The 124102-nt window shown below is 39.0% G+C and overlaps 1 protein-coding gene and 2 long non-coding RNA genes across 4 annotated transcripts; 2 read left to right on the plus strand and 1 right to left on the minus strand.

Moving 5' to 3' along the window:
* Window positions 1-32839: 32839 nt before the first annotated feature.
* On the minus strand, window positions 32840-35175 carry LOC135297390 (uncharacterized). The gene is made up of 3 exons (XR_010359400.1): window positions 35151-35175; window positions 33241-33291; window positions 32840-33051 (listed from the first exon to the last, which is right to left on the minus strand). It is a non-coding gene; the product is annotated as an uncharacterized LOC135297390 (long non-coding RNA).
* Window positions 35176-37235: 2060 nt separating this feature from the next.
* SNRPB2 (small nuclear ribonucleoprotein polypeptide B2) lies at window positions 37236-44751 on the plus strand. Its single transcript, XM_064414889.1, has 7 exons — window positions 37236-37297; window positions 37556-37643; window positions 39316-39488; window positions 40926-41066; window positions 42202-42252; window positions 43791-43879; window positions 44378-44751. The coding sequence occupies exons 2-7, from the start codon at window positions 37580-37582 to the stop codon at window positions 44535-44537; spliced, it is 678 nt and encodes a 225-aa protein (XP_064270959.1). The 5' UTR covers window positions 37236-37297; window positions 37556-37579; the 3' UTR covers window positions 44538-44751.
* A 2456-nt stretch (window positions 44752-47207) lies between these two features.
* LOC135297393 (uncharacterized) lies at window positions 47208-101166 on the plus strand. 2 transcript variants are annotated; one of them, XR_010359402.1, is made up of 5 exons: window positions 47208-47283; window positions 80208-80929; window positions 83626-83766; window positions 98378-98541; window positions 100973-101166. It is a non-coding gene; the product is annotated as an uncharacterized LOC135297393 (long non-coding RNA). The 2 variants fall into 2 exon arrangements; XR_010359401.1 differs by having other exon boundaries at window positions 80208-83766.
* Window positions 101167-124102: the final 22936 nt, after the last annotated feature.

Raw genomic sequence — 124102 nt, forward strand, 5'->3', positions numbered from 1 at the left:
CACAATAGAAAAAAAAAATCTCATCCCTTTTGCATGCCTTATCAACCAACCATTAGAAAAGGGAAAGGATTCTGTGCAAGGAAAAAATAAATTAACGGAGGAATTGAAGTGATCGATTTAAAATACAAGTGTGAGAAACTGACCCAAAAGCCATTGCTGTCTCTCAGGATTCAAGAGGCGGGGACAGCTGATTGATGGTCAGAAGCTGGTTTACAGGGCTCAACATGGCATTCATATAGGACCTCTTAACCCTGCAATCATCCTATGACCCCAAACACTGCCTAAAGGGTAACACACTGCTCTTCTTGCTTAACCAACAACATCACAATTCACCACATATGGATATCCCCACCTTTCCTTTGCCTGAGTTACTCTTTGCTGAACTCTGCACTGGTCATCTGCTGGCACGTCCTGCTCCTCTTGTCCTGTGTGTTTCATCTTATATCCTATTTCCACAACCCACATCCACAGCTGTCAGTGGAAATTCTTTTTTAAAAGGAACCACAAAAATTTATTTGCCTTTGTTTGGTATCATCCTGTGTTAGCAGCATACACTAATCTTAGACCCAACAAAAGATAAACATTAGATTTAACTATAAATATTGGCATGAGTATTATTTATTAAAATAAAATGTTGGCGAGTTTTGGATGATTCAGAAGAAAAAAACCAGCAACTTAGTTCCTTAAAAACAGTCCAAAATTTAACTAAACTGTGTGGCAGCATGCTTACTGGTTAGACCAGAGTGAGGGACTGGGAGACAGTGTGAAATCTCTATTCCCAGTAGGCAACATGATCGTGGCCAAGTTATTTAGCTCCTGTTTGTTTATCCATCTGTAACATGGGTGTAAGAAGAGTTATTTCCCAGATGGCAGCATGGTGAAACTTAATTGATGTTTGTAAACTTCTGGCAGAACCTCTGATGAGAGGTGAGCACAAAATAATATTACATTCACCTTCTGGGAGCTGCTATTGCATTTATTTCATAAATGCAATAAAGATAAATTGAGAGTTACAAGAAGAGAATTATTAAAAATATGCTCTAATAATTAGTGCATTCAAAACACACATTTGTGTTCACAGAATACTAATCAGTACTTGTACAGCAGTATAGATCAGACTCGGGTAGTGACTGTTTTATATTATGAAGTGAATGCATACATTGTCCTTGAAAAGTTGAAATAACTTATTTTCTTCTGTCCTGACTTTACTGAAATGACCCAAAATGCTTTAAAAAATTTTAAAATTTGCATATATATTTTAAATTACTTTCACAGAATACATTCCAGGGCAGTCACAAATTGCAGTAGCTCTCTATTTTCCATCTCTAAACTAGACATGGGAACTGACACCATGGGCCCAAATTCAGAAAGCACTCTGTGGAAAATGCTATCTCCAGCAGCAAGCAGCACCATATGTTGCTATAGGATATTCCCTTCCTACTTCACATATTAGACATTACTGAGGGATTATGGCTTACTTTCAAGCCTTTTCCTGTTTTCAGCCGTAACTGTTATAACTCTGACTGCCCTTGTTACCCATAAAAAAAACCTATCCTTCTCACTTCTTCCTAAAAATGTCATTCTACAGCAGATTTCCACAGACAAGTGCCATCTTAGATAGCAACTCATGGAAATAATACTTGGACAGCAACTCAGATAATACCACTGTGTTTCTCTCTTCCTTTTTCATAATGACTTGTCTAAATTCTCTCTAGCACCATGGATGGCAGATCCAAAGAAAAAGTCATTCACTAGAATTTACGAGACACTGTTAATTCTCCTAATAATCTCTGTTCTTGTACTTTTCCTCAGAAGACAGGATAAAGGGCCCATAGGTCTAAAATAAAATTTAAAATAATATTTTAAGAGACATCTTCTAGGACAAGCAGGATTCATGATCAGAGATGTCTGTGTGTAAAGCAGTGGCTCAGTGGTAGATCCCATGGGAGCCCTGTGCAAGTGACACACATCAGTGCTGAGACACCACAGGTACCACTGCAGAATTTAGGCTTCATCTCAGACAGTGGCTTTAGCCAAAAAGAATGTAGAGGAAGACCAAGGATATTTTACTATTAGCAGTTACCAATTTTGAAGGACCTGAACCCAAAACAAGTCAAAACCCTAAGAACTCAGCTCTATGATGTAACTTCTTTAACTTGATGTCTTGCAATGTCACCTACTACAGTGACAACATTTTCATGAAACTTGATCAAACAAAAAAGTAGACACTTAACAAAACAAAAAAAATAAAACAAAGAAACCCATAAAACAAAACCCCCAAAAAACTCCAAAGTAACTAAACAAAAAAGAAACCAAACAAAAAAAAAGAAACCCATTAAAATGAAAGCAAACAATAAAACAAAAAATCCAAACCAAACAAACAAAAAAAACCCCAAGAAAATAAGAAACAACTTTAAGCAATTTGAAGACCCCTGAGTTGTGATTTTGGGGTAGGCATTTTAGCTGTTGGGAAATGGTGGGTTTGATATTTCTTGTTTGTCTTATGGCGTTTGGTTGGGTTTTTGGTTTCATTTTGTCAATAAGATGTATCCCAGGTTGCCAGCAATAGACCATGCATTTTACTTAAACAGGGATTTACAGTCTATGAGTCTCACGGAATGAATGTTCCTCCAGTGAATGCAAATATTTCTATTTGATACATTGACATCCCTGGGTTTGTCTTGTTTGCTACAAAGTGTGACTGTTTCCATGTCTGCCTTCCATTTGATTACTTAATAAATTTAAGAAAAAATACTCAATTTTCCACAGGTTGATTGTGCATGGGAAAAAAATATGTTCCTTTAGCATGGATAACTGTGTAGTTGGTATGACCCATTTTCTTCCTACTTTTCCTTCACACTCCTTCATAAACAACCACTATTCATAGGTTTAATTACAGGTATTTAATTACAGGCTTCAGAGATTTAATTACAGGTATTAAACAACATCCCTTCCAGCTGAAAGGGCTACTTCTTTTCTTTGACCTGTTTTTTCAGGCTTTCTACAAAATCAAGCAGATGCTTCCACTTGAGCTGAGCCCATCTTATGCTTAAAAAAAAAAACCAAAAAAAAACCAACCAATTGCAGCTACAGTAAGATTTCATAAAACAAAAGTCAAAATTTGGGGGCCAGGAAAAGACTCACACAATCAACATTCATATGCCAGTATGCACCAACATAGTTCAAGGCATGATCCAAGACTAGTAACCAGATCCTATATGCAGATGCATCTTTGATGTACTTAAATAACTTCCACATGGGAGTTCTCTCCTGAGACTACAACTACTAGCTGATGCTCCAATATGGAAAGGAACCATGACGGAAAGAGGGAAATGTCTACTGAATACTGTACGGAATAATGCAGCTGTTTTATATAATGATTATTAGCACTAGACATTTTCTAAAATGTTATATAACAATACCTCATTATGCAGACAATATAGATATCCACAAAAGCATATGTAAAAATGAAAACACATTTATGATTTTGACATTTCATTATAATACATGATTATGGGGTTTAATAGCATTTTTTTTCAACATGGATTCCATTGGCACACCCTCAAGAAATTAGGACTATATTTGAAGTGCTGAGTATTTTTCTCTATTTATTTTCTTCTCAGACTCCCAGAAATTAATTTTTTCTTTGTCAGGTAACAAAACTCCTCCTACTAGCTCCCACATCTTTCTAAAAGGAAATACAGCATACAACCAACACAAACACTGACGAAAATCTGAGATCTAAGCCTGTGACAGTCAATATTCCAATGTAAACACAGGCAGCACGCAGGGGTCTTCCCACTCTGAGCCATAGAAAAGGAACTAAGACCAGTTCATCTAATTTCAGGCATTCAAAGTTACTTGTAAAGGGAGAAAGATTAATTTCCAGAGGATGGTTTATATTCCCTAACATCTTGCTAGATGACTGAAATTTGTTGGAATGGATCTGGACAAAAAGCTACCTGCCTTGATGCAGCAGCTGTAGAATGCATCCCCCCCTACACCTTTCTAAATAAGAGAGACCTTTTCTAGGTACAGTATTATATACTGAAAGTAAAAATGGTTTACATCTGTGGCACTGCCCCATAAAATTTTATAATGCAGAGTGTGGGCACCATTTCCACAGCATAACTTGCTTTCCTGCAATGACTTAGGCATGGATCAAATAGAGCTGTTAAGAACTGACAACAAATATTTCTACAAAATAGTGAGACAGCTGACCAATCTAAATTAGAACAGAAAGCTAAGTCCAAAATAGATATGACTATTTTCACTGCACCTGTGGATACAATCCTCTAACCAGGAAAACAAATAAAAACATTATGACCTCATCCATTTAGAGGTAAAAAATAGTGTTCAATATTTTGTATTTCAAACAGTTTTAATTTCTTAAATGAGAACTAAAATTAAAAACTATTTTCAAAGATAGCTGTTAGGTCTGCAGAAACAGTAGAAACCGGCTAACCAAATTGTTTGCTGCAAATTGTTTATCTGGCTACAGGCACATGCTAAATATTTGCCCAATTCACCGGACAATCTTTATACCTGAGAAAAGCTCCTACCAAAGCTATTAAGTAAGTATTAATCCATGTTTTGCCTCTAATTAAATGTCATCTATGTTATCTTGTGTGCATAAAGGGCAAAGGATGATACAGTTTTGACTTCAGATAATTAGACACCTTCCATTAATTATGCCTCAAGACAGACTTTGATTCAGATATCTCATGGTACCATTAATGTTTTGGTTTTCTTGATCTGTCCTGGAGAAAGAGAGTAATGTCAGTTCTAGAAATATGATTCCTAACATTGTGGGGGAGAGCAGAATTTTGGACATTCATTTTACAAAGCATCTTATTATGCAAATATCCCAAGACAGTGTGCTACTTTAAAAGGTTTATACATAAGCTCTGCTTCAAGAAAAATGTAAAAATTCTTCTGTTACATTTTTCAAAATATTTAGTGAGAGTGCTTCTGTAAGTATCCCAGGGCTGATTACATTCAATTATTAACATCATACAAATGAGACTAATTAACCTTGTATTCCACTATACCTACTACTAATTACTTTTATGTTTTATTTCTAATAGCCTTTTGGCTGACCAATTATTTCCTGTTTATAATGTTCTCAAATTTTAATTTTTAACAACATATATTCTATTATCCTCTCAGAAAGAGCCAAGTTTTATTTTTGTCCAAGTTTTGTCTGTCAAATGACATTGACATTTATCCATTAAGCCCCATACCTGAGCTGCAGATCATGCAACTCTCAATTCAAAATCAAAGAAATAGCAGAAAGTAGATTCATGAACACTTCTGCAATTTAGAAGCAGATGCAAGTGTGATCATGCTTTATAACCTTGTTTGTACCTCTTCTATTGCTCATGTTCTTAGGACATAATTCATCAATACCTTTTGAAGGGAAAGAGCAAAGAACTCTTCTATTCATACAGGTCCCTTATATAATCTCTAACATTTCAGCTACACTGATTTATGTTCAGTTTCTGAAGGGAATATAACTATCAGAAACACTTATTAATTTTGCACATAATTTTGTGATCATCTTTAACTTTCTAGATCTATTAGTGCTACACTCTGGCAAAGAAATCCTTGCAAATTTAAGCAGGAAGTGAAGAAATAATTGACTAGTAAGCGTACTAGTAAGCGTACTAGTAAGCGTACTAGTAAGCGTACTAGTAAGCGTACTAGTAAGCGTACTAGTAAGCGTACTAGTAAGCGTACTAGTAAGCGTACTAGTAAGCGTACTAGTAAGCGTACTAGTAAGCGTACTAGTAAGCGTACTAGTAAGCGTACTAGTAAGCGTACTAGTAAGCGTACTAGTAAGCGTACTAGTAAGCGTACTAGTAAGCGTACTAGTAAGCGTACTAGTAAGCGTACTAGTAAGCGTACTAGTAAGCGTACTAGTAAGCGTACTAGTAAGCGTACTAGTAAGCGTACTAGTAAGCGTACTAGTAAGCGTACTAGTAAGCGTACTAGTAAGCGTACTAGTAAGCGTACTAGTAAGCGTACTAGTAAGCGTACTAGTAAGCGTACTAGTAAGCGTACTAGTAAGCGTACTAGTAAGCGTACTAGTAAGCGTAACTCTGCTGTTTGTGGGGAGACTGTTCATTTAGATTTCATTCTTTGCTTTACTGCTTTTCTTCTTCAATTCCTCCCCTCCCCCTCATTAAGCCTAATAAATGCATCCATCCAGGAAATCATAACATGATATAAAATAACTTCATACCCTAAAGTGGTTACTCTGCATGTTCATGAAATTGTGTTAGTGGTCTTAGATTAATAGAGAACAGATCCTGAATTGAGAGCTATTTGCACTGCCACCCTCCAACAACACAAGTGCACCATAACTGTACAAACCACCTTATGAAATCTAACACAATTATCAATCAAGAGCCAGAAATGGAAAATTAACAGAAGCTTAGTCTTAAGATTTCATAGACTAGTAGAATTGACTTTCTATCTTAAGCTTAAAAAAATAATTTAATCAAAATTATTATATTTCACAAGATCTGAGTACAGATTCTTTTTTGCTAAGATTCATAGCTTCTTTGAAAATAAATTCTTATCTTACTTCCCTAATAAAATTTAAAGGTAAAAATTTCTGCAAGCAATAAGATGCTGGCAATAAGATGAAAATAGTGTTATTCTTTTCTATATTAAAGGTTCGAATTCTTTGGAGTATGTAACTACAATTTTGAACTCTTACCAAGAACGTCATAATGGTACATGGAAGTGTATAGGTCACAGACACAACAGGAAACTGCAGCAACCATTTGGGGTCCCTATGGCACAAAACACCACCTGCCATCTAAATCTGAGAACCCTTTCTCTTAGTGCTGTGTTGCAACCAAAGAAGACAACTGCATAATGGCTGCCCAATGTTTGAAACCCTGAAATGCTGACCCAAAATGCACTCAGGTCAGTGAGCCTTTCTGTGTGTCCTCAGGCCTTTTATTAACTTATGATGTCCACCTCCAGCTGATAGATAAAATCATTTGCATTACTCATGCAGATATAAACAAATAAATTAGGCATGCAGCAAACTGAGGAATGAAATTTACTGCAGCCTGCCACCACCTGATTTGCCTGGATGCAGTGATTTCTTATACTGGTAAACTGTAGGTACAAAAATACTTGTGGACAACAAACTAGACACTTCAAATACTTTATGGATATATTTTTTCACTCATATAAAGCCTTAGTTCTGGCTGACATTGGCTCAGTTTCTGTAAAATTGTACTTCAGGTAAGAAAAATCTCTAAGCAGCACTACAAACTTGCAACCAATCAATCTGAAGCTATGTTAAATATGCTGAAAAAACAGCTGTGTAAGTACATGCATTTCATGACCTTGACAGTGGATAAATAAGAAGGGATAGCCTCTCTTCCATCATGCTTTAGAGGCTAGATAGCTCCTCATCCAAAGCTTTGGAATACACAGAGCTTTGGAAGACTAAAAACATGGCAGAAATAAAGAGTCTTGTGCGAAAACAAATACTGAAAGCACCACAGAAACAAATATATTCAATACTTACTTCTGACAGGCAGCATCAATAATCAAACATGCATGATTTAGCTTCTTAAAATATGTTACTTCAAATGCTTGAGATGATTCTATAATATACCCCTTTCAAATAAAGAAATGTTTATGTCAAAGAAGTTTAAGAATCTCAAGCTAGTTACCATTATAAAAAAAATTGTACTGCACAAAGAAGCTACCAAAACTGTCACTAGTGAGCAATGTCAGAACAGACAAGGGCTTGAACATCTCCATTTTGGGTGTAAAAGCCATCAGCAGGATGCTTTCAGAAACCTTATAAGTCTTTAAGTATCATATGTGTCTGTTGTGTACCTGTGTGGTCATACCACCAAGCCTGACAGAGTTGGAGAAGTGTTGGAACAATGCTCTGGGACACATGGTGTCATTCTTGGGGCTGTCCTGTGCAGGGCCAAGAGTTAGACTTTGATAATCCTTCTGGGTCCCTTCCAACTTTGACTATTGCTATTCTGTAAATAAGAAATTGAAGCAGTCAGAATTTTTAATTAAACTCTGTGCATAATTTTTATTATTTAATACTCTGAGCCACACTGAAGTCAAATCTATAGTATCTGATTATGACTCCCAGCTGCTACTGTGTATGTTCTGCAAAAAAAAAAAAAAAACCTTGAATACATCTACTATCAGTAACTGATTTGTCTTAATTTGGCCCAAAGCTGCTGTGACTGGAATTTCCATCACTCTAACACTTTCTGTGCAACCACACTGGCATAGATATTTGAACATTTCATACTCACCTTTGATTTTCCTGAGTGATTTTCACTTTATTTAAAATTTCTGCGCTATTTCCTTCAACTTCCTGTAAAAAAAGACATAAATGGTGAGAAACACTGAAATACTTTTCGGTATATACCAAAAAATCTGCAGCAATACTAATTGACAACATGTCTGATCAGCGTTTAAAATACTCCAATTTTTTTACTCCATTAACCTTGACATAAATTATAGTAAGTAGTCTCTGTGTGACAGGAGTTTTAATTTAGCACTATATCTCAAGTTATGTATGTCTTTGAGTCTGACACAGAGCCTCTCTTCTGGCCAGTTTTGTTACCTTTTTTTTACCTCAGAGGAAAACTGAACAGACAGTAAAACCAGGTCTTACCATGTAAACAAGGAAGGGTGTTCACAGCACCGTTTTTTGCTACAGCCACTACTATGCTACAAATGACTTGATTTTGTCTTTCAGTATCCATTTCTGGCTTTTAGATTGGGCTGCTAGACAAAGCTCTGAATGCAATGAGCTTTGTACTTCACATTTCACCTATATCTGAAATGATGCCTGCTTTTTTGGCTGCTAACATAGAGCTTCAGAGTCTGCAGCAGAACCTAAAATTGTTTTATTCAAACTATTACTCACTTCTCTCAAGACATCTGTTAGTTCCTATATTTTACAGGAGTCTTTCCAAGTTCCTGCTGCTGAGCTGTTCCATGAATTTCATATGTCAGGGTTATCTTCCACAGGGTTTCACCTCCTTCCAGTGCCTTCAGTACAGTTGGAAGGAGGAGATTTTGCAGCCTTGATTTACATATTTAGATCAAAGTGCTCTAATAGCTCTCCACAGCCATTTAGGAAAAGGAAAATAAGAACAAAATAAGGAATTATATCCCATACCTTTCCACTTTCTAGAAGGCAAAGCACAGCAGGCCTAACCTGAAACTTGTCAGAGCCAAAGGGAAGATTTCCAGTCATATGGGATTAGAGCTAGTGAAGGTAACTCATGTATAAACTAGTTTGCTGTATGCCTGAACCACATTGGGATCTAAGGAGATAACCTTTATTTGGCATTGGAGAAATGTGTTTGATGAGTTGACTTTCATAGTTTGAGCATGAAAAGGCAGTAAGAGATCAGTTAAACAGATCTGCTAACATTCCAGCAAAAGAAAATGCATCAGACATGCTTATCTTTCTAAAAATAAAACCTCCATGGCAAAGAACATGTTGTACTTACATGGCATTATGAAACGTTTTTAAAATACTATGGCAATGCTGTGGTTTAATTAGAATGTTCTTAAATTATAGTGGGTTTTCCCTTTCAATGAGGGGTTTAAAATGTTGAATTACTGTTACAAATGGTGTTACAAATTCAGAAAGCCTACACAAGGATTCAGCAGAAGTATGCTTGAAGGGCCAAGTCTCCCAAGGCCTGCAGGGGCCATTCCATTTTCCCTTATGGCCACTTAAGGAGTATAAGAGGTTTCCCTCCCTTGCTGATGTGGCTGTCTCCTGTTGGGACACCTATACAACATTGCCATCTGCTGACTTTCTCTTTTCATTACAGTACAGACAAGCTCAGCCTCCCAAAAAATCCACTCTATAAACCAGCAATTTATATTTAAAGACCTTCTGAATATTTATATCTATTTTTTTAAAAAAAAACAAAAGAAGTACTTCCCAAAGTGATTTTTTTCAGAGGATCATATTTCATTTGTTATCATGCCATGGGGGAGCATATCTCAGAGTACTTACACAGGAACCTTACATAAGGCACATGGATCCTAAGTTGTCCTGTTTGCTAGGAAAAAAAAAAAAAAAAAAAAAAACAAAACAAAAAAAGGAGACAAAAGAGGAAGAGTTTATTACTTACTGCTGCTGTTCACTGTTTTAATATCTCGATACCAAGTAAATCTTCTAAACAAACCAAGAGTCCTCTTCATTTCCCAAAGCTCTCCAATGTTAAAAGCTTGCTAAGTGCTTTAGAAACAAGTGACAGACTTCTTTCTTGTACTGTTAGGTAGCAGTGCACATGGTTGGTTGAAAAATTAGGCAGGAATAACAGTTATTTTAAATATGTCATCAAATTTAAAGACAGTCAAACATATAACAAGAACACTGGCTCTACTTATACCTGCAATTTTCACTTTGTGTTTTTCACAGTTTTTTTCAGCTTTTCTGTGACTTTTTGGCACCTGTTTTATTAACAGTACACTTAATTAATTTCATCTCCTGTCAACAGGTATAACTTCAGGAGACAGTAAGTTTGTAGATATGTTTGACCTTTTAGATGCTTAGTCAAACATAAGCCTTACATGAACAACTGCTGTTTGTCCACCATTAGGAGTGACACATTATCCCCTGCTCATGCTGACTGTACTTTTAGCTGCATGAAATTACCTCCTCACTTCACACAGCTGGAACACTTAGCAGCATAACCGATGACAAGGACATGTTAAAGTGCCTTTATTGAAATCTTGTGCTATTTCTAACTGCACGACAGCCAGCAGAAAAGGAATGCTGCTTGTAAATGCTGAATGCACTAATCCTGTAGAAATTTGCAAGCATCTATCTTTTATAGTTTAAGTGGTCCTTGCACAGGCCACCTTCAGTATGCAAATTTTGGCACATGAACAAATTTCTGCATGTTCTGTACCTTGGATTACACGGTATTCAATACAAGCATATCTCTCACTGCTTGCTTTGTACAGCACCAATGACTATGAAAGCTGAACCAATAATGATGCAGCCTAGTGAACCACAAAAAAACCAAACAAGTAACAACTTCATTCTGTAAATATTCATGTTAATATTTGTCATTTTATTAAAAATCAATTACTTGAGATCAAGAATCTATCAAAAACTTACAAATCAATCTAGATTTAAACTTGAGTTTGCTGTCTGCATCTGAAATATGTTCACAGCTATGGTCATTCCTACATACTAGTGAATAAGCTCCAGATATGTTTGGTTATTTCAGCATCCAGAAATGAGATTTCAAAGGATATCAGGAGACAGTCCTATCTCTCCCTCCTTGAAGTCCCTAAGCATTTCAGCATTCATTTCAAGGATACATGATACCAACTTGGAATACTTAAAAATCCCACCCAGAACCCTTTTTTTTCCTCCAGGCTAAGAAACAAACAGGTTAAAATTAATTGTTATGAATAAAAAGTTATCTTTTTTTTTTTTTAAGGTTGCAGAGTTAAAACAAGTTGGACCAGTTGCTGCTAAGTTAGCTTCATTGTTAATAGTTCTTCTTCAATTACCTGTTAAGGGTTGGTGATTAACCATTTTCTCCCTGATGCTTGCCAGGGAGTGACACCAGATCCCTGCAGGTACCAGGAGAATGGGAGTGGCATCAGAGCTAGTACGCAGTTGAGAAATTCATTGCACCAAATTTTGCAGTTTTCCAGGAAAACCCCTAAAAACAACAAGCCAACATAGAACTAGGGGACCTAGGTGATGTCTAAGGATGGGAGCATAGTCCAGTGCCTGCTTGGATCCTTTTTGCTTCTCACCCTAACCTGAAAAGATGTTAACTAGAGAGACGACCCGAGATGTTAGACCGAAAAAGCAAAATCTGCTAATCTCCCATGAGGACAGAATCCCCAGCTCTGCCTGCAGACCAGCGGACAAAGCTGCATCACCCTCCTCCTCCATGCCATGCCTGGGAGCAGTGGCAGCGGGGGCACGACCCATCGATTTCTCCCCACCTGAGCTGATTAAAAAGGAGAAAGATCTCCTGCCCATTGCCTTCATTAATGATGCTGTTGTTTAATGTATATTTACTTGCAAACTCCCAGAACTATAGCATGAATACAGAAATATCCCCTATGTCTGTAGGTGACCATCTGACAAGTAAAGGTCAGCCTACAAACCTCCCATTGCAGGGGCAGAGGCAAGATACTGTGGTGAGCATAGAAGCACCCAAATTAGGCATATATTGTCTGTAAGGATAAAATAAAGACCACTGAGGGGCAATATCTCAGTGCTAAAAGGTCTGTCATGGTTGTACCTACATGGACACCAATACTTCTTCAGAAATCTTACTAGGACACATTTAGAATTTTTTTTTGTCCATATTTTTCTAAGGGTCTTGGCCATTATATGCACCGTCATGGCATAAACCACTATTTCTTCCTTCACTGTCTCTAGTGCGTTCATGTCTTCCCATTTATCAAGAACTTTACACCTCATAGATTCAAGCTGTTCTAAAATAGAGACCAGTTTTTCTTCCTCTCATGTCTGTTTCAGGTTTCCAGAAATAAAAAAGTACAGGCACAATTTAAAGGACAGAGCTGGCAGTGCAAAGCTAATTGTCATCTAAGGCTGTGTCCACAGAGCTCTTAGGAGGTAGACACACATATAAACTTGAGTTAACCATGCCAAACACCCACAACATTGTCTACAATTTGGTTGGGTACACACACTCACTGTACCCACACTTTATTTCCACCAGGAAATGAATGCTGGCACACAGGCTGTGCCACTCACCTTTCACAGTCATCCTCAACCAACATCCCCTAGCACTTTATGCAAAAATAGTCAGGCTCTGGACACAAAGGGAACCGAGACAGGGAAGAAATTACTGAATCCCAGCACAAAGAGCAGATAATAGCACACAAATAGCAGAATAAACATGTTGTACTCCCTTAGCAGAGTCCAGAAAAAAATGCACTTCAGAATTTTACAGGCCAAGTTCACTGTCACTTCACCCATTCACCTCACTACAGGTCAATAATGTAACGTTACAAGATCCTGCATGGCCAGCTCATGCTTCTGTCCAGCCAGGGTCTTATTTGAGGCAAAGACCTTTTTGGCTTTTCACAGCTTGTCAGCAAGCTCGTCTGCAGGCTGTCAGTGTCCATGCTGCTGCAGCCAGAGCTGTATTACAGACCCTTGCCAGCTCCTCATCTAGAGAAGGAGAGGCACTGCATGCACAAATAGTTTATTTACAGACCACTGGAGTGAAGGGCACTTTCTCCCCTGGTGGTATCCTGTTTTATCTGTCTCCCACACCTGTGTCCATGTGCAAGGGAAGCCATGGAGAAGAGAATAGCCAGGAAAGATGGGTGCAGGGTTATACCTCCAAGGCTTTGCAGATGCAGAAGGGAAGGAAGGAGGAAGGAAAGGCACAGGTGAAGGGAGTGAGAACATGGAAAGGAGGAACTGGCCTTTCCCTGCTGTGTGAGAGATTCCAGCCTTGCTCTCTGGCTTGTCTCACTCCTGCAATGAGCAGGTCAGGAAAATCCTGTTGACTGAGGGGATGGCCTAGAGCTGGGAGGGGCTTTCAGAGTCTGCAGTAATTCAGGCATATTTGATATGTAGCAGCTTTGTGCCAGGGTGTCAGATTCAGGACTAGGCACTATATCAAGTAATGATGATGTTTCAGCATTAAACATCACAGAACACCTAACTTCCTACTCTCCAAGCAGCTTGTCAGCAGCAGGCAGCACTCCTCTTCATCCCTCTGGTCTGTGGTGCAGTATCAGCACTCAGTCCAGTGGGAGCCAACAGATCTGATGAAAAGTGAAGCAGGCTGGAGGAAGAGTGTGAGCCAAATTTGAGGGATGCACTGCCTCACATGGGGAAAGGGCCTGGCCGTGCTTCCTGCTGCTCCCTGCCCTGGGCTCCAACAGCCACTAGCTTCTCAGAGATCCTGGGTTTTGTGTGAAGCACTGTAAACAAGAGAAGAGCACAATCTCACTCTGTGGATCAGAATAACTGGCTGGTCCTGGAAGGGCCTCAAAGAAATGTCACCTAGAGAGAAGAAAATTTTAGAAAATTTAGAATGTTTTAGAAAACATTAAGAAAACTTTATTCAATGTTTAAATAAACTCATATCTCCCTTTTCTCCTCTGAGAAAATTGTAAAGTTGTCATTTCAGGTTAACACTGATTGAACACTTTAATTGCTTGCATTAACATATCCTACATTAAAAAAAAACACTCAACAAAACAGACCAAAAAAACTAAACAAACAAACCTCCCTCCCCAAACAATATTTGAACAATGTTTGTAAAGCTTTGTTCCCTATAGTGCCAGCACATGTTAGCCTATGTAGCCCAAATTTCTTGGCTTGGGCTTCTAAATACAGCAGTAAGACAAAAAGAACAGCAACATTAACAACTTTCTGACTTGGCTAGTTTTAATTCCTTAATGTGTAATTGAGGAAGACATAGAGGGGAAGTTTGAGGTTAACTGAGTTTGCGCTTCTGAAATTAGTACCTGACAAGGAGGAGAAAGGGAAAAACCTTTACCCATTGTTTAAATGCCTTTTAGCTCATTTTATGCAAAACTATTCCTCAGATATGTCTTGGCTGAGAGAGTTCTGTTTGTTTTATTCATTAGTCCTGTGGGAAATCCAGAGCCAATGACTGATTTTACTGGTATTTTAGTGGTTGACTGCAAAGCAATGGAACTCAAATTCTGTACCATGCTGTAGAAACAAACATAATCAGAGCAGCTGCATTCAGGCATATATTCATTGATGGGAAGGCAGTTACACTAGGGAGAAATTTGGGCCAGTTTAGCTGCCAAAGAAAAAAAAACCATAAAACCACAACCACAGCTGGCTTGACTGTTTAAGCACTGTTCCTAACACTACACAGAAAGAAGACTAAGAAGATTTGGATCTTTCTCTTCTCTCAAAGAGGAACTTTACATCACCCCATGAACAGCTATTTCCTTATTTACCACTTTACAATTCACTAACCAGTATGTTCTCACACTCTGGAAGAAAATGGCTTTCAGAACAGGTTTTCACTAAAGTCATAAAATGCAGGTGTGCTGTGGTCAGACAAGTTATACTTTATCCTGGTGACATTTCACAGGATTCCCTAGCTTATCAGAAATCAGCTTTTTTTTTATTTTTACTCTCCCACAACTTTCTAGATTTATGTTTTTATCCTACTTGAAGATCCTAATACAGATTCCTTACAGATCAAAAGACATATCAAAAGACACTACTTTCTTGAGCAATGCATCAATACACTGTAAACCTCAGTGCTGTTACTGAATCAAAGCACTGAGCAAACCTCCAAGAGGGACTGGACTATTGTATGGATAACTACAGCATTCAGGACTGATACACTGAAGGCTGAAAAGCAGCTTAGCAAGGGCACTTGAAAGCACATGATTCAGGGTTTAACCTCCTCATCATAGGCATGAAATCCAGCTACTATGTTTCTGCCAGCCAAAGGGTTTCATCCCCTGAGACATCTCTAACACTTTAGACAGTCTTCCACTGACACCTACTGGTTTCAGATAAGGCCAGAAGTGAAAGAAATATAAGAAATATTACACATCTGATTTCATTAAATATCACACTATTTTGATCACACTAACAGGACAAATCTCAAAAGCTGAGGCAATTTGATTGATTTTCCTTCTGGCACTTTAGAACTCCAAAGTGTTCTATCATTCACCTTTTTTATTTTCTGGAGTCTGATTCATCCGTTTCATGTTTCTAATTATTTCTTCAGTCTAGACTAGAACAAAAGAGAAGAACAACTCCACAAATATCTTTTCACTTACAAAGGTAAATGTAAACAAATAGTTGTGACATACAACGAAGATAGTTACACGTGCCCAGAGGTCAAATGTTGCTCTAATACGGCAGAGAGAAACTGAGGTTCAGTGAATTACAGCAAAGTGACTCCAGGTTTGAATGCTCAGTGATGCAAAAGAGAACTGACACGCTGTAAGGAGCTAACAGGATTCAATCACTCTCTTTTTTATTAAAATTGCAGTTCTTTTCTTAAGAGGAAACCTCTTGTTCACTGAACAAGGGAAGAAACTACACATTGTTAGATATCACAATAGCATAAAAGGACAGCTTAATCCTCTGCCTACATATCTATATTCTTATTTTCTCTCCATCATCAGATTTCAAAAATTCTACCAGACATTTTAACATCCACTAAGTAACATTATTTAAAAAGAAAAATTTATCAGTCTTGCAGAAAAGCCTTTTCCTCTGCCCACCCTCTGAGGATGGTTTCCCTACACATAGAAAGGAGTACACATGATCCATGGCAAGAGGAAAAATTCAGTCTTAGGCTGTCAGTAGTAAGTAATGCATGCAAATAACTCAAATTTCAGTTGTTGCTTTTCATGCAAAACTAACAAGTTGACATCAGGATAGCACATGTGCCCAGACTTCTCTGGAAACAGACTGTTCTTCAGAACTGAACAGTCTTATGGGGCATTGGCTTTTTATGCCAACAGCTGACAAATCTCTCAAGAACTCCTTTAGATAATTCTGGGATGTTTATCATTATTCCCTTTCACCACTTTGGCAGAAGACAAAATATCACATTCTTCCCCTTTATCTCTAAAATATTTATAAAAGATTGCACAAAAATCAATCTCTGAGTAGCCTAGATAAAACTTGCATGTGCAGGAGCTATAAATATTCCACATTATGCCCTGTTCCATCTTAAATTCATGCCAGTTTGACTATCCCACAGTAACATGCCATGAATTCTCTCTCTGTAGAGAAGTATAGACACATAGATTACTGGGTCACTGTTAGTCACCTTTCTGCTTACCTTAATGAAAGCTAATGACCCTGAATCAGTAAAATTCAGTTCTGAGCTGTTGATGAGACTAAAGGTTAACATTAAAAAAAACCAAAACCAAAACCAAACCTCTATGGCAGGTTTCAAATAAAAAACTTCTATTGCAAGTTTCAGCCATTCAGAGCCTTTTCCAATTTTAAATAGATCAAGGGCTTGCTACAGACAAAAAAAAATATGGACGGTTTTCTGGCACACAGCACAGCCAGTAAATATGAAGACTCAGGATTGTCCAAAAGCAAAGGGTGTGCATGAGTCTCTCGTGTAATACCACTGAGCAGTGTGATACTCAAACTAGACAAAGCTCTTATGCTGTCAACTGTGCCATGTTCATCATTACCTTTCATTTCATTTCAACAGATTGTCAATATCACACAGGTACTCCCAGGCTAATCACTAAAGAGAGTGGATAACTAGGGAGAAATCCTCAGAGCAAATCCACAGGATTGTCTCTGGGTCGATGGAGAGCACAGGCCTAAGCAGCTGTCAGAAACAGAGGGGTTTAGTTTTGGAGTAAGGGAAGTAAAAAAATAAAAAAAGAGTACAAAGGGATGAGATAGGGAATTGGGCAGGGACTGAGAAGTCCAGGATGAACTGAGATGGGGTCCTGTGTCATGAGCATGATGGGAAGAGGCTCCAAGGGGGCTGGGCAGAGCCAGTCAGGTATTGGTCTGCCCTCAGATCTTGACATCTCCTCTGTGCTCCCCTTCTACACCCAGCGGGGAAAACACCTTTATCTTATACGTTTTCCTTTCGCCAGAATTGAGATTTCGTGGGAAGGAGAGGCAGGGGAAAGGGGTGTGCAGCATTGCTCCTGGAAGCCTTAGGCAAATACCACCCTCTGCTCAGTGGCATTTCTCCAGTATACCTGGCACAACCTGCTGTGGCTCTACCAGAGAGAAGAGAGAAGGACAATATGTTTGACACTTCAGAAATCCAGCACAGTCTATTCAGACAATGTTCTGCTTATTCTGTAAGCAGCTGCTGTCTCAGATTTTCTGCTGTGGCTTGCTCCTACATAAACTGTTGTCAACAATAAAGCAGAGGGCGAGCACTAGATCTCCAGTGTCAAACAGGGAGTGAGTGCCCATATCTGACTTTAAAGGCTTAATTTCTCTGTAGCATCACCAAGGCAATGAGCTAATATTGACAAATACTACCTTGTAATGTGTTATAAGCAGAGAGTCCAGAAGAGCTCATGACCTAAATTGAGAGGGAAGAAGACTATCAAAAAATGCTTAACAGTCCAGATGACAGACTTCTGTTTCAGTTTGGCTCCAGGAAAATCATACCTTTTGTTCTATAACAGAAGGTTTGCTTATTCTGCCACATTTGGGTTTTTTCAAAACCTAGATATGATCCATTGGATTTTGACTATAGCAACATCATTCTCTCAGCACAGTTCACTTACCCAAGTAGCCGCTCATCCTCAAGGATTTAGTGATTTCTGTCCTCCTTTTCCCTTTTCTTGCCTATAAATGTTGGATATTAACGTGCAATTATTTCCCAAAAAAATAGAGGAATGAGTTTTTTGCCCCCTCAGTTATCACTGAGAGAACCAAAGTAGAAATTCTATCGTGATTACCATCACATTATAGAGTACTGAACCAGAGTATAATTTTCAGCTACAATATTTTAGTTGTGTTCTACATGCAAATCACTGCCTTAAGTGCCCAAGAATAAAAACAAAGATTTTGTCCCAAATAAAATATTTCAAGTATTCTAATTCAACATAGTGAAAAAAATCAAAAGAAAAGAAATAGAAAACTGCTCGGTAAATAAGACAAGAAATATCACACACAGGTAACCATCAAAGTGAAAGACGGAGAAATAATTCACCAGTAGGTTACAGCTGATTTTTTGTTCCCCCTAAACATTTTAAGGATTTTAACATTAGGGCTCAAAAGTTAGACAGCTGGGGTTTTAGAGGGGTTGGTTTTGTTTGGGGAAGAGGAGGTTGTGTGCAGGTTTTTGGTTTTTGTTTTTTCTTAAATAATGTTTTTAACAAAGTCCTTCAGAGATAACCAGATGTTCAGTGTCAGTTTGTGTTACTCATAATTAGAGAAAACCTGGGAAAGAACTCATCCATCTTTCCTAAACACTGTCTGCCCTTCTCTCCTGACCATACAGAGATATTTCAGCAAGTGAAAATGTAAGTATGGCACATGATGCTACTCTCTTGTAACCTGGGGGACATTGCAGGAAGAAAGATATTTGCTGCTATGCAGTTAATTAAAAGGTATAAAGTCACAGTAGGAACACAGGGACATGTGCAAGGGCTCATGCCATTAGTAGGGCCAGAAACAGAACTGGGAATGTACTAAAGACAAAAAAAACCACACAGGTCTTGTAGCCATGTAGTTTAATTTGCTGGTCAGTGAAGAAAAATTAGATGAAACAACACACACAGAGACACACACTTGTGACCCTAATTTAAAAGAATAAATGAAAGCAGTTACTGAAAGCATACCCTGCTCCTGAATCAATTAATATAAGTATTAGCAATTCACCTTTTTCCCCAGTAATATTTCTTCCAGTCTTGCAGCCTGTGCAGAGGTGCGCAATTCCTTGATTTCTCCTTTCTCCATTAGCGTGTTGGAGCTTATAGAATGAAATTATGTCAGTTCAAATCACTGAGCAGACTGGAAATCAACTTTCTGTACAGGTATCTCTCTTAATACTTGTATTCACAGTTCTTGTTTGCTTACCTGTATATAATGGGAGAAGGAGCAAAAAATGAGGAAATTGGCTATCCTCTTTGAGACAACTGATTAAATTTTAAAAAAATTATAACATCCATGAGGTTTATTAGATACATTTGATTTTAAAGTGTGAGCAATGGTCAAGAAAAGAAGCTGACCTTGGAACACACTGCATTCCTTAAAAGTAACTGTTAGCTCAGAAAGACATAATATAGGCATAACCCAAAAACCCCTAGCTAAGGAATACAACAGTTAAAATACTACACTTAGAATCTCATAGTCACACATTGCCAAGTCTGAGTAATAAATCTGGGCAAGAGAAAGAAGAGTGTCTCTCAGGCAACCTGTGCTGGGCTCCTCTGCCATGGGAACCTTTTCTCGAGTGCTGCTGGCCTCACTTCAAAGTGCTCTGTGCCTAAGATTAAATTTTTCACAACAAGCCTTTTAGGTAGGCAGTTTGTTCCTTTGTGAATATATTTGTTTAAAACGAAGGCTGGTAGAAAGTCCAACCATTTAATCAAAGGACAAAGATTGACATCACTGCTACTTCGATACAGTTTTCTGTCAAGTTTTGTACCAGAGTTGTTCTATCTCACAAAGGTTATACTGATTCAAATTGTTTCTGGGGAAAATGTTTCCTGGTAAAAAATGTTTCAAAAATTACGAGGTCAAGTTGTTATCCTAATACTGCACTCTGCCTCTTCTTTCCCCCCCTATCTCTTCTGCCTTTTACTCTGGCCTCTCAGCTCAGAGGCAGAGGAGAAAGGTTGCTTGACAATATTGACTGAGATGGGAAGTAGCCAGCTTTTGTGGCAAGTTCATTAACTGTGCAGCAGGTGATATTTTCTAAAATCCAGTGGAGGCATGTTGGAGGTATACAAGACTAAAATCCTCTGCTTATTAGCTTGATCATTTACAGTGTCTGGCATGCTTGGGCTTCTCTTGGAATGGCTGTTTCAGTCAAGCCTAATCTCTATTTTCTGTGTCAGCAGCCACAGTCCAGCAAACATTAAAGATAAATTCTCTATAAAATGCCCTTCATAAATACACTGGCATCTCACAAAGGATGAAAACCTAACTATAAGTATCATAGCAAGAGACAAAGTGCCAAATTCTTTCAAACATTTCTCTCATCTACATGAAATTTCAGTTTTTGTCCAGGCCATAGTAGCAGATATGTCTTACAAGTGCTCAACTAAGCAAACACAGGGAATTGGGTCTTCAAAAAGAAGAAAGCGGTGATTTTGCTTAAACCTCTTTCATTTTTCTGGAACACACAACCAATACACCCAGAAAGAGACCGTAAAATTAACTTTTCTTCTATATGGATGTTGTCATATTACCGCAAGAGTTCCATACTGTCATCTCCTTATTGCAAAAGTTTCCTACCTTCTTGATGTTCTCTTGTGGGCAGCTCCTCAGAGCACTGACTCTCCCTTCCTCACCAAGTAGCCAACTGACTCCAGTTCCCTTCTCAACCAGCCAAGCTACTCTTACAGCACTCTTCCTCTCACTGGTCACAGGTGTGGTCCGTCAAAGTCAGGCCTGTTCCTAATCTTTGGTAATTGGCCCAGCTGCAACTCCTTAGTGCAGACAGTAATCTCACCCCTATCCTTATTTTCTTGTAATCTATCCCCCCACACATTGATCTCAGTTTCCTTACTTTAGCCAGCTTGCTTTCACGCTACTCTAATATTTTGCTGTTAAATCACTTGGTAGCAGTTCATGGTTTGCCACGAACTCCTCCTGGAAATGCAAGAACTTGTTAAACTCTTCAGTTTTAACTACACCAGCCAAGTGTGAACATATGAACAGGCATTCCTCTTTGACAAGTTCTACAACCATAACCTCTTACACATCGAACTCATCTCTTTTGATGACTCTCATGGAATCTGTCAGTTCCCTCCTCTTTCCTTTTCAGTGCTTTCAACTTTAGTATTTCCAGTGGAATAGAAAAATCTGCTGAGGCACTAACACAAGTCACAAGTGACTGAGGATGTCTGTTAGGGCAGAAAAATTCAGGCTTTGTAGAAGCAGTGGAATGGTGGATGAAAAGTTACTTGAAAATCTTCTAATCTTCCTTGCTTTCTCATTTTCAGCTGGGAATTGATTTCTTACTATAATGGAACAAGTTTGTTTCCTGGCAGAACACCATCATCCCTTTATTTTCTCTGAAGGCTTACAAAATTTCTTTTAATTTAAGCATCTAGAGGTGTAAAATTTAAGATTTGTTCTGTAAGCCATTCTTCCGCACCAAGAGATAAGTCAGGCTCCTTGCATGATAGTTTCTTTCCATAGTGAAATGGATTGTTGCAACACACACTTAAAAGAAGGAGAAAAGATAAAATATAGCTTAAAAATGGAAAAATTTAGATGACAAAATCCTTCAACACACAACAAAATTATTCTACTTCCGGAACAGAGTATTTTACACAGTTATGGCCTACAAAAATATGCTTTCTCCTACCTTCTCTGGTTGACAGCTAGACATGAGCAAACAGGTACCCAGATGACCAAGAAGGCCAGTGGCAGCTTGGCCTGTGCCAAAAACAGTGTGAGCAGCAGAACCAGGGCAGTCCTGCTGTACTCACCATGGTGAGGCTGCACCTCCAGTTCTGTGTTTGTTCCAGTCCCCTCCCTACAAGTAACACATTGAGGTGCTGGAGTGTGTCCAGAGAGGGCAGTGGAACCTTGAGACGGGTCTGGAGCACTAGTGTGATGAGGAAGAGCTGAGGGAACTGGGGTTGTTCTGCCTGGAGAAAAAGAAGATTCAAAGGGCACCCTATTGCTCTTTACAACTGCCTGAAATGAGATTGTACCAAGAGGAAGGTCATGCTCTTCTTCCAGTAATAAGTGAAAGGATGAGAGGAAATGGCCCCTGTACAAGGGATGGTTTCGCTTTAGGAAAAATTTCTTCACTGAAAGGGTGGTCAGGCAGTGGCATTGGATGCCTGGAGAACTGGTTGAATCACCATCCCTGAAAGTGTTCAAAAGCTGTATGGAAATGGCATTTGGATATATGGTTTTAATGCAGAGCAGAGTGGTGCTAGGTTAATGGTTTGACTTCACGGTCCTAAAGTACTTTTCCAGCTTTAAGGATTCTATGATTCTTATCCACAGCAGTACAAATAGTCAGACAAACCTGGAGGCACCTTCCTGTGAAGCTCAGCCCACATTCCTTGGTAACACAGTCTCTGTTTTTTTCCCCTAGGTCTTCCCATGAATTTTGCTGCTTGTGAGTGCAGCTTTTCCTGCCAGTTCATTTACATTGGGCATAAGGCTGGTCCCTTTCTATGGTATGCCAAATAATTCCTTTTTCCTCACTTAGCACTGGAAAGGTGCAGGCAACATCAGTGGCAGAAGGCCAAATAAACATTAGAAAACCCAATAGCCCGAATTACCAGATTAGGTAGCGCTCAAAGTGTTGGCAATTTGGCTAAACCTGATTAACAATCTGTCTACCATATACGAAAAACTACCTGAAATAGTCTTAAACAGATTAGCAGTTTCTTTTGAGGATAGCTGTGGACAGCTGAGTTTCCAGTTGTGAGGACATTGTGAGTTTGGGGTCTGTGTTTAAAAAGAAGAGAGAAGAAATTAGTAGAAAAGCTCATCAACTTTACCTTCAACTTCCAAAAACAAACAAAAAAACAAGAGCTGGAAGAGAGCAAGAACTTGCTCTAAGCCTCCACATGGCAAACAAGGAGCTGAACAACAACCATTATGATGGTTCAAGAGCATCAGTGCAGGAGAAGCAGTTGCCTATTTTTAGGCATTTGGCATTGTCTTTTGTACTACTGTTTTAAGTAAGCAAAACAAAAAAAAAAGAAAATTATCTGGATCAATAGGCTAGCATGAGTGCAAAATAAAAACATCAAGAACTCTGTACAACTACATTCAAAGAGTACTTAAAAGACTCCCTGTCCAAAAGGAAGAAGTAACAAGCAATTCTCTATGGAGATTTATCCTAAATCTGTATCTAATTTTCCCAGCAGTTTTGTTTACACTATGGATGATGGAATACAGAGGATGCTTGTTAAATTTGCAGATGACATGAAATGGAGAGGGGATGCAGATATTCTTAGAGACAGGACTGGAACTGAAAATGCTCTTGATAAACTGGAAAATTCTCAGAACAGCTGGATGAATTTCAATATCTGCAGAAATAAGCAGCTTCCCCGTGGCCAGCAGCAGCTGACTCAGTAGAAACTTGGGAACATGGTGGATGGGTTGGTCAGCACAAATCAACAGTGTCAGTGTGGTGAGCAAGACAAATGCCATTTTGGGGTATAAAGAAAAATCAGTTTTCAACATATAGCAACTGGGAATACTTTTGTCAGTGTTCCCAACAAAGAAGAGGCTTTGGCCAAATGTTATGCTCACTTTCAGTCACCATGCTTCAGGAAACATTTAAAACAACTGGAAAATTCCAGAAGAGAGTAAGCTGAAACCATAACTGAGAGGAAAACTTACATGGGTGCAAGAATTCAGTTTAGCCTGGAGAAGAGACTAAAAAAGGGAATACAGCAGAAAATATACTTGTAGCATGGCTGGAAAGATTGTAGGAGTTCAAGAATAAAATAAAAAAACACCTATCTCCAGTGTTACAGACCATGTCCTGCTCCTCCCACTTTTCCCAATTTCCAGGTGAGCAGCCTGCAGTGACCAAGAGCAGACCCTAATTGCTCCTGCTATCCAGGAAAACAGACTGAAAGACACAATAAATTTTATAAACTGTTATCTAATATAGCAGAACTGTATTATTCTGCAATCAAAAATATGACAAAGAAGAGGGAGGAAGAAATTTAATTTTCCCTCCTTGGCACCCAATTTTTACCTCTTTCTAAAATAGCACTTAATTCCAGAACTATTTAATTATTCCCATGATTGACTTGTGCTGGAGGGATGAAAATGAGCTAAGGTCGCAATTTTTCTCATAAAAACATGCAAGAGAAAAAGCATATTGCCTCCTGTTGAATAAAGGATAAGCAGCAACTGCTGCAGCTGAGGAGAATCTGCTTAACTGATCATATTTGCTCCTCCTTATCTTTAAACTGACATAAAACCCTCCCATGGAGACTACTGTTATTATTCTAGAAATGTGACACTAGGCTGGCTAGGTATGTAGCAGAGAAGGGGACTAATTGTGTTTTCCCATTCAGAATACAGCCTGGGTTGGTCCTGAAGGGAAATCTCAAGCTGTGGTTGGGAGAAGTTCATACCCAGATGCTGTCACTTTGTTTCCTCTCTGAGCAGAACACGGTAGTCTGAAATCTTCTACAAAAAATCAGCTTTTAATTTAGTCCTTGTTTAAGCTGAAGCTTTAAGATCCATGTGGAAAGGAGATGAGGTAAAGTACAAGGTAAGGTGTGAAGCAAAAGAAACCAAATATGAAATTATTTTGTTGAATAGTTCAAGAGCAGGAATTTTCTAGTTTTTTTTCTCCTTAGGGAGTCTCTCAATGAGCAGATAGCAAGGATGAACACCTGAGGGCCTGTTGCTCCTGCTTGTGGTAGTTTCTGGGGTCCCTGAAGGAAGGAAATTGATGAACCTGACTCCATGTTCTCAGAAGGCTAATTTATTATTTATGATATTAAAGAATGCTATGCTAAAACTATACTAAAAGAATAAAGAAAAGATACAGACAGAAGGCTAGAAAGAATAATGAAAACCCATGACTCCTTCCAGAGTCCCAACACAGCTGGACAGTGATTGATCATTAAGTAAAAACAATACACACGAACGCAATCAAACAATGACCAGTTGGTAAACAGTCTCCAAACCACATTCTAAAGCAGCAAAACACAGGAGAAGCAATCAGATAATTATTGTTTACATTTTTCTCTGAGGCCTCTCAGCTTCCCAGGAGAAGAATCCTGGGCAAAGAGATTTTTTTAGAAAATATGACAGTGACACCTGCTAGAACATATGTCTGCATCGTGTCAAGCAAATGCTTCCAAAGGCTCTGGGCAGCAGAGGCCCTTCCCCTTCCAAGACCATCTCCAGTGCAGTTCAGACTAGTCTGCTTCTACAAACCAATCCCACCATGCCTCTGTAGTCTATAATACAAGAATATAAGAAAAATACAAGAAAATACAGGTCTTTGAATGTGTCTGCATTGTATAGGAACAAGCACAAGAGGACAGGAAATTAAATGCTTAACAAAAAGTAGGGAGATAAAAAAAAACACAGTTTGGGAGGCCTTGATAGGCTGGAGGAATTGGCCAATAGAAACCTCTTGAAGACCAAAAAGAAGAAGCCTACAGCTGGGGTGCTCTAACCCCACCCAGCTGCACATGCTAGGGATGAGTGGAGTGTGTAACAGCTTTGCAGAAGTGTACTTGGAAGATTATTTTTGGTAAATTGCATGACAGCCAGCCCCATGCCTTGCAGTGAAGGCAGCTAATCACATACTGGGCCACACAAGCAAGTGCACAGCCAGCAGACAGAGGAAAACTTATTCCCCTATACTTTGCATGGCTAGACATGCCTGGAACATGGTGTCCAGTCTGTAGAGCAAGCAAGACAATGACAAAAAGTCCAGCAAAGGAACAGTAAAACTGCTGAGAGGCTGAAGCACAGGCCATCCCAGGAAGAGCTTTTTTGTATCCCCTAGAGATTTTACCACTAATGAGAGGCAGGAGTAGTAGGTTGGATGTAAGGAAAAAATCTACATTGAAAGAGTGGTTCAGCACTGAAGTACAGAGAGGTTGTGAAAGCTCCATGCTTGGAAGTGTTGGCAACTTCACTGGATATGGTGCTGAGCATCCAAAAAATTCATTAGTCCGACATGGAATAAGGCTGGACTGGGCGAGCTCTAGAGCTCCTTTCCGACTTATCTTTTACTGTATTTCCAGGAAGGTCTTTAAGCTTGCAAATGAAACACTGTAAAGTCAGGAAATACCTTGATGGGCTTCCCCTTGTCTTCTGTCATGTACATTCAGGCTGCACACTGGAGGTGGCAGAGAAGCAGCAGCAAAGATGAGCAAGCACTGTTGTTGTAGTCACAGTGCTTGAGGAACATAAGTGAGGCAAGGTCCATAGGAAGAGGTAATCTTTTATTAGACTGACTGATATACTTACAAGAGCTTGGACAGGATTTCAGGCTCACAAATTCTTCTTCAGCCTGAAAATAGAAGCAGCCCACTTCAGTACTAAACACAGGTTGAAAATGGTTACTCTGAATTTAGCTGGTTATATTTATCATTTAGACCATCTGAGAAAAACCCCCACATAACTGGCACACGCAGAGTGAAAGATTTGTTAACTAAATTTTCATCTCTCCTCTTAACATACCTCCTCAAAGAGGCAGAGGGATATTTTTGCCTGCAGAACATAAGGGTGGAAGAGAGGTTTAAAGGTGTGACAAAGCAGCTCAGTACAGCTGAGCATAGCTTCCCAAGAGTCAGGGAAGCTTGGGATGCCCATAGCAAAAGACACACACACATGCCAAGCTCAGTGCCAGGTTTTGGATAAGGGCACTGAGCAGGGGCAGCCCTGCAGCATGTGTCACGTCAGTCACTGAGGGTTATGCTCAGCTTTTCCTGCTGCAGCAAAATTTCATGCATTAGCCTCAGGCTGGCACAAAGGCCTTGCCTGCTTCATCCCATGTGGCTTCCCCTCCTAAATTTCCCACCTGTGGCTCTTCAGCCACATCTAGCTGACAGGAGCCAGTGTATGAGCACAGAGGTGCTCATCTGATTCTCCTGTCCCCAGCCCAACCAGTCAGAGACTTGGGGACACAGTATCACCACAGATACTGTCTGGATGCTCCATTGTCCCCAGGCTCCCACCTGGCACTGGGACGAGCTCCTGGGCTTGATGTTCCCTCAGTCATGCTTCTGCCTGGGGCTTAAGGCCAGACCCAGGCTTGATTTCAGACTGGCTGTGTCAGGCACTGGTCTGCATTCCACTGCCCACTTCCAGAGCCCCAAACTTACCACAGGCACTCTTTGCTCCTGCATAAGAGCTAGACTCCAGTTACAAATCACCCTGGAGGGTGGGTGCCAAGAGGTACAATGCCTTCAGCCTGGATGGTTTTGGGACAGCCTCTTCACCTTCCCAGTAAGGTGTGCTAACTACTGCTGCTTCTTTCACTGGTACAGTTTCCCTTCCAAGTCTTGCACCAGTCTTCCTATCAACACAGGAGCGCAGAGGACCTTGACCATCATCCTACCCTCCATGTAGGTTGATGCTTCATCTGATTCTAAAGAGAATGTGTTTCAAATACTACAAACAATGAGATTCTGAAGGACCAAGGCCTTACATCTAGTCCTCCAATAAGGCCTGGGTTTTTCCTCTACACTGGCTAATCTCCAAAGATGTAGTGCTAAGGAAACTTCTTTCATTGTCTGAGCACCAAGTCTTTTCTATCAAAAAATATTTTAATCTTCAGGGAAAGGGGTATTTGTATTGTTGACAGCAGTCAGCAGCTGAAGATTTTTAGCCTAAGATGAAGCATTGGGTAGATACAGAATGGAATACCAGCAAAAGGCCAAATCCAGCAAAACTGAATTCCCATATGCTCACACCAGTATCTAGTGAGAGACTGAAAGGCAGAATCAAGTCAAGACATGGGCCTCTCCAGAGTAATTACAGGTCAATTGAGCTGACTCTCTACCAGAAGGATTTGTCACATGAGAAATGTGATATAAGCAAGTCTGTACACTTAAAATCAAGGAAGGGGCAAAATCACACAATAAATAGTCTGCAGAAGAGGTAAAAGACAAAAAAATGACAAAGTTTTAAGAGAATGATATCTAACAAAGCTACAGAGAAACCAAGCTTCCATGAGTGTCAGACCACAGTTTTGGACCTGCATCAAGCTGTTGAATCAAAATATAGACAAGCTGATGACACAGTGAGAGTGCATGAGAAGTCTAAGTGGAAGTGCATGAGAAGTCTAAGTGGAAGACAGCCTTTTCCCTGGCAGATAGCCACAGACACACGTTTGACTGGCTTTAGGGCAACAATCAAGGCCCTTATCTCCTTAGCACATCTATCCTATCACTTATGCATTAGCTTCACAATCCTACAATTTGTTACCAGTACAGATAGAAGGAAACCTAAATCCAAACAAATAGAAAAACAAAACAAACTCACAAACAAAATCAAGAAAAAATCCTGCAATCAAGTAAATATATGAACAAACACAACCAAACCACTATACTAATGCTGTCTATTAACCTTAAAATCACACGTAATTAAATCCATTTCTTATAAGTTTGAGCAGCATGCCTGATTCTTAAACTAGATGACAACCACTTTAGCACATTTTGGGCACAGCACTAGTCATCATATCTGCCTGACTCAAAAGTCTCTTCTTAAACTGGCTTCCATTCTGCAGATTGGCATGGAGCAGCTTGAGCTCCTCCCTTCTGGAGGATCTCTGGTTTATGCTCAGAGTCACAAAACAGCTGGACACAGTTATAGTTTAGAATAAACATGAAAGGTCCCCATCTGTGCCCAGCAGTGATCATTCCCAGCCAGCTCTTCTGTGTATGATGACCACATATATAAGTACATCAATACAGCTTTGTTACTCTTGAATCAGGCAGACACCAAAAACCAAAGCCTCTCTTACCTCTGAGCTATTGCTCCTTCTTCTCAAACTATGTTTTTCTAAAGGGAAAAGAAGTGACAACATTCCTTCCATTACTATAATTTCTTCAATGGGGCTTTTGTTTGCAATGAACAAGAGAAAAGGCTGTCAAGAAATCAGATCTATTGGTGTAAGGTTAATGGATTTTATCTTTCCCCCAAATGCCCTGAAATGCAAACATCTTGCAGTTATGTATTTTGTCACAGTCACAAGTTCAATGTGCTTTAATTTCATATTGCTATTACATAAAAAGACACCATCAAGCAGAAGGCAGGGGATCCCTTTGAAGGGTTGGTTATATTCGCTCTGTAAGCCTTGGTGAGGAGCCTGAACCAGACTAATGCAGCTGGAGTGGCCTTGTGCTCAGATCTATGGAGCAGTTCAGAGGCTGCACGTGGCATTAATCAGAGGCAGACAATGGTCATGGCAGGGGCAGAATGAGGGTAGACTATTTCTGTTATCTCTGGCCCAGAAGCAGGCTGGATGCTGTATTGAGTCAGATGTGTGATCTGTGCTCTGTAACTGGGCCTGCACCAGCACTTGTGCCAAAGGCAAGATCCAAAGCTGGGGAATGGGAGCAATCAGCATTTGCATTATTAGAGCAGATCCTCTGAGGTCACTGCCAACCAGCACTAATTACACTGCTACCTTTGGGGCCTAAATGGGCATTAACTTCAGAAGCTGACCATGATTAAAGCCTTGACACCTGTCCTAGTCTCACTTTAAGGCTGATCTTTATAAAGTGATTCAGCAAGACCCTTCTGCAGAAATCCGTATGAATACAGCCAGAATCCAGCCCAAATTTTTTCACATGTCACCATGACAGAGCTGAAAGGTCTAGGCTGCAGAAGGAAATCAGGAAGATAAGTGAGGGAGGTTCACCATTGAACTGGGATAATTCAAATCTGATTGCTGTGCAGGGCAGGCTTCATACAAAGGAAAAATTTGAGCCCTTAAATAAAACCCATCCATCAAAAAGTGTATACAGAATCTGAAAACAGCACCACAGTCCAGATAGTCAACAGTCACAGCATCCAGTCTCAGCAGTATCACAGGGAAGTCACATGTCATCACCAGCTCAAAGCTCCAGGATCAGATTTAAGAGAATTTCTAATTTTAAATCCCTAAACAAAATCAGAATTCCTTAACAATCTAAAATCTAAGATAGTTTTTAAATATCTGCTACCTAGTTGTTTGTCCCCATCCCAGTTCCCCACTCACACTTTTGTACCAGAAACATAACCTGTACGTAGTCCAAAGTCCTGAAAGCCAGGCTTGTCTGATAGGAAGCATTGCTCCCCATTGCACATAAAGTGTCTCTACACAATGCATCTTAAACAGAGAAAAACAAGGTGCCCAGACTTGTTCTGAGCAAGCATTACTGCTGGCAAGTTGCAGTACTTAGTTTGTGTATCAGGAATGGCAAAAGTTTGCCAGCATTCATTCAGTGTGTGGGGCTTCAACAGATCCTATTGTTTTGTCACAGTTCTACAGTTAAAGTTGGAACTGTAAGGCACAGTGTGATATCTTAGGTGGCTTTTCATTGGTGTCACACTAGACCTCTCACTCCCTGGGCACCTTCATTCTCTCACCATAAACCTTTTGAATGCATTGGCTGATTACACTCAAACTTCTGAGAACAGCCTCATAAACATACAAAGTTTACATACATATGTTTAGAGAAAAGACTGGGGTCCACCCCATAATTTTCATTATTTCAGCTAACTTCTACAGAATATGAGTCTGTGTATCATAGTCAAAGCACAGTAAGGGATGATTTGTAATAAAGAAGAGAGGAGAATTCAAAAAGCACATACAAAGACAGCAGAAAAACCTAACTTAAATTTTTCAAACCTAAGGAAAACAATGCAAATCAATAGTCAGGCTTCATCAGCCCTGTGATCAGAGTAGTACTTGTTTGGGAATATAGCACAGTCTCAGGCCTTTTGGGCAGGATTTCACATCAGCTCTGCTCCTGTGGATTCTACCAGTTAATGCTGGAAGCAGAGATGATGACCATGGTCTCCTGTCTCAAAGGCTTTTCTGAACAGGGGTACTGTTGTCTCCTTATTTGCAAAAGTTCAATTATTGCCTCCTTATTCACAAAAGTTCCATACCTTCTTGGTGAGTTCTCACGGGCAGCTCCTCTCAGCCCTGCCTCCTTCTTCCTCACAGCACAGCCAACAAAGTCCAACACCCTTCTCAACCACCCAACCCACTCTCTTATAGCACTCTTCTTCTCACTGGTTACACCTGTGGCCTGTTAAGGGCAGGACTGTTCCTAATCTTTGGTAGTGAGTACAGCTGCAACTCCTCAGGGGTGAGATTACCTTCTGCACTATCTTTACTTTCTTACCTTCTATCCCACCACAGGGTACAATTGGTTTGGTTGTGTCTATGTGGTTGTGGCTTTGGTGACAGGCAGAGATGACCTTACCATTGGTACTTACCTTTGTCTAACAGAGAGAACTTACAGAACACCCTCTGATCCTATTAGTGCAGTGACAATGATGTGCAGAACAATTTCTGGGTGAGATGCCTCACAGTCACAGCTGGATGTGACTACAAGAGAGAAAAGTGACTGCAGCTTTTTAAAGCTCTCCCTGCCTGCTCTGCAAACACACAATTTTCAGCAGGCTGGGGATTGGACACATGCTAAATATCCTTGAGGAAGTTAATTATCAGCATTTTAAAACATCATTGTTTTGCCTTTATAAGCTATTTTTCATCATTTATTTAGGAAGCATGTTTCTGCATAGTCTCAGCCTGTTGCTGCCATAAATGTTGAGATTCTATTATTTCCAATGATCACAGTAGCTATTTGGAGTCTATACAACCTGCAGAAGAAGTATCCAGGCAGTTTATTATAAAATTAAATGCAACAGTTCTCAGAGTAAAAAAAAAAAAAAAAAAAAAGGTGTTGGTCTTTTTTTTTTTTGTTGTTGTTGTTGTTGTTTTGGTTTTTTTTAATATCACTCTCTAGTGGAATTTTTACAAGCATTTCCCTCTCATCATTTCTTGGCATGTAGAAATTAGAGCATGTTACATTTTTCTCCTAGGTTACTTCTGTTTTAAACAGATAGTGATTGCAATGTGAGTATAGTGCTGAAGAAGCACACAGGCTCTGGGAAAACCATGCATTTTAAAAATAGTTGCTTTTATGGACACACACAGGAAAAAGCATGTGAAAAATGTGGACTAACCCTGAAGTGTACTGTGGAGAGTTACACAGTTCAAATTTGGTTTTTAATTATTTCTAAACTTATTACAGAACATAACATATTCTATTTATTTTAGTTTTTTTTCAAGGTGAAAATAGCCCTAGTGAAACTGATGTTCCCAGCCAGTTTATCTCCAGGAAAGCTTGAAGAGACAAGCTCTAGAAAGATAAAGAATTCCTTCTGTCCCAGCCCATCCTCTCTGTCCAAGTTTCCAGTATTCCCCTCAATTCAGGACAAAAATGGCAGTAATATCTCTTATGAAAGGAAACAAAATGGGTTACAACCATCAGCCTACCCTGTAAAGTTCACAGAAAAGACAATTCCAGGCTGTGTCAACAACATTAGCCTTGGCTGCAGCAGCATAAACACTAAATTATAGCATTCTCAGTCACAGGATTCTCTTGCTTAAAATATAGAGTTGCTACTAAAACACAGAAAAAGAGTTAGTCATGAGTCCCTGACAAAAAGCCTTCCCATCTGCAATAGGAATACTGTTCCACTCCAGTTTTCCCATGGTACATTTTATATTGGCTGACTTGACTGAAAATGATGACAAAGATTGTCTCTTGGTACATGTTCCAGTTGAAAGAATGTGAATAAAATCTTTCCTGTTTACCATGTGAACGTCTGCTACAGCATTTCCCATAGCATCAGTATTCCTGGGGAGGGGAAATATCTGTGTCAGAAGTGTTTTTTTCAGATGGAGGTTAGATACCAAACAAAATGGAAGCTCAAGCAAATCCTGCAAACTCTGTTTTACTGTGACTGAAAGCTAGCAGCAAAAAGGAATAAGATACACAAAAGGCTTGTGTCAAGGTCTTGTAAATGAAAAATCATCTTGAACTCACCCTGTAGTCCTTTCTTGTCCCTTCCTAAACAGGTTCATAATACAGCTTCAGCTTCAAAAGAAAGCACCAGGATTCCCAAATACATTCATTTAATCTATGCCAGCATGAAGACACCACCTGAAGCATTTCAGAAAGCTCTTGGTAAGCATTACATGATGCTTCTGTGAGGCAGACAGTGATTCTGCATGAGGGCCTTCTGCAATTCACAGGAAAATTTACTGTGCAGGAAGACTGGGAATCTGAGATTTCAGATCAGCCTTCTTAGTTTAGGCTGACCAGTGGCTTCCCTATATTCATTTCCCATCAGCCCTCAATTTACTCTCATATAGCACAGCACTCACTTCATTCCAAGCCTTTCAGGTATGTAATACTGGATGCAACTTATTTGTCTAAGGGTAGGAAGAAATTAAGATCTCCTTTGCAAATTCCAGCCTATTAACTGAGTCTTCAGTAGACACTGTTCTCTGTACTTGACATAAACTTTGGAAACACAGCCCTGCAGAATAGCTTTACACTTTTAATTTCCAGTCACTGGGAATAAATTCAACTCAAAGAAACTGAGAGTGTAGAAGAGGCTGTAGAGATGGCAGTCTGTTCTACTCATGCAGTCCTCAAAGGGGAAAGAAAAAAATAAAGAAATTGCTCTACCATAAAATGCATAGCACAAAAAGAGCAGAAATTAAAAAGGAGAAAAATAGGAAGTTGTCTGATGACTGGAGCTGACTTAGATTGTTTAAAAGATCCAAAGAAATATTTTTACCAGCCCTGGAACAGGATCTGCAAAATGACTGCAGAACAGGAACTACATTGGTGTGATACCCAAACCAATTTGCCATTGATACTCAAATAAAAGTCAGTAAAAATTTAAACCAAAATTTGCTACAGTGTTTAGTTATAGGACTTTGAATTTTTTTAAGATTATATGTCACTGCAGCAGCTCAAACATTAAAAGTGCAACCATATATGCAAGCTTGAAAGCTTTCAGTGTTATTTCTTAATCTTCCCCTCACATCCAGAGAAAATGGAAAAGGAAGTACTCATCACAGCCCTGTGATATTTGTCCTCACCTGACAGGAAAGTAAATATCTTTCTCTACATATATTTTGAATTCTAAACTGCACGTAGCCAGAAGTATTTCCCAATATGCATAACACACAAAAAAGAAAGTGTTTAGAGGCTTAAATAAATAGGAAAAAAAACCCCAAACCACCCAGTGTCTGGCAACTTGCACAAGGCTATAATGGAAATCTGTCACAGAACAGTTTTGTTCCTTTAAGTCCATAAATAACATTGTAACAGATGTCCATGGTCTTTCCAAATGCACTGAAAATATTCTTCTCCTCCACCATGAGTACATTTTCATGTTCAGAAGAAAAGCACATTTGCTAGCCTTTTTCCCACAATACTCACATGAGAAACTAGATTTTTTTCATCAAGGTGGCTTTCTTTTTGTCTTAGGATGTCAAATACATTATTTTACATACTGAATGTTCACATGCTTTTCTTTCCACAAGACAGTGTCAGAAAACAACTTGGACTTCACTAGGTGGAAATTAACATTATCTATCATGCCACTTCTTTATGATGAACTTGTTCATCAAAACCATCAATATTTGTCACTGTACCACATTCACTACTCCTAATGCACTACTAGCACTACTGCAATGCACTACTACTGCATCAATGGTAAAATTTTGAGAGGGTTCTTACAGCTACTGACTCTCTTAGGTGCTTCCAAAATGTTTTTGGTCTTCTTTTCCTTTTTTTTTAAGGTTTTTTAATTTCTTTATTTTAAAAAACCTATTTTTTTAATTTCTAATGGCCTAATACAGTAGTGCGTATTAACAACTGATGTTGTTTCTAAAAGCAGCTGAAATACAGCTAAAGGAACACTACAAACATATTCTCACCTGTATTCACAGGGCTTGCAATGCTGTAAAAAGAAAAGCCATTAATGCCAGCTGCATGTTAACAGATGATATGGTGAGAATCATTTAGTCCTGTCAGCAATATTACAAAAAAAACCAAAACAAAACAAAAACAAAACAAAACAAAAAAAAACCATGCAAAACAAAAAGACAAACAAAAAAAAACCCACACCCCAAACTTTAACTGCTATATTTCATTCTTTTCATATTTCTTGAGTCTGAGATTTCTCCTTTCTTTTAGATTTTTAAACAACAGATATAATGCACACATGAGCTACCTTCTGATGCATTTCTCTTTAACTCATGCTTGACCCAGACACAAAGATCTTCATCTTTGTAAGCAGTTTCTGTGGCTCTTCCAGAGTGCTACTGAAACACACTGCAAAAAAAACTTCTCTCCCTAACCTCAGCATCCCCAGGCAATGCACTCAAAGGCTGCAACTGCTGAACAAAGTGAGCATGAGAACACCCTCTTTGTATAAGCAGATGTTCCCCAAAAATATAACCATTTTGTAGGTAGGACTTTACTGTAGCTTTGTCTTGCAATAAAAAAAAAAAAAAAAAAGGACAAAGAAAACCTTTTTAAAAAAAAATTCAATGGTAGAAAATACTCAAGTGTTTTAATGAAGAATAAAAAAATCTTTTATAGAAACTCAATATAATTCATGGAGTGACAGGACAATGGGGGATGGAATCAAACTGAAAGAGGACAGGTTGAGACCAGATATTGGGAATAAACACTTCACTGTGAGGGTGCTGAGGCTCTGGCACAGGCTGTCCAGAGAAGCTGTGGCATGGGTATTCATGGCTAGGTTGTGTTATAGATGGATAATGAGATGATTGGCTCTCGTAATTAAAAGGCAACTATTTTGTGAATACTTAGCAATGTTTAATTGATGTATAGTTATGTTGCTGTAGTTTAGATGTCCTCTGTTCTCCCCACGGTTCCCTTTTTCCCCCGTGTTGTGACCAGTGGGGATCAGACAGTGGGGTTCTCTAGGACAGGTAAAAAGGTGTGAACGTGTGTCCTTGCATGGGGCAGTGGGGAATGGGAAAGCTTGGTGCTTAGGGGATGAGGCACGGCAACACCAGATCTCCAGTAAAGCAGTCTGCACCGATAAATGGCAGAGAAGGGCTGGCTGACAGACTTTGGGGGGCCAGGGCTGGCTGGTGCAGCCCCAGGGGTATGAAGGACTGAGCATCCACCTTGAACACAAACTGGCCACGTGGCATCCATGAGGGGCAGTTCCCAGCGCTGCGGCTTTTCCCTTATGCAGTCCTTGGTTGTATTTATGCTAAGGGTTAATAAATCTTTATAAATTTTCTAAGTGAGCAGTCGTTTCTCACACAGGGTTTGGAGCAGCCCAGTCTAGTGGAAGGTGCCCACGACCACGACGGGGTGGTTTTACTAGATGACCTTTAAGGCCCTCCCAACCCAAACCATTAAACCATTCCGTGCTTTCCCAAGTTGCTGCTCTAGGTGCTGTGAGGAGACAAAAACAGAACAAAAAAAACCCAAAAACAACCCCAAAACCAAAAACCAACCAAAAAAAAAAAAATCCCCGCCAAAAAAAAATCCCCCAAAGCAAACAAAAAACAAACAAAAAATAAAAACCAAAAAAAAACCAAAAACCAAACTAAACCAAAAAACCCAGCAAAACCAAACCAAATAAAAAACCAACCAAACAAACAAAAACCCCAAAACCAAACCAAACAACAACCAAAAAAACCTAAAAAAACCAAAGAAAAACAAACAAACAAAAAAACCCCCAAAACAAACAAACAAACAAACAAAAAAAAAAACCAAAAAAAAAAAAAAAACAACCACCCCAAACCGCTTCTGGCTCTATTAGGACAGGATAAAGCCAAACCCTGGGGCAACAAATGCCTATTTCGGCCAACAACAAACTTCGATCCCTTTTTATGAACAAGCTTTGATAATTTTATCGATCCTTTTTATCCCAGTCTCGCTTTTATCCCGTTTTCTCCCTCTCGTGCCGGGGCTCCAGGGCCCCGCCGCTCCCATCGGCGCTATCGGCGCTCGGCGCATCGACTGCTCTGCGCGCGGCTTTGGCGCCTGCGCTGCGTGCGGGCCGCCATCGGCAGCGCGGGCCGGCGGGAGCGGCGAGGTGAGGGGCGCGGGAGCGGCTCCGGGACCTGGGAGCCGGGAGGGGCTGGCTCGGGGCTCCCTCTCTGGAGATCCTGCCGTCGCAGCCCTTCTCCGCCCGGAAAGGGTCGTGGCGGGGCGGGTGTGCGGCCTGCGGGCGGGCAGACGGACGGACAAGCCGCCCCCCACTCGCGGTGCCGCTGCCCGGGGCCGTGAGGGGTCGCCGGCGCTGGCGGCTGCCGCGGTTCGCTAAGGCCTCTGCTGTGTGCTCTGCCCGCAGGCAGGTTCGCAGGTGCCGCCGAGAATGGACATCAGGCCGAACCACACCATCTACATCAACAACATCAACGACAAGATCAAGAAGGAAGGTACGAGCGGCTGCCGGTCCCTTCTGGCTGCCTGGTCATTCACTTGCACAGGGCACTTGTCTTACAAAGGGGCTTTTGGGAGCTCCCGGAGGGCTCTGAAGTGCTGAGCAGGAATCATGAGCCAAGCTCTAGAAAGACGCTTTCCTGTAATGAATCTGTAGCTAAAGCAAACAAATGCTTTACCACGAGATCAAGGTTGCTGAGATCTCCCTACAGCCCAGTTTTGAACGCTTTTAGGCGTGGGGAATCTGCAGCCTCTCTGGGAAGCCTGTTCCAGGGCCTCAGCACCCTGACAGTGAAGGATATTCTCCCAGTATCACATCTAAGCCTCCTCTCCGTTTGAAGTTATTACCCCTTGTCCTGTCACACCCTTGTAAATAGTTTTTCTCCATCTTGTAGGCTCCCTTCAGGTCCTGGCAGGCCAAAGTTGCATCACTCCTGAGCATTCTCTTTTCCAGGCTGAACAGCCCCGAATCTCTCAGCCTTTCCTTGTAGGAGAGGTGCTCCATCCCTCTGATCCTGGCCTTGGCCCAGCAGCTGCCTGTCCTTCCAGCCCAGGTGTGGCTGCAGCCCTGCAGCCGGGGCTCACAGGGTGGTTTCTGGGCTGTGGGTGCACATGTCCTGCCCCTTCTCCCCCACGCCCCAAGTCTTTCTCAGTGCTTGTGTCCATCTGTCCATCCCCCAGCCTGGATTGATGCTGGGGGTTGCCCTGACCCAGGTTTAGCGCCTTGCACTTGGTCTTGTTAAATCTCGTGGGATTGCCATGGGTTAAATACAGGGTGTTAAATTAACTGCTAAGATTACAAATCACTTCCTATTTTAATACAGGTCTTAAAGTAATTTTTAGGGAAAGTGTTTTGATAGAAAGCATTTTTTAAATTAAAAAAAATTATAGTTAGTATAGTTAATCAGGAGCAAGTGGAGAAAGTGACAGTGGGCTGGCATTACCAAGTCTCAGCATCAGTAAAGAAGAGGCAGCATTCTTACATTGCTAAAATAGTTCAGTTGTAAGGGGTTTGTGTTAGAATGATTACACAGTACAGATTATTTATTTAGCTTGATTTGGGTAGTGCTGAGGTTTAATTTAGCATGTATTCAGGTTATTGTAGATAATTCAAGTAAATCCAATGCAGCCGGAAGCTGCTGTAGTCTCATACAAAAGTAATTTGGATCCAGAATACAAAAAAATATTTCCTGTGAGTGAGAAAATTGATTAAATAGTTACAACCAAAATTTCCAACTTCAGTTAGCCTTTAGGTAGTTACTATTTTGCTGCATTCTTGTTTTACATCATATCTCTTTACTGCTGCTTATTTCAGCTTTGATTTTCTGATCAGTTTGAGATGGCTGTCATGCATCATACTTGATTTTGTGAGGGACTGTATAAAAACATGTTTTTACATACCTTTATGTAATTGTTACTCCCTTGGAATGGTGGAATGGATAACGCTACAATTTCTTCACTACCTGAATCCTTGAGGTATGAAAATGAGTGTTGTACACCAGTTAACAAACCTGGACAAGTAAACCTGTAATGATGCAGCAGTTTTGACAAACTCATGTGCTCACTGCATGAGCTAAAGCTTATAAAAAACATCATTCCCAAAGGACAGCAGACTAGGTATAAGTGGAAATATGCATGTAACCTGTTATAATCTGTTTTGGTCCCCAGAGCTGAAGAGGTCCCTGTACGCCTTGTTCTCACAGTTTGGTCATGTGGTCGACATTGTGGCTTTAAAAACCATGAAGATGAGAGGACAGGCATTTGTTATTTTTAAAGAACTTGGATCATCTACCAATGCTTTGAGACAGCTACAAGGCTTTCCGTTTTATGGGAAACCAATGGTAAGTTATTTTGTTACCTTTGTAAAGAAGAAAAATACCCCGATGGTGTGATACATTGTTTTGGTACTTGAATGAACTCTCCTATGTAGTTGTTACATTACAAAGGATTACTCAGGTCGCATCCTGATGAGTATCTGCATTTGTGCAAGCTGGAGGGATGCTGAAGAGACTGCAGTTACAACACACACACTTTGAACTTAACATTTAGATTTTTTTAATGGGGGATTTTTTGTTTTTCTATGCTGGATTAAAGTTTTTAAGATCTTGAGTTTTAAGTTTTAAAACTTTCATTTTACTCATCATGTCTTCCATTGAACCAGTTAAATTTATTCCATGATATTATTGAAATTAGATTAGCTTTCAGGTACTCTATGTAGAGTAACATTAACTACTCTTAGATTGGTAATGAATAGCTGGAATGAGATGCTTCCTTTTTGAGGTAACAGTGAGAAGAGTGAAGATCTCCAGTTTGCCCACGACTTCAGCAGTGGATGGGTACAACTCTGCTCTCTTTCAGCTCATGGCTTTGAGCACTGAAGAGAGCAGTTGTGCTGCTGAGCCACAAGCTATTTGCCTTAACATCTTCAGATTCTCTAATTAAGTCCTTGACACAGAATTTTGCAAACTCAGCCTGCCATTTATCCTTAAGGAGTTTTGTGCTCAGTAGAACTCAATAAGAAATAAAAGGATTGAGGCTTCATAAGCTTTCACATGTACTTCCCTATGAACATTGCCTGCAGCCTGTAAACTCTAAGCACTAAACAAAAGCATTTAAAAAAATATTAAGCTGTTGTGTAGTTTTGTATTGAGGTAGTCTCTGATAGGAAAAAAATAGGATTTTGTGCATAAATAGTAATGTTGCACACCGGCATAGTTATACCTGCATCTGCATCAGCTGTGGGGGGCCTTTGTCAAAAGAACAGCAGCATTTATGCAGTCCTGTTGGGATTAAGGTGGATACTTGCCTTTTCTCTTCAAGAAGTTTGGGTTTTGCTAAAGTTACGTTTCTGCAGAGATCTGAGAAATCACCATAAAATTTTAACTCTCTTTAAAATGGGACTGAAAACTCACAGTTTTAATAGAAGCTACTGCCAATTTTCTCAGATATCCTTTGTGTAGCTCAAGTGTATCTCTCTGTAGGTGCTACTTTGACAGATGTTAAAAAGATGTTGTTAAATAAATGGAGTTCTGATTTCAATGAGCTAAAGTTAGTAATTTCCATATTAGGGGGTTGTTTTCGACTTCTGTAATTGTGTTCAGAAAAAATTATGAGAATTGGTTACTCTGTAAGTGTACCTACACTTTATAAAAATGTTTTTAATATAAAAGGTTTCTGCAAAAAAAAAAGTGTAAATAAACAGGTAATGTAAGTAGTGCAAAATGTTCAGTATTGTTAGCTGCAGAATGTACTCTGTTTTTCTTTTTTCTTTTGAAAAGCGTATTCAGTATGCAAAAACAGACTCTGATATCATCTCTAAAATGCGTGGGACTTTTGCTGATAAGGAAAAAAGAAAGGAAAAGAAGAAAGCCAAAACTCTGGAACAGTCAGCAAATGCACCAAATAAAAAGGTTATCCAGGTAAGCTGCTTCTCTGTTCAATTAAAAAAAAAAAAAAAAAAGCTGTTCTAAATAATTTTTTTAGGACTTGATGGTTTTTTTTTGTTACATTTCTATTCCCTAAATTGGTGTCTGTTGATTATCTAGAGCTCTTGAGCATTTACTAGAAGTTGAAGGGGAGAGGGCTGGTTATGTAGTCTTTGCTGTTCCTATTTTCCCTTCCTTTGCTATTTTAGATTAAACTAAAGATGTAGGGCAAAGGTACAACAAACCAGAGTTTTTTCCTCTTAAGAAAAGGAAAAAAAAAGGAGAATGTGCTTATCTTTGGTACTGGCTTCAAGTACTCAACCAGCTTTTCTCTTCAGTGTTTTAATTCCATGTTGCCTAAATGGCAAAAGAGAAAAAGACAATTCATTTACGTTAGATGTTAGATGTTCCATGTTAAATTAATAAGAGTTAGGTTGGAATTTATCTCCACTAAGGGTTAGCTTGCCTAAAGTAAGAACATTTAGTAGCTTTTGTGCTGGGGTATAGCAGAAAACATCAAGGCATCTGTCCAGATCCCCCCAGTTTATATATTGGACAATTTATATTCTGTACTAGGGAATGTCCCTTTGGCCAGTTCTGGTCAGCTGTCCTGGCCCCCTCCTGACTTCTTGTGCCCCTACTCACTAGCAGAGCATGGGAAACTGGAAAGTCCTTGATACAAACAAGCACTACTTATCAACAACCAAAGCATCAGTTTGCTATCAGTGTTACTCTCATATTAAATTCAGAACACACTGGACTAAGAAGAAAATTATATCCCAGATGAAACCCAGATTCTTGTCTAGGCCTTCATTTTCAAAACTACTTCCTCTCTGTCTTATTAAATGAAATTCTGTAATGTGGAGAAATGCTTGACTCAGCCATTAGATTGATCAGGTAGTACTGATGTTATTTCTTTTGATTGCCTTTGATTCAAGGGTTTTGAAGTTAAGCAAAATTCACACAATTTGTTCCCTTTGGGAAGTAGCTCATAGGCACCATATGTTCTTGGATTGCAGCTCAAAAAACCCTTTAACATATGTCTTGAATTGTAGAGAAACATGGTGATAAATGCTTGTTTATTTGTAATGGAGCACCTTTGTAAAACTATTTTGTACTTATTTGCTAGGGAGCAACACAGAATTCAGCCAGTGCCCCAGGGACTACACCACAGAATCAGGTAATGTTTTTTATTTTTATCACTATGCACTAATGTTTTTTAGCACTAATGTCTATAATTATTCTCTATGAATAATAGCTTGTTACACATGGAAGCTTGAGGATATATTTTACAGCTTTGTTTTTGTCCTGTGAGACATTTGTCTAACAGCTACATGACAGTAAACAAACAAAACAAATCCCTTTTTTACTGCATCTGGTTGACAGGAAATGAGAATCTGCTGTTTGTCATTATTATACAGAAAACAGTACTATTACCAAATCATACTAGGTTCTTAAATTTGGACTATGCTTAGTATCAGTTGAAGGATTCTTAATTCTTTTTTTCATTGCTAATAAATTCCCTTTAACTTACTTTGTTCTGGCAGCAGATAAATGAAGACAACACAGGATGCCAAATCTGCCTAAGTGCTTTATTTCAGGAGTTTGGGGGTTCTCTGCTCACTTTTTCTTTTTTCTCATAAGTGTCTTATCTTCCAAAGGATTGTGTGGAGATGTAGGAACAACTGCCTACACTTCATTCAACTTGTCTGCTCAGTGACCTTCTAAATGATTCATGTTAGAAGTGAAAGCAGTAAAGAGCCAGGATTTACAGGAGAGCAAGTACCATAGAAGAATATATTTGCCTGCCCCGCCTTGCATCTTTCTTGAGTACTGCCATTGCATGCATAATCAACAGGGGAAAAGGTCTTGCTCCCTGGATTTTCAGGCACAATATGTGTATGTCAGTTTGCATCAAAGCACAACATTGAGTGTTTGGCTATTTCTTTGAACTTCAGAAGTTTATTTTCTAATGGCACTACCTGAAATATTTCATCAGTAGAAGGAGATTGTTCTGCTGAGGCTTTTTATTTGCTACTGCTTTGAGGATGTTTGAAGTTGAGATGTCCAGTTTATTTTTATGTTTATAATTTACTTGATGACTTGAAGATTCCAGTGTCAGCAAATAACTAATCAGCCTTGTTTGTGGTGGGTGGCTACAAATTCATATTAGCAGGCAAATCTGTTACAAGACTAAAGGTCTGAATCTAAAGGGGTTTCTAATTAAGATATTTTAATTGAGTTCTGTAATAAAACCATGTGGATTTTTTGAGTTTTGATTGCCCAGAGATACTCAGTATTTTGGTTGTACTGTGGGTAAACAGGTCTTGGCTTCCCACTGGTTTCTGGAAGGATGCGAGTCCTTCATACATTCTGCCACTGCCCTGCAGGTGTCTTGAATAGCTCTGCAGCCACTGCTGTGGCACCTGGGTGCAGAGAGTACTGCAGTGTCAGCTCTTGAGTTTAAATGTGACCTCTAAGGCAGTATGGTATTGTGATTTTTGTGGTAGTAAGAACCTCTCCAAATTCATATATCCGTGTAAAAAAACGAAGGGGCTCTGTCTGCATATTGATAAAGGTGTGGTGAAGCCCAGATAGAACGTTACGTGCAAAACTAAAGAAATGTGAGTCTTGGTTCAAATAATCATGCAGAAAGATGCAAAGGAACTGTGTGCAACTATGTATAGTCTTCTAAGCTTTGATCTTCTGTTGTTGCAGGTGCCTGATAACCCACCAAACTATATCCTTTTCCTTAATAATTTGCCCGAAGAAACAAATGAGATGATGCTGTCCATGTTATTTAATCAGTAAGTTTTGAATAGAAATGACTTCTCCTTTGAATTCTTCTGTAACCTGTGTGTGTGTTCTCAGTTGACAACAAATACCTTCGGAAGGTATTTCAGTTGTTTGTCTTACTGCCAAGGTTTCAGAAGTCAGTTCTGATGACTTGGTTCAGAAAGCAAGTCAGATCTTTTTCGTAGCTGGTTTTGATTGTGTGATTTATCTGCTATCAATTTGCACTGGATTTGAGCTGGTGATTGTAATACTGAAGTCCGTAGGACAGCAGGAGCAGTTTTAAAACTAGTCAGATTGCTTCTGTATGTGTACAGCTCTGATTAAACTGCTTCCACATAATATTCCTGCATTGAGGCATAGTTCTAAGGATAGAACATGTAAAACCCTTCAATTCCAATCTTTCATTAGCAATAACTATCGCACTAGTAGATGCTTCTGATCAGAAGCTACTGAAAAGAGATGTATTATTGAGCTAAGAAGTATATTTTGACTCTCCCTTTATTTTAAAGGTTTCCTGGATTCAAAGAAGTGCGCTTAGTGCCAGGGCGCCATGACATCGCCTTCGTGGAGTTTGAAAACGAGAACCAAGCAGGGGCTGCTCGAGACGCTCTCCAGGGATTCAAGATCACTCCATCTCATGCCATGAAAATCACTTACGCGAAGAAATAACTATATACTCCTGTAAAGGAGTTCTGTGGATAGATGTTTTTTTAAAAACACTGATACTCTGCTCAGCTATCATGTCTGCAGGAAACATCACACTCAAATAGAACTGCCACAATGACAAGGGCACATGTAAAATTTCCACAGATCAACCGGATAGTAACTTTTTCTGTTGAAATACTAATTTTTATAAAATAAAATATAAATGTGCTGTTTTCGAGCCATGTTTTTACCTCAAGTCTGTGCCATTATTGATTAGACTTACAGGGCTTTATTCAATTTAAGAGCTTTTAAGGTGGCCCTTATTTCTCAGAAGTGAGTGCTAAAAATAGCTTTCTTTCCAGAGCAAAAGTATCATCAGGGTTGCTGAATGCCAGCATATTCAGAATAAATACAGCATTCAACCTCATTATCAAGGGGACAGCTGTTTTTCACTTAGGAAATACATCTTACCATTAATGGTTTTTCTCCCCAGGTATAGTTAGAAATTGATTACAGTTTGGCAGTAATGTGATCCCACTTGGTTTTCTCTTGGTGGCTGGCAGTAGAAGCAAGTCCTGAGAAGAAACAAAAGTTTCAGATTTTTAGCCAGGCTTTTCCAAAATACATGTCCTAATGCTTCTGGGTTTCTCAGGTTTGATTACTTTATTTTTTCTCATTTGTTAAAAACTTCATAGGTTTTGTGTGACATGAAATACATTGGATGCAGTGAAGTAGTCAGATATAGTATTGTGAGTTGTAACTGTTCTAAATATTTCAGAAAAAGCATCACTTTAAAAAATTGTAATGTTTTGTATCTGCAACATAAACCACCTTTATTTGCACAAGACTTAGAAAATTGAAGTTTCACCTGCTCCCAGAGTACAGTGCAAAATTACATCTCTTTCACAGTCATTTCAACTATTGTCCTATCTCCATTTATGTACTTTTTCATTATTTTTGGCGATTTTGTGTATGTGTGATATCACAAGTATTCTAATACTTGCAAGTGAAAATCATTCCAATGTGCCTGTAAGAGCAAAAATTACAATTATTCCATCATAACCTTGGATTTTTCCTCCTGCAGTCAAATAGGAAAGGCAAGGGAAGGGACGAGAAAAGCAAAGCAAGGCTAGAGAAGAAAGTAGGCAGGTCAAGGTGGGGCATGCGAGGTAACATGAGATGGGTAGCAGGGAAGGCAAGGAAAGGGCTGGCTTTGCGTGGCAGAGCAAGTTAGAGGCAGGCAAGACAAGGAGAGTCCTAGGAGGAGCAGGCAAGGCAAGGCTCCTAAGACCCCTGCTCAAAAATCCAGCCCTCCCTGGGACACTCAGTGCAGCAGACTTTGAAAAAGGAGGGGAAAAAGGCAAGCTTGGAGTGGAAAAAGAACATAAATACACCAGCCTTTAAAAAACCTTCACATTGTAATAGTGGAAACCAGTCACATTTTCCTTGCTTTTTGTGATGACGTAAATATGAAGTAAAAACACATTAAACACAACACAGAGCTAGGATTTTACAGGTCTTCATTTTGACAGTCTGGATGACAAGTGTCTCTTCCCACACTAACACCCAGCCCAGTTTAAATCCATCCTTAGCCCAACCCTTCCTCACCTCCCATTTCCCACCACTCTTGTCAAGGCTTTGCACCTCACGCTCTTTCTTCCTGCAGCAGCATCGCACCAGAACACAGCAAAGTTTTGGCTGGCAGTCACCCTCTCCAAGCTGATCTTACCAGGAACTCTTCTGCTTTTCACTGCACTACCCACAACATTTGCTCACTACAATAAATCTTTCCCACAGTGAACTGCAGGTGCAAGGGAAAAAGTGCTGCACAGCAATATTTTTCAGCCTAAGGACAAATAGATGCTTTATACCATTTGGATCCTGTTCCAGTGCTCCAGAACCAAATAAAATCTGCTTTGGCTCTGAGAACATCAGCACCACCAAACTCAGCTGCCAGCATGAAATACCTCACTGTTCCTGTCCCCCTGTCCCTCACACTCTGCTCTGTCATGTCCTCTGCTACCACGCTGCAGACTGCTGGGAGCAAGATTCATCCCTGAGAACAGTCACACCCATATCATTGGACATTCCAACTTCAATGTCAATATTGCAGGAACCTCCTTAGTACAAAAACCAGACAAAGCCCTCACCCACCCCGTGTCTTCATAAAATCATGTACAAGTTTTAAAAAAGCCTCCTGGTTCGAGGGGCACAGTTTGCTCAAAAAGTCCAACTCTGCATCCAGAGGAAATTAACATCACAAACAGACCATTGAACACCAGATGCAAGGGACACTGTCAGCTTGGACCTGCATTTAACACAGAAATGGTGAAATGTGAACCTGAAGGTGTCATGAGAGAGTGTAAAATATATTGAACACTGTTTCTCGAAGGTGCCCATGTCTTTACTTAAAGGTGTAATACCAGTGAGCAATACCAACAAAGGCCACAGATGAAAAGCCTGTGGTTTTTTTTTTTTTCTTTAAAAAAACCTCAACTACCTCTGCTGTCCAGATGTGGATGGATGGAATGTAGGAGAATAGAGATGGTGATGAAGGTAATTTACCCCTAAGGAGTTACAGCTGTGCTAATTATCAAGAATTAAGAACAGGCCTGCCCTTAATAGGCCACAGCTAGATCCAACTAGGATGGGTATTGTAAAAGAGTAGGTTGGCTGGCTGGCTGAGGAGTTAGATGGAGTTTGTTGGTTGTGCTGTAAGGAAGAAGGAGTCAGTACTGTGAGGAGCTGCCCACGAGAAACCATCGAGAAGGTATGGAGCTTTTGCAATAAGATGGCACTATATCTGTATTTATCCTGAAGAGAAAGTAGAGGTAATAGTATGTGAGGTAAGGTATGTGTTGATCTTTCTGAGTCAAAGGCTGTGAAGGCAAAAAAGGCTGAAAAAAAGAGATGGTCCCATCAGGGTGAAAGTGGAGGAAACTTTTAACTAAACTATTTTTATAGAATTTAACCAATGTGACCAATGTGGTCTCTATAGAAACTACTTTTAACTTGTTACAGAGAAGAAATGAATTTTTCTATGTGGTCTAAATGAGTGGATTTGATTTCTGGTTTTGCTACTGTGGCCAGTAGGGGGAACACATAAACCCCTCTTAGAATTTGAAAAGGAAGATATCTGAGGGAATTGTCCTTGCCAACCTGCAAAAAATCCTCACCATGTGTCCCTGTGCCATGACCTGGAGAAGGGAGGGGGATAACTATGGAGCACTGGCACAACTCAGGAAGTGGGCAGGTTGCTGAGGATGTTAGTGGTGTCAGGAACAGATCTCTGTTTGCTGTCACTGGGAAAGGGAATGAAAATCAAAGGTGATATAAAGCTGTATTTGCTCACTGTGACAAAGTGACCTCATCAATGAAAGGGGGCCTATTGCAAAAATGCTTCTGTTACCCAGTAGTCTGGTTGTAGAGTGGCCAGGAAATCTTCACAGAAACAAAGCTGTATTCACTGTAAGAGAAATTAAAAGCTGTTTGTTTTCATTTAGACTTTGAATAAATAGCTTGGGTCTAATGTGTTCATCTTAGTATAGAGAAAGTTTTAATACTGGCCCAATGACAGCTGCAATTAAGCTGGCTTTATCTCACAGTATTAAACTTACTTTGCTAAAGAAACTGAGGCCTTCTGAAACACAGAACAGCTATGGTCACTGTCCTGAAATGCACTGTCTTATAGCTCCTAATACACCAGTTACACATAAGAGATTTTTTGGTGCTTGGATATGTCCAACATAATAATTTTCTTAAAACAGCACTGCCCTAAACAGTGTGTGTCATCAGCACAAGGGGGGCCATCTTCTTGGCCTTTAGTATTCTTGCTCCTGGAGCCCATAGCTTTTACCTTCTGAAAGTAGTTAAAATTAGAAATGGGTGATGCATGGAAAAGAGGAAAAAGAAATTAAGTCCTCTTGCACTTTATTTGCATCCACAGATATGGGAACATCGTTACAGTGTCATGTGTGCATAAAGTTGAGCAATTGACCACACACTGAATTTAAACTATTTTTGAATAACCGTATGCTTGCCTGCTAAACATGGCTATAGAGATTACACACCTGGAAAGCATGAGGTTATATGTGTATTATGGCTACTTAGTGCCACCTAAGTTTCTTCTGTTGGAACTTGATTTGTTTGCAAATGCAACTGATAGGTGTGCATAACTGGAATGTAGACCTGCCTTGAAAATACAGTATTTACAAGGCACCAAAAAATTGTATAACACCTGACAGGGCTTGATTGTTTTCCTTAAGTCCCTTAAAAAGAGTTAGTTTGCAGTAGAAAAGTAGCTGTTTTATATAGTTACAAAATTCAGCAATATCTAGTGAAATTTCTTTCTGACTTGGAATACGTATATGGATTAGATTGTGGCAGACAACTTTATGTGCTAGCTCTGCCTCATTCTTTGTGAATTGTAGCAGTTCATTACTTGCAGATTTAAGAGCCAGCATAGATTGTGCTCAACAAAATTGCCGGGCCTTTGTTTCTCCCATCTCTTTGCTACTCCTTAGGGTTTAGGTAGATTGACTCTTCATTCATGAAGCAGTAAGGCAATTTTCAGCATTACACATGCATTTTAATCTTATAATTTGCAACATGCTAATTTAGAGTGGAGCCTTTTTCCCCACTTCCATTTGCAAGGGCCCTCTAGGTCTATTAAACTGTGTTTATATCTGTATCAGTGCAGATACTTCATTAGCATAAAACATTCAGAATTACAATGTGGAAGGTCAAGAATACAAGGCTTTATTGACAGCATTTTAGGAATGATGGGTTTTATTTGGAGGGGGGGATAGGAGGGATGGAACTTAAAAAAGAGCGTTTAAATTGTGAGTTTAAAGCTCCTGGAATATATGCTTTAAATGTACAGACCAGATTACTGTTTTCTGCCACAAGGAATGTTTCTCAAACAAACTACATAAATCAGGGTCATTGGTACTACATAAATCAGGGTCATTGGTACTGGTGGTGCTAACAATTGGTTATTTATAGCTGGAGTTTTTCTACTTGCAAAAGCACTTTCCTGACATTAGAGGATCATCTGTTGTGATCTGAGAGCTATCCAAAAGAATAAAACACAATCAAAAAACCCCAAAACTGATAGGGCATATGTCTGTAGAGCCTTACTTCAGACAGTCAGAGTGTAGTACAAGTCTGGGACAAAGGTGCTGCCTTTATTTACTGGTTGGCAAACTTCTTGTAGGGAAGAAAACCAAAAGCTCAAGAATCTGACAGACTGCAAGCCACTTTTGGGTGCAAGCAACACCTTCCAGAATTTTTCATGGAAAAAAAACCCCAAACCCAACAAAAAGCCAAACAAATCACAAAACCCTTCAAGAAAACATTTAGGTTTGGTATCAGTGTTAAGTATTTCTGTAGCTTGCTGCTATTGAAAAACCACACGGTGGTGATATGGAAGAGTCTTGGTGGTTATGCTCAAAGCTATTCTTATACCCTCAGACTTTAACTAGATTTTCATATTGATTATGAGGTGGAACTCGTCACTTGATGGGCTTTGAGGAAAGCTTTGTTTTGGTTGAAGAGCATCAGAAACCCTTCAGAAGTGCTTTTTGTGCTCCAAGAGTACAAGGGTTTGGCTTTCTGCTGTCATTGTACTCCATTGAGTTGACTTTTGGGTCCAGAGAAAATAAGTTAATAGCTCTGCTCAGTTCCACCTGGAGGAGAAGCCATGGTCAGGTTGCAGGATGGGCACGAAGCCTCTGGGTGGCAGAGGAGACTGAACTATCCAGCAGCTCAGCGAGCACAGTGCCTGGGTTTGTGCTCCTGGCTGGGAGACAGACCAGACCTAAGGCACCTGAGCTCCTGGCTGGTATCTTTTAGCAGATTTTTCAGGAACTGGAAAAGCAAAGAGAAGGGGAGAGTCCAGCAGACACAGTAACAGACTGAAGTATTCTGCTGGCCAACTTAAATTGCTACACAATATTGCGTTAAGAAGGCAGTGCATAATCTAATGCACAGTTCCAGGGTTTACTTGGAATAACTTCCATGTCCAAAAGCAGCATGTGCTTTCAGTTTTTGTCCTTTTCTTCCTCTTTGCTTCTTATCCTAAATTTAGATTATTGACTACTTTAAAGAAAGTGAAATGGAAAAAAAAGAGATCCAATTATTTCCTCTTCTCTGATGTACTGAAAACAGAAGTACTGGGTTTTTTTTTTAATAAGGTACTAGACTATTCCCATCTGTCTGTCGAGTGTGAGGGGGCCTTGTACTCTGCACTCTGTTGCCTCTCCCCTCACTGTCTCTGGCAAGGTTATATTTGCACTTCAGGATTACAGCTTTAAAAGGAAGTAGAAAAAAATTTCCAAGTTGCAGCAAAGTTTCCTCTGATGGAACAGTTCTGCATTCACTTTGTGCTTAGTTTGCTAGATTGCTGTTAATTACTTTTTTTGTTTGATTTGAAGTGAGAGATATTTATGCTGCAGCTCATTACTTGAGGTCTCTGCATTTCCCTAGAGCCCACAAATTACCACTGCCCACCATGAAGTGGAGCTGAATGCGAGACCCAGGTGACCTGGGTGAGGGACACAGTAGAGGAGCAGTGTTGTCCATTCTGCTCTCTCTCTGTGCCTTGGGGTGGACTGGAGCACCTGGCATATAACTTGAGAGGTGTTGAAGCTGCCCCATTAACCTACAGTGAATGCATTCAGCATTCTTTCTGTGAACATTTAGCTGTTAATATGAAAAAAGAACCCATGGCAGTGGCTGGTATGGGAGCAGTAGAGAGCTTGTTAATATGTCACTAGTAAAATCCAGTTATTCTTTTCTTAGCATCAATGAATCTAGTTTCTCACTACAAAGTGTTAATTAGCTAAAACTGAGGTATGGGCACTACGTGACTGGTTAACAACAGTTGCCTGGAGACCTGAGGTTTAGCAGGAATAATGACATATAATACATTTCTATAAATTATTATATAATAGTTTTTATACATTTATAATTATATTTTATTATATAATAAATACATTTATTATAAATAGCACCTGCCAAATATAATAATAAGACCACACAGATTCCTAGATGACAGCATACAGAAATCAAATAGCATGGGAAACACAGGCAGCACAAGTCACTGAAAGAAGAGGGTGCTAGAAAATAATTGTTTGCTTTGCATTTTGAAACTATTTCTGGTGTAAACTACTTTTCAAAAGCAAGTGAGGGGCAGTGATAGTGAGCCAGTATTTTCCTTTGCAGGTAGAGGTTGGGACATGCATCTGTTCCTCTTGTTCTGGAAATGGAATTTATGGATGAACAGTTGCCTGATTCATAAAAAGTAGGAAAATCATTCTTCTAGGGCCTGATGACCTGATTCCCATGTGACTCTTTTCATCTTTAGAGTAAAGCTCATCTGATAGGTACTAACCCTTCTTCTCTCCAAGCTGCAAATTAAAGTAATTAGCAAACAAAGCCTGTTGTAGATTTTCCATTGAAGCTGCAAAAATACAAACAGACACAGAAGCATCAAGGCACTTTTTCTCTCTTGTTTAAACATTATAAATGTCATTGATAATTTCACGGAATTCGTCTTGCGAGATTAATTGCAAGAGCAGAAATGGTGTGAAAAGGGTAGGCTGTGAATAAAACCCAGGGTGAACGTTAATGCAAGTACTCTGGTTGTCAGTGAACAAGCAAACAAGACACTTAGTGGTAGGTTAGCTGAAGAATATTTCTATAATAGAGAGAAATGAAGTGTGTAGCGTAGTAAATGCAATCTGAAGAGCCATTTCCTGGCAACAATTTTTGTTTGTGTCATAGCCCACCATTAAAGAAAGCGTGGCTGTATGTTCCTGTGTTTTTGTGCTGAGACTTTCCATTCTTTGCTGTGAGCTACTGTGATGTGGGAGGCCCTGTGGGGAAATGAAACTCTAGGAAGTGTAGATGTTAAAGAAAGCAAAGGGTTGCTTCTTTGCATGTGCAGAGTTTGGCTTGAAATAGCAGCCCAGAAAGCAAATTGTGAAAGTTCCTCAGTCTTGATTTAAGTTTAAATTTGTTTTGGAGAACAATTAGTGACTGATTTTTTTTTTTTCCATTAGGAGTTCAGAGGTACATCCTTGGCTTTTAGTGTTTGACCAAAACCTGACAGGTTGTTTAAAGTTTCACAGCCGTTTCTTTTGCTTGCTTTACTGCATTATGGGCATACCTACCACTGCCCTTCATTTTCTGTAATTTTTAACTTACTGTCTTTTTGTGTCTCTTGTTGGTTGGATGTAAGGGTTCTGCTGCTCAGTCATGCTGAGCTCCTGCATTGTGTTACAAGGAGCAAATGCTGCAAAACCAGGAGCTGGGTACGTGCTCAAGTGCCTTAAACGAGTTAGTGCTGCACTCTCTCCACGTGGGTTGGAGCAGTCTGTAGGAAACAGCCTGAGGGAACAGTGTGTTCTGGCCCCTTGTGCTCTTACACCCCTCTTTTGAATCTCCTATGTGGTGCTCTAGGGACAAGTCTGTCTTTGAAGGCTCATGACAGCCTTGTGCATGGACCCACAAGCCAGGATAAATGGCAAGGTTCACAAACATAAATCAGTCATCACCAGGCCTGAAAATAAGGCTTCTTTCAAGATAGTGCTTTTTACCATTTCCCTCAGAGCCAGCAGTGCTAATTAAGCCTTGAAAAACTGAGCATAGAATGAATGGAATACCGGTGCTCTCTCCATGAATAAAACATGCTTTTATGCAACAACTGGTTTTGTGCCTAAACTGGGGTTGAACTTGTTTTTACAAGTCATACTATTGCAAATGTAGCAAGCACTGAAATTTGGGCACAATTTCTGTATAACCACATAAATAATCTAATTAGTAGTCCAGATTTTTCCCATTTTCTAATGGCATTAAAGGCAACTATGAAACACAACTATATTTCTTATTATATTTGCACTTGATATTAAATGAGTCATGAAGTGAGGCAGTGGATAAAGAAGTTTGAGAAAAGGAGGGAAAACTAGTGTCATCCTTATCTTCATTGAATGAGTCATAAACCCCTCCCCTGCCATGAAATTGACTCCAGCTCTATAGCCAGAAACTTTCTTTGGAAGTAACGATGTAAAAAACAATCCTACCCCATTGAGTTACAGTCCAAATATTGCTGTGGGTGTAAACATCTCAAAATCATCCTTCTCTGAGTTGCAGCATAAACAATCTGTGCTCCAGCAATAGTTTTTCACACTTATCTCTGCTGATGAAATGTACAGGATTTTGAATCTACCTGACTTCTTGTTCAAGAGTGGTTTTTTGTGATTTTTAGTTAGAGTTATTACTGTTTGATGGGAGATACTGTTTAAAAAAAGTTGCTATTATAAGAAAAGCAAAAGCCAAAATACTCCTCAAATGAAGTGTTGTGTCTTCCCTTCTTAAGTATTGCTTCAGAGACTGGCTATGTTCTTTTTTTCTGTAATTCTTATTGGCAAAGGCTGCAGTGTTCTAGAGGCCAAGACACATCAAGGACAATAAATTTGTGGAGGCTAAGAGTTGGAATGATAAGCCTGTCCATCAGGAAAAAGAAGTGACCTTATTTCAGATTGTTACAGGTCATTGCCACAGTTTGGTGAGGGCAAAAGAAGCAATAATCAGGAAAGTTTTTTATTAAATGCTCAAGATGCTGATTTCTCTTGACAAGGAAGTTCCCTTATTAAATTTTGCTTCAGGTATCTCAGTGGCTTCTGGTCTGATCCTGCAGGAAGGTTTTTCAGTTCAGCCTCTGATTCCATTGCTCATACTGCCGTCAGGTCTCCTGAGACTGTCTTCCTCAACCCATACTCTCTCTTCCTCTTTCCTGCATACCTGCTGAATACAGGTGCACTGACCTAGGCAGCATGAACGGCTCTGCTTTGGGGTGTTGCTGCAACTGTGGAGGTGGAGTGACATTCCTGTCACTTGGTCCCAGCTCACCCTTAGTTCCAGAGAGAAATGCAAGAAGAAATCTGCTTTTCTGTTCCTGGCTTTTAGCCTAGAAAAAAGTGATGCCCATGCTTGGATTTCATAAAGAAAAACTGTACTGTTCCACTTGCACTGCCAGCTCTGAGATACCTGCTCCCCTTTCTTCCTCACTCTATGATACAGCTATTATTAAAGAGATGCAAGGTCATTCTTCAAAAAAAACCTTCCTACTAGATGGAGTGTTGACAGCTAGGTTAAGGGATACATATTTCCTGACATACACAGATGTTCTCTGAAACTCTCATGTAGATCCAGATCTTCCCCCAGCCAAGATTTTTCTTGTGACCTAACAGCTTAATTTAGATTCTAAAACAAGCATCCTAATTTTTAGAAATCTAATTTCCCTTGGGCATGGTTTGAAGCCATCTCCTGTTTAGATGGTAAATAGACCCATGAATGAAGTGCTAATGATTAACATTTACCTTGGCAACAAACAAACTGCTCATTTTGGGGACACAAAAAAAAAAAAAAAGCTGACTTTTCCTGGATCAGAGTATATTTTGGTGGGAGGGTTTGGAAAGGAAGTAAAAGTGTGAGATGCATCCCTTATTTTATAAATTTCATTTTACAAGACAGATTTTCTTCATTCTGACAAAGCCTGTAGATTGATATGGCAGATAAATGTGGTCTGTATATGCATGTATGAGTAATATCAGTAACCCTTTAACTTCTGCTGCCACAATGAGAACTGAGTTGGTCATGGCTTTGTGCAGCCAAGGTGGAATTTGGGGGATGTGATAGTAGGATGACACATTAATGGGAAATGGAGGTGCAAATATAGTCTGGATTATGAAAGTGAGGTGCGTCCAGAATACACTGGCACTTCCTTTCATGCTTGAACAAAGCTCACATTTGTCTGGAGGTCACTTAGATTTGTGTGGTGTCACATGAGAATGGAAATATAGAAATTTATTACAAGTCTTTGCAAGGAGCAGGAAGTGATGGCAAAGAACCAGGAAAGAGAAAGCCGCTCAGAATTGTTTGCTAATGATTTTTATGAGAAATGCATTTCTATAGGAGAAAATACTGCAAGAAGTACAAAAATTAAGTCTGTTAGTGACAAAGTTAAACGGAAAAGATATCATTACAGAAAAGTATGGAAAAGTCACGGAATGGGCCTTGGATTGCTCTAAAGCTTTGAATTTCTGCCTAGTTCAGGGCCAACAATCTGGCAGTATATTGTAGAAGTTCCTCCTTGGGGAAAATATTGTAACTTTTTCAAAACTGCCATAGCTAAAGAGCAAAAACAATTTTAATAAAAAAGAGATAAAGCTGGTCCTCTACTGAACACAAATAGGAACCAGTTCAAGTAATGAAAATGGAGGACATTGGAGAGTGTAAGCAAGTTCTACATGGACTATGAGTGGCTTGCTTTTAAAAATCCCTGACCTAAAGTGCAGGAAAATTAGTCAAATACAGAAAGGGATAAAATGTAAATATTTTACAGGTTGAGGAAGGAAACTGGCAACTGTATATTGGCACAAACTTTTGAAGGGGTGATGGAGAGTGTATTTCAAAGAAAGTCACTAACAGTGGCAGGTGGGACAACTTAAACTCTTGTTTCTTTCCTCCTAAGAATATTTTCATTGAAATCTGTTGCTCTAAGTACCTTGGGTGCATTTGTGGCTTACAGGTATGGTGGACTCTGTCTAGATGTTTAAAGTTTGAGTTTTTTGAGAGGGTCAGCTCACCTTTCTTTTCCGCATGGCCAAAGAGTAATGGTGTAAATTATCTTTCTAAGTATTTTCTTAGTCTTCTTTTGGTAGGATGTTTTAAATAGCACAAAATATTCCATGGCTTAGTATGCAACAATGAAGAGCTTTTCAAAAATCTGATCAGTTTTAAAGCTGATGTCTCTAAAACCGGCAAAGTTTCAGCTCTGGCACATGTGGAGGTTATGCAAAATCAGAATATAAAACATTTAAAGATTTCCAGGTATATCCTTGCAAGCTGATGAGCAACAATTCACTTAGAGGTGATGGTTTTTCATCAGAAAGCAATGGAGCAGAAATACAGAATGGGTAAATGTTTACTTTCCTCCTGTCCTCCTGCAAACATGTTTGTGATGACTGCTTATCATGAGTTGGCTGACGAGGGCAGCCAGCAGATGTCATAGAATATGTTATTTTTGTTCTTTCTGCAGTTCATTTATGTATCTTAGCCAAGTGCATTAAAGCCCTAACTCAGATGCAGTAACTCTGCCTTGCATCGCTTCATGCTGGAAAAACAGACCTCTTCCAGTGAACTAGAATGAACAGATGCAGTTTCAAATGGCTAGCAGAAGTTAGAAACAAGTGAGCAGGAATCAGTTTGACGGGCCTGTCTGGGGGAGGCAGGTCTCCCATGAATTAGGAGAAAGGGAAGGAACTGAGGAGGATTTTCCTGAAGAAATGGCAAACAGTGCCATATGGACTTTTTTTTAGCTTAGGTGAACAAGGTTCTAATGAATTCCAAAAATCTCTTCTCTTACACTTCCGTTTGGGGTTTTCTTCTTGTTTGTTTTGCAGCCCAGTGAGACTGCTAGCTTGGATATGTATTTAGGGCATAAGAATGGGCAGTAATAAGTCTCCAGGAGTCATCTAATATCTAAGAACAAAGTAGGTTTTCTGTTACCTCTTTGCAGAAGTAGAATGAGAGAAGATTAATGGAAAAAGGCCATGTGAAAAATACAGCAGAAAAAAAAAATGTAATTAGTATAACCTTTTTTTTGCAGCTCTAGAAGAGCTGGTTCTTCCTGCCCAGCAGTGTCACAGAGGTTTTTAGCAATCTCTGCATTGCTGCTCAGGCATTAAAAACTGAAAATTACTGTTGTGGGCAAAGTGCTTGCAATTATGCAGATTACCTGGTTCATTATTTTTTATAAGGTATTACACGTGGACCTTTAAGAAACTCTCTACTTTATAGAAATCCATTTCCAGTCTGCATGTGAGATCAGGCTGTATTGTTGTTTTGCTCTGTTTCTTTGAGAAAATGTTACAAAGAATGTTATTCTTGAAGGAAAAGCCCAAAATCATAGACCAGCAACATTAATTAGGCAAATTTGACTGTCTAAGGTGGGAGTACAGAATGGACTTTAAAGAAAGTACTTTGCTTTTTCTTATTACATGCCGATGGAAAAATTGCAGACTGCATTCAAGTGGTATTTTGTAAAAAGGTAACACCTTTGTTTGGGAGCTGGCAGCAATTCTGTGCACTTATTTCTGCCACAACTCATTGTTTCTGGTACAAGTGACAAAGCAAGTGGTACCCAAAATGGGCAAATCCTGCTCAGACTGTCCAGGATGAGTCTTTTTAAAAGACTTTAAAAAAAGTTCCAGTCAAACATCTAACTCCAAAAGGTAGAAATTGGTCAAGTCATTGTCTTTCTGATGGAATAAAAAATTGTTGGTTAATCAAAGTGGAAATTGTTTGTTAATTTGACTGGTCAGCTGTTGGCTGGCCTACTGATAGTTTCAGTATGTAACTTGACTGACAAATCTATGAGCAGGAACATGTAATTAAATGTACAGAAACCCCCAAGTTCTCCAGCCCAACTGCTTTGCCTTCTATGGCCACTCTGCTGTGCCTTTCCATGGAGAGGAGGTTGATGCTGGATGAGCTGTTGGGCATTTGTCTGCTGCTGGAACTGCTCTGTGAAGCTCCTGCCTTCCCCAGAGGGATCTGGTGCCATCTTGTCCCTTTCATCCTACAAGCCAAGGCCCATCACTTTCTGGTCTCATATTGCAAACATTTGTTCCTGACACTTTGGTCTCATTGCTTCAGTAGGGGTTTTTGGGTTACCAGTTGGATATCTAGCAGTTATTTATTTTTTTCACTTTCTTGCCTGGTGGTGTTCTGTTGCAATACAAGCTGATTTGTACTGAACATTAATCTGGTTATAAATAAGAAACCCACCCCAGTTCCATACACCAGCCTCTGGGCTGACTCAATCTATAACAACTCTCCTAAAATACATGCATATGACTGGTTCAGAGTCTGGGAGGTGTGAGGATTAGACCAATGGATGACTAGAGCAGAGAGCTTTTAATTGCCTATAAAGCAAGCCCTGAAAAATTAAACACACTGTTTGGCTGACGATCAACAGAGGTCTGTCTTGTGTTAAGTCTCAGACACAAAACTATCATGTATCAGTGTTCTATTTATTAATAAAGTGTTGGTTTTTTCTCTTTTATCTATTAGTAATCATTCCTTATTGGTGAAAAGGGATTGTTGGAATCCTTAAAAGGAGACGTATAATTCCACAGTGTTCTCCTTTAAACTGTCTCGTAACAAGACAACTCTGCCTTCAGCTAAGGCTTGTACTCAGCCTCTGTGTGAATTGATTACCACAAACTGTAGAAAGAGAGAATGATTTCATCTCTGATTGTATGTAGCAATACAGCAACACAGATTTGTCTTGTGTAAAACTGCCAAATTTTCTCATTGTAGGCTTCTTGACTCTGACAGAACATTGTTAAGGGATTGTAAACAATTGAGTAAAAATTCACAGAAAATCCAGGTGTTATATTTGTCTGATAATATTAACCATGTTATTACAAGATTGATGAATGTGTATTTTTTGTCTGTGTGTGTAATTCAAGTTGCCAGATCCAGTTATATCCCTGGGGAAACCAAATATCCAAAGTACAGTTTTCATTTTTCATATTATCTAATATCTGCTGGTGAATGTTGTTCATATGGAAAAATGAATGAGAGTGCTGTCAATGGCTTGCTTCAGTTATAACTTGTCTTTTCTCAACATACATGCAAGTGATGAAGTGTGTTTATAAAAGTGTGCAGATGCTGTGAAACTGGGGGGAAAAATTAATTTTGTTTATATAAGATTGCTCTGTCTACAGCAGATCTGAGTAATGCTAATCACTCCTTTTGTCCTCACAAAGCTCGCTCTTTTCTTGCTTGCAGTTATTCAAATGTGAAACTTTCCTGAAACACAATTTAGGAAAAGATCATGCTTTAAAAAGTTATCAAAATTAAGCCAAATAAATGTTCCTTCCCCTATGCCAAAGAAAAGCTACTCAGACACTATTCATTTTTCATATGTATATGCCATATATGTTCATAGAAAAAATTCATATATCTAGCTACTCTCGTTCATGTCATTTAAAAACTATTATATATTTCTGATGGCAGGTTTGCTAATGATAGGATATGAGGACAATGCTGGGAAAAGATCTATCAGCTGCTGTTGGTGATAATTCACAGCTGTTTCCCTGCTGACAAAACAATTTGTGTAACTCATGTCCCTCATACCTATAGGGCTGAAAAAAAAAAAATCAAGACACATACATATACCAACTCCCTAAAACACATACACACCCACTCACACATGCACCCTACTCCAAACTCACTCCCCGCCAAAAACCCCACAAAATCCAGAAAAACCCTGACAAAGGAAATAGCTCACACAGTTGACGAGTCTGAAAATTTTCCTTCAGATATAAAGATGTTTTGTGTGCTCAATGTCCCAAACATCTTCAAAAGAGTGAAATATTTCCATGTAGAAAATAAAAGATCAAGAGCTTTGGTTTAATATAGAATAACAGAAGCGGTCTTTAACCTTGTGCTGGTCCTGAAGCAGCTTTAAAGCCAAGAACTTCTATAGTTTCCTGACACCCAAAATCCTTAAATCTTCCCCTGTTTTGGCTTCACTCTGAGGAGATTATCAAATCAGTGTCAGAGACAGCTGAGAATAAAAGAAAAATTAACCCCATGTATGTTTCTACACATGGCCACCTGTAAAAGGGCTCTGGAACAGGAAGAGAGGAGGTTCAGTAGAACCTTGTGTCAATATTGTGTCAAACTGCATTAACTGTATTCCCTGGAGGAGAATGGGGATATGTAGGTTAATACAGCAAGGAAGAAATAGCAGGATGTTTCATGGCAACTTTTCTTAATTTAGATTAATTTTTAGTAGATTTAAGTGTTCCTGACTTTTCTCCCATATACTGTGTAAGTCATTGTATTTAAATATTGTGGACTGGTTTTTTAGTGTCCCAGCTTTTACATCATCTTTTATGTAGTGCAAATGGTCTGAGCTGGATATTTTATTTAGTTGTCTGGAGTTCAACTAAACCTCACTTGACACCCCAAGTGCTCTGAATAGGGAGGCAGTGCTACGGGGGATTGGAAATCTCAGTGGAGTTTTTTTTCTGTAAGTGGACAGCACTCATCTGCACCACTTTGGTAATTGTATTGTAATTAAAAGTATCAAGAAGGAGAAACTGGTAAGGAAATGAAGCTTAAAAACAAAACAAAATAAAACAAACAAAAAAACCCACCACAAACAAACAAAAAAAGCCCAAAACACCAAACCCAAAAAATGCTATAGGTTTCCCTAGCAACAGCAATTGTCTTGTAGACCGAGACTGCTTTTTGAGAATTTGCCCAAAACTCAGAATCAATGCACTGCTTTCCTCCTGAGGACATGGGGAAAATAAGTAAAAGATTTTGCTAACCCTGGGTATGATGAGAAATGAAAGGCCTAAATAAATGCTCTCTAGGGATCATTTACTTCAGACTTTGATCTTCAAACAACTCTCTAGAAAATGTAAGAATTCATTTTGTTTTCCATGCTGAAAATGAAAAGAAAATATGTAAGTTGTATATAACTTTGTTTCTGTGTGTTAATTTTGATTTCCTATCCCTTACAAGCCATTCAATTTATTTTAGGATATTTCACATTTATCATCTTTCATGGCTAAGGGTTCTCTAGTTTGTGGCTTTCCATTGAGTAATGTTTTTCCTCAGTCTTCTTTCAATAGTGTAGTGAACAAGCTGAAAACAGTAGGTGACTGGAAATACTGAACTCGAGCAAATGCCTTCTCAATACTGTAGTTAGTTGCAGGTGCTGAGCTCATCTTTTTGCACGGCTCCTGTTACAACAGTCTTGAAAATACATGACAGCTGAAGTCATCTTACAGAAATGCCAGATAAATAAAAATATTTCTTAGTATTTGCAGGATTTAGATTTCTGGGTCCCGGGATAGTTTTGTACTTCTGAAATTAATTTTTATGGCATAAACTACAAATACAGTTGGATCTCTAGGCTAAAAACCATCTGCTTTCCTTGAGGAGTAGAATAAGGCATCTACGTTTTCAGGAGCATAATTTAAGGGTTTGCATTTGGCCTTTTGTATAGGTGCCTAGAGAAAGATCTGTGCTCTTCCAGTTGTACATACATGGATGTCCTTGGCATGCCTGTGAGGCTCATCCATATCCTTCCATTACAAATGGCAGCATGATTACAAGAGTTAAGGGGGAAAAGTAATAAAGAGTTTAAATTAGGGGCAGGGGGCATATAATCAGAGTTTTCCCATCCCTGTGGTATTGCAAAAACACCCCCATTACGTAAGTTGCCTTCGTACATACTGTGAGCATCTCCTTGTGCTCCACGTATGAGAGGCAGCCGGTGACTGCACTTTGTTAGCTGGTAGCTCTGAATACTGCCCTAAATTAAAACTTCATATGCATGTGGACAGTGCCATGCTCAGCTTTGGCTTGTGTGATGATGTAGGATAACAGGTTGCTATGGTAAAAACTGTGGTGACGACAAGGTGCGTGATGGCAAGCTAATATAAGATGGTTTTAGCAAAATGAAGAAAATACATTGAGAGAAATATTAGGGAGATATTTTGGTGAATAATGCTCTTTATAGTTAATGAAAAGAAATACTATTCTACCTGCATCCTCTTTGGATACTGAATCCAAACCAGATGGGGCTCATGTAAATCTCTGGCCATTCATTTCAAACCGCGTGCTCAGGCAAACAATCTAATTGATGGAGAAGCATCATCATTTCATTTTGTGCAGGCAATTTATACATTTCCTGAGATTAAGCTGAAACAGAGATGCTTTTGTGAATGGGAGAATGCTGTATTTAGAGAAAAACACAAGTACGTCCAGGGAGATATCCCCATTTTTGTTATCCAACTTTCCTAAATTGCTTGTCTTTTGAGAAGTATGCTGTAGAATGTCCCTCAGTTCCCAAGATTTGTAGAAGTACAGTGATGTCTAGGGGGTTCAAACTAGGTATTAAGCTATAAAGGAGGGGCATACAGAGCCTATATCTGTTGTTCAAATTAGCTAAAATAAGCCTGATTTTATATTAGTGCCTGATTATTCATTTAGAATAGGACACATTAAAAAATTCTATTACATGAACAATCTTCCCATTCCTCACTTCATCATGTTTCCAAGATAAGGTTTTCTGACTCTTTTTAAGCCACTTTGTCTTTTTCAATACAGTTGTAAATAAATGGTGAGAGAGCAGTAAATGAAAGCAATTATTGTTTTAGTTCTGAGGAACTAATATACTAGGAGGTGTTGTCATCAAATAACCAAGTCACAACAAAAAGCTGCTTAGAAATACACAGAGGAATTAGTAAAGCTGAGAGGACACCATGACACTTTCACACGAGGTTTTTATATTTGAGTTTGACTTTAAATTTTTGCATGCAATTATTAAGCTGTTCTCTCTAAAGGGGATGCTAAGTTGTTCATGCTCTAGTAATGGTCAATTTATAAAGGACTAACAGCAAAAAAATGCATATCAGGGCTGCAAAGTGTGAACACTACTAGTTGTCTAAAGTTCTCAGCAGAAAATGTGTGCAGAACTTGCTAGACTTTTAGAATAGAAGCTTATTGGTGTGGATAAAATGGTGAAAGGGCAATATAACATTTAAAGAATATTAATCATAAGAATATTAATCATAATAAATAGTTGTTCACCTGTTAACCCATTTTTTAACGAAGACAGCTACACATAAGCTCAAAGCATGATGCCCCTTTTTAAAATTTTCTTTCTAAAAGGATGAAAAAACCTTAGCCTTTATAGTTTTTTTTACAGTCTACGCTGATTTCGTCTCTTGTGAACTCTTAGCTGGGTTGAGAGAAATTGCTGCGGGTCTTCTTTAACATTTGACTTATCATCCTTTCACACACCACATTTAATTGTTGATCTAATTTTGATCCAGAACAAGTTATTTCCAAATCTTCCTTTCAGATTTTTTTCCATCTGGTTTCTAAAGGTTTTTGGGGTTTTTTTCCACAAATGTATTTTTCTCAGCTCTGCTGCATGCTGGTTGAGGAACTAAGCTTTAAAATCCATAACAAATAGATAGCTGCTGTATTGCCTCTTCTCAAAACAATGCTGAAGCTGGTGGAGCAGAGATTTCATGACTGCTAGGAACATTTTGTTAAGGTGTTCCTGTGCTTACCCTTTCTCTGGTGTGATGTTTGCCCTCCTCTGTCTCTCTGGATCCTAAGGCTGACTCAGGCAGGGGTGAAGATTTTACAGTGGGTTGTGACAGTCTCAAATCATCACCACTGGAAAGTGCATGGTGTATTTTTTGAAACATTTTCTAAGTGTTCTTATCCTGCTTTTTCTTGTCTGTCTAGCATAAATTAGCTACATATATGGGGAGTATTTAATTTATTGGTTAACTAATTTCTTATTATCTCTAAAATTGCTAATACCTATTTTTCTTAGTTCTTGGCTTTTTCTACTTTTATATCTGCCTCTTGTTGAGTTCTTTATATCCTTGGGCTCTCCAGTGTCATCCATATCACCTTGTGCCTGTATGCCTTTCACCAGGGGAGGTTCAAGTGGGTAGTTTTGTTTAGTTTGCTTTTCTTCTTTTCTGGTTTGGTTTTTAAAGAAAGAGCAGTTTGTTCCGAGATGTTTAATACACCTTCAGCTGAAGGTGATGTGTGGCCTTCGCAAAGCAGCTGCTGGGATGAACCAGCTTTCCTTCTAATGCTTGAGCTCCCCAGCCCTGATCCCAAATGTTCCCAGTAAATGCCTGGAGACCCTTCTGGGTCATTCCATGCAGGAATATATATCCCTTGGGAAAATCCTGTGGCAACTACTCACATGATGGAGATAGTGAAGATCAGCTAGTATCATTGAGGGAGGCCATAATTAAAAAGTCTCTTTGGTGAATATCAAAACTTTTATGGGTTATAACAGAGCAGAGCCTTGCAATTTTACTGTCTTGAGGGGAGGAACTAAGAAATCCGAGTAGCTTACTAGGAAAACTGTGGAGCAGTGCAGGTTAAAGCAAAAAATATACTAATCTACTAATGCTACAGTGATTTTAAAATGTATGATTATATATGATATGTTATATATGATTTCTTCCCATGACTGAAAAAATCTATCCTCCCTCTCCCTGTAAAACTATCACTCTCTACCAGCTGCAATACCAAAAATACCTTCAGTAGAATTTTAAGACAGAAGTTAACAGGATTGAATTAAGGGGGAATTAGGCTATCAAACAAACTGATAGATGGCTTTTCTTAAAAAAAAAATGCAAAAAAGCAGAGAAGTAAAAAATATTGTGCCAGCTTCTAGATATTGAAATATCAGGGATGGATTTTCTCTCACTTTTGTTTCTCTACTTTCTGTGTTCCCACTCAGGCTGCTGGGTTAATTTCCTGGATGCATACATCTTGGGTTGCTACCTTCCAAGCCTAACAAGCCACTTGGTGCCAGCCATGGTTCTCTGCCCAGACTGGCTGGCTTTTTGGTGCATGTCCTGGTAGAAGTTTCAGAACTGCTGGAGTAGGTTGGAATGTGGGAATTTCTCCCTCTGCCAACCCTAGGCAGTGTTTGAAATAGGCCAACACCCAGTGCACCTCCCTGCTCTTTTCCATTGGTTTTCTGCTGTCAGTCTTCTCCTGCTCCACCTCCCATGTTCTCCACTTTCTGCCATCAGCTGCTCTTTCCCTGTCTGGTGTTCACTTTCTTGTTCTCAGCTTACTCCAGTCGAGTAACATTGTTTATAATACTGAGAAGAGATGAGAATGAGGGCCCAGTGTTGTTATCTTGCAAGGTATTTTGATGGATAATTGGAAATTGGAGAAATTGAGTTAATTAGCTGTGCTATGCATGCTTTCCATACCACCCACCTTGCTCCACTGTGCTGAGATGAGCCAGTGGAAGAAAACACAGGCTCTATGTTCTAAAACCTCTCAGTGATGAAGTGTTTCTTAAGGAAGCTTGGAAGTCAGGGTGCTTTTTCAGTCTATCTATTTATGTCTCATCTTCTTGAAGCCTAAGTGGAACCAGAGATGCAGACTTTTGAAGTGGTGGGTGCTTTATCAAATAAAAACAACCAAAATTCAATCTCCTTTGGCGGAGCAAAATAAATGGATTTCTCTATTTAACCAGCATCGTGTTGCATTTTGAGTTTTTGGTAAACAGCATTGTCTGCCAAGTTTCATGTCTTAAAAAAACTTGAGTAGTGCTCTTAGGAGTCAAATATGTGGTTTACACATGTGGATCACACAAGTGTTTTATGGGCAGCCATACATTCTTGTTAGTAGGTTACGATGTTTTAAATTTTGTTTCACAATTTTATTGGAAAGTTGCTTAAAGTCAAGTGCAAAAGTATTTCTTTATCACTGCTGCACTTCATGTAAGCTTCCAAGACAGAATACATCCTTAGCTTTTCTAATAAATATGATGTGTTGTTCACATTTTCCAAGATGGAAACCCTAGCACCCTCCCTAGGAATCTAATCAAATGGGCCCCTTCAGCAGCAGTATTAAGGTAATTTCTGGCAAGTGGGTGTCATGGCAAGTATGAGCTCATGTCTGTCTTTACTGTTAAAAGAAAACAAAGAAAAAAAAAAGGAGAGCTGCCAAGGGATGACCTTTTGTTTACAGAACTCTGGCTGATGACAGTATTTCAAAGCACATTGTCACAGCCAATCCATCCTTGTTGCTTCTGAGGAAAAGACATGAAGGAGACACCTTGCAAAGAACACAATTTTATTTGCAGGGTTGAGGAAAGATGCAAATGGCCCAGGGAACTTGTCAGTACCCTAGATGAAGAGAATAGGTATTTTAAGAGGATATTTCTTTTCTGTACCAAGTCTTCTTTCCCCTGTAACCTGAAATGAAACTGAATGTCAGCAGTCAAAATATTATGAACAATTATGTATCTCATCTAAGTACAGAAATACCATGCACTTTTTTTTTTCCTCTGCCCAGGGCCAATAATCTAGTTCTTGAATCTACTTATTTTAATAAGACTTTTTTTTTTTTTTTTTTCCTTCTCTGATGTAAAAATAAACTATTTTCAGTAAAGAAAACAGGCTATGGAAAGCTTAGATGATCTGGTGATTTATCAAGTGTTGGCTACCAGGAAATGGGACTTAAGAATTTTTTTCTCAGGTGCTTTGAAAAGTTTGTGTTTGCTTTCATAATGGAACTGGAGTGTAGGTAAGTGCACTGGGTAGGGATCTAGCTATCTCTTTACATAAAAAAAAACATTCCTAAGAAAACATGCTCATACACACACAATCATAATTAGTAATTGTGGCAATTTTTGAAAGAGGTGAAGATCAAATTTATCTGAAAGGAGTGCATTTCCTCCCACCTCTGCAAAAAGACATAAGCTAGTAAGGAAGCTTGAGAGAGAACTACAGGCAACAGATTTTGTTCAACACACAAAATTGCTTCCCATTCAGCTTGAAAAATGTTAGACCTTGGTCCATTGCTAATAAAATCAATTACCTTCTGTCCTGACCTTCTTTATGAACTGTCAAATTTTTACCACAGAAGAAGCTGACATAGTATAAAACCTTCTGTTATTATCACATTAGGAGTTCTTGTACCAGAGTAATCAAATTCAGTTTAGCAAAATGCAATGCAAATTTGTAATGTGGAGGTGATTGAGGACCCTGTAAATTTGTTATTCAAGATGTTGGAGATGATATTTTCTGAAAATGCAAGTTCTCCAACTGAGAGTTGACTTGTGATGGTTCAGCTCTGGGAAGGTTTGTGCTGGGGGTTGGTAAAACAGTCCTCAAGTATAAAGTTAAGCGGGTAATAAAATGTAATCTTTTTGAACCTACACAGATTATTATTGCTGTTCTTGCTGCTATTTCTCCCCTGTAATTTATATCCCACCATATGTGGAGCTTTTATCCTGCAAATAGTATTTTGTGGTTAAACTCCATATAAGTGGCTCTCTTTTATGGGGCAGACAAGTGCTTGAGTCTTTCCTCAAAGTAGCATTTAAAGATTTTGTTCTCTCTCCTGCATACCTGCTGTCATGCCAGGAGAAGTTTTGCAGTGAGGGGCATACTCTCCCTCCATTCCTGTGCAATCCACTTGATGCTCCTTTATGGAGTGCTTTCCTCAGTGCTGAGAAGCAGCTCTTTTTCTATAAACTACTCCAAGTTTGCATGTTTATGAGAGCCTGGGATATATTGGGTTTTGGTTTTTTTTGGCTGGGAAACTTGTTTGTGAGTGGGAGAGGGTAGTGTAGATTTTGTTGCAGCATATATATATTGCCTAGAAAAACTTCTTCCTGTCAAATAAAGCCATTTAATTTCTCTAGTGGGTATCTTCAGAGGAATTTTAAATCTCAAAATGTAATAATAAAGATAGTGTTATATATGAAAACTGGTTTTTGGTCCATTTTTCATTTCCGTTTTCAAGTGGACAGCAAAAATTTTGAAAAGCAAAAGGTTGATTTCAGGTGTCAAAAATATTTCATGCTCTTCAGTAAAAGTCTGCTTCTGCTTCTTTTTACTTTTTTAGTTCAGCATGGGTATTGATCATACATTTTGTTCCTCTAGTCCTTAACTGAGGCCTCTTAGACTTAGTAATGGAACAAATATTCCTTTTACATGAAAGCAAATTGTAGACAAGGTTCATATTTTTAGCATTTAAATTGCTATTTATGATTGTTCTTTTGCAAGTTTTAAGCTCAGGTCGCTATGGCACAATAATGCAAATACTGTGTTATCCTTATTAAAGTGGAGGAGAAATGAAATGGTATTGACAATTTCCAGAATAACTGCAGTTTTGCTGTCTGAAAGATCAAATCTGGATGGAAGCTGCAGTGCCATAAGATGAGTAGGAAGAAGTAAAATTGGAGAGATTTTAGGTTGTAGGGTTTTAATGATTTATAGGAACTGACATCTTTACATGCTGTTTTGGGAGTACATACCGTTTTCCAGTCCCAAACACCACCTTTATAGCCAATTGTGAAATGACTCAGCATTATCTCTCGGTATAGATTATTATATACCAAAATCTGGCACTCTAGCTTTATGCCACCTCAGGTACAACTTGTGCTTGCAAAATATATTGCTTTTATTTTAGAGGGCAAGTTCTTGAGACAAAGGAATTCTTCAGTAACCTTTACAGAGGTTTCAACATTCACTTGAGTAAATGTCCTGTGCTATGGGAAGGTGAGCTTTCCTTTATATTTTTATTCATTTTCTCTGTGCTGAACTCATAAAAGGAACCAGCTAACTGATTTGCTATCTTGACAACTAGTATATTAATGTTTGCTTACAGCTGTGATTTACTGTTGGTTATTTTGTTACATTACTGGTTTCTGGCTCAAGAAAATATTACCGTGTGTTTGTTCATGCACACTGGAGAGTCCTCTCCCCTTCTTTCTCACACACTACAGCATCGGTATTCAGAGCTCAACACTGCAAGGCTGGACATTCAGAGCTCAAAGTGTATCCTATGAACATGCCCCTTTCATGAGTGCTCCTGCAGGATGAGTGAGCTTTGCCAGGCTTCACCACCTGCTTGGAAATGTTGACATGCCCAGCAGAGCAGAGAGTGGTGTCAGTAGCAGATGCCTCTGCACAGTGCTGCTGATTTAGGTCAGACCTGGATGCTGTGATATATGGCCCTGTTCTGTGTAAAGAGTCACTGAAAGAGATTATGCTGGAGTATAATGGTTGCTGTTGTAGTTTGCGAGGGTCCCAGGACAAGAGAAGAGATGAATCTCATTCCATAATTCTTGAAGGCTATAATAAAATATAATATCATGCCATGTGATGTAATATATGGTCATGATGTGTTCTATATGGTCATGCCATGTAATAGACTATAATGCCATAAAATATAAAGCCATATAATATATTGCCATATCATGCCATATAATATATTGCCATAAAATATAATGCCATATAATGTAATGCCACATGATCCCGTATAATATATTGCCATATCATGCCTTAAATTATATAATATCATGCCATGTAATATAACATATCATGCCATGTAATATGTTGCCATGCCATGTAATATGTTGCCATATCAATGCCATATGATATAACACAATATCGTGCTGTGTGATATAATACCATGCCATGTAATATATGGTCAAGCCTTGTAATATTTAGTCAAGCCATGTAATATAATACAATGCCATATAATATATTGCCATATAATGCCATAAAATGTAATGCCGTATATTAATGACATATATTATAATGCCATGTAATGCCACATAATCCAACACCTTTTAATGCCAAATAATGCCATACAATGCCATATAATGTCATATAACATAACACAATATAGTGTCATGTGATAAATACCATGTCATGTGATATATGGTCAAGCCGTGTAATATAATATAATGCCATATAATATATTGCCATATTTTGCCATATAATAGAATATAATGTGATGATATGATATAATGTGATATGACATATCCTACCATGTGATATAATATGATTCCATGTGATATATGGTCATGCCATGTAATATGTTATATTACATTACATTATATTATGTCATTTTATATTATATTACATTACAATTTATTATATTATATTGCATTGCATTCCATTATATTACGTGCTCTTATATTATATCACATGGCAATATGTGATCTCACTTTAGATTACATTACATTACAATTACACTGTATTGTAATTATATGGCATTATGTTATAGTATATGGCATTGTTTTATTATATGACATTATAATATATGGCATTATATTATTGGGCATTATATTATATCACATTTTAGTGTATTGTAATGTAGTATAGTATAGTGTAGTATAGTATATTGGATTATGTTACGTTATATTATATGGCATTATATTGCAATATATGGCAGTATATGATATCACCTGGCATGATATTATATCACGTGGCATGATATTCTATTATATTATGTTACATTGTTATATTATGTTATATTCTATTATATGGCAGTATATTATCACATGGCATAATATATCACATATTATATTATATTATATTTGGTGATATTGTGTGACATTGTAGGACCTTATATGACACTATTATATGAAATTGTATGATATTATTTTATATTTTAGGACATATGATATATGATGTTACTTTCTATTATACAATATTTTAATACTATATTACATTACATTATATCATATGGCATGATATTATATCACATGTCATATGACATTATATCATACTTATATCTAATTTAATTATGTTATATTCTATCATATCATATAATATTATGCTGTATTTTATTATACTATGCTGTGCTAGAGCTATAACTAGAATAGAGAAAGGAATACATTAGAAGGCTAGGAAAGGAATGAGTAATAGAAACCAGGGACAGACTGGAGAATGCAACACATCTGGATTTGATTCGTCAACATAAAGCAATTAACATGGAACGAAACAAAGATGCACCTGTTGGTAAATGATCTCCTGACCACCTTCCAAAGCAATCAGATAATTATTCTTTTTATTTCTTTTCTGAGGCTTCTCAGCTTCGCAGGAGAAAAATCTCTGGTGAAGGAATTCTTCATAAAATAGCATGGTGGCATATTATTGCATTTTCAGTCTGCAGTCCAGCACTTCACTTTCCTTAAAAATACTGTATAAACGTCTCAGATAACTAGAAATAATAGCCAAGAGATCTGAGAGCTGGGGAGAGAACAGACCCAGAGATATTTCTAATAGAAGAAAGGCAAGGGATTAAATAAGGAGAACTGCAGGAGGAAAGGGGTCTCTGACATGAACTTCACTTGCCTTGAGATGAGTAGCAGCAAAAAAAACAAGACCTTAAAGTTTTTTTAAAAAAAGACTGCAGGTTCAGCAAATAATACCACGGATATTCATTGGATACCATGAATAAGACAGTAATTCCTAGTTAGGGTTCACATGCAGATGCATGGAAGATATGAACTTTATAGCATGTAGCAAGATTTTCTTCTATAGGTCTCCATGTACTTTACAGAGGAGGGATAGACCATAATTTTTCATCCTTACACATCTGTTTTTTGTGCATAGTCATGGTAGTGTATCAGTAACAGAAGCTGCACTGTGCATGTTGGATCCCAGAGCAGGATTCTATTTTCTTCCTGTATGCACAGATCTACATGGAGAAATGGGCACTATGTGCACAGATCTACATGTAGAAATATGCACTATGTATGACAGCTTCAGATAACCAGGCACTGGAGCGTTTTTCTATTTGCCTTTCACGTGGCTAGAACTGCCTGCTAATGCAGGAAAAGAGGAATGAGAATATGGACACTAGTATGAGTGAAGGAATGGCATGTGGAGGTCTGCCTTCAGGTTGTGAAAGCATCTTGTTGCATCTTGCTTTGAGTTTGTTGCATCAGTAGAACCTTAGCCTAGATACTAAGACTATTGTGATTTCCTATCCTATGGAACCTGAGGATGGAACTGCTCACAGTTAAAATATACCTATACTCTCAAGCCCATAGGGGCTTTGATCTAATTGTTCGTTGTGTGTGAAAACATCAGGCATGTCCCCAAGGGCTCCTCTGCCCTCCCAGGGACCCACGGGACCCCTGCAAGCAGAAGGCTCTGCATGCTGATGTACTCCTTTTGTGAGCTTGCTGATAAGCTCAGGGAGAGTTGCATTTCTGAGATGCAGGGCAGAGGGGAGCAGGATGGATGAACTGAGAGCTCTTTTTAGATGAACATTGCCATGGAAACCACTGCCATTCCTCTGTGTTTGCAGATGTATGTTGGACATTTACCTCTTGTGAAGTCAAGCTCATGTATAAAATTTGTGAAGCAGAAGTGCCTCAGGGATCCCTGGGCTATGCCTGAAGGAAGTCAGCACTGTTTAATAGGGCTGATCAACCTCCACAGTTGAGTGGGCTAATCAATGTCTGCCTCAGCTCCTCAAGGATTGTTGTGAGAGGGAACAAGTGTGGTGCCTTGTCAGGCCTGCTGTGATCCCTGTTGAGGAAGAAAGCCTGCCCAAGCTATATGGGAATCTGTATCTCATTCTCAGCTCTGGATTTGAGTTCCCTTTTGTGCCTTCATCCGTCCAGCTGTAAAATAGCATGGAGATTTTGGGGTTTTTTTTGCACAAGTGAAAAAGATTTTGTCAACAGCAGTTATGGTAAGATCTCCTCCAGAAATCTCTCTGCATTAATGGAAGAATGAGCACAACACTTGAAGTTGTTACATACACTGAAGAAGAGGCATTGAGCCCTTCTGTCCCTGAAATCAGTGAGGATTTGCATGACAGGATTTCCACTCATAGTCCACTTGCTAGATTATTTGCCAAAGAAATCTCAAAATTCCCACCCATTCTATGCAATTTTTTGTTGTTGTTGTCCTTCATCTCTGAGACATAAGACAGAAGATGTGTTTATGTAATAAGATACTGGAAGCCTTTGGGTGGATTGCCAGTCACAGACATCCCTCTTCTGGCCTTGCAACAGAGCAAGTCAGTGTGGCAGAGAGCTGGACAGAGAGAACCTGTCCTCAGAGGGACAGGGAAGAGACAGACTATCTGTCACTCTCTAGTCAGATTTTCTGCTCTTGTTTTGTTCATTTTGTGGGTGCTAGAAAGTGATTTGAATTTATAAACTGAAATCTGTTGGATTCAGGCATGTAAATGTACCTGAAAAATCTGTTATTGTGGGATTTGTTAGTTTTACCTACACAGTGTTATATAATATCTTTTTATTTTGTTTTCCTGGATCTGCCTGTGGATCTTTATAAATAATTGATCAATTTTTTTTTCTTGTTGAGATTTAAGCCTGTTCTTATGTTAAAGAAAATGTCAGAGAGACCAAATTGATGTTCCTGTTTACAAAGCTGGAATAGTACTTCTAGTTTTCTGCTGTTGTATCACGTACTGCCTTGATGCAGACTGAAAATATGATTAAATATTGTGACTATACTTTACTTTCTATATTTACTGAGGTTTGTGTTCCCTGTCTTAAAGATTTTTATTCTCTAGAGAAAATGAAAGCTGGGATTCTGAGTGAAGAATTGGATTCCACAAGCTGGAGTTCCAGGAAAAACTTTTCTTCTTAGTACCAGCTCCACAAACGTTCAAAATTCTTACAGATAATCACTCATTTTGGCATTTATTTCTAGGTCTCTGCTCCCTGTGTTTATAAAATGGAGCTATCCTGCTTGCTTTCATCACATTAGAGGCAGTCAGCCTCTTGGCAGAATAAGGAAAGGTTGTTTCTAATTACAGGTTTTTCATGCTAATGCAGCTTTCAAATATTGCCATCCTTTTAGTTCCCTGTGACCTTGTGTGCTTCCTTATTTCTTGTTGCAGTTAGTTTTTTGCATTTGGAGACACAGGGAAAACAAGAGACCGGGATCCATTGATTTTTAAAGACTTGCATAGCTCTGGGAGCAAAGCTGAGCAGTTTCGTGACTGACATTGACAATAAGCCCTAATATGCATCTTGAATTCTGCCAGATAAGAGTAGGTGTCAATTAAGGAGGTGTGACTACTGTGAGATAATTTAGTCTGTTGACACCTTTTTGTGCTCTACACCAAATCTTCTAGTTGGATTCATGTTAAAAAGTGGGGACATAGAGGTGAACATGGAGAGTCCTTGTGCAGAAGTTTAGCACCTATAGTATTCCTTAAGTAGGAATTGTATTATTTAAGGGCTGCCCTTGGGAAGACTCTAGAAGAGAGTAGTAATTGCTCACTGTTTCTATGTAATAAGGGATGGGTAACTTCCCTTACACACTGTGGAATATTTTGTAGAATACTTTTCAGAAAGCCAATATTTTAGATGGAGTTATGGTAGTGAGGGTACAAAACCATAATGAGGATGCGTGACTTAATTGTTCTGGATTTTGATGGGGTTCTGTTGGGAACTTCAGTCACTGCTGCATGAAACGAAGGTGGATAATTGCTCTGGAAAAACATACATCTTGCAAGACTGGATATTTAACAGCAAGAGTTACTTTGTCTGGGGATGTGTACAGTTTTTACGTAAAAATGAGTCTGCCAAAGAGAATAGAGCACCCAGTGTGCTGCCTTTGTGAAGTGCAGAGATAATTTTAAGCACAAAACTAGTTTTTATCAGGGTGGAGGATGCTGAGGGCTGTGGACAATGGCAGAGAGAGTTTTATTGTGTTTCAGCTTAATGATGCAGTTCAGAAAAGTCAGTGTTGAATCAGAGCTGCTCTGTAATCATTTATCAGGGTCAGGAGAAGGGTGTTCTCTACAGAGGGAACAGGCTGTGCCTGAGATCCAGGGGCGATGTTGCTGGCCAATATACGCATGTTCTTCCAGGATAATGTTGCATAAGAAACAGGAACAAGGGATAAACAATTTGCTGTCCTTGGACTTGGATTCCTGCTGAAGGGGATTTGAATGAGACCTTTGCATTGAACAAAATGTCTAACTTTCAAGCACAACTTGTTTACTTTAGCATATTGGAAAATACATGTATGGTAAATTCCAAAGACACTCAGACAGTGTGAAGGAAGCACCTCAGTGCTTAATAAACTTCCAATTTAAAAAATATTGGAAATCTAGACAGACAAAAAAACTTAGGCTCCGGCATTACGCCTGTCCTACCACAGGCCCTTGTCATCACTAAGAAAAATAAGGAATAAAATTTCTGTAAGTTCAAGTGCAGTAGCAATAACTAAGAAAACTACACTGGGATAAATTTTACATGGAGGAGAAAACAGAAGGCAAAAAATTAGTGTACTTTTAGAAGTGACACAGAGAAACATTGATGCTGGGACTTTAAGGTGTTTGGAGAAGGGGTCTAGAGAAGAGAAGCCATGCTGGCTATACAACAGCAAGAGCAATTGCTATAGCAATGCATAGTTCTGTGACCTTGAGCGAGTCTCAGTGAGCACAGAAAAATTTGCAAAGCTAGTTGGATCATTCAGATTTTCAAAGAGATTGGATGGTTACACCAACCCTTAGAAATTCTTAGTGATCTCTCACTAAGGGAAGAAGAGGATTTAGCACTCCTCTATTTTGAGGAAATGTAACTAGTAAAATAATGTTAAAATATAATGGAGAGTGACTAGAGTCACCTAATAAATGACATGGGAAATTAAGAAGTTAATGACTTGCTTCCATTTACAGGAGAAAACATTCAGGAATTGTTTTCTCTTTGGCAGAATTTCTTTCAAGTCAGTAAAGTGTTTTTTTATTTTCATAATTTTTTCTTTCTTCTTTTTCTCTGAGGAGAAAATTATCAAACTGAAGGCTGTGATCTGAAGGCTTTTGCTCTGGGTGAACTGAATACAGTGAAGGGCCATGGTGTTCTGTGGCATTGCCCTTGCTTGTTGTGCAGAGAGAAAGACTTATTGAATGATCTGTTCCTGCAAATGAACCCATGTGCCACGGTTTTGGTACTGCTGTGCTCATTGTCTGTTAGCCAAGCTGTAGGTCTGGCCATTTGATCTTGAGAGACCTGAACTGGTATTCTTGGGGAGGAAAGGTGGTCACAGAGAATATTTCCTTGAAGTGAGGGACACAATATAAACCCTCCTGGAGAAGGTCCTGTGGTCCCCCTCTCTACCTGTAAACCCTTGGAGAGTGGCACATTTGCAAAGAGATGGGAGACATGGGGTCAAAACTCCCGAGGAGCAGGAATTTAACTCTCCACATGACTCTGATGGGAAGAGAGAATGTGAGCAGAAAAGCATCAGGGAGGGGGCTACGTGTCATGGCACTCACTAATACTTCTCTCTACTGGCATCTGTAAAGAAGTAGAATAATAGTGTTAAATGTAAAAGACACCATTAACCCCAGATTTTGTTACTTGACAGTGTCCTATTCCCCATCTCTGCTTGCAACAGAAATGCTTGATGGAGTTACCTTGAACACTCTCTGGGAGCTAGTTTCATGTCCACAAGACAGATGTGCAGAAAATAAAGCTTCTATGGTCATTGAGAATATTCAACAGGAGCCTAGTGAATAACTTGCTAAAATCATTGTGAAGCCCTAAATATATTTGAGGGAAGAAGACTAAATAAAGTCATAGCTAAAAATCAGCCTTTACATGCAACATGTAAAACTTTATAATCAATTATAGACACTTTATAAGAATTTGTCCTATGTCAGGCTAGGCTGAAACTTGTTAGGAAGCAAGTTAAAGGCCTCTCAGTCAGATGTGCCCAAGGAATGAAAATAGCATCTAGGAACTCCAGGGAAATACAGAACTGTGATAATTCAGCCCTTAGAGGAGTACTCTAAAGGGAGAGAAAGGAAGAAAATAAAAACTACATTAGTTAGTAGCTTGGCAGTTTTTGGCCTGAGGGATAATTATGCCAGGCAGTGTCATGCAGATGATAAATTTATTTTATTGTTTTAGAGACTATTTTTCCTTTAAAGAGAGATACCATTCCAGATGTTTTCTTCTCCATAAGTACAGCTTGTGCAAATGAGGAAAGCTCTGTTTTTAACAGGAACCTGGGGAGCCTGTTTTGTAATTGGAACAAACAGTGGAGGAATCCCTAATGCTCATTACACTAGTTATTCTACACAGAGCTTTCTCTGTTACCAAAATATCTGTGTCTGACCTTTTTCTGAAAGGTGGGGAAGGGGTTGAGCATTTGTTAAGCAATGGTGGAAAGACAGATCAGAAGGTAAGGTCACACATGGGTATGTCAGTCAGGAATACAGTCCTGAATCTGTGGAAGGCTCCTAATATGATCTGAGGCAGTTTAATTTGAGGCACTGCTCTCTGACTTACCCTAATGGCAAGCAGCAGTGTTAAAGCCCCTTGCCTCACAAGGGTACTCTAATGGCTAACATTTTCTGAAGTATTTGGATGTAAATGTGATGGTAGCAAAGAAAAAAAGGTATCTTGTGGTTTGAAGTGTATTCCATAAAGTCTGTGCTTACTCACCTGTGGTAAATGAGCTCTAGCATGTAATGAGAAGATCTGAAATGAGATCTTTTTAGTTATAAAAGTTGTGTGTTTCTGGCCCTTCCCCCATCCTTCTGATAAACTGTTGTTATAGCAACAATTTCTATCAATAGATTCATAAGAACTACTAAACCCTCCTTGCACTTTCACCTGTTTTGTCACAGTCAAGCTTATGTTTACTTTTTTTAACCAGAACAAGTGTAATCATAATTTTGAGCAGCACTTCACTTGCTCAAAGAGGGCTGTGACAAAATCATCCTGTCTACTGTTAAATACTGTTTTTTCTTAACCCAACCTGTATTAAATAGCAGTACTTATTACTGTACTGCAATAGCAGTGTTGTAGTTCTTTAATGCTCTAGAGGTGGACAAGCAGGGCTTCACAGAAACTTCCTTGCAACTTTTAATAAACATGGATGAATGGAACTGGTATAATCAAGTTCACATGTGATTTACAGGATTATATTTCATTTTGCTGTCACACACACCCTATTTATAAGCTTCTGCATAGCTCTGAAGAGAGACTCTGGATGGAGGAGTTGGATGTCACAGGACGTGCAGCTCCACACATAGCAATGCCACAGCTTGCAGATCACCCCCCATCCTCAACAAGAACAGCAAAGTGGCACTCTGGCAGGATCATGACAGAGTCATGAGGAGTCCCAAAACAACAGATGGCAGTAAAGCATTATTGGATCTCCTAACCAAAAGGGATGGAGGTGTGTGATATTACAAGCTTCCAGATGGCAGACTGTAGAAAAGACAATTTTGTGATCTGCTCTTGTGAATTCTAACCACTGCACATCACAGAAAGGTACAATTATTTAGAGGGAAAAGGTGTTTTAAATTATTTTGAGTGATATTTCACCAGTTGGATGTGTTTACCCAAGTTGCATTTCGAAATATTTTCTGGACAGGCAGAGCAGAAACTTACAAACAATTGTGTCATTCAAGAGCTTGGTGTGGTCAGTCCTTTTCCTTAGGTGTGCTTGAAGTCTCCTTCCTGTAAAAATGTCTAGAAAGCTTCTCATGACCAAATATGACAAGAAAAACATGGTTAAAACTTGACAAAACATCTGAATACTCCATATTGGGTTGTGTCTTTAACTTTCTTTTGTTTGTTTGGGAAATATTCCTCAAGACAGATTTCATCTGAAATGTTGCTTCAATCAGGAGGCTGTGACTTGGGAACCCTAATCTATTAAATAATTGTTGACAGGTCTTGGGTAGTTCCCCCATTTGCAACATGAAAAATGTCAACTATAGCCTGATGTTCAAGAAATAGATTTATTTTTATTATATTAGTCTTAGAATAAATCTTAGTGAAAGAATGATCTTGGGAATTAGTAATTTTGCATCTAGTAATTATTTGTTATTTTTTGCCTGTTAATAAACTGGAGTTTTTTTCTCTTTGCTCATACTAAATTTCTCCTTATTGTTGGAGATGGATTGGCTGAAACTAAGGGGAGGTAACTAATTTTAGGATGCCCATCCCCTCAAATTGTCTTAAAGACAGCAGCCATCATTGCACATTGCTCAGAGCACAGTTTGCAGTTGAAGTGTTCTAGGTGTGCTGAAATACTTATGTGTGTTTTGGGGTTTGGAGAGCAAATGAGGCCACATTGAGATATGGGTTAATTAAAAAAAAAAAAGCTACTATTCTGAACAAATGCATCTGAAGGTATTTACCTGCTCATTGTTTAATGAACTATATAACTTTTGGTCTCTACATGAGCTTTAGCAGTTAGTGAGCTTTTACTAGCACTAGTCTCAATAACCAGCTTTTAAGATTTCTGTGTACAATTTCAATATACAAGAAGCAGTTTGAGGACTCATTTACTTTGCCTTTTGCTTTTAGGCTGTATCTATGTACACTAGTAATTCAGTACACCAGCAGTGAACCAAACATTAAATCAAAAATTTGCTGAGGAGGCATTTACATCTCCATTGAGCGCTGCCTGTCAGGTTTCTGTGGGACTAGATTTAGCCTGGTGTTCTGAACTGAGGGCTGGCATCAAATGGGCTTGAAAGCTGCTCAGAGGTTCAGTCATTGATTGACTTTTGTGCCACTGAAGCTTGGGTATGCAGTCGCTGAGTACTCCTAGAGGTGATGCTGTAACTGCCTCCGTGCCCTGTAGGTACAAACAAGCTGCAAAAGTGTATTGTGTTTTCTCCCCGGCCCCTACACATTTTTAACCACATTTCCCAAGTTCCTTTCTTTGATGGTTAAGCTAATCATTGTGTATATGAGCAAATGGAAACATCAAAACCTGCTCTGATGGATTCCCGTACTGGATGCTTTACCAGAAGCACAGTGACTTTAGAAAATCTTTATAATTACAATAACCACTTACTGAAAAAATTAAGATGCTTTTTAAAACTCAATTAAATATAGTTCTGTCATTAGTAGTATTCATCATTCATTGGCATTCACTAGCTACCCCAGCTGGTTTGCATTGCAAATTAATTCAATTTTTCATGGATGGCTATAAATGTGTATGAGCTATGTTATTCATATGTAAATATTCTTTTGATTAAATCCATCTTCACTTGCCAATGCCCTAAAATGCTTTGATTTTCAATATTCTTCAAGCTTGTAGGCCAGGATTTTAGCCATGCTGGATTTTTCAGTAGTTTATGTCTGCTCCCACAAAGTCTTTCATTTCTCCTCAACAGAAGGGACTATAGCAACACTTCCTTATATCTGACTGGGAACATTGGTTCCCTATATATTAGATTTTATTGTATGCTTGATTAAAAATGCTGTTTTGATGGATTTCTTTGAATTACTTGGAACACTTTCAAAATGAGGGTTTTTTTCCCTAGGTTAAAATTGAGATTATGATGATGATAACTTCTGCATTCTGGCAAGAGAGCTTTTCCACATTCTTACATGCTGTTCCCAAGCCACTTATTAGTGGGCTGTTGATTTATAGTCAGAAGGTAACCTCCTCCCAAGAGAAAACTGTGATATATTTGTTTGAAAATATCATGCTCATTTTATTTCTATGGCTGGTGATTGATTATAAGGATGAACTTTCATGTTTAAGCAGTGCAGTTGACTTGGAGAACTGCCATCAGCTTACAGAAGTCTTGAATTTTCTACTGCTTTTGGGAGCCAGTCTCTGACCCAGAGCTGGTTTGAAGAATGCAAATCCCCATGAACTGGTTTCCTTACACAGCAATATTGAATTGCGTGCTGCGCCACCTGTAAGAGAAGCCTCAGTTCAGCTGCTGGTCATGCTGGTGATTCCAGGACTGGACAAATCCATTGTTACAGTCAATGTCTGCTGGATCTTGCCCAGCAGCTTCATCAAGGAGGCTAGTTCAACTTGGATCCTACTGACAACATGCCAGAGAGAAAAGTGTTTCACCTCTAAGCAAAAGGATATGTGTGCTTTTGGGCAATAAACCACCAGAAGGCATAAAGACCAAGAACATGATTTTTCTCATCTCAGAAGAAACTCATCATGATTTACATCCCTGTAACTGAGAAAAAAATATGAGGCTCTGAATATCTTAGAAGACATTATCCAATTGGAGTAAAGGTTAGGTTTGCACATTTACCATCTATAATAGTATTTTTCTTCCCCAGATACTGTTGGTCAGACTTGTGTGTGTGAAATGCAAATGCACATGTGGGAAGACTAAGAGAGAATGTCATACCACAGAACAAATTTGAGCAGGAATAAGAGTGAATATATTCAGAGAAAACTTGTCCATTAGTCACTCACCCTTACTGCTTTTTCAGCTGCCTTTCATGTCTCCACTTGTATCTCCTAAATATATTTTCTTTATGAATGTAGATGTAAAAAGGTGAAACACAGGCTGTTGGTAATGCCATGTTCAGAAGTACAACGTCTAATTAGAACTAAAGCAATAAATCTGTATCTGTCTGAGAAATGGACATAACTATCATTGTAATAGTAATGAATTCATGTTATTTAGAGGTGCTTAACAAAACTGTGATGGTTTAGCTTGAGAAGGCACAACCTGCACAGTTTAGCTCTCAAAAATTAGTTCTTCTTAGTTCTCTATAAAAAGAATTTCTATCTTCCTTTAGACCTTTCCAGTTCTAGCTCTTCCTGGGGAATGAAATTCAGAAGCTGGGTGTGGAGTCCTAGATAAACCAATTAGTACTGTTTTACATTAAACAACATATTTTATGTTAGAAAAACTGGAACAGACTTTTAAAGAACTTGAATTTTTCAGTCTAAGTCTTGGAGTGCTAATTTTCATGTCAGTGTAATTTAAGAGCTGTCAGGCTCCTGGTAGAAAGGGTGCAAAGCTATCAATGCCTCCACTACCACTAGCACTTCCCAATTTCTGTCATTGCAGCCATATGATGGGAAGAACTCCCTGCTACAGACCTCCCATCTCTCTGTATTACCTCTCTAACTATCCCAAGACTGGGGGATAAATCCCACAGGGATGTGAGTGTCTGAACAGAAAGAAAGCCTTGCATATAATTAGAAATACCTATGTACAAGTTTAACAAGAAAATTTTTAGTTAAACTCGTGTACAACTTTTGCTGGAAAGCAACTTGCTCTTTGGGTATTGATTGAGAGATGTGTGTGACACAATAACATCAGATGGACCCTTCTTCCTGGACAGTTTTCAGTTATGGTCCATTAAAGGACCTTCTTGCTGTATTATTTAAAATCTCAGGTCAGTGCGATGTGGGACTAAATGAAGTACTCTACTGAACTAATCTTGGATATTTGCTGCTCAGTCCAATGCTGTGTTTCTTTAGAAATCCTCTTAGACTAACTTTAGTCTGGGTGCATTTGCATGACAGTAATGACATCTCAAGTACAAAAAACAGTCTTCTACCTGCCAACTACACTGTCACAGCTGTACCATTCCCTGAAGTCCTACAACCTGTGGTTTTGCTCCAGTGTTGGTGAGGGCTGTTTTGAGGTGACTGGTAAGCATCTGGAGTCCTTCCCCCTAGTTTCATCCTTACCCTAAGTTACACTTATTACTCCAGGATATACTTGGTTTCTTTTTTATCTCTCTGCAACACAGCTGTCCACCTTTACTTTTTCTTCAGTGTTTTGCAGCTCTGTGTTACATGTAAATCTGCTATATATGGCCATCTTCCTTATGCTGGATAATATTTCTTTTCTTTGTTACTTATAAGCAAAGATTTTTCCACATTTATTCTGTATTTCTTTAACTGCCCACTGGTGAGTTGTTTATAGCTGTGTATTTCCTAGTGCCGAGCCTGTGCCCCATTTTTTATGCCATGTCTGGTTTTCTACACTGCATCTCGTAACTGAGCTTCCCCAGGCCTCCGTCATTGGGCTGTTTCTCTGTGTACCACATTCTCTTAGTCATGGAACCATGGTGTTACCATACAAAGATACATACACAGATGGAAAATTAATTAGCCATAGACACCTGGTTAATTAGGGGGGGAAAAAAAAAAAATCTTGTTCCAGGGAACCAAATTAAGTTAAATTAAGTTGCAGGCAGGTCAGGGTAAGTTCAGATAGAGAAAGGTTGGTAAGTCTCAGTCCTACAAACTCAGTACAACACTTATGGGTTGTTAGTAGCAATAGCAGTAGCATACCAGGGACTAGCTGGTTACTGCATTGTGAAGATGTCCTGTGCCAATTAAGTATGGTAAATTAATACAATTGTTCAAAGGTGAGTATTTAATACACTGGAATGAGTAGTTTTATGTAGCTTTTTGCCAACTCAGTACATCCAGTGACTGATAATTCTGTTTAGAAATAAAAATGCCTGGGACTCTAACATTTCAAAGTATTTCACAGCACTTTTAGAATATAGTGAAGGGAGAAAATGTTAGTAACTGCCATTTTAGTGTGATGAAAGGTTCACAACTGAACTTCAAAATTATACAAGTGCATTGAAAGAATGCTATTCGTACCTAATGCCCTTAAGAGGGTGCTAATTCAGCATTGTTTTTGTTGTTAACATCATCTCTTACAATAATGTGATTATAAAATAATCTTCTGCTACACTAGGTTAACATCTGACTACAACCTGTTTGGGCTTGTTATGGTTACTGGCATCAGTAGATACAAGTACACAGCCATATTGCACTAGTTAGGCCTGGTTTATATAACAGTTGTGTCAGTTTACAAGAGTGCCACTTCCACCCAGAGCAGCAAGTGCAAAGCAGCTCCCCACCTCTTAAAAGAAACAGCTTTCTGTTACACAAAAGGATTCTGATTTGATTTGAGGTGTTCTTTGGCTCTGTCTTTTCTGTGACAGTCATCAGCTGTAAAAAACTTTGATGCTTCATCCTCTGCAGTTCTTCTTTGAATAAACTACTGCCTAAGTAGGGGTGCAAGAGGACTCTGAAGAATCAAGAACAGCCCTGGTAAAAAATTGGATTATCACTTTCTAAGGCAAGTGCGTTCAAATTATGTTCTATTTTCTTGGAAAGGTTTTTTCCAGTTAGAAGTTCTGCTTGTTATAATCCTAGTGGCAGCTGGATAGATGTGGCAATCAATGCTTTTTCTCAAATAGAATTGAATTTGTCTAAAGATCTCAGTTAGTCCAGACCTAGATCTTCGTATCACAGTCTGTTCCTTTCCACACAAAACACTGGAGAATTAAAGTGTTTGGTATCTCCATAATTGGATTATGTCACATGCCACTAGCAGCAACTTCAATGTAAATATATATGCAAATTTCATAACATATAAATGATCACAAAATGTACTTCTGCATCATCTGTTTGGAAATAGAGAGCTGATTTCTACTCCCCCTTGCCTATTCATCCTTTTAGAACTGGCATTAATGTGGACTTGAAAGATTGCTTAATTCGAGAGAGCTAAACTGTGGAATTTTTATGGAAGAGCTCAACTCTGGTGACAGAGTTCTGCTTGATTTTTAAAGCCTTCATTTTCTGTATATGATTGATGGTCTTTCATGTGAGTCTGAAGGAGTAAGAACATTTTTCCATGGCTAGTACACAAGCATGAAGACTGTGTATAGCCCACAGACAGAATAACCACATAAGCACTTTGCAGGGTGTGTTCTGTGTGGGATCTTATGGTTGTAGACATCAAAGCTTCATACTGTGAATTTATAAAGGCATCACTTGCTCATTTCAAAACATGCTGAACATGTGTATTCTCATAAAGCTTTGTGATCATACAAGCTGTACAACTACAGGCAGTTACTTCAGGTTACTTCTAGGCAGCAAAAAAAGTGATCTTTCTGATGCTCTTTTGTAACTAAAATTAAGTCTGTACATTTGTTTCTCTCTCACATATGTCTGTGTGGCATCCTTCAGCTGAAACAAGCTGATGTATTCCAGTGGTGTATAGGTGGAATCTGGCTATTTACCAGCTTTCTATACCTTGTTGGCCTTTGTTTACTATTCATCTACACAGAGACCACCGATATTAAGTAGTGCATATCTCTAGGGCACAATTTAATTTTGCATGAATAGACAGGGTATAGCTTCTGAAATGAAAATAATTATATATATATTTATGAGATTATGAAACATTGCTTTGTACTCCTATCACTACATAAAAATGAATTGCATTAAATAAGCACTATCTGCCATTCCTGAGGTTTATTGGAAAATACATTTTATTCATTTGCCATAGATCTAGAGGACTGCTGTGCCTTTTTTCGACCTTGACCTACTGAATATTTTAGTAACAAAACTGATGAAAGAAACTGTTTGACCTTCCTGCCTGCCTGCCTTCCTGTCTGCCTGCTTTCCTCCTAATATATAAAACAAATTATTACTTCTATTCTGAAATGGTAAAGGAGGACAATTAAGGGTTTACAAGCTCTAGAAAACGTGGTTCTAGAGGCTTTGGAACAAAGGAACTTCTGCATCCTTTGCCTTTGTATTTTGTTGCTAGTACTGGGCAGGTCTTGGTGCTTCAGGCACTCCAGGAGTCCTGGTCCCAAGCCCTTGCAGGTGCCACCAGGTAAAACGAGTACAACAGGTACTTGGTTAATAGTAAGGACAGAAACTGCTGCTTTCTAGTACTAGGAAGAAATGTGTTACAAGTTTTCTTAGTGCACTGAGATGTCACAAATTAGTTAACATCTGAGAATTTTCTCCAGTGGTTAAGTGACTTGAAATTATTGCTGGTGTGTCATAGAAGGCATGTGAAAACAAAAGAAGTGCTTCCAGAGGTGGCAGACCTGTGTTTAGTGTTTCTGTTTTATTATGTGGCTATGTTTTAACTGTTCACATTGAAATTTCCTCTGTTGCTTTCAGTGGAGCTCACAAGTGGAATCTTTTGTAAAAGAATAGGCTGTATCATATGGTCTCATAATCACTATGAAATGGTACAGGCAGAAGTGCTCTTGAAGAAAGCTGCTGTAATTACCACCAGCAAGCACAATCTCCTGTCAGAATTCTAATGACTGCTAAAACATCTTCTACCCATTTTAGCTGCTTTTGTTGTTAAAAGGTGAAAAATTATTTAAACTGAAATCTGGAAAACTCTGGAGTTGTAAATCAGCATGTGAAAATTTTGCCTTTGAAGATTGTTTATGGTGAAGTGTTCATCATGCATAAATATATAATGTAATGATACTAATAAGGGAGTTGCTCAGACATTGATTACAGCTTCATTAAGTGAGATTACTCACTGTGATCTCAGTGCTGCAAATTAGGTTTTGGTAATTTGAACTATAAATTACTGAAGTAGAAAAATAAATTGCTTAGGCAGGACACTGTTAGAAAATATTTTTCTAACATTTTGTAAAATGTTTATTTAAAATTATAAATATTACTCTAATACCTGTTAATTTAAGATAGACAAGCTCATATACAATGAAAATTGTAACATTTTTATATTAAAAGCATTGGAACCCCTTATTTTTATCCACTTTTAATTTCCTTGTCATAAGAAAGCTCTTCCAATTGCAGTGTGAGCATTTTTTCTGGAGTATACAACAAAAAATATTTTCATGTCATAAATTCCTTTATAATCTTTCTTTTATGCATGTGTCAGAGGCTGAAATGGTTCATGTCTTAAACAGTGTTATGAAGGAGTTTTGCCCATTTTAGCAAAATCTGTATGAAGCAGCTACAAGTACAAAAGCCCACCCCTCCTTGAAGATGCCTGACTGGAACTTTGGACTGTCAGTTAAGCTGCCTAGGTAAGATAAAGGGGACACTGTTCAATCATCTCAGGTCTAGGGAGAAATAAAGGAGGCTGAGGAAAAAGAATGCAGCCACATGACAGCCAAACACAGCAGAAAATCCTCCCTGGCAGGGTTTGGGGTGGGGGAGACTACAGCCCGCAGAGGTCAGGGTTACACAGACTCCCCCCAGCTGAGAGGCAAGGAGGAGGTTTCGGGTGTAACCTCTGGTCACAGGAGGTGAACACCCTCACACATCCTCCCTTACACAAACTGGCCCAGCTCTGGAACCCCCAACCCCACAGGCCCCATCCATGGGACATTTGCTTGAGAGGCAGATGAGGGGGTGCTATAATCCATCAAAGACCCCCTGAAGTGCTCCCAGAGACATTCCTGGAGCCTTGCACCACAGGATTACAGGTGATGCAATGATGAAACATATTCAGAGCCTGCTGGAAGTGAAACTGTCATCGTCCCTGCCCCAGGGCAGGTACCTGGGCATTCCCAGCTGGGCTAAGCATGTTTTAATCCAATGCTTTTTGGGGATCTTCACCACCAAGAAGATCAGCTGGAGAGGATCATTGGGATGCCAGCAGTATCTGGTGATATTGTATTCTGTCTCTATTGCTCTCTCTCTGTTCCCCCACCTCTTTTCTCTTTATTTCTCTTCCTGTCTCTCTTCCCCCTCTCTCTCTCTCTCTCTCTCTCTCATATTCACTACTAAATAAAAATCCCCACTCTTGGCTTTGGCATATTGTCTGATTTGCAACTTAACGTGGGTAGAGGCATTTCCAATAACTTTAAACAGACAGTAGCAGCATGTCGGGGAGATGCAGCCCTATCTGGTAATTATTTCTGAGAAATGCCATGCCAAAGAGATACCAGGTCTCTTTCATCAGCAAATGCAAAGGTGGCATTTGCCAGCATGTGTGATAAATTACCCTCAGAATGAATGGCTTTTGCCTAAAACATAAATCAAAACTTGAGAAACATATTTCCAGTTTTTAAAAACTTTGTGGTCTGCAGTGTAGTCCAGGAATGTGGAACATCAACATGAGTTAAACAATCCAATTTATGCTACAATGGGTGGAATGAAGGTTGTGTCCACCCTCCATGGGATTTTGTACTGAAGGAATATATTAAGCATCATGATTTGATGTTATGGTAGGTGGATCAGTACTCCAGAAAGTTTACGTTTTTAAGATGGAACTCTTATTGCAAATTATGGAGTTAATTTTCAGAGGGCTGCATTGAGAAATGCATTGGGGTGATGCTTTTGTTGTGTGTCTTTTTTTAAATATGATCTTATTACCAAAAATTTGGTAAAATTAGAAAAAAAACCTCATTAATATCAATGTAGCATTAAGAAGCAGGCATTCTTTCTTTGGCTGGGTGCATGGGGGAATACCTCCTCCCAAATCCATGCATGCTGAGTACAGGAAGTTTCTGTTTATATACTGTATTTTACATGCATATTCATTGATTGCCCCAGCATATAATAAAAATTTTCCTGAAATCATTAATATATATTGCCTCCCCTGTACATGTTTGTCTTTTGTCCTGAAGGTCTCTCTGGTGGTCCTGAATGGTTGTAGACCTCAGTGCTCCAGCTGACATTCTTGAGTTGGCAGGGCACTGGGGCTGGTGAACTTCCAGCTGTCATTCTTACACAATGGGCATTGTGCAGTTCTGTAAGTCAGAGACTTTGGTGGAACAAGCACTGTGTTAGCTCACAAGGTGTGGACAATTTATCATCTGGTAACAATCTAAATGTCCCTTATGAAGTTCAGCTCCTTAAGGGCTTCATCTAAATAGAGTGTTTTGACATGGCTCTGAAAGGTTTATTGTACTCATCTTTACAGTGACTATCTCAGTTCAGAGACAAATTTAGGAGAAAACACTCTGTAATCAGTGTTTCTCCTAAAGAGAAGGACTCCAGTAATCCCTTTTGCCAATGAGAAAAATGAATGCCACTGGGTGAAAGTGAAAAAGACCTGTTTATTGACAAACTAAAGTGCCTGCACAGCAGAGGAAAAAATCTGAATAAATGCTAGATATTAAGCTGTCAGAACCTTACCCCTCATCGCCATCCTCTCCCACTCCAGCAGAACAAAAAGAAACCCAAAACAAAGCAAAAATCCTGGGGAAGAAAACATGCTGGCTGGCTGCTGGCAGGGAAGGCAAAACGGTGGCCTTCCCTTTGTCTCAGGGAAGGGAAAAAGGAGTTGATGCAGCAGCTCAGGCAAAACAGATGAGGGGAACCTGTTGAATTTCTGGTGTTGGTCTCCTCCTCACAGCAGATGAAGCTGGTGGATTTTGGTGTCCTTTCTCTTGTTGGTTCAGCTTTTCCCAAGGTCTCGGGCTGGCTGGAGCAGCCCCTGCCAATCCTCCTGCAGGTCCTGGTGAACTGCTTTGGCAATTGTCTGATTTTGGACTGAAATGAAGCCAAAGAGTTCAAGAAAAAAAAAAAAAAAAAAAAAAAAAACAAACAAAAAGAAGCCACCAAAAGGATTGCTGGTGCAGCCTCCAGGCCAGGGGAAGGAGAAAAAACCTTCTTTCTCAAGCTAGAAAGAACTAACTGAGCTAGGCTAGAATATAATGTCAGGTCCACGCCACAACAAGCACACTCCAGAGAGAGTCTGTGAGCTTCCCAGGCTACTGCCCCTCTCCCAGATCCACCCTAAAGCTACACAGCCATTCTGGGCATCAAGCAGATGGTCAGGAACAGAGTATCATCATAAAATCACCCCAAGACAGTGAATTAACACGTTTGTTAATAGGGTTACCATTAATTCTGAGAAGTGCTTAAAATGGCTCTTGAACCATGGCTTAGTTCATGAAAGGTTATTTCACAGTTTAGAACATATTTATTTATCTAAAGTTTGAGTGCTAATTTTCACGAAGTTGTGTATCCCATACTATCTCGCATCCTTTCCCTGTAAATAAGGAAATTTTTAGATCACTCCAGCAAAAATTTGCAGAGAGTTCACCTCCTTCCAAACACAATGCACATTCCTTAATGTAACATTAACTATGCTCTTATTCTATTACTGTATAGACAAAACTATCAATTATATGATTCACTAAATTTTAACCATTATTTTTGAAAGCTATAGAGAGAAAACATAGCACAAGGTCAGATCCTAAATCTCTTTTTGTCATTCCTCTCAGACTCAGTTATTAAATACGTGGTCTTGAATAACTTGTAGAAATTTAACTTATATTTTTAGCTCAATTTGCAGCACTAATCACTCAGGCTTTGTGAGAAACAGCACAATGAAATGTTTGTGAAATGACCTTACTCTGACTTAAAATAGTCCCCCAAACATGGATAAACATCAGATGCTGTGAAACAGAGCTCCCCTGCTAAGTGTTTGTAGCTCTGGTTGACACAAATTTATGTGAGGAATTTGAATGCCTGCTAGTATTATCTGTCTTGCATGTAAATGCATGTTGTCAGATGTGTATCAATAAACCTCTCATTGCAGATGAAAAAGGAAAAATGTTGATATTATGACTGATGTGGAAGTTTTCATTACTAGGACTGTTAATTTCTTAGATTATTAACTGATTTTCTTAGTTTATAGCCTAAGCTATAGGATTTCAGGGCAAATACATAATTTTAAGAGTAATTAATGGTGTGTCACCTTACAAATACCAAAAAGAAGCTTGTCTCAGGATGACAGGCAATCCTTCATCAAATTCAGTATCTTTTTTGCAGATGCAATCCACTAAACATGCAGAGTGATGGTCTTTGTCATTCCTTTTCCATCTTTCAGAGTATAAATTTCAAACTACATCAGAGAGAGTCCACCCTGGCAGGTCTGTAAGTGTGGATGGAGCCCACGCATGGTATCTAAGAAATGTATGAATGATGCCTGAATCTCCCTTCCAGGAGCTTAGCCAGAAAGAGCTGGTTTCCCTGTGTCATACTAGTGACAGTGACTCTGCTTCTGGAGGATGGTCTGAGCCAGACCCATCATATCAGGGGCAACAGCACCTCCAATCCCAGCACTAACACTCTGTCACCATAGTGATTGTTATGGTTCGTTTTTATGTCCTTCAGGTCACACGGGGTTCTCTTTGTTCTACTTGGGGTTTGCCCACATTTTAACTATTTGAAATTCTTACACTGTTTCCTGTCTCAAGAAGCTTGATCTTGAAATTGAGCAGCAAGTATTGCAAGATATCCCCAGTGGACCCCTCAGAACCTGCAGTGGCAAGTGAGTAGTTTTTATATGTGCTTTCACATTTAGATCAGATTTATGTCAATTATAACCATCATAATCTCTAATTGACGTAATATTTTTTCCTTCCAATTTAACACAAGCTCGGAGTTCACACAAAACCAGTTTTCTATGCTTGAACTCTATTCAGTACTGGAGCTAGACATAGATTCCTACATTTTAGTAAGCTGGGTTTTCCAGCTTCCTTAACCTTCCTTGTACCATGATAAATCTGGCCCGCATGATGAATTTTTCCAATGTTGCTAAGTTCAGATCTGATCAGCTAATGGGTGGTTTCATATACCCAGTGATGCAGAAGATTTTTGGTTATTGCAGTCAAGCCAAACTAGAACGGAATATATTATTTAACAGACTTCACTAGTTCATCGGTCTTCAAATGGATGGCCTTGAGTCACTTCACTGTCCCAGGAGACAGATCATCTAAGAGCTTTTCCTCTCTCTTGTTCTCTATCTGAAGTAGCAGCTGAAGGTTGCAAGCTCTGCCCAAATGTGCTGTTCTCACACTCCTGCTGCAGAAGCCATGGATGTGTGAAGTGCCCAAAACTCATGTAACACACATTGTTAGTCATTCTTTTCCTGCCACTAGGAGGCTGTCTTGTGAAGACGATGTACAGCTCCCGAGATGCGCTGCTCAAAACCTTCCCCTTCTCACTGTGCAGCCAGGCCAGTAAAGGCTTTTGATCACTGTCACTTTGACTTTGTTTAAAAGTCAAAAGGCTCTGTTCCCCATTGATTGATTTGTAGCAGCAGGGATGAAATAAGGACTAGCTTTTCAATTTTCCTTTCTCACAGCTTCTTGCAGCTCAGCAGTGCTTCATGGCATGTGGACTACCTGCTCTCTATCCAGGCCCTCCCTGGAGTGGTGTTGTAGGGAATGCTCTCTGCAGAGTGTCCAAGCTGCAGCCAGCCTGGATGGCAGCAAGTCCCAGACATGCTCTGCAAATGATGATTTTATACAGTTAAAGCTGATCTAAAGAGCTGTTGAGGAAAACATTTTCTTGGTCTAGCAAACCCATAGGACTCTGTCTCTGAAATCCATACGGATGCTTACTCACTTGCTCCTGTGCTGACACAGCATTCCCCCCAAACATTTTCAAAGGTAAGGAACAGTCCCTGCAACAACTCAAGTAGACAGAAGTAGCATTCTTCTCTTCAAACACCTAAAAATCAACATGTGGGGAAAAAAACTACTAATCCAGCTACTAATCTGCCAGAATTGGAGGTCAAACACAGATTTCTTCTTTTTTTGAGGTCAGGCTAATGTCTAATAATGGATTGCATGAACCTGTTCATATTCTTTCTAGCTTGCATTCTTGAGAGGTAATGAATTAATAGGAATATTCCTAGAAAGCCATTTGGTTTTGCTGAGATTTTAAATAGAGATATTGCTGTTAGTAAAATATATATTTTTTAATTATTTTTTTTAATTTCATTTCAAGCATCTTCACCAGCCCCCACAATTTTTGTGACAATCTGTATTTGACTGTTGCAAAACAGGACTTCCATCTGAGATCTAATATGATGCTCATGCTTTGCTTACCAGCTAATTAGAACTGCAGCAGACAATGCTTAAAAATGACATTTTGTGTTGGTTTTGCATGACTTGATTTTTGATAAGGAGTGAAGAGGCCAGCCTCAAAAGTGATTTTCTGTGAGGAGCTGCCAAAAGCTTCCTCCGTGCTGGCAAAACCAGTCTCTGTCTAGCTCTGAGAATAGGCACACTAACTGCTAAACCAGTTAGAAAAGCTGGTAACATTGTCACTGTAGAGATGGACACATGCTTGTGCAGTGACAGCAATGGCTTCTTCTTTATTACAAGTTGTTCTCATGTTTTATACCCCTAACAAAGTGTGATCTTAAGTCATTTGTTACATCAAAACATCTCATTATATTCATTGGATAAAGGAAATTGCTTACTGTATGTTATTGACAAAAAGCAATTAACGTCGATTATTAATTGGCAAGAGTTTAGAACAAGTTATTATTAAGGCATGTACGCTGCTCACTAAGGCACGTATCCTCTCACTGCATGTATCCCTTATGTGTCTATTTTGTTGGTTTCCATGCTAACGGCCTTGCTTTCTCCCTTGCTATGGATAAACTCATATTTTATCAATTTCTTCTGCTCACTCAGTCCTTTGGCCAGCAGGCAGCTGCTAAGCCTGTCTGTGTAACGTCTCTATGATCATATGTTTAAGAAAGGAACAAAACATGGGAATTCTCTTTCTTCCTGCCCTCCAAGGGGTTGTAAGGGGGCTGCTGGGCCCCTTCCCAGTGTGGCCGCTGGGGCCACGCCGTGGCTCACGTGGTGCCAGCAGGGACCACACAACCAGCAGTGAGAGGCATGGTGAGCAATTCCGCGATAGCACGGACAAGATCAACCTTGCAGCCTTCCAGAACTCCACAAAAACTTTTTAATTGGTAGAACTTGTAAACAAACAAACTTACGGACAGCAATTCTCCCTCAAATCAGAGAAAAGGGAAAGGTGAAGACGTGAAGAGAACAACATGGCAACAGCTAAGGTCAGTGCAATAGAGGGAGGGGGAGGAGGAGGTGCTCCGTGTGTCAGAGTTGAGGTACTTCTGAAGCCATGGTGAGGACTATAATACAACAAATTATTTCCCTATAATTCATGAAGTGCAGGGGGGGATGCAGAATTCAACCGCGGCCTGTGAGAAAAAGGTGGTTGTGCTGGAATGTGTGGATGCTGAGAAACTGATCTGGTGAGAGACTTGAACAGAGAGAGAGAGAACCCTTGCTTCTAGAGGAAGAGGAAGGATCCTTGCTTTTATACTGGACCTTAAAAACTACACTCCATGAACTAAATAGCCCACAAAAAAAGAGTTGTGGGAAGACTGCTTTGCCCATGGGAGGGACTCATGTTGCAGCAGGTTGGGTGGAACTGCTACTCGTGAAAATTTAACCACATTAGAAAAGTTCACAGACAACTGTCTCCCTTGAGAAGGACCCTATGGCATAGCAAAAGAAACTCCTCTCCCTAAGCAAACTGAAGAAAAATGTTTAGAAGTGACAAACAGAGTAAAAACTCCATATTTTATCTCCCTGTGCTGTCAGTGGGAATGAAAGAATAGCTGAGTGTGGGCAAAGGTATTCTAAAGGTTTTAGTTCTCAAAATGCTACTTCTTTTAATTTTGTGTATAACTTTTTCTTTATATCTTTTAAGTTTTGATCCTGTTTTGCCTTTAGAGTGTTTTCTCCTAATACTTAGCTCATCCCATAAGCCTTTTAATTGTTCTTTCCCCCTCCTCATAGCAATGGAGAATGAGTGAATAATTTTTCTCATGGGTACCTGGCTTCTAGCCAATGTCAACCCCCTGACACATTTATCATGACGTTTTGCTAAGCAGCATGTTTTTGCTCAAGCATGTAAATGTCAAGGAGTAGAGCTCCTAGCAACCAGTTTGCAAAGATATTTTCAACCTGAAAACAAGGTTCATAGAGTGTGTTGGCAGATGTACGTTAGTTAGTGATCAGTAACTTGCCCAGTAGCAGCCTTGGGTAGATAGGTTCTTCCTCACCCCTTTTTTTTTTTTTTTTTTTTATTATTACCTCAGGAAAATAATACTTAGCAGGATAAGTATGCTCCAATCAGATGTCTTCTAGTTAGTTCAGATCTCTCAATCCAGTCCAGAGCCATTTTATGCAGGGAGGGTGGTGGGTGGACAACCTTTCAAGATTAAACCCTCATATCATAAGATAAGAGAAAGCCTGATAGTCACCCAGTCCATTTTTCTCTCTAAAGGCAGCATTTGTGACATGTCCTGACAAGAGGCTTTTTTTGAAAAAATTTCCTTCAATAGAAATCCTGCCTTTCCTTTGACTATTCAGTTAGAAGAAACATTGTACTTTTTGATAGAAAGACCTTTGGTTCTGCTTTTCTTTAGAGGTAATCTGATTTTTCATTGGTGTAGATTTAATCCTCACCATTTTGTCTTTGCGTACTATGGGTGTGAAAAACATATAGGATAGCAAGAAATGTTCTTGTTGTCTAACACTGCAGTCTGCCTCCAGCACAACCACAGCCAGAGGCCTGAACAAGACTCACTTAAGTTCTCCATTTGATTCTTCCTCTCCTTGTGACAATTTTTTTTTGTTTTGTTTTTCCATCTCATTTTTTTTCAGATGATTCCTCTTTAGACTGCACAATCATTGTATACTCTTCCAGGTCTTGTCTTTTAGATTTCTGACCATTGCCCTGTTCTGGTCTGAAGGCAAACTACTGGGAGGAATTAACTCCACACAAATATCTTCCAAGATATTCCAAATCAGAACTACAATTTCATAGGAAAATTACAATAAAGGCAACAGCACAGAAATGCTGGTTTAAACTGACAAAGTCAGAATACTTGCTATACTGATCATATTACATCAGTCCAACCTTCACCCATGCTGATTATGTACCTTCTTTATGTCCCATGTATATCTTATTGATCTCATTAATGCTCTGTTTTCTGGGAAGTGTGTTCTGTTACAGATAGCATAAACAGGATTTTTAGCTAAAATATATGATATAAAGAGGATCTATGGCTTGCTTTTGAAGATGCTTCCATTCTGTTTGAACTAAATGGGGACAAAGTCACTTGTTCTTCAGATGATTTGATATTTGAAATTTGTAACAATGGAGAATATTCATACATCTCCCTCTGCATCTGAGACCTGTTCTTTCATTGTTACTGAGGCTATTGCTATTGAGCCCTGAAAGAACTTGTAGTTGTCTTAACTTGTGCTGAAAATTACTTTTTCATTTGGACTAGGCAAAAGGATGTCTTTAGCAACAAATTCCAGTCCATCTCTGCAAATTTGGAAGGGGTATTCTTCTTGCATGTAAAAAAAAGAGCTCATTCTTCTCCATCCTGCTATAAATTGTGTTTGTTCCCCTACACAAGTGTCTCTATATGACAGAGCAGACAATGCATTTAATATGATGCATAGGAGAAGGTAATATATAAAAACCCCACATTTTCATATACTTCGTTGTGGAAACAATGCAGTATCTGTGAGTCCCTAGATGAGAGAATGATAGACTGGATATATCTCTATATCTATCTCTCAGTACTTAGGTGTTCAGCCCTTGAATTTCCACGGTTCCATTTAGTATATACTGCTAGACTTCTGTGTCATAATAAATAGAACCTTGAAAGTGTGTTTTAGATATGCTACAAGCAATTGAGAGCTATTGCTGAAAGTTACACTTGCTTGTAGACACTGACCAAATAGATGTTTGAAGGTGATACTCAAATGACTTCAAGATTCAAAGGAACATAAGTCTTGCTGAGTTCAAGGGAGCTTAAGTACATGTGTGGAACATTTCCCCTTTCCCCAGAGGAGCTCTGCTGGTCTTTGCAGGCATATTGAGAAGCAACACAAAAAGTGTGTTCCCCTCAATGGTACAGTGGTGGAAGGATCAAGAGAGGTAGATAATAGACAAAAATGGGCTCAGTTGTGGATGTAGTGGTGTTCTCTGTCTTCATCATGGAGACTACATGAGACGCGAATGAGTCACTGGATGTTGTTCAGGATTGGGAGAGTGTTTGGCATCTCAAAGGACTGGTATCTCCCCAAATATCTGTGTGACTGAGAAAGCTTTGCCTCTGAGAGGAATGTAATGACGTGAAATAAGTTTTTAGTGGTTTGCTGTGCCTGTGTTGATTTAAAGATATATTTTTGTTTAGAGCATGTACAGGTTGTCCAGTCATATATTATCTTGGAGTGTTTTTAAAGGACTACATTTATGGAAAACTAAAACCAAACAAAACCCACAAACGTGGCTTCTTTTTCCATCCTCTCTCCCCTCTTGCCCAGCTGAAATCCATGGTCAGGAAATCGCCATTTTTTTGGGTCCCAGTCCTCAGAAAGTACTCTGTCCTGGCTCTTAAATCTGTCCCAGTAGGCGAGAGTTTGTCCCAGACATTAGAAACTCTATCAACATGCCTTTAAATTCGAATCTTATTAGCTTTCATTTGCAGAGAGGTTGCCCTAACATGGCAAAGTTCGTGAGCTGTTTTTCAGATGATGTTACTGCATAGCAGCTGAGTTGGCCAATAGATCTTTAATTTCCTTTTGGCATCCAGCCCAAGGGAACATACAATGAGCAATTTCCTCAAACATAGCATCGGTGGGAAATTCATCTTAGCTAGCATAGCTACAGGATCTAAGCAGGGGGCAGTATGATTTTGGCTTTTATATTCTGAAACAGAAATTTGAATAGAAAAACATCCTCAGTATTGGGCTGCCTGTACTTCCATGGGGGCATTTCAAATGATACAATTGCTTTCTTATCCTGACATTTTCTTAGAAGTTTCTTTACTGTAGCCATCAGTAGGCTGTTTACTAAGTAAGGTGTAGTCCATAAATCCTGTGTAAAATAAAAATATTTTATTTCTTGGTAAGGAGAGAGAATTTAACAATCAAAATGAAACCAAGCAGGCAGGAATTATGTTTTGAGTCTTCAGAATTAGCTAGTCTATTATTAACTATTTAGTGTCTAATTCTAATATTTGTATACTCAAACCTCCAATGCTTATTTCACCAGTCACTAAATTTCAGTGTTTTTATTTGATTCTTCTCTTTACCTATCTTTGCAGTTGTTAAATTGTTCAAATTATCTGTCATTTCAAAACCATTTCTCACACTTTTTTCTTTCAATTGATGATTCTTTAAGTGATGAAAAGCTGTATATGCGTTACTTGTGTTGCCTTGGATAGATTTTCAAAATTTCTCCTGAGCTAAACATTTCTATACATTCTCTCACTCCACCCACATAATTGTATTTCATAGTTCCCATGGAAATTTGTGTTGTCTGTTGCCTGTTATTGTTGTATTGCCACACTCTGAGAGTTCAAATAGACAGCTTGCTTTACTGTAAGGGCTTTTCTGTATAACTGCTACTGCTGTGGTTTTCGTTCATGTCCTTTATTCATTTCTTTCCCTTCAGTTTGGATCTTTGGGGCTAAGATTGTTGACCAGATGAATCCTTCAACCTGTTATGTGTCAGGTCATTAGACAAAAAATTAATTCCCCCTTTGGTTTGTCTGACTTTCACGATTGCTCCATACATCAGACCTCAGTCCCTTTCAGTTGGAGTATTTTGCCTGTCCTTAATGTACAGGACTTTTGGAATAGACACTTCAGTACAGTTGACTGTCTTCCTGCACCTCTCATCTTTATTCTTCCCTGGTAGATTCCCCTCTCTGGGGAGGGGTTTTTTGTTTAAGGTTTTTTGGCTGCTTTCCTTGAGCACCCATCCAGCTTCGAGTTAGGACAAGTTCCATTATCTTTGCTTGCTTTGCATAAATGCACTTTGCTTTTCTTGATAGTCAGCTTTGATCATGAAAGTCCCCCTCCTTCATGACTCTCTTTGCTCTGCTCTTCTCATATGTCTTAGTCCAGGCAGTGCATTTTAACTTTCTGAATGGATTGTTGCTTCATTGCCATTTTCTGCTAGATTCGTTTTCATCAACTTCGGCAAGAAGTTTCTGGGTTTTTTCGTTTGGTTTGGTTTTGTTTTTTTTTTTCCTTCCCCTGGCCTGGAGGCTTTTCACTGGCACATCTTTCAGCAGTATTTTTGTTGGGTTTTTTTTTCTTTGTTTTTTCTTTTTTTTTTCTTTTTTTTCCTCCCCTGTGCAGGGAGCCTGAGGGACAGCTTTGGCACATCTGAACTCCGGAAAGACAGAGCCACCAAAAGAAGGGACATTAAACTCCACCGACTTCACTGGCTGTGAGAAGATCCATGCCTGAAATCCAGCAGGTTCCCAGCTGCTTCATGAACTCTTTGGCCCTTGGCCACACAATGAGGTGGGCGTGGGGTGGTGTTGCAGCCTGAATAGTTGCTGGTAAAGTCCAGGGTAGGGAAGTAAAAAGGGCCTTTGCATGATATCCACAGATGTTTTATTCAGCCACACGGTGAGATGTTCATGTCCAAGGCACACACTTATAGGGTCCAGGTTTCTCTCCCCAGGGTTCCCTGGGAGTAAACCTGGTCTCAGGGCAGTACCAAGATGAGGGACAATAAGGGAATAGGGAGGGAGTGGCTCAGGGTCAGGGTCATAGGAACTGACATAGGGAAGGAGCCAATGGGGTCTAGCAGCTTTTTGAGGGAAGCTTCTTGTGTCTCCCTAACTTAGGGGATGTCTCCCAGGGCCTCCACAGGGTGGAAGGTTCAACTTTTTTTCTTTTTCCTGTGCTTTGTGGGTATCTTGCTTTGCTAATAAACAGTTTTACTTTTTTTTCACTTTCCCCTGGCATTTATTTCTCTCCTTGGCAGAAGAAAGTGGAATTTTTGAAGCCCTCTCTCTTTAGAGAAAAACACTCATTTTAGAGCATTTTTCTCCTAGAATTTGTCTCCAAACTGAGACAAGGAGCTTGACATCTACAAGGAACATGTTGGTGTTGTTCCTGCAGAAAGGGAAAACAGCTCCCAGTATTTTTGTTCCTTCTTGATGTTGATTCAGTAACAGAGGTCATGCTTACTTTTCTAGTGTTTATTATCTTTTTCCCTGTCTTGCTTCACTTGTGGGAACTTATTAATGTCACTCTCTTGAAAGAGAGAGTTAGGCTGCTCTTTGCTGCTTCCTTCATCTTAGGTCATAAGTGCCTGACTTGGAGATTTTTCTATCCTTGGAGAAGATTTAAACATTCTGATGATGTTCACTAATCTTAGGCAAACACTTAATACAGAGAAAGTTGAGCTTACAAATTATCCCTTAGTCACCTTTAATTTGCATTCAGTGTCATTGTTGCCATGCTAGAATCAATCTCTGACAAATGCAAAGATGAACACCAACTTGTTCAGCTTCACTGTGCTGTCCCCAGCCTCTGCTAGATGTTTCACATGTATTTTGATGTAAAATTGCATGTTCATGTGATGCACAGACAGACGACTCTTCAACTAATTAAAATTGAAAAGAAGGGTGTTTATTGCACTGCACTGGACATGTGTGGAATCATTTCCAAATACATGTGCGAGGAGTCGCAGACTTCTCTCTGTGTTTATACAGAAAATGTTTTACATATCCAAGCAGTTTCTAAGGACTCATAATACATTTTCATTACCTGCCCGCTTTGTATTATAATCAGCTGAATATCCATTGTACTCCCTTATCTACAATGCGTGCTGTAACACTTTTTTATTGCTCATCTATATGATGCAAATTTGTGAATCAAACAATCACCCTATACCATTTCTGTCTGCTTGAGTTAGTTTAGTTCATCACTGCCTGTTTAATTTCTTGAGGAGTGTAACAATATTCATTATAGGGGTAAATGATGTTTCTTATGAACCTCCTGTTGTGGCTTTCATTATGACCTATTCCCTGCAACTTTTTTTGGTTTTCTTCCCTCCTAATTTGTGTGCAATTTAAGATTTTTTTTGTAATCCTTTAATTTCACATTGTAAATATTGTTGTTATTCAGCTACTTCATTAGCTGCATTCTGTTTAGTAGAATTATTGCCAAGAAGTTTTTCTCATCTTATTTCTTGCTATTTCACAAACTGTTGCAGATAAGCTTGACCTCCAAAGGGTGTTCATTCTCTTCCTCCTCCCTGATGCATGTCTCTACTGCATTAAACCCACCTAATATTTGCCTTGAATATCATTACTTGCATTTCCATTTTTATAGTATTTGTCTTCTCTGTTCTTGGCATATGCCCATGCACTTTTTTTAGTAATGTTTTTCATAAGTCTGTGCTCTTGCTGTTTTTCTCCTACATGTGTATCTTGTTTGCTGAATTGGAAAACCTCATCAGAATACAAAGTACGTTGTGCTCTATGCACAGTGGCAGAAGAAATGGGTTATATTTGCTAGGAAAAATAGTGTAACAAAAGAAAGTGAGCTTTGAAAAAAAAGTTGTTTTGACTTTTCAGACAAATTTCAGTTTCCTGAAATCAACTGCTGAAAAAGTCAAAGTGAGTTATATAAAAATGGATAGTTGTCATTCATTTTGTCAAAAGCTTTGCTTTTCTGGGACATAAAGGAAGTACTTGCCATGTAAGATATTTGTGGGCATTGGTTCCTCCCAACATGGGGCCTTGTCTATAGGTGAATGGACAGGACACTTCATATTTTCAGGAAAGGTTTGAAGTTTTGTGTAGTCTGCCTGGGTGAAAAGAAGGATATGGGGCTGTATTTTATAATGTGAGGTGAAGTGCTAACATCTGCTGTCCTATCATCCATTTGATATGTCCTTTCAGGTGTCTCCTTTCTGCCTGTTTCTGTTGTTTCCTAGGACAGGGATCGAAGCCAAGCTCCCATTCAAGGCTGTGGGTCAGATCCTGGACTGATGAAACTGAGTTCGTGGCAATGGAGACAACATCTCTATCTGACCTGAGGACAGAGATAAGGGGATTTGTCAGTGTTTACCATTGAAACAGAATTATAAGATGCATTAAACCCACGGTCTCTCATGTTTAATGCTGGAGATAGGTGATGCTGTAATACACAGCCTAATTAAAAAGCAGTTTGAGATTTTTTTCTCCTTTGCTATTTGATGACACTTTCAGAAGTTTAATGTCATAAGGAAAGATTTTTCCTACAACCATAGTTCCTTAAGTGCAATTAAGATCCTAGAATGATTAGGGTTGGAAGGGACCTTAGAGATGATCAAATTCCAAACCTCTGCCATGGGCAGGGATGCCATTTACTAGGTCAGGTTTCTCAGGTTCCCATTCAAATAGGCCTTGAACATTTTCAGGAATGACAAACATAAAACCCTATCCAAGACAGCTGGTAAAAGGCAAATCTCAAAAAACAAGTAGATAGCTGTACTGGGAGGTGAATGGAAAGAAACTAACCCATTTTCTGCTGAAAGTGTAAGGTTTGCTGCTTCAGTGCAAAACCTGCATTGTGTATGACTTTGATAGATATTTCTGCACTGTATATGACTTTGATAGATATTTTTCTTTACACAACCCATCTGTCTTCATGTTTAATTTTGTTTTTCATTATATCAGGAAACACTGAAGCATATGATAATTCAAATGACCATTTTTGTTGCCATTCTGTCTTAAAATGTCTAGATGTTTTCAGTGCATATGTAACAATAGTAAATACAGTTTAATCTAATTCCAGTTCACATTCTGTTCAAACTTTAGAAACAGAACTGCAATTATTTTAAATTTCTGGTCCTTTTTCTATGGTAGGGGATTATGTTTGCTATTTCAGATCAATCCAGGAACTGATCTAGCATAGTAAATACTTTCAGCCAGTAGCAGAGGAAAACTCAGGAAAACAGTATAGAAAAAAGGGTGCTTAAAATATCTTTCCACATATATTTCTTTTTAGCCCTTGGTAAGCTGCTGAATATTGTTTTCTACACTTTCTTGTTTTCTACATTTTCTTGTTTATATCCACCAAAGATGAATGAGTCTAATTTCTTCTTCAATCTATTTATAATTTGGCTTCCACAACATTTTCTTGTGGAGAGATTAAAAAATAAACTGAGCATTGCATAGGGGAGAAAAGAATACCTCCTGTTTGTTTTCAGCAAGCTGCCAAGTTATTTTGAGTACAAATTATACCTCAAACCTCTCAAAGTATTTAATGACCAGCCTGAACCTACCATTTTTCTAACGCTGAAGTTTCACATATGGTTATCAAGGACTCAAGACTAATGGTAGTTCAGTACCTCTAGTAACTGGTGATATCTAAACTTAGGGCCTGCATCCATGCTTTAAATATTGTACTTACTTTTGCTAATTAGCTTTGACATTGTAAATATGTTCTGTTTTAGAATCCTGTGCTCAGCTCTTGCAAAAACTTTTTGCAAGAAATATATGGAAGCTTACTCAGGTATCTAAAAATACTTGCACCAAATGATAAAAAGCAATTACAGATTTCTAGCAATCATCCATTATGCAAACCTCACTGTTTTACATCATCTTTTCCTCTGCCAACTTTTCTTTCCTTCTTCAGAAACATCTGGTCTGGTTTAAATAAAAATGGAGTGGGATGTGTATCTGTAATACATCAGGTTTCTCCTTCAGGTGCAGTCTGATAGATCATACAAGTTCTATGCGTTTATCTCTAGGAAATGGTAGCCAATGGTGAAAAACCATCTTGTCTCAAAAAAAAATTGCATGCAGTGGGTCATTGATGTATTCTATGTACACAGCTGTGCTAGTTAGAAAGCAAATCAGCAGAGGAATTAACACAAATATTTTGTGAGAGATTCCAAGTCAGAACTACAATTTAATAGGAAAATTACAATAAAGGCAATAGTATAAAAACACTGGTTTAAACTGACAAAGTCAGAATATGACCTGACACCCTGTTTGTTGGTCAGGGTGATGGTAGCAGTCTGATTAAGCTGTGGATGCAATCCCGTTGGAGTGATGGATGTGGTTCTGCCAAAGTGGTGATCCTGTGCTTCTCTGGAGGTCCATCAGTGTTGTTCAAGAGCTCCTGTGCTCTGGGAATCTGGTGGTTGGGGTCACATGGTGTTCCAGACTCCAGACTATAGACATGTTCGGTTCCTCCCCCAGGGTGGGGCATCTCACAATGGAATGATGTTATTCTGTGAGTCACTCTGGGAGACCTTGACAGCCCTTTGGTGGATTTGAGTCCCTCAAGGTGGCTGCTGCTTCCCTGGAGGGAGCTATCAGGGTTGAGTCATAGAGAAGATGAAGATAAAGAACACAGCCCCACCATTTTTACCAGCTCATGTAGATGGTAATAGAATACTTTTGATTACGCCTTCTGTTGTAACCCAAGACAACAGCCATTTGATTACAGTTGTTCCTGTAGTTTAGCATAATAAGACAGTCCAATTAACAGTTCAGCAGGAGAAGTGATGATGTATACTCTTGGAGTGAACTGATATCTGGATTTAGTTAGGCTGCAGGCTACCTTATTTACTGAATATTTTCTCTTGGTGGCAAGAGATGTTTGTTTTGTTCTTTGAAGGAGCAGAAGCAACATTAAAACCAAAAGAAAACATGACTGCAGTTTGCTAACAGCAGCAGAGGATGGATAGGCACAATTAATTTTATTTTTGCTTGACAATTTACTTAATAATCACAGATTTTTTTTTTCCTAAACCTCAAATTACTATATTTAAAAAAAAAAGAGGGGAAAACAGAAATACAAGCCTTCTTAGCAACTTGGGGTGATTCAGTTCTGCTTATTCTAGATGCCTTTCCAGTCAGAATGCTTCAGTAAGAATGACATGGTATTTCTACAAAGATATGTTTACATACTTACCTGAATTGAGGTCTTTATATAGTTAGCTCACACAGATGCAGATATTTCCAATGTTTATGTTCTTTTCTACAGATTTTTTTTCAATCAAGGTTGTATTTGCTAAGCAAGAATTTATTCAGAACACTGTGTTACTCAGCTTATTTTATGTCAAGAGAGAAGGGCAGGTCTCAGTATGATTAAAGTAGTGTTCAGCATAGGAGTAGAGCTGTGTGTTTGGAAACAGTCATACTGGTGATTACTTAGGAAAGTCATGCCACTCTATTTTAAAAAGGACAGTGTGTCTTGTTAGTGAAAAAGCAGCAGGAAGGTGTGTTTCTTCTGGGTCTCTCTCTGTTGTCTGTTACCTGTCAGAGATGAGCCATTTTATGTCTATCAGAATTAGGTGTTGTAACAACAGTTAGTTTTGGCACTCAAACTGGTTTTGGTAGCTTCTGACCTTCCCACTAACAGATTTCAGTGAGTTTGTCTGACTTTCTTGCTGGTTGCAGCATTAAGGCTATAAATCACAAGTTGTAGGGGGTTTTTTTGGTAGTGGTGGGGTTTTATTGAGGGGGTTGTTCTGGTTTTTCAGGTTTTTTTGTTTGGTTTGGTTGGTTTGTTTGTTTTTGTTGGGTTTTTTACAATTTGTTTTGCTATAGGATGAGCTGCGAGATGAAAGAACAAATAGGCAATATTCTCTTTTTACGGTGATAGAAAAATCCTGCTTGATTCATGAGTTATGCCCATGGAATCCATGCAAGGACTGACACACTAGAAATGATCTTATGCTTTTCTTGTTTTCATGACTTCTGTTACCTGCATAAGTGTCTGAGGTAGCTGTTTTCTGACCCTTCCAGAAAGGCTCCTTCTCTTTACCAAGCCCTGGAGTTTTCAGCATTGTTCAATGTGAGCTTTAATTTTGATTATTTTCTCTTTCCACCAGTCAATTTTCCTATGTCAAATCATGAGCACTTTGGCCCTCACAGTCATGTCAGTGTGATTTGTTCATGTTCACTCGAATAAAAAACCTTGCTCACTTGGTTTTCCTCCACTGAAAGTTAGAAGATGCTCTCACAAACATGCTCATTGCCCTCTGGAATTATGTCAAATAAACCTCTTCTCCCACTGGGACCTCTGGTGCAGCTACATCCAAGAGCTACTTGTTTTCATGAATGGAGTCAGTTTGCCAGAAAACTCCCCTCTGCACCTGTTGAAACATGCTATTATCACTGGTCATCAGTGTGGTCTGGTGTTCCTATCAGCACATCTGAGAGGAACACAGCCTTGGATATCACCAGCCCAGTGAAACTCTGGAGAATTATATTGAGACCAAAGAACAATTTCAAAAATTGGACCAGGCCTTTGGCACTGCTGGTCCACAAAATGTGCTCAACCTACCAACAGTTCAGCATGGAAAGGTGTGACCTTCCTTCCAGAAGCTGTTTTCCTACCTTCTAGCGACTTTGTGTATCTGAGAGCAAGTGAGATTTTTAAGTCCTGCTGAATTAAACACTGGGCTTAAAAGCCTGGCATAACTGCTCCTGTATGGAGCAAACTCAATACAGTGCTAGTAGGAGCCCTGCAGGCTGACTGAGGTGCAGGTGGTCAGCTCTGTGCTGATGGAGTGAGATCTCCTTCTTGTTATGCCATTACATCCTGCTGGCAGCTGCCTCTGCAGACAGAGAAGCAGCAACCAAATGTGGCAGTGGCACGCACGACTGCTTGAGGTCAGTCCCTGAGGGTTGAGAGCCACACAGCAGCACTGTGCAGAGAGAAAAGCCCAGTTCTTTGCTCTTCAGTTTCAGGTACTTTTCTGAAGTTCTGCTCTAGTTTGTGTTGTTCTTGGAGGAGATTAATTAACAAGTTATTTAGAGGCCATTACTAAGACGTAAATGCACAGATAAACCAGGAACTGTTAGTGGAGAGGGGCGAGAGTGCCTCAAATGCCTCTTTTCAGTTTTCTGATCCACCCTTTTCTCTCTAGTTGAACTAAGCAATGGAATTGTTCTTCAATTACTTTTCTCCAAAATCCAGAGATCTTATGTGTGCCTCTGCCCATATCAGAAAAATTGGGAGAAACAGAGGAAAGGGCAGACTGACTTGGAGCCATCAGTGTATCAGTATGTCATGTTTGGCAATCTACTTGATGACAGAGTTCTTAGTCTTTTAGCTCCAATTCCTTGCCTTTTCTGTTGTCCAGCTTAAAAAAAAAGGTGATATTGCTGCCATTTAAGCTGCAACTTTTCATCTGACATAATTTCTGTTAAGACATTTCCTTCACTACAATTTTCTGTATAAACACAGATGTTGAAAAAGGCAAGAAAACTTGAAACTACCTTAAGAGCAGCCAGTTAAGTTATGGATAAAAATTTGTGCTTAAAAAATACCTCAAGAAATAGTTTGTTGTTCACCTAACAACCCTCTCACCATTACGTTATGGGTTAATGGAGATTGTTGAATTGGGGAAGAGAATTTTACTCAAAAATACTTTGTTATGAAACTGACAGTTTTCTGGCTCATGGTATCCCTGAAGGCTAAATGGTGAGATGGGAAATGGTTTTGATCAGAGAATGGGCACAGAGGATCTCGTAGCGCAAACTCTTCTACAGATGACTGCATATTCATTCTCCTGTTCCTGGTTCTCCTGATGACAGTTCTTGACTCATTTGTGACATTTAAAACAGAGAACTGGAAATTCCTGGGACAGAATGGCAGTATGGCATAACTACTTTAGATTCGGTACCAAGAGGATTGAAAGAACTCAGTGTGGTGTGTTATTATTGTGTGGGAATCAATTAAAAGAAGAGAGGATCAAGTGCTCCTGCTCACTCAGAGCCCTGGTTTGCTTCCCTACCAGATGCTCTGCCTCCTTCCCTTCTCAATATAACCACGGTTGAAGCAGCAAATTTCCCCTGTAAAGTGTGTATGAAGTTATCTGCTGTAGTTGTGAGGATCAGGGGAAGCTCTGCTGACTCTCAGTGGTTCTGCAGCTGGACACAAAATAGGCTTCTGTGGTTCATTCTCTCACACATGGTTTCAAGTTGTTTTGTGCAAATCCATATCATTCCCTGATTGTCTTTGCAGGACAATCCTGCCTGTCAGAGTAGTTTATGCTTTTCCTCTACAGCCACTAAGTAATCTCTCTCAGGAATCTTGCACCCCAAACCCTTCCTGGTATGGAGCACACATAGCTTTGAGGAACTTGCTGTGTTTGAATAGACATGGGACAAGCTGTAGCAGTGTGAAAACTCATATGCTGGAAACTTTCACAGAATTTTAGTAATCTCACAGTGCCAACAAAGGAATGACAAGGAGCCCTGGAACAATTACTAGGCTCTCTTAGCTAGGAAATAAAAAAGCAAGATGAAACAAAATAATACAGAACAGTACTTCAGATCACCAAGGTTTGCATACCCACTGCACATCCTCATAATCAGGTTAAGTGGTGATATATAAGAAACATCTTCCTGGAGGTGATAATTATTTTTAATTCCCTTTGTTCTGTTGTCAAAACTGTCCCAATAATCAGCTATTGTACACAAGGATCATTTTCTATGTTTTGACACCATCAACTGCGTGCAGTGCTGCTGGGTTTGGGGCATCAGAGACTTTTGTTAGGCCAGCTTGACACCTTATTTTTTCTTGTAAGTTCTGCTTTGGAGGTTCTAGGTATATGTATTGAATTCTGATCACCATTTTCTTTCATTTGTAAAAATAAGCAATGTGAGAGCACAAACAGTCTGCCTGGCTCCCACAAAGCAGTATCAGCACTATTTCAGCTCATAGTCACAAGGTTGTTTCCCCTCTTCTAAATTTTTAATAAGACAAGCTTATATAGCACAGAATTATATTTGAAAAGCATTTTAATTCAGCTTGATTGGAGTATCCTGAAGAATTTACACAATTTACACATATATGTAGAAAGAACTGGAAACAAAAATTATACAGTAGCATAATATTTTAATGGCTTCTATTTTGGTTATATTTGCTTAGAATAATAGCAAAAAATCTTATGTGGTCAGAGAAAACATCAGTTTTCTCTGGCAGTGTGAGCCAGCATTCACTTGTGGTTCAGTGAGCAAAAGCATAAATAAGTTCATTTCATGCAAGCTTTGTTAGATGGATTTGTTCAGTGTCAAATCAATATTTTGGTTGTTTTTAGCTAGAAATACTTAGGTAGGATTGATGGCTAACAAGTTATCAATAGACTGAAATGAATCCTTGGCAAAAAAGATGAGTTCACAATGAACAAAGGAGAGAGGTCAATTTTAAGTATCTTGATTATCTCAAGATATGCAGTTATTCACCTTCTGAAGCATTCTTCTGCTTTTTAGAGCTGACAGCTTTTAAAGAGGCCAGCAATTTAGGCTGAACTCTCATAGTAAGGGCAAAGAACAGACACATCTTTTTCTACAGGATGCATTGAGAAGACTTTTTGTGTTACCTGTGAAATATATATAGATTAGGGAATACGGCATTTTTATTGGGTCTTAGTGTATTTAGAGTAATTTGTTCTTCTCTCTGCAGGTTACACTGTGTCTGATGTTTGAATAAAAATGTATAAAATAAAAATTAAACATTTTGAAAGAATTTTGGGCTAAATTCCCAAATCTACAAGGTGAACTCCCTCTTCTAGAGTTTTTGATTGCATTTACATTGTCTCATTAAAACAAATGCTGTCTGTGTGTGCATCTGTAAGATCTTTCATTAGTCAGATTTGATGTTCTGAAGAGGAGCTGCAAAGATTAATTTCTTTCCATCTCTTTCCTCTCACAAACAGATCCATTTTTTATTATTTATCCATCACAGTCTTCATGTTATTTGATAATGCAGCTGCTGATGTTTGCTCCATGAAACCAATTGTTTTGTGAAGGTAAATGACATAAGGACATGTGCTGGTTTTTGTTTTTTGGTGGTTTTTTTGTAATGGCAGTTTTCTTGTGAAAATAGCAGCACACTGACTCTCAGATTTATAAATGTATGCTATTCAGAGCTTTATGCTACAGAATCAGCTGTAAAGAAAAAAGTAACAAAGCAGACCAGGCAAAGATCTCCTCAAGTACATGTAATGATACCAATTTTGAATAGATGCTACTGAAAAATGCGTGGTGTGTGACTAGCAGCCATTTCCAAATGTCATAGAATTCTTTGTCCTTAGAGAGGGACAGAAAAGCTTATATCAGATTAGCTTTAAATTCAATGTATTCTGCTCTGGTGATATATCCAGGGTTTGAGTTGAGAATGTGTTTTGGGTCTGTAATTCAGTTTTCTACTAAAAATCTTGCAAGATTGTTAATGATCTGAATAAACTGTTTAATATACTTCTTCATATTTTTCAACCCATATTTTTAGTAGGTCTTGTTTTTCTTTATAGATTCATTTACTTCAACAATGTGGGCACTAAATTTAATCTAAAAATATTGACTTACCATTTTGTGGCATGTCAAGAAAATGAGCCAGATCTAAAAAATGAGGTGTGCATAAAAAGTTCAGTTTCTTTCATAGTGAAACACTAATAACCCCCCACCCCCCCCAACACAATTAACATATTAAACAGAGATGTTACACTTTCTCTTTGCTTTGGCATTCTCAAAAAACTGATAAGAATTAACAGTGGTGTGTATTTTTACACAGATATTGATACATATGCATGCAACAATCCAATTTTACTGGACTTTATTAATGATTTATCAAATTCTAATTGATTTTTAAGGCTACTTAAGGCAAAGTGAGCAAAGTGCTTATCTTAGTTCGTCAAAGCTAGGAGATAATGTTATGTTTGGGCTTGGTCACTGTACTATTTCCTGGAAAAAAGTTCTTATTAAATAAAGGGGTTTTCAAGCTCTATTTCCCTTTGAGGGACTGCAGGAGTGAGTCAAAGTGTTTCTAAATGTGTTTTGTGCTCACTACAGATTAATGCCTGGCTGCACTGGCCATGCCTCAAATGGCAGCACGAGGGGTAACTCCTTAGCTACTCTTTGTTCCTGACTTTATTGAATCATTTCTGCCTATATTAAGGGAGAAATAAAAAATGCTAGTTTAAGCAAGACTTTGTTCTCGTGTAGGCTTTATCTGGGGAAGAACTTAGTAGATGGAAAACCTACTTGGAGATATACATAGCCCTTCTCCTTTAAAATTTTCTCAATGTTGTTTGAAGAAAATCCCTTTTTGTTCAGAATAGACCAAATCTGATATTAGGATTGGATAGTTTGTGTAGGAATATAATCTTTCAATTAAATTGAATGTGCTTTAATGAGATATTTTATAGGTGATTGGGTTCTCTGTTTAAACAAAGGAAGGATTCAGATTGTGGATTGGGCTTTGACCCCTGCTACCCCTGATTTCCTCTCTGTCAGGTCTGCTCTGGCTGACACAGAAAGAAAGGAAACTTCCTGTGGAATGGCGTTTATTGTGAAGCATGGCAGGAATGACTTCTCTGACCCAATGTGAAGTGGCTTCCCAAACAAATACAATTTTGATAACATGCTTATTTATAGCATGCTGCACTTTCTAGTCTTATTCATGGTCAGGGTGCCAATTTGCAAACACACAAAGCATTTTTGTTTAAGTGGATAGAGCAGACAAAAGATAAGTAAGGAAACAGGAAAATAAAATGACTTTTTTTTTTCTCCATGGACCAGGATAGGAATAGAATCCCATTGTCATTATTCTCAGCCTTGTGTTTTGCCTCAAAACTTGCTCTGCTCCAATTGGCTCCCTTGACAAACCTCAGATGCCATAAATTTTAGGCATGATAAACTTTCTGCATATCTCCTCCTTCCTTTCATGGGCTGGCCAAGGCACACAGGCTGCAGGTTAATTGCTTTATATCCCATAGTGAAAAAGACACAAGAGTCCCAAGTGGAAGCAGTCTGAGCTGCTCCCCAGATGTCATTCTGCACAACATCAATGTCACAGACTCTAGGGCTTTTTTTTTGCTCAATCTCTAATTCTCTTTAATCATATGAGGCAGTGTGAGCCAGCATTCAGCTTTTTGATTTTTTGTTAGCCTTTCCTGCTTGGCTTGAATATTTTGATGTTGTTCAGAGACATCAAATGTTTTGATGACTCAGAGTAAGACACGCAATTAAGTGTAACAAACCCATTTCTGTGATAGAGGACCTTTTAGTTTGCCCAGCCAGGAGCTATAACTCAAGCAGCACAACAAATTAATATCTCATTGATGGCTTCTCTGGTCTGAGGGTATGTTAACCAAAAGTTGTGCACAACAGGAAAACAAATGCATTTTCATCAAACAGCAGAGAGCATGCAGCGTTGATGATGGAGGCCAGTAACTGAAACATAAACACTGAAGTACAGTCATCCATTCCTGGGAGGAGTGTATGTGAAAAGGGAAACTCAAGAAACTGTAACCTAAAAACATTTTAGATGAGATTGGGAAAAGGCAGTAGAATGCTGCAGAAGGATGTAGAAATGGTACTGCTCAGCACCCTCCCTGTGGCAGGAACAGGGCACAAGAAAGATATTGGTGTTATATTGTTCCCAAGTAAATGGAGATATACACCTGTATTTGACAAGATTTGGTAAATATACAACTGACAAATGCTGACGTGTGAATTCTCTCTCTTGGGATGGCTCAGTAACTGCAGAGCTGTGGGGTTAAAAGAGGATGTTCAGATGCTTTCCAGATATTCAAGACAGAATAGCTCTTTCAACCTCTCTTATTTCAGGAAAAAAAACCTGAGAGTTCTGGAAGACATTTGTGCCAAGTTTGAGGTTCAAAATGTTTGGATGGTTTCTGGTTGTGGAGAATTCATTGGTGTCAGTACTGATAACTGGTTATTAGAGAGTGAGGACTCAAGGAGCAGTACTTTTTAGGATCCTTCTGGGTGTTTCCTGTAGTTCCTCAGTATGTTTTCCAGTTTTCCTTTATGTTTCATAGCATGTTGCTATATAAGAAGTGGAACATTTCCACCTCCTAACCCCAAACTTCTATCTTTCAATTTTGTGAGAAATGTTTAAAATTCAAATATTTCTGGCCAGTTGTAATCAAAATTACAGTTTAACTTCTCCCTTATTAAACTCTCTGTTTTCATGACTTGGAGTTTGGATTTTTAATCCTAAGTAAATGCTTCTCTCAAGCAAGTAAAAACCTTTAGTTCATCACAGGTTCCAGGCAACTGCTTTGTGAGTGGGCAAGGCAAAAGCAAGGATGATTTCTGACACACTGTCAGTCACTGAGGGCTGACAATTTTGCTACCATTTAGCCCTTGAAAAACTGTTTCCTTCTGTCTCTTAATACTGTCTGACAAAAAATGTAAAAAATCAGGAGTGCAAGCACATTCACATTCTACCCCACTAGATTAAGTCTATAGGGGGTTTATGGTCTGGCTGGTTTGCTATATTGGCCTGTTTTCAAAGTCCAATCTAGTATTTTAAAATCTGGCCTAACTAACAGTACAGCCTTGTACAATGAATGAAAAATATGTTTGGTTGTTGTTTGGGTTTGTTTTTTTTTTTGTTTGTTTGTTTTTTTTTTTTTTTTGTTGGTTTTTTGTTGTTGTTGTTGTTGTCGTTGTGTTCATGCTATTCCAGAAGCTTTTGGTTTTCTTTGGGCACAAATAGTCTTAATTTTCTACTTTGATAATTATGTTGAGTTATGCTTTATTTAATGTTAATAATGTTTATTGAGTTCTCTCTGAGATGGCTATGTATCCCTGCTTAAAAATAGATGTTTATAAAAGAACTAAAATTATTTTCTGGCTGGTTGATTGGATCACTGCAATTTTGTTAGACCCATTGTGTACAGACATAAGTCTCGTGTTTGCTGGATGCTCTTTTAAATGCATCAGCCATGAGCATCCCTGACAACATTTATTATTACCAGGATAGTTTCAGAGAGCTATGAGTGACAGTTGAGTTGCTTAGCTGATTTCCTGTACTGCCATCCCTGAGCCAAGCCTTAGCACTGAATGCGAATAGTATTAATATTCATAAGATAAGCCTGTGATAAGATTTTGAATATAGATTGAGTAGCAGAGAAATGAGAGAAGCAGTCAGGGTCAGATCTTCAGACAGCATAAATTTGTCCCAGTGGGCAATGGAGGTGTGCTGCATTTTGACATTGTTCTTTTGAGTACTTCCCACTGGAGAAAACTTCACTAATTTTCTGAAACAATAAACTACAGATAAAATTTTAAAACCCCCACAGAGCAAAGTGTTCTCTCTATTTACTTTTAGGTCAGAGGCCTGGGAAGTTGTGCTGGATTTTACTGGGATAGAGTTAGCTTTTGTCATAGTGGTTGGTGTAGGGCTGTGTCTTAGATTTTTGCTGAACATGGGGCTGAAAATATAGAAATAGTTTAGTTATTGCTGAGTAGGGCTTACACAGAGCCAAAAGGGATTTTGCATGCTGAATCGCATCATGCTCAGTATATAAAGTGGAGGAAAGAAGGAAGAAGAGTGGGATGTTTGGGGTGATGATGTTTGTCTGCCCAAAGAACTGTTACATGTGATGGAGATAGCTGAACACCTGCCTGTTCATGAGAAACACTGAATTCATTCCTTGTTTTGCTTTGCTTGCATATGCAGCTTTTGCTTTCCCTATTTAACTGTCTTTATCTCAACCCATGAGTTTTCCAGCTTTTACCTTTCCCTTCTCTCCCTCATCTTGCTGGTGGGCTTAGTGAGCTGCTTAACTGCTGGCTGAGGTGAAACCATGACGGATGTTAAGGTGGTTGCTGCTGTTCCAAGGTGCAAAACTGCTGTTTGGGGTAGAAAACAGGTGTGACTGTGTGACTGTGTCTCACCTTTGTGATTCCCTCTGAAGCAGCCCACTGTGGCTCCAGGGCTCTGTCCGAGCCCTTCCTATTTTCTCTTCCTCTTCAATTTCTGCGACAAAAATAGCCCAGCATAGCCTGGCTCTGTGACCATTCACTACAGGATGAAAGGAAATCTAGCTCCAAAATTGGCTTCTTACAGGAGGAAGAGCTTTGGAGACAGTGCAGAAGTGCAGGAAGCCCAGCTGAGACGGGCGTCTATATCCATGATGATCCATGTACCATGGACAGCTCCCCCACTTTCTTGGCTTTCCTTTCACAACAGATGAATTCTCAATTATCTTTGTATCAATAACATAAACTCAAAAGATAGCATGAATGAGAGACAGCTGCTTCAAAATATTTTTTTCTTTAACTAGGCAGTTATGAAATTTTCATTGGTTGTGGACAGAGCAGAAGAGATATCAAAGGTTTTTAGCATTCAGGCCATCAATTGTGCCTCATAAGGACTAGCACTGTGCTTTACCTAAGAAGGCAGAAAGTGAACAAAACCTGCTCTATTTGTTGCCTGAACCTAATCTTAACAGAAACAGCTGTAGCAAATGTTTCCACAACTGCCAAGTAGGCAAAATTAGGATTTTCAGAACTGATTAGATGGACAAAGCATGTTGAAAGGCACTTGTGAAAATTTTACTGAGAGGAAGGTATGTGCTGAACTCTTTCTGAAAATCAAAAGGAGCAAGGCTTTTTTTCTTTTTTCTATTTGTGCAAAAGAAATTTTTTCTTAATAATGTATTCAGTCCTCAGGTTGTATTGACACAGATCTGGGTGGGGTTTCTCCTTATATATTGTGGTTTTAAATCTAATTTTCTTTTTCCAAAGGAAGACTCATGGGCTAAAAAGGGAGATGCACATTACTTGAGACTGTGTCCAGCAAGGGACTTGGGTATGAGAAGTTTTCTTGGCAGTCTTCTGACAGGCTCAGACAGACCCCATGTCCTTTAAAGGGTGTGGGGAGAACTTTGTGCTTGAGAAGGAACTTTAATCCAAACCAGATAATAAGATTTAATATGAGTATGAATTATGAATCTATTCCAGGTTAAAAAGAAAAGATAAAAAGTTCTCTTATGGTACCCTTTCTTAATGGCTATTTTTATTCAAAATTGGGCTGAATGCCCTTTTCCTACTACCTCAGTTAGTTATGAACATTTTGCTTTTATTGACAAACCTGCAGGTTTAGGGTGAAAATGGTTTGCAGCTGATTAAGGATGGTGTGCCTGGCAATTTCTTGCTAATCTCTCTTATTATGCCCTTCATAAAAATGGTAGTCACGGTATAAATCCTAGTTTAAATCAATACCTGGAAGTGCTAATCTCTAAAAAGGAAAATGTCACATACCTCCTGCTGTGTGCAAAGGCTCAAATTCTATGGCATAAACATTAAAGACTACTGAAATTATTCTGCTTTTTTTCTTTCCTTTACACAAGGTTTTGCACTTCCTTTTCTAGCATTTCAGATGTCATTAGCCTTTCTTACATAAACAATACCTTAAGGTGGTGGGAGCATGATATGTCTGACAGTGACACATGGTCACTGTTCACCCTGTGAGGAGCCACTACTGATCCCAGCTCTGCCCCAGGTATTATCTTTGACTGTGCCTTGAGTTCTGGAGTCAACTTCCTTCCTTATCCATGGGATCTCTTCTGAGAAAGGTTTCTGAAAGCCCTAAGTGTTAGTTGCATGTGTAAGTGCAGTGTAGCACTTAAATGATCCATCAAGGAATCCTGCAGCCAAAATGAATGATAAATTTAATCTGTTTTGGGATCTTAAACCCAGATTTGAATACTTACTGTCGGTATCCTGTCCCATCCCCATGATGTTTTTCTTGCTATTAATATTGGGGGACACAGTGTTTTTAAAACCCTGCTCTTTGCTCTGCAGTGCCAGAGGGGAAAAGGCAAGTAGGTGAACTGTAAGACTGGAAGATCACTTAGAAATGAGGACATAGTGTGTTTCAAGGTGAAACAACTTTACCTGCCCACTGTTTCTGTTCCATCTCTGCAGGAGTATGTGCTCTGGTTTCTAAATTAAAATTGTTCTCATAAAAATATTTCAGAACTTAGAGAGTATTGTTGCTGTCACTGGTATCCTTGGTCCTTTGCAATGACAAGCTGCTTGAGCACCACAGTGCATTAGGGAACCTAATTCTGTAAAGCACTTTTTGTAGATTTTTCATTATTGAGATTAACAAACTGAGAAGGACAGAAATTATCTATATAAGTTTTTAGAAATTTTATTTTTATAAATGTATTTTTTAAATTTTTATAAGCTACATCTATGTACCTTATATGGTATATATATGTGTTTTTATAAGGTACACATATTAATTTTGTTTGTCATTGTGTTAGTTCTGTTGCAAAAAATAAAGCCAAATAAAAAAAAATAATTTTCTTTCATTATGTCCATGGATAAAGACATTAGTGATTCTACCTCAGCCCCATGAAGAGCCAAGAATACTGAGCCATTAGTGTCTGCAGATATGTCTCAATGCTCTCTTTGTTCCAGACAGCTGTTTCTGAAACATGTTCTAGTAGCCTTTCAAATACAACAGCAGAGCATGTACCAGGCAGAGGTAGTTTGGGCTTGGGGGTCCCTCTAATCCTGGGTATGAAATTAACAAAGTATTAACATCTTAGTGACTAAAGCTGCACTAGATTAAAGGTTAGCAAGGAAGAGACCCCGAGTTTGGGTGGTGTTCTCTTAGTGATGGAATAGCGTGAGAGAGGGATCACTGCTGGAAGAGAGTCATAGCGTGTGCAAATGGATGGCTGCAGATACCCCAGGAATGATTTGGTGTGAATGAACCCTTAAGAAGTTTTTGTTTTTGAGGTAGAGGCAGCTTCTCTTATAAAAGAAGCCCTGTTCTCCCAAGGATTTTTGCGTGTTTAAGAAAAAAACCGAACCTGTTTTCAGCTACCATCTCTAAGGAAGCGACCTTGAATTACACATACTCACACTGATTTCCTCCTGTAAAAATACTGTCAGAAAGAATATGTCTAACAGCAATCCTCTTGCTACAGCTCTGCAGCTGGAAGGACCAGCACTATTCTACCATTTCACAAAAGAAGGTAGACTTTCTCTCTGGTTTTTGGCAACTTTCGAAGCCAGAAGCAAATGAATGTTGAAAGCCTATGAATAGTAAATTTGCAGCTTTATACTTAAGACCTCTACTGCTTATGTTCACATAAACAGTCCTGCTGTAGAACCAGCAGGACTGTGTGCAAGCAGACTCTGGGGCACAGTCTGCATGTCTGAGATGACTACTACCAAATAAAAACAGTGCAGAATTGCAACCTCTTCTGCCTCCATTGCATCAGTGACATTTCTGTTGACATCACCAGAAGTTGTGTTGTCTGATGGAGCTGAAGCAGCACCTTTCCTTTTCCTGGAATTAAGTAATTTTGTTTTATTTTAAGGGATGGAGGCATTTCACACCTCAACATACTCATATTCCAGAAAACACTAAATGTAATTCAAGTGACCTCTCAGGAATTTGTGTGGTGAATCTTGTAGGTGGATTGAACCTTACTGTGGCTCCAGGGAACTGTGTGATAAATTAATAACTATTCACCAGTTGGATTTTTTTGCAGAGTCTTAAAGGCATATTGTGATGATGCTGCGCTGAAAAGGTGCTGCATTGCAGCCCTTACAGATGTACAGAGACTGCATTAGCTGATTATTTAGAGCTGGTGGTAGTTGCTTTGCAAGATACTATGTCAAATCAATGCATATGGAGATGAACACTGGGCAGCTGTATCAGAAATGGAAATTGTTGCAGGAAAACTGCCTGGAAGGAGGCAAACAGGAGGCTTCTTGTTTGCCATGACAGAAATATGCATCTTGTTCACACGTTTGCTCAGTTTTTAAATCTCCCATAGCAGTTTCTCACAGCAGCTTTCTCACATGAGCTTTGCACATATTTTGTCCCCATCTCTTCCCTGTGTGTCTCTTTCCAAACATTTTTCTTTTCTAAATTTTTACTCGTTTATCAATCTTTCACTTTTTTGCCTCCTTGATTTGCTTCTGCATTCCCATTGCCTTCTCTCTTTTCCTTTCCCTCAGTCTCATACATTCTTTCGTCGGGCACCTTTGCCCCTTTTTCCTAATTAATTCCATCTCTATATTTTCCTGGACAGTATGCAGGGGCCAACTGGTAAGGTGTAATTACCCTCCCACACCCAAATGGGAGCAGGGATGAAGCTTCTTGAGCCCTTAAAACCATTGCATCTTCCAGACACCCCTGGGCTTTGAAAAAGGAGAAGACCAGCACACAGATCCTGACTCATCACAAGCAGTTCAAAAGGGGAGCTGCAGCTCAGCTTCTTCTTTAGGGAGGCTCTTCCTTAGGGAGGTTCAAGGTACAACTAGAACCTGAGCTGTTATGTTTGGATCAAGGTCCCCTCTGCTGTTTTGTAAAGAGGGTCAGGTCAAGATATTCTTGCCATATATTTTTGGATTTTTGCCCTCAGTTGATCTTGGCTTACTGTAGTCAGAACTGGTAGAGTTAAGTACAAAAGGTAAAGGTGTTATTCCTGCCAGAAGGATATGTTTTTATGACAATAATGTGCCTGGTCTTAAATGCCCCTTCTTTGTCAGTGCTTTCCCTTAGATGTGTGATTCTGTGATTGTGTTTTTAAGAGCAGTCCTATCCCTTCTCTTCTGTTTTGGGTGATTGAAAAAAACCCAGCTGGACTTTGCAATGTTTGGGCTGACTCTTGGCCTCCATGACTGCCTTAAGTGTTTTTTTTTAATACCTCCAGAAATCTCAATCTTTCTTGAATCTGAGTGACCAGAATTATTCATGTTGCTCCAAACATTCCCAGCACAACTAATTAAATTCTTGACTACGGAGAAAGCCTGCTTTTCTCAGAAATATTGGGTAACTAACAGTTACCAATGACTATCAGCAGAAAAATAGGTAATAAGTACTTCGGTTTCAGATGCTCTTTAACCTTGCAACAAACACTGATTTTAAGATATACTTTCCTTTAGATGTGTGTGAGTAGTTCCTATGATTTTTATGCCTTCTTTCCAGAGGTCAGTCTAGCTCCTACCATTTGTTTGACTTCTCTTCATACATTCAATAAAAGAAATTCAGATCTGATACCTTAGCCAAATCCTTGGAGGTCAAGAAAAGTGCAATAAGACCATGTGCTTGTAGCCACAAAGATATCCTTCTCCTGCTGTTGTGAGTGCCAGCTCACAGCCCACTCCCGCATTGATTTGCTGGTGACCTTTCCTTTCAGTGCTCAGCCCTGTTGAGACTCTCATGAGGATGCTACAGAAATGAACAGAAATCACTTCCTGAGAAGAGAAATGCCAGACATTAAACAGGCAGCTGAAGAAGCCAAGGATAAATAAGAATACTCTGTTCTTGAGAAGGAAAAGATTGTTTCTCTGCCAAAAAATTAGAATTCTTGCGGACTCCAGTCAATTGTTTCTGGAGAGAACCAACGTTGCACTTTGTGTTTCCTTATAAAATTTAATGCAAGTGTTTCAATGCTGGCTGCTAGATTAAATTAGATATCCCTAATTTATATATATATATATGTTCCCATTATGTAGGTGAATGTCACACTAGAATGGAGGGAATTCAGTCTCTGAATTCATGTGTTTAACCACTTCCCTTTGAGGGTATGCAACCACTACATAGGTTGTCTCTTTTAAATCCTTTTGTCAGGACCATCATTTATCATGGATATGTGGGTACTTTTATTAAGATGACTAATATATTACTAGCAATCACTGTTCAGTTTTAAGATTATTAACAGACTGCTGAATTGTCCCCCAATGGCATAATGGGTACATTAACCCATGTCTGTACAGCAGTGCCATGCTGTGATAGTCACCTCTTAAACAGGGTGATTCAGTGTGTGATTTTCAAGGTATGAACAAAAGAATGATACTGGTCAATCTGCACTGGGCCAGCTCAGGAAGAAATGGTACTTGCAAGGTAACAGGAGTGGAAATGAGATGTCATTTATGGAATGGAAGTGAAAATTGGAAAACAAAAAAATCCCCAAACAAATAAAACCCTTTACCCTTCATGAAGGAGGGGCTGTTTCCCAGCTGTACCTATCAAGGATTTGTTTCAGTAAAGAAGGGAGAGAAGAAGCATTGTTGTATCAGGGCATTGGTGGTGTCTTTTAGGCAAGGAGCACACTGGCTTGTGCCATGCACCTTGAGCTAAGAGTACAGCACACTTCCTGCTCCTCCTGAAGGGTTCAGAAACTGATACATTTTCATGAAAGCCAGAATAAGAGAAGTTCACTGATTTTTATCCAAACTGATTCAGTTATAGAGCTGAAACATTTACTCTTTTTTTTTTTTAATCCCTGTATGTGTTCAAGGCCTTTGTAGAATAAAGACAATAATTAACATTAGTGCTAAACTGTTTTTATCCCTAGAGCTCAAGTGCTTTGGAAGAATGAGAGCTATCAGTCTGATTAAATGGCTCCACCTGCTCAGTTACAAAGACTTGAGACCTGGTGAATGAAGCTCAGGCTGTGTGGAATTGTGACAGTGGGGAAAGACTCCTTGACCCCCTTCTGTGAGGCTGTATCTTACTCCTCAGAGCTGGAGTTGTTTGTGTGCATGCTTATTGGCATGAGAAGGCACAAAAGGAAGAATGTAAAGGAGATAAAGGTTGTTTTATATAAATTATTTGACTTTCGGAAGTTAACTCTGTGGAGTACTGAAAGTGAAAGTAGCTACTTTTTGTTTGACTGTCCTGTTTTCCTCCACTGAACAGCACTCTGTCTTTACCCTGAAACGGTTCAAAAGAAGCTGGAATGTATTTCTGCTAAAACTCAGTGATGCTCAGTGTTACAAATCACCTCATTCTCAGGATAAAATCTGTTGAACAGAAGCATCACTGGTCACAGTGCTGTTCTGACTTCTTGGTGTAGCTCAGGAAAATGGGAAGGGTCATTGCTGCTGATTTAATTGAGCTGATTTGTTGAAACGGACGCAAATAGAAATTTACTGTCAAATCAGTAAAGCAGACAGTGTCTCCTGGGCCTCAGAGTACATTTTATTAAAGGGTTTGTCTTGGAAAGGAAGAGAAAGTCTAGCAATAGAACTGAAGATGAGGTGGTTAAGACAGAAAACACGCATGAACTTCTTGTCTGAGGAGCTGAATGTCCTCACTTGCCCCCTTGAAAAGGTAAAACTGGACAACTCATGATTTACCTGGTGCCTGAGGTTTTCAGCTGAGAGTGAGGAGTTCTAGGCTCTAACCACTTTTTCAAGACCCTACTTTATTTTTTATCCAGTGACTCCTGAATATGAAGTGCATAAACAGTCTTTTTACCCAGTCTAAGCTTTAGGTGGTTACAGCCTACGGGATTTCAGTGTTGAGTTTCTGGACTTGGTTACATTTTATCTTCTAGAAGCTTTAAACGCTCCTTAGGATATGGTACTGCCATACATTGGGTCATAATCCTCAGACACAGTACCTAAGGCTTGGTTGGTGAAGTCAGAATGAGATTTTAGGAGTTTTCAAAATTGAATTTGGGACACGTTTTCCTAAGGTTGTTTGAAAATGGAGGTTTGAGGGCTTGCATAAGTTCCATGCTCTTGAAAACTTTATTCATATTTAGAAATCCATGCTTTTTACTCTTCTCATGCTGCTAGACTTTTCATTAATAACTTTCACATACAATTCAATAATTCTAGTCAAAAAACCCCAACAAAACAACTTTAAAAAATATTTTTCAAATTGCACAGGCCAATGAGTCAACCTAGTAGCGCAGTGAATTGATAAAAAGCCCTGGTACTACAGCTGTCATGTAACACATGAAGATGAGCTGTAACCCACTGTGTTGTCTCTGGTAGAAAGATTTTTGAGGGTGACTGGGAAGGGGAAGAACACCAGAGTGTGCTTGCATTGTTTCATAGAAGCTTTAAGATAGGCTGAGTCTTTCAGCTGGAAAAACTGAACATCTGATTATTGACTGTATCTATTCCTACAGTGGTAAACAGAAGAGTTGAGACCAAAGTCAGAACAAAATCTCTTATTGTATAGATTTCCTGACACATTGTGCATGTTTTGAGCAACATGGCTAGTGCCACCTCAGTGAAGCCTGTGTATTTCACCAGCTGTTAAGAGTATTACCCATGTAGTGAAGAGCTCAGGAGAGAGGCACTGAAAGATTTACAGCAATGCCACCTAGTGCTAAAATTAAATCTCCTGAAACAAATAAATTTTTATTTTTGCAGGCTGTAGATTTTTTTTTCTTTACTTTTTTGGCAATTCCACTTGTTAGCATTAAACTTAGACATCAAAAAACCACCTTGAGGCATAGTTAGAGGATTTGCTCAGCACCAGCTTGGAGTTGCAATTATGGCTCATATTTTACTGAGAGCAGCAGGGAGAGCTGACCAGGAGGAGCTCTCTTGCCTCACTTCTCTTCTCCTATCTTATATCAGTTAGTGGCTGGATGATGATACCACTACTTAGCAGGTGGGTGTGCATCTGAATTTGACCATTTTTAGCTTTTGATGCCTGATTGTGAATCATTTTCCCCCCACAACAGCTGTTTGGATAAGGTGACCATCTGTTCCTTATTAAAAAAAAAAAAAAAAAGAAAAAAAAATTCCTTTTTTCAGTGTTCAGCCTATATCAGTTTAATGTAAGGATATACTTTGTCCCACATTTTGGCAGTGATCACACAGAACAGTCTATACAACGATGCAATGATTTCACAATATCTATAACTGTTGCATAGGAAATAGAACATTGCAGGCTTTCCTTTTCCTTTACCAGTGCTCATTTTTCTGGGTTTTTTTTTTTTTTTTTGGTTTGTTTGTTTGTTTGGGGTTTTTTTTACGAATTTCTTTTCATTTTTGTATTTTCTGATAATACAAACAGGAATTCAATATCTGCAATGCATTACTGTGATCCTTTAACAATGAAAAATTAGTAGTACTGTTCTACATTATGCATTTCCATAAGAAAATAGAATTGATATCTTTGCCACTGAAACTATTTTTGTCTCATGATGCCCCTCATGATGTTGGTGATCCTTCTGCCTAATTTCTTCATGGAGGATATCACCATTTTTCAAAGAGATGGCTCCTGAGAGTAACCTGAACAGGATATGACTAAAAGAACCTGCCAAAGCAAGCCTTTGGGCAAAACAGAAATGCACATTTGGAGAGCCAGATGCTCTCTCTCTTTCATTTTTTAAAAATAGTGATCCATGGCTCTGCCAAGACCAGTGTATTATCATATATAGTGGGCAAGATGTGCATACAAAGGCAAACCCATCTTAAAACTCAAACCTTTTATTTCCTTTTAATCACTGATGCAGCTCTGCTCCCATGGAGAGAAAAGGATTGCAAAGAACTAAAAATTATTGAGAAGTCTCTTGAAAGCCCCCCCACCTTCAAGCCAGCATGGTTGTGGTAATGGGAAATAGGTTCTCACCTTCTGAAATTTCATCATGTAGCAAAGTAAAAACAAAACAAAATTACACCCAAAGCAAACCACACAGTAAAATAAATTTCATTTTTCCCATGCTAAGGTGTTTATTGAAGACTTGCATTCTCATCTGTTCCTTGAGGCTTCTTTATTTTCTACAAGTGAAATAAAGATTTAGCCAAACACCAGGTTCTTGTAGTAGTTTTGAAATGAACTCTTGAGCACAGCCTGCACATGCTTTTGTTGTGTTCATTATAGTTATCTCACAGAAGAAATAGTAGCAGGTAATGCATTTCTTTTGTGAACAGAATGATGATAAGAGAGGTGTTTAGGGCCCAAGTCATGTGTTTTTCCTACTGATTTACTTGTTCGTTTTTTCTGTGGTTGTTTTTTTCTTACTGAGAATTTGCTTTTTAAATTCAGAATGTGTAGTAGCTATTTCGTGAATTGTTTAGGAAGTCATGATACTGCTTAGCATGACAATATGTATACACTTCTTAATGATTTGGAAAAGGAAAACATTACAGAAACCAAGGCAGAGGAATAGAGGTGTTTGTTTTCATGCTAAAAATCCAGACAAAATTATTTCTGCCAGAGAAGAATTTCAAAAAATAGACAGCTTTATTATCCATCTCCCACTGAATTTCAGTGGGCTTTGTATGGCCTGGCTTTTAGGAAATCCTCCATTTTTCTTTACAAAACGTTTATTGCAGTTGTCTACAGCACAAGCACTTTGGAACCTCTGAGTGGAATTAAGTTTCTTTGTCCAAACAGCCTCAGTAATCATTACATCAGATGTGAGATGAAGAGGAAAAGCAGAGTTTTCATTTCTCCCTTTGCCTTTCCCATCACTAACCTCTAGCAAACAGCTTTTTGTGGCACAGCTGGTGACAGAGGGCTGGGGTGGTGGCTGGTGGCAGCCTAACCTCAATCTTACCACGTTGGGACATGGCAC

This window comes from Passer domesticus, chromosome 3 (assembly GCF_036417665.1).
Source record: "Passer domesticus isolate bPasDom1 chromosome 3, bPasDom1.hap1, whole genome shotgun sequence".
Lineage (NCBI taxonomy): Eukaryota > Metazoa > Chordata > Aves > Passeriformes > Passeridae > Passer > Passer domesticus.

Bases quoted from the DNA above. Each gene is read 5' to 3' on its own strand.
- SNRPB2 (XM_064414889.1), top strand. From the start codon at position 37,580: ATGGACATCAGGCCGAACCACACCATCTACATCAACAACATCAACGAC. The intron at 39,489-40,925 runs GTAAGTTATTTT...TCTTTTGAAAAG, and splicing joins CGTTTTATGGGAAACCAATG to CGTATTCAGTATGCAAAAAC. The intron at 43,880-44,377 runs GTAAGTTTTGAA...TTTATTTTAAAG, and splicing joins CTGTCCATGTTATTTAATCA to GTTTCCTGGATTCAAAGAAG.